This window comes from Periophthalmus magnuspinnatus, chromosome 6 (assembly GCF_009829125.3).
Source record: "Periophthalmus magnuspinnatus isolate fPerMag1 chromosome 6, fPerMag1.2.pri, whole genome shotgun sequence".
Lineage (NCBI taxonomy): Eukaryota > Metazoa > Chordata > Actinopteri > Gobiiformes > Gobiidae > Periophthalmus > Periophthalmus magnuspinnatus.
The window spans coordinates 29,788,551-29,929,460 of NC_047131.1; the positions used below are offsets into that span (position 1 = coordinate 29,788,551).

At 39.3% G+C, this 140,910-nt stretch overlaps 12 protein-coding genes, 1 long non-coding RNA gene and 1 other non-coding gene across 17 annotated transcripts in view; 7 read left to right on the forward strand and 7 right to left on the reverse strand.

Moving 5' to 3' along the window:
* Positions 1-22,853: 22,853 nt before the first annotated feature.
* man2a2 (mannosidase, alpha, class 2A, member 2) lies at positions 22,854-40,506 on the reverse strand. The gene is made up of 23 exons (XM_033967477.2): positions 40,390-40,506; positions 38,791-39,539; positions 38,341-38,598; positions 38,106-38,250; positions 36,816-36,987; positions 36,110-36,237; positions 35,834-36,007; positions 33,823-34,009; positions 32,480-32,657; positions 31,892-32,094; positions 31,439-31,621; positions 31,144-31,258; positions 30,967-31,037; positions 30,722-30,887; positions 29,635-29,871; positions 29,330-29,452; positions 28,396-28,510; positions 28,163-28,296; positions 27,948-28,089; positions 26,734-26,867; positions 25,848-26,042; positions 25,656-25,769; positions 22,854-24,972 (listed from the first exon to the last, which is right to left on the reverse strand). Exons 2-23 carry the CDS (start codon positions 38,920-38,922, stop codon positions 24,820-24,822), a joined length of 3,459 nt encoding a protein of 1,152 aa, XP_033823368.1. The 5' UTR covers positions 38,923-39,539; positions 40,390-40,506; the 3' UTR covers positions 22,854-24,819.
* A 1,974-nt stretch (positions 40,507-42,480) lies between these two features.
* unc45a (unc-45 myosin chaperone A) lies at positions 42,481-50,605 on the forward strand. The gene is made up of 19 exons (XM_033967938.2): positions 42,481-42,633; positions 42,694-42,886; positions 42,997-43,172; positions 44,222-44,311; positions 44,397-44,564; positions 44,734-44,902; positions 44,989-45,159; positions 45,261-45,432; positions 45,514-45,814; positions 45,901-45,995; positions 46,079-46,220; positions 47,084-47,224; positions 47,315-47,442; positions 47,519-47,585; positions 47,664-47,777; positions 47,912-48,027; positions 49,360-49,477; positions 49,563-49,718; positions 50,024-50,605. Exons 1-19 carry the CDS (start codon positions 42,616-42,618, stop codon positions 50,285-50,287), a joined length of 2,799 nt encoding a protein of 932 aa, XP_033823829.1. The 5' UTR covers positions 42,481-42,615; the 3' UTR covers positions 50,288-50,605.
* Positions 50,606-51,495: 890 nt separating this feature from the next.
* On the forward strand, positions 51,496-56,155 carry LOC117372678 (RCC1 domain-containing protein 1-like). Its single transcript, XM_033968508.2, has 8 exons — positions 51,496-51,812; positions 51,883-52,101; positions 53,657-53,822; positions 53,935-54,056; positions 54,142-54,243; positions 55,362-55,532; positions 55,600-55,629; positions 55,698-56,155. The coding sequence occupies exons 1-8, from the start codon at positions 51,524-51,526 to the stop codon at positions 55,862-55,864; spliced, it is 1,266 nt and encodes a 421-aa protein (XP_033824399.1). The 5' UTR covers positions 51,496-51,523; the 3' UTR covers positions 55,865-56,155.
* On the reverse strand, positions 55,967-57,687 carry LOC117372679 (calcium and integrin-binding protein 1-like). Its single transcript, XM_033968509.2, has 7 exons — positions 57,541-57,687; positions 57,279-57,313; positions 57,105-57,204; positions 56,881-57,034; positions 56,398-56,516; positions 56,230-56,318; positions 55,967-56,152 (listed from the first exon to the last, which is right to left on the reverse strand). Exons 1-7 carry the CDS (start codon positions 57,589-57,591, stop codon positions 56,131-56,133), a joined length of 570 nt encoding a protein of 189 aa, XP_033824400.1. The 5' UTR covers positions 57,592-57,687; the 3' UTR covers positions 55,967-56,130.
* A 310-nt stretch (positions 57,688-57,997) lies between these two features.
* Positions 57,998-67,062, reverse strand: LOC117371914 (titin-like). Its single transcript, XM_033967589.2, has 4 exons — positions 66,937-67,062; positions 66,601-66,697; positions 58,340-64,561; positions 57,998-58,233 (listed from the first exon to the last, which is right to left on the reverse strand). Exons 1-4 carry the CDS (start codon positions 66,955-66,957, stop codon positions 58,199-58,201), a joined length of 6,375 nt encoding a protein of 2,124 aa, XP_033823480.1. The 5' UTR covers positions 66,958-67,062; the 3' UTR covers positions 57,998-58,198.
* LOC117372017 (GDP-D-glucose phosphorylase 1-like) lies at positions 65,325-66,212 on the forward strand. The gene has a single exon (XM_033967728.1). It carries the CDS (start codon positions 65,325-65,327, stop codon positions 66,210-66,212), a length of 888 nt encoding a protein of 295 aa, XP_033823619.1.
* A 413-nt stretch (positions 67,063-67,475) lies between the features above and the next one.
* Positions 67,476-69,925, forward strand: LOC117372368 (GDP-D-glucose phosphorylase 1-like). Its single transcript, XM_033968161.2, has 2 exons — positions 67,476-67,520; positions 68,217-69,925. Exon 2 carries the CDS (start codon positions 68,228-68,230, stop codon positions 69,299-69,301), a length of 1,074 nt encoding a protein of 357 aa, XP_033824052.1. The 5' UTR covers positions 67,476-67,520; positions 68,217-68,227; the 3' UTR covers positions 69,302-69,925.
* Positions 69,926-72,268: 2,343 nt separating this feature from the next.
* rhcgb (Rh family, C glycoprotein b) lies at positions 72,269-79,274 on the forward strand. Its single transcript, XM_033968454.2, has 11 exons — positions 72,269-72,557; positions 74,002-74,194; positions 74,587-74,737; positions 76,157-76,304; positions 76,375-76,541; positions 76,626-76,763; positions 76,852-76,988; positions 77,457-77,581; positions 77,691-77,764; positions 78,267-78,334; positions 79,117-79,274. The coding sequence occupies exons 1-11, from the start codon at positions 72,335-72,337 to the stop codon at positions 79,148-79,150; spliced, it is 1,458 nt and encodes a 485-aa protein (XP_033824345.1). The 5' UTR covers positions 72,269-72,334; the 3' UTR covers positions 79,151-79,274.
* A 17,914-nt stretch (positions 79,275-97,188) lies between these two features.
* LOC129456314 (uncharacterized) lies at positions 97,189-103,227 on the reverse strand. Its single transcript, XR_008648713.1, has 3 exons — positions 103,185-103,227; positions 102,352-102,556; positions 97,189-97,467 (listed from the first exon to the last, which is right to left on the reverse strand). It is a non-coding gene; the product is annotated as an uncharacterized LOC129456314 (long non-coding RNA).
* A 2,812-nt stretch (positions 103,228-106,039) lies between these two features.
* trnar-ucg (transfer RNA arginine (anticodon UCG)) lies at positions 106,040-106,112 on the reverse strand. The gene has a single exon. It is a non-coding gene; the product is annotated as a tRNA-Arg (tRNA).
* A 228-nt stretch (positions 106,113-106,340) lies between these two features.
* Positions 106,341-113,392, forward strand: polg (polymerase (DNA directed), gamma). 2 transcript variants are annotated; one of them, XM_033967849.2, is made up of 22 exons: positions 106,341-107,160; positions 107,240-107,435; positions 107,614-107,781; positions 107,854-108,000; positions 108,074-108,153; positions 108,563-108,745; positions 108,817-108,947; positions 109,020-109,140; positions 110,316-110,537; positions 110,610-110,727; positions 110,808-110,897; positions 111,012-111,116; positions 111,189-111,349; positions 111,440-111,493; positions 111,568-111,685; positions 111,753-111,888; positions 111,967-112,213; positions 112,310-112,432; positions 112,495-112,663; positions 112,754-112,962; positions 113,034-113,194; positions 113,307-113,392. In XM_033967849.2, exons 1-22 carry the CDS (start codon positions 106,589-106,591, stop codon positions 113,369-113,371), a joined length of 3,576 nt encoding a protein of 1,191 aa, XP_033823740.1. In that variant the 5' UTR covers positions 106,341-106,588; the 3' UTR covers positions 113,372-113,392. The 2 variants fall into 2 exon arrangements, with proteins under 2 accessions (XP_033823740.1, XP_033823739.1); XM_033967848.2 differs by having other exon boundaries at positions 106,450-107,160; positions 108,817-109,140.
* Positions 113,393-113,442: 50 nt separating this feature from the next.
* On the reverse strand, positions 113,443-128,225 carry fanci (FA complementation group I). Of its 2 annotated transcripts, XM_033967855.2 has the most exons (37): positions 127,979-128,225; positions 127,819-127,891; positions 127,552-127,682; positions 126,903-127,056; positions 126,760-126,817; positions 125,632-125,673; positions 125,417-125,540; positions 125,248-125,333; positions 125,020-125,152; positions 124,872-124,949; positions 124,659-124,795; positions 123,713-123,893; positions 123,538-123,625; positions 122,680-122,810; positions 121,809-121,879; positions 121,131-121,245; positions 120,389-120,511; positions 120,218-120,286; positions 119,485-119,586; positions 119,214-119,393; positions 118,509-118,630; positions 118,240-118,401; positions 117,981-118,160; positions 117,605-117,771; positions 117,462-117,529; positions 117,260-117,376; positions 117,137-117,188; positions 116,319-116,446; positions 116,174-116,239; positions 116,009-116,105; positions 114,682-114,866; positions 114,555-114,608; positions 114,427-114,486; positions 114,263-114,337; positions 114,071-114,166; positions 113,881-113,982; positions 113,443-113,523 (listed from the first exon to the last, which is right to left on the reverse strand). In XM_033967855.2, exons 1-37 carry the CDS (start codon positions 128,069-128,071, stop codon positions 113,458-113,460), a joined length of 3,966 nt encoding a protein of 1,321 aa, XP_033823746.1. In that variant the 5' UTR covers positions 128,072-128,225; the 3' UTR covers positions 113,443-113,457. The 2 variants fall into 2 exon arrangements, with proteins under 2 accessions (XP_033823746.1, XP_055078346.1); XM_055222371.1 differs by having other exon boundaries at positions 117,462-117,771; positions 127,979-128,219.
* Positions 128,226-129,066: 841 nt separating this feature from the next.
* fbxo31 (F-box protein 31) lies at positions 129,067-140,235 on the forward strand. 2 transcript variants are annotated; one of them, XM_033967853.2, is made up of 10 exons: positions 129,067-129,510; positions 130,653-130,724; positions 130,925-131,011; positions 132,691-132,767; positions 133,374-133,541; positions 133,620-133,694; positions 133,783-133,892; positions 134,024-134,177; positions 135,590-135,951; positions 137,352-140,235. In XM_033967853.2, the coding sequence occupies exons 1-10, from the start codon at positions 129,147-129,149 to the stop codon at positions 137,572-137,574; spliced, it is 1,692 nt and encodes a 563-aa protein (XP_033823744.1). In that variant the 5' UTR covers positions 129,067-129,146; the 3' UTR covers positions 137,575-140,235. The 2 variants fall into 2 exon arrangements, with proteins under 2 accessions (XP_033823744.1, XP_033823743.1); XM_033967852.2 differs by lacking the exon at positions 130,925-131,011 and having other exon boundaries at positions 129,073-129,510.
* Positions 140,236-140,253: 18 nt separating this feature from the next.
* The window catches only part of LOC117372108 (cocaine esterase-like), a 7,523-nt gene continuing 6,866 nt past the window's right edge, over positions 140,254-140,910 (reverse strand). The window contains exon 13 of the mRNA XM_033967854.2: positions 140,254-140,898. Coding sequence (XP_033823745.1) covers positions 140,718-140,898 — 181 coding nt within the window. The 3' untranslated portion in view covers positions 140,254-140,717. The remainder of the gene's footprint in view (positions 140,899-140,910) is intronic.

The following is a 140,910-nucleotide window of genomic DNA, read 5'->3' on the forward strand; positions in this document are numbered from 1 at the left end:
TTGAGATTCACTGAGCTGTGGGTCGTGAGATGATTTTATTAAACTATTTTAAGATGACATTATATTGAATTGTTTTTTGTTTTTTTTGCACTAAAATCAGTTCATCCTGGTGGAAGTAGGTCAAATAACACATTCAACTCCCGTACTAAAGTAAATACAGTTAAACAGATTACAGTTTCAGGGCTGCCACTTGGAAATATTATTATTATTAAGTGCCAATTTCATTTTGGAGTGGGGTTCCCGGAGCGTTTTCAAAGTTCTTTTTGAGTCCTTGACCTGAAAAGTTTGGGAAAATCATCAGAAAGTATTTGGATGGTGCTGTATCTCTGTCTTATCCTGCAGATGTGGGACTGCGCTGGAACTGAGGGGCTGTCAAAACAAACAAAACAAAAACAATACCCAGATACTAATCAATTGCTACTTTGCAGTGACATCGTGCTGGGGGTGTTCTGCATGAATGTTCTGGAGTTTTATGGGTTGACACAAAGCACACATTAGCAAAGACGGCTATAAAAGTCTGAAAAGAAGTCTGGAAACTCAAGAAAAAATACAAACTGGATTTAATCAACATGTTTTCAGGAGCCTGTGATCAATCTGAGCGTTCATGGTCCTGTTTAGACGTTTGATTATCAACAAAGAAGTGACAGTGACTAACTGAAAAACTGTTGGCTAACGCTAGCTAGCTTGAGATTGTACGGTTATTCCAGATGGGCTTGTTTAACAGCACAAATGAGCTCACCTGTTGTAGTCATTTCTACCTTAGTCAGTTCTTTATGTTCAGATTGTGGTAAATTAAAGCTCAGGTAAAAGTCTGACAAAGTCTCAGACAGAGCAGTGCCTACCGTTAGCATCACACCCACAGGAAAAGTTGATGACATCAGCTCCAAAGTATCAATACTACAGGTCACACATGGATATTGGGACAGTTGGCGTCATGTTGGTTCTATTAAACTATTTCTATATCCTTTTCACTAACTTTAATATGAAGAGAGGGTTATTGGTCAGAAATGTTCCTAAAAAATGGTTAAATGCTGATATTTGGGCAGTTAATGCTTGTTTTCTTTGGACTTTATGTTAGTTTACATTAGCAACTAGGCCCAAAATGGCGGCAGGTTGCAAAAAACGATTGACATTGAGCAGCGGTTGCCCATCTCAGTATAAACCAGCCCCAAACCTGCTCAACTTCAGAGAACAGACCATAGACTGTACATAAGAAGTGGACTAAGGGAGTGTGAGTGTTCTCAGGGAAAGAAGGCACCTGATTGGTCTGTTATTAATGAGAATATCTTGATTTACAGACAAAATAGCACAATAAAAACACCAGGATCATGTAGAGCGGGTTAATACGAACATTTAAGACCAAAATGATGAGAAAGATGACTTTTTTTTTCAATGTAAAGTGAATTGGAGCCAGAGTCGATGAAGCTGGAAGCATTTATACACCGTAGGGCCAAAAAAAAAATTCGCTACCTGGATTTAACTCAGCAAATAGGTCCGAGCCTCTTGCAGTTGGTCCGGTCGAGGTTCAGCAGAATGAGGTCAGCTGACACCTGAATATACTGAATGATCTGGTTAATCTTTGGGATGTGCTGGAGAAGCTTTGTGCAGCGTCAGACTCGACCATCATCAATACAACAGGTGAAAAATGAATGCAACACTGGATGGAAATAAATCTTGTGACATTGCAGAAGCGTAGAATCAAAGCTAAAGGCGGAACAACCAAATATTCGAGTGTGTGACCTTATTTTTTGGTGGCGACTTTTTTTTTTTTTGCCAGGCAGTGTATATACAGTTTATGAAGCTGACAAGCGATGTTACTGTCCTTGATTAGAGATTCATTCTGTGTGTTTCTTATGCCACCGATGCATGCAGAGGAGTGCATTCTGGTTCCTCATTATCACATGTCCTCTCTCATGTCTGTACTACTCCAACATGACAGTTTGAAGCCCGACATTCTCCAGCCTGTTACGCTACGTCTGATCAGAGCTGCGTTGGTCTAGACACTTATTGATTCTGCACTTGTCTGTTACGCTGTGGAATTAATGAGCATTTCAGCTAAGTGGGCCGGGGCATTAGCCGAAATCAGCTCTAATTGGTATTTTGCATCAGCGCATCACATTTCAATTTGTTAAAAAGCTACTTTCAAAATCGAAAACATCCAGATTGTAGCACTGGGTGAATTTGGGGAATCGCTAATGGAAAAAAAGAAGTATTTGTAAAGTAAAAGCGCAGTGTGTAACTTTTCTGATGGATGTTGTCTCCATGAAATGCTACACAGTACGGCGTTAAACTAATCTACCTCACACTGGTTCAGTAACAGTCGTGTTGCATTGCATTGATATTGTAAGAAGACTCGCCGCAGATCTGGCTTGTAACTGGTTAAGGGCTTGTCTTTTTGAAGATACATTTAATGCCATACTGTGGAACATTACAGGCAAAGGATTGTTATCGCATGGAGATAGGCAGGTCACTAGCCTCCACCATAAAAGATCCATTAATCCATTTTCTTCCACTTATCCAGGGCCGGGTCATGGGGGCAGCAGTCTAAGCAGAGACTCCCAGACTTCCCTCACCCCAGACATGTCCTCCAGCTCCTCCGGTGGGACCCCGAGCCCCCAAGACCATAAAAGGTACTCAATATAAACCTTGGACTTTTAACTCACAGGGGGCAAAAGCTTCTATCCTAATCTCATCCTAATAAACATCTCTAAATCTTAAAAACAAAAAGGTTAAATGTTTTCCAATTAGTTTTTGGAATTAGTTGGTGTTTCAGTCCAATCTTGTTTTGTGACAGACACAAAAGAATATCATGTTCTCAGGGGAGTCGACAAGGAAGGATAAAGAGGTCTATTGTCCCGGGCCCCACAGTCTTAGGGGCACAGAACTATTCATTTATATTAAAGAGGGGCCCATGTGAGGTTTCTTTCCCTGAGCCCCCAAATTTCTGTCGACGTGCTTAAATGTATGAAACCGTGATTTTTTGTTTTATTAATTTACTCTTAAACCTTGTGTTGAATACTGTGTCTTAAATATTGAGGTGAACTTGTTTATCAGTAAGAATGCGACCCAAGATTATTTTAAGACACTGGAACCTGCTACTTCGGTAACATGATACGGGTATTCATCTTTTGGGTGACTAGAGTTCTTGTAATACATCTTTTCAGTGACTGCAATAATCGATTTGGTGACATATTATATCCTTAGCCGTTTACATTTTTTTATTGTTTTAATTTATTTTTATGTTTTATTTTTTATTATAATTGTTTTTTTTTATTTTATTATTTTTTATATTTTATTTTATTATATTTTTATTAATTAATTTATTTAAATTTATATTTATTTATTTTAATTATTATTATTATTATTATTATTATTATTATTATTATTATCGGTATTCATAATATTATTATTGTTATTATTATTTTATCTAATTATTTTACCATCAACCATGAATTTGGGATACATATTTAATTTCATATATTTTGCCTTATTCCACACACATTCAACAGACATTTTAGCTCCTTTAGTTTTATCATATATTCATTTTAGGTTTAGGTTTAGCATATATTCATATTTTCTTTTTTATTATTATTTTTTATCTCCATTTATGACCTTGTATGGACAGTATGTAAATAGCACCAGCCTTCTACAGATAGTACCTTTCTTGAGGTATGAGTACTGGATGGCTCTTTTGTAACGTTTCTGCCTGTTGTCTGTAATTTTCATTCATCTCATGAGATAAAACTTCATTCTTTCTGATCTGCAGTCGCTTCCTTCACAATTACAAAGTACTTGACCTCAAATATCAAACATGTTTATAAATGTTTTGTCCTTGGGCAAGACACTTAACCCACCTCGCCCCCAGTGTCTCCGTACACTGCTGTATGAATGGCTGAGTGATTTCTTGATTTAAAGTCCTCTGAGTGCCTTGAAGATGGAAAAGCGCTATATAAAACTCCATTTACCATAGAAACGTAAAGTACTTTTGAGAGACTAGAGAAGCAGACTGTGTCACACTTTTACTCAGCAGCACTTTTACACCTGCCTAAAACACCACGATATCTCCCAGAAATAACATTTTGGCTCACACCTTCAACACTTGCTCCTGAAAGTGTCGCAGTCTGTGATAATATCTCATAGGTAAATCCAAAAACGATCATTCATATTTAATGTTCTGTTTAGTTTTAGAAGCCATACAGTGTTTTTTCAGTCTAGTTTTCACAATAACAGCCTTAAAGACGACCTTTTGTGCTTGTGTCTGCGCTGTAGCTGTGATCTATGACACCCACGGATCATTATGTTTTAATTTGGACATTTTAAATCGCAAACTTAGTAAAAGAAACTTCAGCGTTAGTCATCACAACAAGGAGCCGACACCTCTGATGGATAACTGCAGATAAACACGTGGATTTTGATTCATTTGTACCAAAATGTCTACGCAGTGCGGCTGAATCTTATGAGTATCACCGAGTAAGTAGAGAGTAGTGGGCGTATGCAGGTGACGGTGAAAGCAGAGGTTAACTGTCAATATGTCTCAAACATGCACGAATCGCTCCAAATACAACTTCGAGTGAGTAAACAGTGAAAGGAAACAACTCCAACATGGTTAAAAGCTCTAAAAAGTTGATTTTGCATGAGAGGTCTGCTTTAAAATCTCCGTGTCACGACTCCTCTCTGCGTCTGTATTCTTCTGGAAGGAACCATCTACATTTCCCTTTAGTATCTCATAAACAAATTACCGTCCCACCCCCTTAAAAGCCAGTCAAATGAAGACTTTTGGCCCAGCTTTTCACATATGCAGTTATAAAGCTGTCAGCGTGGACTATTTGTATTAGAGTGTAAGGAATCGCCAGCTCTTTATTTAAATCCGTGATCACCAATTACATCTAAAAGCGTGTGTGTTTTTCTATCTCCCTGAATATGTTGATGAAGTATGAGGAAGAGGCTTTTAGGAAGTTGTCACGGCGCGATTCATCAGCGACACAATGGCAGCCTGAGCAACAAGGCTTATTCCAATTCACAGATGTAGCTCCTAACTCTGTCTGTCCTCATTAACATTCGCTAAAGGAGCTAGAGGAGCACAGCAGACATTTTGAAATAATGATCTCTCGGTGAATCAGATGACATGACTGGGCTAACGGATTGTGGTGTTTTGTTATCAGAATAAACTGTTATTTAAGTTGTCTGTCTAAGGCGAGACAAGGCGAGATTGTTTGTGCTTCAATGTGCTTCACAGGATAAGAAAGATATTAATATTACAACATTAATAATCATTATAAAATTAACATTAAAAGAGAAAAGTGCAGATTAAAACCCTTTCAGTCATATCCACAGCTAAACAGAATCGTTTTGAGCCTGGATTTAAACATTGTCAAAGTAGAGGCCTGTTTCACAGCTTCAGGAAGAGTGTTCCACGTTTTAGCTGCAGAAAACTGAAACTCTGATTCTCCATGTTTAGTCCTGACTCTGGGCACCAGCAGCTTTAGGGTTAGGGAGGACTAAACCAGAAATTAACCAGAAATTAACCAGAACTACCAGGAGGCCGATCCCTGAGGTCCTCAGAGTGTGAGATGGTTCATATGGCACTAACTTTAGCCCTAGCTTTCAGGGGGCCCTAAGCAGAATGTGACTTACATTTGACGACATTATGACCCTGCTCTCCTCACCTTGTCCAAATGTGCTTCTACTTATATGACCAAAAGACTGAAATGTATTAATCTAACTTGTAAAACAGGCGTTCAAAAGTACCTCAGTGGCATCAATGCACCTGGGGGTGTAAATACAAAGCTGCCCACACTTTTACCTGGTTCAAAAACAAATGTAGGCAGCAGATATTTTGCTACTATATATAAAAAAACAAAAAAACAAATATAATCTTCATAGAGGGATATTTAGGCTGCTGTAAACACCCGAGCACTGTTCCTAGAATAACTTTACATATTATATTATTTTCAGTACCAGTGTATGGGCTCTTGGTCCCCTAAGCAGCTGCTTAGTCTGCCTAAAGGCTGGGCCAGCCCTGTATGTGGGAGATATACTTTGTACACAAGCTTGTTCACAAAGAGCAGCTTTAAAGTCTATTCTCTGAGCCACAGGAGTCAGAGACCTGAGCCACAGGACACATGTGTGAAGTACTTCCTGGTTCTAGTCAGGACCTGAGCAGCAGTGTTCTGGATGTTCTGTTCTGTCTTAAGGCTCGTTTGGAGAGGCCAGTGAGCAGGACGTTACAGTCGTCTAACCTACAGGAGACAAACACATGGATAAGTCTGGTTCAGACTGTATACCTTTGATATAAGGAGACATTAGTCACCTGAATATTGATTTGCATAAATGTTTTCCATAATTTAAACAGCCTGTACCTGATTTGTTCCCATGTCTTTGTGCACAAAGAGCCTTGTCCCAGTACAAATATATATTGTATTAGCAGCTCTGGTCTGAATAAGATGCTGTGTACTACCTGCATGTAATTATAAAGCATCTGATAAACAGGAAGTGTTAGCATGCTAGTTGTTATCAGCTTTACGATGATGGTGATCGCTGTGAATAATTAGGATGCTCAGAATGCATAACTTAAATGAGGAATAACTTTGGATCACTGCAAACCACTTAAAATGAACTCATTATTTTTCACATTTTAAAACATCAAAATCCCAGACCCCACAGCTCTTTACACAGACGATATAATGAAATACAGATGCTTTGCTAAAGTGCAGCTCACTCAAGTAATTATTCACCATTAGTTCTTCAGTATCTTTAATTGACTTTTTTCTTTTTTTTTGACTGTTGACGTAGCTGTGGGGAGCTGCACTCTCCAGAGATTTAATAAGCCCTGTAGAGTCAGCGGGAAGTAGATGAGAATTGTAATGCCTGTGATTAGTATTTGAGGCTGCAGTTTGGACGTAACAATCAGCAGACAAACAGTGCACTTATGTCGGTGTGTTTAGCCCAGGTCTGAGTGTTCCCATCTGCTCTGTATTCAAACTGTTGGGCCTGTGAATACCAACGCCCACTGAGTAATTGCCACGGATAATAAAGGAGAGGCCAAGTTTGTTTAACTTTAACCTTCATTTGCATGTGTTATAATAAGACGTATGAAATTTTTCTTGGGTAAGTGTAAATGTCAAGTGTAAATCAGGTTAAAATGTCTGAAGGCAACATCTGGTTTTCAATTTGAAGCAGGACCAAATTGTATCTGAAGGTAAAGTACAAGAAACACAAATCATTTCATACTGCCAACATAAACATTTTGTCAGTTTTAATCTTACTCACAGCTGGAAGAGTAATCAAAACCTTAAGAGTACTAGTCCACGGAAAAAGGCTGTTACTTAAGTAGGAGTAAAAGGTGTCGTGCTGTTTGGAAACTACTCATTAAAACTACAATTTTATTAAGTTACTCTCTTAAATATACTTGGAGTAGATGTACAGAGCAGCACTATCTAAACTATGTGTCCCAATTCGACAGTTGCACACTTCCGTTCAAAGTACCCGGCCGACGAAGGGTACTCCTCGGTGTAGCCTCAGTGGACCACAAAGGCCGTGCCGAAATGGGACAGGCCTACACCACGTGGGTACTTCAACCGCTTTGAAGTTATCAGAATCAGAAGACTTTTTGTTGCCATTGTCAGTGAAAACAGCTCACAAACTACGAACTCTTTGGTGATAAAGTGCAACATAAAAACACTGAATAAGTACAAATAAGGGCGTGCGTAAAGTAAAAAAAGATGTGCTTAAAAATAAAATACTTAGAGGTAGGTTATGACGCTTACGTTACGATCCCTGACAACCGTGACGGCCTCTGAATAACGAGCTGTACGGCTTTTGACTCATGACCTAAAGGTGTAAAATGGACACAGAAATAATTACAGTTTACAGTCTTTATTATTATATAGAAGAGTCAAAATGTCGTCGTCGCAGCCGTTTATTTCTCTTTAGATTGAATGAAGGAATTAGTCTTTCCATTTGAATATCACTTATAATATTCAAGGTGATTTGTAGCTAGTATTACATAACTTACATAGTATTACATAAGAAAATACACCTCGTTTCTCCCCTAGAAGAAGTTACGCGTGGTGCATGATGGGATATAGCAGTGCGCAAAGTTTGCTCGGATGCACGCTTCGTTCACGGGTGATCTCCACGGAAACGCTGGAAACGCAGGGCATATTTTCGGCGACATTTGTCAGGTGCATGACATGGGACAGGCCTTGCTGCGGCGGAAGTTATGCGAGTGCCCTTCAATGCACCCGACGAAGTGTGCATCCGTCGAACTGGGACACGGCCTTTATGTATCTGAATTGCTCTTGTAACTCTCTGTCTGCAACTTGGTAACTTTTTCTAAACAGACGACTGATGAAATTCACTATTTGCCAGATGAGTATTTTTCTGATGGTTATAGCGAGTGATGGAACGTAATGAAGTAAAAGTAGCACAATGCTGCACTTAAGTATAAATTTTATGTATCTATACCCTGCATAAGTACATTTTTAAGTGGATACTCTTTACTTTTATACATCTGAGAGCAGTATCTGTACTTTCTCCTCCACTATATTTTTGAAAAGGACTGAAAAGTGAAAGTATTTTTCAGTGTTGTCTGAAACCGCTCAAAAGTCTGAGGGGTTTATTTTTTAGCACATTTGTAGTTAGAAAAATGATTGATTCAGTTGTTCCTGTTGAGCAAACTTCAGCACAAATCTTTATCAAAATCACTACATTTGAAGCTTTATAAGACTCAGAATATACACCAAATATGTTTACTTTTGTATTCTTTAAGTACATTTTTAAACAGGCACTTTAATACTTTTGTTTAAGTCGATTTTTCCATGGGATACTTTTACTTGAGTAGAGTTTTTTGCTCCTGTATTTTTATTTAAGTAACACAGTTGAGTATTTCTTCCTCCTCTGGTTGCAGCTATAGGTCAGGTCAAGTCTTTAGCTATTGGAAAAGAACTAACGTATTTAAAAACTCCACCATTGTTGCTCGGTGTTGCCTCAGCTCCAGACAGATGGCGGTGAATGGATTATGAGCAAAGCCTGTAATATAAATGTCTTCAGTTATAACATTATGTGCAGAGTCCAGGGGTCCTGCATCAGTAATGGACCATGATTTGGCCTGATCCCAGAGCAGAGGGGTGTTCATTTCACGCCTTTCTACAGTCATTAGATGTGAGAGCTCTGATCTGAGGCTGCACACTTCAAAGGCACAGGTACAGGTAACATGTACAACGAGAGCAGATGTCAAACTTAGACACTGGACAAACACGAGTCTATTCAAAGCATTAGGTTTTTCTTACTATGTATCAAAATATGCAGTGAGCTACATACCTTCCCAATATGCATTTTTATTGACATTGACATTAGCCTGTTGATGGTAAAACAGGAGAATCCCTTCAGACAGATATAAGGCAGTGTCCAGCAGTAATCTAGAACAGAACTGAAGAAGCGGCTTGGACGAGCAGAGAAACATCTTCACTCCTACAACGATTTGTCCAGTTTACAGATTTAAATTTCGTCTTTTGCTCTGGATCAGACCTGGACGACTGAGGGATTACACAGATAAAAGAGGCTAATGTTTGCCCTTGTTTTGATTTAAGTCTGAGGATGGAGTTATATCCATAAGACCTACATCAAAACAGGGAAAACAATAGTAATAGTCAGTCAAGTTCAGTCTATAAGCAGACTAAGCAGCTGCTCAGAGCCCCGAGACCACCAGAGGGCCCCCAAGAGCCCATACATTTATATTGAAAATTATTGGGCACAGGGCTTGTGTGTTTACAGCTGCATAAATATCCCATCTATAGCAGCAAAATATCTTCTTCTGCTACATTTGATTTTGAGTCGGGCAGAGGTGAGGGCAGCTCTGTGTTTACACCGGTGCAAAGACCAGTTATAATGTAAATGTAAGCCCACTGTCGCCAACTGGAACACATTAAAATCCACCAGAACCTTGTCTAGAATTCTTGATCCCCCCTTATATGTTTGTGTTCTGTTCTTGTGACTGTGGTCGTTGTGACATTCTGGATGTTTTCAGTCTGATGTTGGTCAAATAAACACAAATACAACTGGTCAAAGTGATGAGAGCAGAGTCAGAATGTGTCAAATGTGAATCGCCAACAGCAGAGCCAGGAGGGATCCGCTGTTGGGGGCCCAGAGACAGATTCAGCTTAGAGCTCCTGAAAGCTACGACCGGCCCTGTAGCCAGTATGCTAATTAATGAACAATTATGCTAAATATGACTCAGGCACAGGTTAAACTTGTGTAGTTCAATACACCTAGCCAACAAACAGAAACTAAACAAATAGATGCGTTTCTGTGTAGTTAGCTCCTCCCTTCAGACAGATATAAGGCAAAAGCGAAACTCTAAAACTTTTGTCCAGTTTACATAACTGAAGTTTTCTTTTGCTCTGGATCATACCTGGACAACTGAGGGATTACACAAACATTACCCTGTTGAATATAGATATGTTGTTTCTCTTGAATTCACATAATATTTAATTAAAATGCCAGTGTTAAAACAATCTCTTTATGAAGACAAATCTCTATGGAAACGAGCAGATGGTGCAAGTTACAGATCTGTGGAGACGGGAGAAACAACCCCACTCACTATGAAAATACACTTTTGAACAATGTTTGAGCTAATTTTAGAGCAAAGTGAATATGACAAAATTCCACTTATCCAAGTTAAACCGAACAATGAAATGATAGAAGATAAAGTGAGCAGCAGCGACACTTGAGACAGAACAAAGGCCAAGTCAGAGCACAGTAATTATGAATGAATAAAACTGATGGCTCTCACGATCACATCCCAGACATAAAATGGCCGCCCACATTTCACACGGCGCTGGTGAAGGTGAGACCTGCCTGACAGTGACAGAACGGGGACGATTGTCTGGCTTAGAAATAACCTTTGGCGTTAAAGTGTTATCACCTGACCTGTGTAACCTGCAGCAAAGGCAAAGCTGATCAGAGCACAGAGTCTGTCACACATTTCATCTCCAAGTGATTTTTACCTGCAGTTACAATGTGAATTTGGCGCCCCCTGTCTGTTCCTAAATAGATGAGCTGTTGCACATTTGTGAGAGCTTTGTGAGATTGATTCCTGGTTCCAAAAATTGACTCTTCACCTCCAAAAAAAACATTTAATCGTGACTAATGTAGAAACAAAATGTATTAATTTCAATTCAATATTTACCAAAAATTGATTGTAAAGTGTTTTCTACCAGTTTATATCACTTTATAACCAACTGAAGACTCATTAAATTGATGCTTCTGCACAATTTTCCCAATATTTAAAACTGATATTGTGACAAGCAGCACAAAAGAGGAGAAAGAGCAGCACATAACCTCGTGTAACCTGTAACCTGGACCAGATCAGATCATCCTGTTCCTCCAAATCACTTCTACTTTGAAAAGCCGTTCAAGAGACACGTATCCAGAGCTGGAGAGGGGCCAAAATGTGACAAAAATGAAGATAAAGCGTGTACAAATTGTCCTCTACAAATGAACTTGCCTTGAAGTCTATTTCTAGCGGAAAAGGGTTTGCGCAGTGACGTATGTTTTCCTACTAATACTCTGCAGTGACGTCACGCTTGAGGTGTTCTACGTGTATCTCTGTGGTGCGATGTTCAGCAGTTGGCACAAACGCTGACAAAAGACAGTTAATATGGTCTGAAAACTCCATAAAAAATATAAAATCGGTTTAAACAACACATTTTCTGGAGCCTGTGATCAATACAAACGTGACTAACTGAGAAACTTGACCTTTTCTGATTGTTTTGCGATGTTTCCTTTTACTGTTTCTGTTCTTAGTTATTTTAATTACACATCCTTAAAATTTATCTCAAGCCGCACAGTGTTGACTCTATCCACACGTTAAACAACAGACATAATAACGCTCATATTGTGCTGAAAGGTTAAAATAAGTTGTGTGCTTTTCGCGTCTCCGAGGGAACAGATGAAATGACATTTTGCAGCTGATTAGATTCATTGTCAACATTTAATTATGTAAAATAGCCATATGTGAAGACAACATGCGGGAAAACGGGTGCTCTGTTTTTCACTGTAGCAGCTGTAGGACTGTTTATGAGGATTCCCAATCAAATTTGTACTACCACGACACCAGTGTTTATAAACCAGCCAAAACAGTGTGAACGATTCATTATTGACTTACAGCGGCTGGATAACTTGGATATTTGTGCTATTAAATTATTTTTGTTTTCAGTACAGTTGTCTCTCACTAAATCACCTTTTGCTGATTTTTTTGTGCAATTTTTCATGCTTTTTTACATCGTCTGAACGTGCATTGTGTTCTGCGTCCTGATTGGCTGTTGGACTGTAGACCATTGTCCATCAGTCTCCTCCGTGCCGTGTCTCCTGTCCAGTACAGAATGTGTTCAGACAAATTTACATAAACGTTGGATCGCAGTGTGACTCTGAAGTGCTGTACGTTTGCAATTTGTTTTCTCCCCGACAAAACCCACAATGTCGATGAAACGTTCTGCACCGGCAAAGACGCCTACGAAGGTTTGAACTTTGAGAGAGTTTAAACAAGAGAGAAATGTGAGAAAATGTTAACGCCTGTGTGAGAAAAGTGAATAAACTGTGTGGTGAGGGGTTTTACAGCCAAAAACAGATAAAATAATTGTAAAAAATAAAGCTGATACTTCATGGATTTTGCCTATCGCGGGTTATTTTTAGAACGTAACCCCCACGATGAATGAGGGACCACAGGTTTTGGCGCTGTCTTCCTACCAGCGGAGGCAGGACGACAGCTCCATCTGCAGTCCGACTTCTTCAGGACAGTATCCCAGGTGTGAGAGAGAAAAAAGGCCCCCTCGTCTCGGTTTAAAGTCCCGTGGGCACGTTTCTGTATTTCCACTGGCTCCTTAATCCAGCAACAACGTTTTTTATCCTCTGTCCTAATGATGTCAGCTGATTTAAGCAGTTTTTTTGCGCTGTCTTCTTCCGATGGAGGCAGCACGATAGCGTTATCTTCTTCAGAAAAGTATCCCAGGTGCGTGAGAATGAAAAGGCCGCCCACGTTCCCGTATTTTGATTGCCTTTTTAATCCAGCGACGATGTTTGTTGTCCTCTGTCCTAATGATGTTTGCTCCATCCAAGTTCATAATGTGGTTCTTTCTTTTACACCGGTCAGAAATGGCAGATCTGATTTGCTCCTGTTCTACTTTTTGTGTTTTGTTGCTCGTGTTCACGCCTTCACTGTTTGATTCTCACATTCTGTCCTCTGTTCCGTTTTTCGTGTACTTAAAGCAAGTTCGACTTCTTCAGGACAGCATCCCAATCTGAAGAAGCGGGACTGCAGATGGCGCTGTCGTCCTACCTCCACTGTCAAAAATAACTCATCAGAAATAAATTATCGGGAGACCAGGTGAACCTCATTGGACTGTTACGCCCCTTATTGCTGATATGCCCTTTATGCCGTTGCCCTTTAAGTTTATTACACATGTGCCGCACTGAATGTCATTATTATGTTTTTGTTTACACTGGGGTTATTTATGGGGTTATTGAAGGGGATCACCTTTGATATTGCACTTTACATCAAAATTATGCACTGCTTGATGCTCTAAACGCAATTTTTTGGTTGTTTCTATGACAATGACTGAATAAAATCCCACTCTTGACATAAACATCATTGGTTGAGCAGTGATTTCCACTGACCCACAGGTTGGTGATGCAATTCCAGCTCCCACAGATGAACGCTGTCGTTGTGTACCTGGGTAAAACACTTCACCCACCTCGCCCTCAGTGTCTGTGTACGCTGGTTTATGAATGTGTCTGTCAGTGGGTGATGGATGCTTTGAGTGCCTTGAAGGTGGTAAAGCGCTACTATTTACCGTTTAGCAAAATCTTGAATCTTGAGAAGCTGTCTGTGTAATCCCTCAGTCGTCCAGGTCTGATCCATAGCAAAAGGTGAATACAGGGAACTTGAACCTAGAAAGAAAGGTGTAACTATTCCTAACACAGCGGAAAAACTTCAGAGAATCTTCAGACAGTATAAGATTACGATCTATTTCAAACCTACAAACACTTTAAGACAAAAACTGGTTTATCCAAAGAACAAAACCCTGAGACATAAACAAAGTAATGTGTCTACTCCTTCCAGTGTAGTGAAGAGTGCAGTGAGCGTTACACTGGAGAAACTAAACAGACACTTCATAAGAGGATGTACCAACACGTAGCAAGAGCAGCTCAGGACACCAGTCTGCTGTGCATCTCCATCTCAAAGACACTAATCACTCCTTTGAAGAGAGTGAGGTTCAGATCTGAGCCAGAGAAAAGAAATGGTTTGAGAGGGGAGTTAAAGAAGATATTTTTGTTAGGAAAGACAATCCTTTCTTAAACAGGAATAGGGGCCTGAGACATAACCTCACAGATCTACAACTCCATCCTCAGACCCAAAACGAAGAGAACCATAGCAAGGTCATTAAAGTTTGAATAGGGTTGTTTAAGATGAAACTGGAGACAATAGCTGTTTACAGTTTCAGAGTAGTTAGCCCCTCCCTTCAGACAGATATAAGGCAGTGTCCAGCAGTAATCTGACCAGAACTGAAGAAGCGGCTTGGATCAGCAGTGAAACGTCTTCACTCCTACAACGATTTGTCCACTTGACAGATTTAATTTCGTGTTGAAGCTCCTTTTTCATTAAACTGCCACATCTGGGAAGAACAGCTGATAAAACACAATGAGACTCCAGATGTGGGCCAGTCTTGCATGGCCAAAGATGACAAGAGTTGTTTTTTTTGTTCTTGTTTTGCTCTTTAATTTCATTTTATTCCAAACCAGACAGCCAGCATGCATAACCAGAACAGCTGAGGTGTAACCCACATTGAGTCACGCTGACAGACACTCTCAGACACGCCACAAACTTCCTTCAAGGCTCTCGTCTGCTGCAAAAAGACCTGCCTCTGGCTCAGAAAACAACAAGACGAACTGTAAATGTGCCACTGGAGCAGAGTCCTCGGAGGGATACTGCAGGCTCACAATCACGACACGCCTCATTGAATTTCATTTTTCATTTTAATTCAAATTTGTAGAGCTGTTTTGGCTGATGTAACTGCGACGTCATTTGCGGTTTGAATTACAGAAGGGTGTCGAATTTCAGTTTATTTTTGCCCAGCCCAATAACAAACAGTCGTCTTGTGAGAATTATAGACAAGTTTTGCTTCGATTCAAACTGTTCTAATCTATGAAACACAAAACGGATGCGGGTTTCAAGGTCAACAGTGACACAGGTGAATGACATCAGATCCTCGTTTTTTTTTTTAGGAGGAATAGATTTTCAAGATTCAAAACTGGGACACGCCCGAGTTGGGACGGTTGGTATAAATAAAAATGTGAAAAAAGCCTGTAACATTGTCCATTCCTGACTCACTTTGCACGTCTGATAAAGAAGTGGTTGCAAGTTTGTACATATTTGAATGATCAGTCGAATGTAGAACGTGTTTGTGCGTCCGTGCGTGTTTGTAGAGCCTTGATGGAGGGTGGGAGGGGCTGAGGGGAGCGGGTAAGAGTGCATGTACATATGTGTTTATCTGTATGTTGTTTTTAGAATAGTATTTGAACTATTTAATATCCGTTTTACTTCATTTGTGGTCAGTTTATGTACCGGTACATACATTGAATCTGTATTTTCAGTATTTCCAGTATTTCCACCAACCTGCTCAGGGACTACAGGTGTAAATTAGCATACGTGCTATAACCTGGCACTAGCACTCCCCTACGACTTGTCTTGGTTTAATGTGTTGTTGTGCTTTGTTCCTGTACAAATAAAAAGCATATCGTACCATACTTGTGTGAGTCATAATCTGAGGGACTTTTTTCCCTTATGCTCATTTTCAAGCATGTTTTTCCTCTACATTATTCAAACAAATGACAATATATTCCTGTCTTTACTGGGAAGAAACTGGTTCATCCAAAGGGCAAAACCCCCGAGACATAAACAAAGTAATGTGGTCTACTCCATTCAGTGAAGAGTGAAGTGAGCGTTACACTGGAGAAACTAAACAGCCACTTCATAAGAGAATGTATCACCACGAGATAGAGCAGCTCAGGACACCAGTCTGAAGTTCATCTCCATCTCAAAGACACTAAACACTCCTTTGAAGAGAGTGAAGTTCAGATCTGAGCCAGAGAAAAGAAATGGTTTGAGAGGGGAGTTAAAGAAGCTATTTTTGTGAGGAAAGACAATCCTTTAAACAGGAATGCGGGCGTGAGACATAATTTATCTCTGATTTATAACTCCATCCTCAGACCCACAGCAAACAAAAGAAACAAAGAGAATAATAAGAGGACTATTACAGGTTGAATAGGGTTGTTAAGGCTGAAACTGGAGACAACAGCTGTTTACAGTTTCAGTGTAGTTACTCCCTCCCTTCAGACAGATATAAGTCAGTGTCCAGCAGTAATCTGACCAGAACTGAAGAGGCTTGGACGAGCAGCAAAACGTCTTCACTCCTACAACGATTTGTCCAGTTGACAGATTTAAACTTCATCTTTTGCTGTGGATCAGACCTGGACGACTGAGGGACACACAGACAACTTCTCTTTACTGTTAGCTGGGATCAGATTGGTCAAAAATAGGGACAACTGGGACATTTCTTGTATAAAACTGGGACAAATGATGGTTTTGGGTAAATCTACTGGGGCAGAGAACCAGTGGTGAAAAAATCGTATTCAAGTACCTATTTAAAATGTACTTTAAGAGTAAAAAGTAAAAGTATTTCTCACAAGTGTTGTTAAATGTAGAGATATTGATTAAAAATGAGACATATTTTGGTCAACTGTAGCAATATGAATCAATTTCTTAATTTTTCTCATGAATTTTGTGTATTTATTTTTGTTTTGCTCATAGTCGAAGCTTGAACTCGAAAATGTAAGTTACGGACACGGTAAAAATAACCCCTCAAATCATGTGAAAAGTACTTTTACTTTTCAGTCCTGTTCAAAAATGTAGTGGAGTAGAAAGGACAGATACTGCTCTCAAATATAGTGAAGTAAAAGTAAAAAATATCCACTGTAAAATATACTTAAGTCGAATCTTTAGGTATCAAGTACAGTACTTTACTACTTTTACTTTGTTACTTTCCACCACTGCAGTGGACACGGGGCTCAAAACTGCGACTGTCCCGGGTAAATGGGGACATCTGGTCACCACACCTCACATAAAAACTCACATAAAAGAGCCACTTCCATAGAGAGACAAATATAAAAGATATTTAGTGCATTGTGTCATTTGCGGTTAAGGCCTTTCCTTTTTCAGTTCAAAACAATGAAAGTATGAGCAGGGGAGCAAATCTTTATGTTGTGCCATATTGATACCAGCAGCGATGGCGCTTTCGTTTCCTGCAGTGAATTCCCTCAGTGGTGTTTGGAACAGGGTCAATTGACTTTGTGTCCGCCTTATTATTGTCCCGATTTTACAGCCACATTCCGAATCTTGTCTGTGAAAATGTGACTTACAGCTGGACAATATCAAAACGATAAACACTGAAGAAGGCGATAGTGGCTCAGTTGGTGCAGTGTTTATCCTCTGATCTGGAGGCTGATGGTTCAAATCCCACTCGTCGACATAAACCAGGGGTCTCAAACCCGCGGTTCGGGGGCCAATAGCGGCCTGCGAGAGGATATTTTGTGGCCCGCAGGACAATATGAAAGTTTAATGTTAGTGTGGCGTTACCATGTTCCGTGTAGAAGGTTCTGCCAAATCGATAAACCCCAAACACACACGTCACTCGCGCTGTGTCCTCCTGTCGCAAAAAGATTCAACAAATAACGACGTATATCCATAAAATCCACAAGAATTGGCATATTTCCTCAAGTATGTTGAAAACGGCGATGACGTTTGAGAAGATTTTAACAAAGATTTTTTTGTGGAATACCTGATAAGCCCAGCCTCACCCAGACTCCGCCTCCTGTGGCCCCCAGATAGTTTGAGTTTGAGACCCCTGACATAAACGCTTTGAGTGCCTTGGTGGAAAAGAGCCATATAAACATGTGACAGTTTACTAAAATGCAAAATGTGAACCAGTGAGTCAAAAGCATGATGCTCACAGGATGGACAGGCTCTCAGGTGGATGTGGGTGGGGCAGGGTGAGTATTTGGCTTTTTTTTTAACATTTGAATTAGTCTTTCTGGGCCTCCATCTATGAGTTTTTTTAAGCCAGGATGTTACTTATTATCCAAATTCCTCCTGCTCTTTCACCCTGTGTCTTGTTGTCGTTCATATGATGGTCTCATTGTAACCGAGACGATTCATTCACGTTCTGCCTCCTGCTCTCACTGTGTTACAAACAGACCAGCTCCTCTTGGCCCTGCTCCTCTTGGCCCTGCTCCTCTTGGCCCTGCTCCTCTTGGCCCTGCTCCTCTTGGCCCTGCTCCTCTTGGCCCTGCTCCTCTTGGCTGACATTCGGTGGCTGCTGTGTGACCCTTTGGCAGACTCCACAGACCTGATGGTTAACACAGCTGTGGATTTGGTATGATATGTTTTTTATTCATACAGGGACAGTGTACAGTAAACATTCGGCGCATTTTTATATAGCGTTTTTTTTCCACCTTCAAGAGACTCGGAGCACTTTACATCAAGAAACCACTCACCCATTCGCACAAAGACACCGGGGTGAGCGGGGTTAAGTGTCTTGCCCAAGGACACAACGATAGCATTCATCTGAAGGAGCTAGAATCACACTGTTTGGACTGTGGGAAACGTACTGTACTGGACATGGGGATTTATTGTATTTTACGGCTAGTGTCAATGATAAACTGTTTGTCTTATGATGTAATCGTATTGAAATGTGTATGTTTAACGTGTGTTCACCTGCTCTGGGACCAAACGTGGAAAGCAACAGCAGCAAAATCTGGTGCAAATCATCTCTTCTTTTGTTAGATTAATGAATTTGTACACGGTCCCTGACAAATAAAGACACTGTCAACCTGTAAGTCAATGGATCTGATCACTTTACCAATGTTTTTTTATGTCGAGAGCGGGATTTAAACTGTCAACCTTCAGATCAGTGGACAAACGCTCCACCAACTGAGCCACTGTCGCCCCATTGGCCAAAGGAAAAGATGTATTGTACCAGGTTATAGCAGAAAATGCAGATTTCCGCTTGTATAAGTCAGTTTCAGAATGTAAAAGTCGACGGATACTTGACCACATCGCCGTACTGTACATTATCACATATAAGATATTAATATTTCATGTACGATACAAGTGGCCGAGTTTGGAGCAGATATAATAAAACCGTTTGACGTCATCCTCCACTTAAACAAAAGAATATTCACTCTTTTCATTTCAGACACTTCTCACTCATCGCACACAGAGACAGGTTTGATTTTCCCAGGTGTGCAAATGTTTTTTTTTTTTAGCCCAATGCATGTGAGGACTTGGAATTTATTTTTATTTAGCAAGTCATATTTACTGTATGTTGTGTCCTTTTGTGTGTCCTCCCCAAGGTGACACCGGGACGTCAGCTCCACTCGTTGCAGGGATCATCGCTCTGACGCTGGAGGCGAAGTGAGTAGCAATTTACGCACCAACCTTCATAAACCAGAACGCACACCAGATAAGGACAACATCGGACGTATAAACCAAGGACGCTGCACATAGGTTTCACAGTGATTAACCCTGTCGTCATGGCAATTAGCAAATGTTTTGAAAGTTGACAAGTAATCGAAATGGTGCCTGCAGAAAGACAGAAAGCTGAAAGGACTAGGAACTTTATTGTATCCTAAGTTTGACCTTGGTTTCTATAAATAATGAAGATTGTTAAAGCCATTTGCAAAAATTATGAATGAATTGAACGTGCAAAGATACTGAAGAGAGAAAAGGATTTGATGCCAGATCTCGACTTCAGTTTGACTGGATTTTGACTATTTGCTTTTGAATGTAAAATTGACTGAGCTGCAGCATAAACAGAACAAACAAAGCTCAAAGATCCACTGAGGCAAGTGAAGTCCTAGTTTGTCATAATGTGATAAATGAGCGTGCCGTTGTAGAGTTATAGTCAACAGCGTTTATGATTATTCTTAATTTAATTGTAAATCTAATTGCAAACGGCTGGCTGTGCTCTTATGGGATGTGTTTGGAGATGTGTGCACAGCTCGTACTCACATCTGGGACTCACGCTGGCCTCTGTCCCGGCCTGGAAACTCTCTCCTCGGCAAATGAGGCTTTTGATAATCAGGTAATTAGAGAAACAAATCAGCATCTCCAGAACACACAGACACAAGCAGGACCTGAAGGGCAGAGGCTGAGCACTGTACAAGGATTCGTTTCATCACGTTTAGTGTTGACAACTTGGGTGAATGTTGATTCAAGGGCTACTGCCTCAGATTGTCCAGTTTGTCCTTATTTTAAAATGCACCTGCAGACTTCAAATAAAGCCTTTTGATAATGGGCAGGGATGGTTGGTGTGAATAAAATTGAGATGTTGTGAAGCATGTGGTGACCTTATTCTCCGTACTGCAGGTTTTAAAAGTTTTAAGGTTTAACAAATTTTGGCCTCAGCAGCTGCCACTCCTTCGCTCTCAGGAGAGCAGATGGTTTGTCACTTTTTCATGGTCATAAATCACTGTTTCAAGTGTGATTCATTTGCTTTGAGTACTCAATTTTAACAGGCATTTTTACCAAAAGACCTTTTTCAAAAGTTGGTTTTGAGCTTAAATGAAAACAAATAGAAGAGGTTTGTTTGTGTGCAGCTGGGACAACAAAATACAGTGTGGTTTGATCATTAAAACCGAGGACTTAGATGCAGGTAGCGGGTTCAGGGGTGAAGGTACATTCATTGTGGGTTCTATAATTGGACCTGCTGGGAGAAGTGTGCACACTGTGGATGTGTCATGTTTTGCATTATAAATGGCCTTATGTTAAAGTGAAAGTGTTTGAGCTTCTTAAAAGGCAGGACTTTTCACCACATGCTCATTACACACATTCCACACGCCTCCTCTGCATCACCGCGGCCTTTGGCTCATAGTAATTAACTGTCATGTACTGTAGTCTAGTTTGCACTAACTATAGATGGCAACACATAATTATTTTTAATTAAAACAAGTTGAACAAATCAGTTTTGATTAGAGGATTTCAAAACTGTTCCCCAGAATGTCAGTTGCTCATGTAGGCTGGTAAAAATTATTGATTATATATTATGCATTTTTTCCTGACCATAAAGTGCTGAAAGTGCTATTTTACTGACCTCTACAATGTCACCCCTCTGTCCTCAGTGCCAGATGCTGCACTGAATCCAGGTCAAGACAGCTCACTGCTGTTTTCTGGGCCAGCTACAAAAAAAGCATTTTTCATCATCTAACACCTCTAGTTGACAAAGCGATAAAAGTGGAAGCTGTGAACTGTGTTTCTGTGGCCTAAGCCTCAAAAACTCCACCAAAACTAGATTGTCATTTGAGCATCTGATCTATTCATTCTGCTAAAGAGTAGAATTAAGACCTGAAGCTAACATATAGAAAGCACTTTTATTTTGTGTATGAAAATGAATATTACTAAAAAAGGAGCATTTTTTCATCATTCTTCAGTGTCGTGGTGTAATACCTCTCGAGTGTTGAGCGAATTCATCAGCATTGAAATAGAGCTGAAAATGTTAGTATTGTTGACACTACCTGGTTAGATTCAAGTGACGCTTTTGACTTATTTCACCTTTAGTCATATTTTATCTTCTATTTCTTTGCTTTATATTGTCTGAAGAAAAAAAACACATTTTTCTCACTGTCTGACATGAAATCAGACTAAGCTTTTCCTGTTTTAGGTCAATTAGGATTACCAAAATTATTTCTATTTGCTAAATGTCAGAATAATGAGAGACAATTTTTCATTCCTTTCTTCAAAGATAGAAATTTACATACAGTAAGATTAATATGCCTTTAAACTATTTGGAAAGACCCAGATGATGATGTCACATCTTTGGAAGCTTCTGATTGGTTTATTGACAACATTTGAGTTAATTAGAGACTCACCTGTGGATGTATCTGAAGTCACACCTGAAACACACGCTTCTTTGTGTAACATCATGAGAAAGTCACAAGAAATAAGCCGAGATGAGCCACGTTCATCTGTTCAAACGACTATACACTATGGGAATGTCCAGACATCACACCGCTCAGGAAAGAGCCAGGATCTGTGTCCGAGAGATAAACGTGCTTTGGTCCGAAATGTGCATAACAACCCAAAAACAAAAGTAAAAGACCTGGTGAAGACGCTACTAAAGCTGTAAGAGTGTGTCATTATCCACAGTGGAACAAATACTGTACCGACATGGGCTGAAAAAAGGACACTCTGCCAGGAAGAAACCATTACTCCAAAAGAAACAAATTAAAAAGCCAAATTACAGCCTGCAAATGCACATAGGAACAAAGACCTTAATTTTTGGAGACATGTCCTGTGGTCTAAGGAAACAAAAATTGAGCAGTTTGGTGATAATGACCATCATTACGTTTGGAGGAAAAAGGGGGAAGTTTGCAAGTCTGAGAACACCAGCCTCACTGTGAAATACGGGGGTGGCAGCGTCATGTGTTGTCCAAAACAACTTAATATAAAATAAACAAGTCAGCTGACTGTCACATTAGAAAACTGCGGTGCCCAGTGGGAGCTGACGTTACCGAAATGTCATCACAAAGAGTCGGCACCTGCAGATCACTTAATTTGTACCAAAAGGATTACATAACCCTGCAGAATCCCGCGTATCAATTAAGAAAATTAAATTCAAGAACAAAATATGCGTGATTAAAAAAAATACTGCCAGGCATGCATTATTGAGCTCGGAACAATCACAATTATTAAAACAGTTTATTCAAAGCTAGTTAATTTGAAGTGAAGAAAAACACCATTCTGTACTGAATATTAATCTTTATTCGTTCCACCTTTCCCCTGCACAGCCTATTCACTCTATTATAGACCACCACTGCCTTCATATATTATCTCTGATTCAAAAACAGTGCTACAAAAATCACATTTAAAAAAAAGAATGAAATTGATAGACTCACATTACAAACAGTGACAAACAACACGAGTGAAGTCGCCCGGTCTCAGAATTGTTACGCACAGGACTTCTGATAGAGATACTGGATTAAGTTCAAGGTGATTTACTGTATGGGCGCACACTGTGACCTAGGTGCTCCAAAATGCTGTGAAGGATAAGATACAAGTAAGCCTGAAACCACCTAAGTATCCGAAGCACTGTGGAGGCCGTACGAGTGACTATTTGAAGAAATGCTTTTATTGGAGTGGTCACGCACACATAGAAGCGAGTTAGAGGTGAATCTTTTTGTTGTGCCCCAGCCAAATTGCCCGAAATGTCACCCCGACTTTTGCATTTAAAAGTAGTAAACCATTTCTCACAGCATTGATGCAGTGTGTAATGCATAGCAAGTGCTTTTAGCCTCTTTGACAAGTTTCTGTCAAGTGGAAAAAATAAACTGTATAGAAGCATTGCCAATTCCAGTGTGTTGCCAGAGAGTTTGAAGGAAATGATTACCTGTTAAAATTGGAAAGGTGTCAAGATTTCTTTATAAAGGGGTTTCAAAGTATGATTCAACCTGGGGAAACTTTTTGCCAGCTGATGCAGAAATATGTGGAAACTATAGTACATCTAAAAAAAGGTCCTTTTGAGTTAGCAAAGTTTCAACTGCCTAACAGTACAATGTATGGTCCCTGAAAGTGTAGAAAGAAAGTAGCCTGGGCAGCCATCACAACTCTGGGCTGTTTAAAGAAAATACTTGGTTTAAACAGATTTCACTTTGGTTTATGGTAAACAAACAAACCTGCAATTAGTTATGCAATATACAGAATGTTATATATTGCAAACAAGTAGTTACCTTTACGTAGTTCCTTTGATAGCCCTAGTATCCTCCGATAAATTTGTGCGCATATACAACCCTTTTTGCTAATAGGCTGAGGATCCATACATTGAGAAAAAGATGTTCTGGATGGCCAGGCTACAGAAAAATGCTCAAAATAATGAGCTAAAGGAAACAGACACTCCACACGGACACTCATGGATAAATGTGCCAAATGTGAGGTATAGTCACTGTCTAGGCTCACATTGCATACAGTCTGAAACTGAAAAAAAACAGCGACTCAGCAGAGAAGGATGAGTGTGGGAATGACAGAAGAGGGGCTGAGAGAATCTGGTCCAACTCCCCCTGGACCCCTGCATATTTTTCTCATCAGCGACAAAGGGGAAGCTCACAGGGAGGAGAGAAGGAGAGAAAGTCCTCTATCCATAGAATGGGCACAACAGTCATCCGTTACGCACAATATGATAAATGGTCACATTTTATCTTCTAGCAGCTGCTGCTGAACTCTTGGACTTCGCCACAGCTGTGTGTTGGTCTCATCACGGGTTTGGAGCGAATGAGACCACACATTCTGAGCTGCTTTCAAAAAGAAGGACGTGAATTAAATCAGTGGCCTACAGCCAAACAAATCTTGAAATTGCACAAGTCCAGGCCTTGTGGATATTTACATTCAATATTTAAGTCTGAGATCGACCAAACTGTAGAAAAAGTGAATTCTTACATAGCAGAGTTAAATTAAAGTGTGTTTCAGAAACACCAGCTTCTAGAAGGCTCTAAGTTACAAGTCTTGTCTCTGCTCCCCACAGGGCCACAGTATCACAGCTACAGCCTGCCCCCTGCTGTCAGTTCACGCTCGGTACAGACATTTTTGCTTTGTGATCTTTGTGGTTGTGAATGTGCACTCAGGACAGTCCAGAGGAGCAAGAGTCTGAGGCCAGCTCAGGTCTGGCTGCTGTTCCGGACCAGGGAGCCCTGACGCTTGTTGTTGGGACAGCTGTTTTAGCGCAGCTTGAGTTTGAAGGCCGAGATTTCCATGGGGTCCAGGCTAATGGTGGAGTCGTTGGCCAGAGCCGTCCCCGAGTGCATGAGAGTGAGAGACACGGGCTGCAGCAGCTGCACGTCCAGATTCTTGAAGAGCCCAGAGATGTTAAGCTGCAAAAAAGAACATTAATAAGTCTGCAGCAAAATTTAAATAATAATTTTAAAAAGTCTAACCAAGGTCTCTGCTCAAAATGACAAAAATTAACAGTTGTACATATAAATACTTACTTTTTAACAGGAAACCCTTTGTGAAAACTCAACTCTTAATGTTGAAATGTTAACATCTTGACTTTTTAACTGTAAATGCTCAAATATTCTAATCCACCCGTTAAATGATGCTTTACGTAACTTTTCTGTTGGGGGCTCTGTCACCTCATCGTCAGCTTTGAGATTTTAATTATCCTGCTAGAATGTTCCACAGTATGGCCTTAAACGTATTTTTCTAAGACAAACAGGCGGTGCCATCAGGCCAAGATCTGTGGAGAGGTGAGCCCACACACATAAATACAAGACTTAAGTTTATTGGCACACTGTGGAACATTCAAGGCGGAGTAATCTCTTCATGGAAACAAGCAGGTGGCCGCCCCTCCACCATAAGTTACACAGTTCACCTTTAATGTGTGTGGCTGTGTCCAATCTTGCAGAAAGAAAGAAAAACAAGGCTGCTACTTACAAAAGCGCCTCACCAGTTTCACTCTGGTTCAACCCTTCATTATTTGAGCTCCTTTCACTTTCAGTTTTCAGTAGTGGTGTGTGTGTAGTAGTGTGTGTAGTGGTGTGTGTAGTAGCCGCACCTGTCCTTGTGTAGTGGTACAGTTGAAGGCCATGTTCTGAGCCTCCAGCGTACAGTCCAGGCCCAGTCGGTGAATGATGAAGACCGTGTGTGGTGAGGGGGTCAGAGCGTCCTGCTGCTCACAAAAACACACAGATCAGTCACATGGTCCAACCACACAACAGCATCATAATAAATGTTTTTTTTTTCATACTTGGGTCTGGATGCTGCGCAGGTTCACCAAGTGCATGTCGCAGGGGAACGCAGACTTGAGAGGGGCAAACGTTTGTAAAGGAGGGATGCCTCTGCGTTTAGGCAGGACGGGTAGTGCCAACACATCGTGATTTAAGAAGGCGTTGGTCATGTGGCTGAGTATAGAGGGGAAGCTTGTGACTCCAGTGTCCATCATCTATAAAAGACAATGAGATGAAGTGATGAGACAGAAACAGAAGAACAAACTCATTCTATTCTACCCACTCTATTATAACTACACTAAAGCTAGGATAATCTACAAGACAGAAGCCCAATATAGGATTAAAACTGCCTGCGCTGTTGGAATTATCTCAAACTGACTGACTGAATTTATCACAATTAGAGGGACGATAAAAGCAGCATTTTAACTTTCATCCTACAAATATTTTTCATGTCTATTTTTTTCAGGAGCATCATTTGAGCACAAACTATTCCCAGACAGTTACAGGTAAAAAAGGAAGAGGGAGGACCAAACAGGACCGAGTAGTGTTATTTTCTATCACACACACACTATGATTTATTCTAATGACCATCACAGCTGTTGCTATGGCAACATTACCTCTTGAACTTCGTCACTCAAAATTTGAGAGAAACTACGAAACACTGAGGAGAATTTTTGGAAAAAGCCATCGTGCTGAAAAAGTAATGATGTAGAAAGAAAGGAAATGAAAAAGACAATTAGACAGAAAGACAGATAGAAATATAAATGAGAAGAGAAAAGTGAGCCACACAGACTGAAGGACAAAACACTTGGCTGATGTTTTAACAGATTGAATGCACCGCAAATATTTAATGTTGTACATGGACGGACTATATTTAATGCTGTGAGCTTATCTCCTGGCACTGACCTTGTTGCTCAGGCCTCTGCGCTCGAGTAGCAGCCGGAAGCGGTTCACCGTCTTCTTGTTGTCCTTTAGGCCCTGTCCCAGCCCGCGGTTATCGTCTTGCATCAGTCGCCGGTCCAGAATCACCTCGAGCTGACCTGAGGCACAGAGTCGAGCAACCACAACTTTACTGTAAACGTCAGCATGAGGTAATTAATCTAGGGCTGTGCCAAAAATGGAAGGATCAATTGACCTTATTCCGCCCTGTTCACTTTTTTTGTAAATGCAACTAAATCGTGCTTTCTCTGTAGCAGCACTTCCGGATAAGTGGAAATCCTGTTCCTTTCGATGGAGAATTTGGGGAAAGTTTCAGTGCTAAAACATTATATAAAGTAGGTTGGTTTGTGTCAAGTGTTCAATGTTTATGTGCAACAACAAGTCAACACTGCACTGGTTCTCTGGAGGCTTTAAAACAGCTCTGTAGTCCCTATAGAACTTATTTGCTGTCAAGATCAGCAGCTCCATACAAAATAATACAATGAAAAATGACGATAGCGGCACTCACGGCAACTTCCAGAATGAGGTGAACAGAGCAACATGTAAACTTTGGTCGATCTCGATGAGGCAAACACATTTTAATTGACAGGTCTACAGCCAATCGTGTGAGCGTAAGAGCGTGTGGTGCTGAAGAGGAGTCACCGCTCACTTGTGTAGGTGTAAGCTCGGAGTCAGGCCCACAGTCTCTTTATGTCTCCTCACGTATCCTCCTGTTTCTCAAGTTTTGGTTTATATCTGCACAATTTGACCAAAAGTCCAGTGCCTCTGCTTCTGTGTACACGTCTGCCCCCGCTTCCCCTCCCTCTCTCCTTTTCTCTGATCTGAGCTGGATCTCCTCGCCTTTTCTCCTTTCTTTCACTCTTCTTCTGCATCGTATCATTATAATCCAAGTTACGGAAAGTAAACTACCATTTTCTCATGTGAGAAAAATTGTAGTAGAAAATGAGTGTTTCTGCCGATAGTGGTAACGCGAACATGCTTTTAGGCTTAATATATTGTACAAATGCATTCCAAGCTTTAAATGTGTGGGATTATTAGTTCTATCAAGACAAAAAAGGTCAATCCGTCTCCGATTATCTATCCAGACAGTACTTAAACTGAGCTAGCTTGTGGTAATCGTTAGTAGATAATAATACGGTGACTATGTTAATCACTTATAATATCAAATGTAATACGCGTACCATTTTCTAAACTGGTGACTCCCAGAGACTGAGCCGTGTGCAGGGTAAGGCGGTACTGGCTGTCTTGGATGTAGGCTTGGCTAGGCATGGGGTAGAAGTTGGCTTGAATGGGAAGCTTTAAGTAGCGACGACGAGGCTGAATCTACAAAAAATAAAAAATAACACAAAAAATACTGAAAACTCATACAAATTGTTATATGATATGATGCACTGACCTGGAAGCCATTAAGATCAGTGAAGAACATGTCTCCACTCTGGACATCTGTAACCAAGCGCATAGCCAGCTCCTTATTGGTCTGATCTCTGATGTCCACTGTCGTCATCATGTCTACAGATAATCCTTCAACACCTAAAAAAAAAATAAATGTGTTTGTTTATATTAGTCATTGTAATGGACCATCTGCTGTAACAATAAATGATAGTGTTTTGCTAATAGTGCATTTCCTACCAGGCACATTGTGGATCCGTACGGTCTGCTGGAAGTGCTGATAATGGGCCACCACCTCAGAGAAAAGAGGCCCCTCCACCACACGAACCACAGGGGTCTCCTTCTGACTGTACGGCTGAAAGGAGAGCAAAATCAATACAGGCCGACAACAAAACATAACAAGCTGAGATGGGCATGGAAGAAATCACAAAAGAAGAAAAAAGAAGTCACAAAATTCAGGTTGTTAAAGGTACACTGTAACTTTTCTGCTCCCCTACTTGTCAAAAATACTGCTTTGCCTGAAATGTTCCAGTTTTATCTGTACGAGGTTTTTTCTGACTCACGCCAACATGAATAAATATTTAAAGATGACACAGTGGACAGGGAGCTGCGGGTGGATGACACTGACAACATGTTAAAAACTACACAAATAAAATAAATACTTCACCAGAGACACTTCTGTATTTAGAAAGATTTTTCTCTCAATACTAAAGCTAATGCTAATTTTGAGACATAATAAATATTAAAACAACATCACAAACTGAAGTATTCTACATGTAAAAACAAATGAGTAGTCTTTATTTTAATAGGTTACTTATTTTATGCTTTTAATAAAGGTTAGCATATGTTTTGAGACACAGCGAGCTAGCTAGTATGCTGTTGTGCACAGAGCCAATTAAAGGCGTTTTTACTGTTCAAAAATACCTTGGAAAAACATACAGGTTTGATCTGTGGAGAGGCGACCTCACTCAGTGAGAATGAAAATTAGAATATGAGAAAGTAACTCAATAAGGCTAGACAGATACATTTTATGCCATAATGTGGAACATTTTAGGGAAATAGGCAGTCTGTATAGAAACAAGCAGGTGGAGCACCTTTAACTGAATACAGTAAAAAATGTTCTATCAATTTAGTGGATTTCGAGTGATAACATAAAAAGAATAATTGAAAGTACCTTTGCTTTTCCATCTGGTAAAAACAGATATGCTCCACTCTTGTCCTTCGATGGCCGGGTGCCGTAGACCACAAACTGCATCTGAACTTTCACTTCTTGCAAATCCTCTCTTCGCCTAATACTCTGATCAAAGAAAAGGAAAAGAAAAAAATCAATGAAATAGAAATTAGATAAAAGAGTGCAATGCAATACAAGACCCTGTAATGTTCTCTTTTATATCAGGCTTATGGGTATTTCTCCCCAAAAGTTTAGAAAATCCCCAAATCAGCCTGTCAGGGTTCAGTCAGATTAGATAAGATACAAACCTCTAAGAGTCCCGTGGTTCCTGAGAATCCCAGGATGAGCGACTGGCTGCTGATGTAGAAGGTTTGCGCGTCGGCCTGTAGGGAGCGCACGGGGAGGGGGTCAGCTGCGCGGGCGGTCACCCCTCGGCCCGGCAGCCTGAGCAGGGTCTCTGAGCGCAGGGTCATGGGAGAGTCGGCAGAGTCGTACAAGTGAAACACGGCAAGACCCAGAGGAGGAAGGCGTGCCATGAATGTCGCCTGAAAAGAAGAATATTGAATTTACTCAATTACATGTACTCGAGTAAAGAGATTGTACTTCCTGAAGATGTGAAAAAGGCCTCTGCTTTGACAATGTTTAAATCCAGGTTAAAAAATGGTTCTGTTCAGCTGTGCATATGACTGACAGGTTTTATTCTGCACTCTTCTCTTTTAATGTTCATTTTATGATGATTATTTATGTTTTGATTTGTTGTATTATGATTTTAATGTCTTTCTTATTCTGTAAAACACTTTGAATTGCTTTGTGTATGAAACGTGCTATACAAATAAACTTGCCTTGCCTACTTTTCAGAGTACTTTTCTAGCAGCATACTTTTACTCTTACTTGAGTAAAGGTTTCGATTACTTTACGTAATTTACGTAAGCAAGTCTACAAGTAACAAAAGCTTTGTGCTGACAACATGAAATGATTTTGTATTTCTTTCTTCTCTTACTAATATATATATATATATATATATATATATATATATATATATATAATATTACATTATGTTACATAATGTTAATACAATCACTAATAAATCATAAAATTGTGATTTTAATGTCTTTCTTATTCTGTAAAGCACTTTAAATTACTTTGTGGATGTGTTGTTCTATACAAATAAACTTGCCTTGCCTAATGTGTGGCACTCTAAGAGGGTAAAAGAATGTATCTTAAAATAATTCAAGGTCTCATTAGTACAAAGTGATGGAAATGTTCATTGCGTTTCATTGCTTCTCTCCCATTGGCCTGCAGACATTATTGCTCAGTGTGGGAAGACAAACTGTCGAACTGCAATGCAGCTTGAGCAGATAAGCAAAACAGAGGCATTGTGCCTCCGAGACTCACCTCAAATACCTCTGCGCTCATTTGACTTGCAGAGCTCCACTGAGCGCTGAGCTGCACAGGGACAGTCTGCCCGTCTTCTGTGAGCACTCGCACCCTGACAGTGTTCACCAGCACAGTCACAGCACACAGACGCTCCTGCTCCACTGGGTTGAACAGAACCACGTACCTGATAACAAGACAAAAGCTGTGGGATAGACCAGACAATGGGGAAGGGGATAAATCAAGCCCTGGGGTACAAATAATACCTGGGTCCAGCTGGGTCCAGTTCGATTAGCGTGCGCTGAGGCAGAGAGTCCTGGGTAGCTCGTCTGTCGTCCTGCAGATAAAACAAAAAAATATCTCTGCAACATTGACACTTTTCTTTCTTTCATTGTTCATCTGCGTTTCCTCTGTGGGTCTCTGCGTCCTGTGCTTCTTTTTACCGTCTCTAGGAAAGGCTCGGTCTGGTAGAAGCGATAAAAGTCTTTGTTCTTCATCACCAGGAAATGAGCAGCATTGATGATCACTCTTTTCAGGCCGATGAGCGCGCGCAGTAATCTGCAACGGAAAACCAAGAATCAATTGTTCACTGCAGCAGTCACACTGGGCTTATTTTGTACTTTGAGCATTGAATAGAAAAGTATTGAACGAAGAAACAGAAAAGAGTTCTTTGATTTGATGTTTGAATTGAAGTGAAGGTCAGTTCATTCATGTTATTCATTTATTGTAAGCACTTACTTTGTGCCATAGTCAATGACAACATTTTCCTTCGCAGTCCCTGTGATGGCGTCGTGGTGCTGGAAGAGGCCAACTGAGCGTCTTGCATCAACCAACAGGGCGTAGTCTGACACGGGGTAGCGTCCCTCCATACCAGCATGTCGAGCATTAGCCATTGCAAGGCTGTAGAGAATCTCTGCTCCCCTAAAAAAAAAAAATAAATATGACAGTTATGAAGATAAGAGTAGTATCATTAGTGAGTTTAGTATTAGTATTTATTTTATTATGGTACAATTTGTTGAATATAATTGAATAATAATAATTCCACATTGATCTGAAGCTAATTCAAAGCACACCAGTTATTCTCAAGTGTCTTTATCTGCATTTTTACTGCTTGTATAAATTGGTATCAAATAAAGTGCAGACTGATGATAAAATAACTCTTCTTCTAATGGCTTACAGATTTTAACTTACCTGAGGTGCGACTCGATCACACGGTCAAGGCTTTTGTAAAAGGGTCTAGAGGTGAAATAGCCGGTCCAATAGTGGTCTTCCCGGTCGGCATAGGCAAAGAAATCTCCACTGAGAATAGGGAAGTCTGTAGGTCTGGTTCCCTCGGGCACCCCATAAGCTTTGTACAGAGCGCTGAAGTACTCGGAGAGAGTCCCAAACTGAGCCTAAAGAACCAAAAGAAACAAACAACACAAGCTTCGTTTTAACAGATGAGGCCTTAAGCAACAGCGTCCTGCACACTAGCTGTTGAGGTGCATTAATTAAAAGGACGCTACGCAACTTTTCTCATTAACAGTATATCGCTTTGTCTGGAAAATTTCACACTATGGCTTTAAATTTTCTGTCTCATTAAAAAAGACAAGCAGCTGACACCACCAGGCTGAGTTACAGGTCAGAGATGTGAAATGAATTTGAGCAATAAAAACAGCAGTACTGGAATGAATGCAAGATATTCAGGTATAATAATAAAAGCAATAACATTTCCACAGTGACAAGCAAACGCAAGCACCTCAAGAAAAGTTACACAGCGCACCATTAATGAAACTTTACCTGTACGTGCATCTCGGGGTGTGAATTCATGTAGTCAAAGAGTTTCTGGTAGTTGATGTACTGCTGGTCCCACTCTAAGGCCTTGTCATAGCGGAAATCATCTCCCAGAGGAACAAGAAGCACCTTACTGCGATAGAGCTTAGACTTTTTCCTGTACTGATCCAAGAGCAGCTGTGCCCTGTTTAAGAAAGAGGCCGAAAGTAAAAAATTAGACTGTCATGTCAGGCTTTTTTATGCACCCGCTTGGAAAAAATGGTGATTGTGGGAAAAAAAAATAATGCTCCCTTATTTTTATTCAACATCGTTTTCTTAAATCGTAGTGTTTTGGTGGCTTGAAAATAGGGTTAATGAAACAATGACATTTCCCCTTGATTTATCAGAACTCCATGTCTGTTAACTTTGGCATGAAGTCAACTTGAGTTTATTTATAATGGGCCAGAGCAGACTGGGTTACTAACATCAGCTGTGTGAGGAATTCTTGATTACACTTAAAATAATAACTACAACTATAAATAATAATTAGAACTTTTCATCTTAATAAAGCATGAGGAAAGACTTAACAAACAGATCTGTTAAGAATGAATTTAAGACATTAGTTAAGTACTAAGCCCGAATCATTCTTAAAGAGAACCTATTGTGCTTGTGTCTGCTATAGTTAAAATCTGACATCCATGGATCGTTATGTTGAATTTTGCGATTTAACATGTGCAAATTATATCTAAAACGACTTGATATAAGAAACAAGAATACTGCGGTGACCAATGGGAGCTGACGTCATCATAAACATCATGACAACGAAGAGCCGTGTAGCGGTCGGTCCCTCCTATGACGGCTGCAGATCACACTAGCAAGTAATGGATTTTTTTTTTTTCTCCATTTGTACCAAAGTGACTACGCAACGCTGCCAAATCCTGCGTGTATCATCGATTAAGAAAATAAGATTAAAGAGTGAAGTAAGTAGAGAGCAGTGGGCGTGTACCAGTGACGTTGATTGTCAACATGGCGTCTTGAAAATAAGCTACTGAAGATTCCTCAAACATGCACAAATCACTCCAAAAATAACTGAGCGGGTAAAAGAAAAGACAAAACAACTAACATGGTTCAAAGCTCTGAAATGTTGATTTTACATAAAAGGTCTGTTTGAATAAACTATTGTCCATTAGGTCTTTTTTTTCATGATTTATTAATGAGGTTAATTAGGCACAGTTATTACAAAGGGTTACTGAAACTGCCAAATATTTTACTGCAACTTAATCATCGTTGCACTGCACAATGACCCCAAGATCATTAAATGTATGGATCCTTTTTTCTTGTCTGAATCTAGGACAGTTGAAGCTACTCACCTTTCTGCTACATTGGCTTCCACTATAGATTTGGGAGGCACTTTCCAGGGGCAGTTAATGCGGCCACCTGGTAATCTTTTGAAGTCAAACTGGCAGCAGATCTTTGGGTCTGGTCCACACGTGTGAGGCACATCGTAGCTGTAGAACGGCATCATGTGGCAGAACATGTCTGTGTTGGCTCCAGTGTCTGTGGCAGATGGAAGGAAACAAGTCAATATCTTTCCCCCAAATCATTACAGTTCCTCCTAGGCCTGTCACAATAACACAGGCTGAAGGTTGATGTGTTGCTACAGAAAATAGATTGTCAATCATTGATACTGGAACATTTACTATCAGATCACATAACTGCATAAGGCTAAGGACGAGCTGCACCAAAACTGAGACATGAAAGTGGCTTTTAGCTGTTTTGTGTCAGAAAAATGGAACAGGCTCCAAGGAAAAGCAAAACTGGATACTCTGGGGACACAATCACAATTTGATAATCTGGTAACAAACTTTTATACACACACCTGCTCCTGTTTATAATGTTTTATATGGACTTGTATACTTATTTGTTTGGTTTCATTTTCTGCTAGTATTGTATTTAAAACAGGGGGCCCATGAAAAAGAGCCCAAATGATCTCATTGGGTTCCCCTGTATAAATAAAAATAAGAAAGAACCGATATTGAAATTACTCTGCTACTGACTCAACTCTGCATTCCAGTAAACCCTTTTATAAAAGTACAATATCTTAAAAACAAAAACACAGCAGCAATAAATAAAAAGCCAAATTAAACACCTTGATCGTTATGTAGTAGTGATAACGACTCAGATGTTACGAGGTTCACTCTCTATATATAGCAAAAGAAAAATAAAATCTGTCAACTGGACAAATCGTTGGAGTGAAGACGTTTTGCTGCTCATCCAAGCCGCTTCATCAGTTCTAGTCAGATACGGCTTGGAAGTGGCTTAGATGAGCAGTGAAACGTCTTCACTCCTACAAAGATTTATCCAATTGACAGATTTTATTTTTTCTTTCGCTATGGATCAGACCTGGACGACTGAGAGATTACACAGATAATTTCACTCTCTATAGTTCCACTGTATTTTACTGTGTTCAGGTACAAAGTAGGGATGAAACAATAAGCAAAAATAGCAACAATAATCGTTCATGGGACATATTATTCAGTCGTGGGAATTACCAACAAAAATAATGTCCATTATTTCACCACAATGTCCAGATAAAAGCTACTGATCCACGATTTCTTCTGGCTCATTGTTGTTTTCATAAAGTATAAATAAAAAGTATTCCTGTTTAAATATGCAACCTATTCATAATATTAAAATTATAATTATTCATATCCGTATACATTTTTAAATTGTCATCAATGTTAATAAATACCGTGATATACTTGTTGATCAGTTATTTTGGCCATGACAAATTTCAATATCGTCCCATGCCTAGTGTAACAACAACAAACAACTTTTCCAGTATTTTTGAAAATTGATCTAATAATGAAATTGGCCTATAGTGACTTGTTGCTCATCACCATCTTTATAGATCGGGAGCACTTTTTCTATCAGCAATAAGTCGATAAATACATTACTGTGACAAGCCTAGTGCCTCCCAGCAAAATGGTTAAAACATACACAGTACCTATGCCCAGTAGCTATGGATACAAACCACACAAAGTAATCTTTCCGTCTACATTGGTAACCTTTCATGAATGTTTAATGAAAAGGAAAAATAACACTATCCTCCATTCCCACTGTATCTCCATTTTGACAGAACATAAAGGGCAACGCTTGTAATCAGGACATTTTATTCATTATAAAGCTAAAAAAACAATGTTAGAGTACAGTTATAAATCCATCCGGAGTTTAACTATAATGTGTGGACTGTCCTTCAAAATGGCTACTCAGTTAGACGCTATGACAAGTAGCATGACTCATTCTGAAATTAGCTGATCACAGATGAATAGTTTCACAAAAGCCTCAACTGGAGAGCTGAGCTGGCCGTGCTTCACTTACCCCACGCCTGCCTCCACATGAACTCCAAGTTCCGTGTGGAGGAAAAGTGCTTTTTGATGGAGTAGTGGATCCTCTGGATAAGCATGCTGGTCAAGTTGGACTTTTTTAACAGGTATGGCATCGTCGCACTGTGTCCAAAAGGGTCCACCGCCCACCCGCTACGTGGCTTAATGCCTGGAGTAGACCGAGGGGAGTAGAGTGAACAACATTAAAAGTTGAAGAGGTTTTTATATAGGTTTTTAATGGCATCTGTATGGGTGTAGTGTGTTGGTGTACCTAGATTTCTTTCTAGCCACTGGTGTCCTTCAATAAGCTGGTCAATCATTGCAAAGTAGTGAGCGCTGGCTTCATCTGTCATCACCCAGCCTCCTGTCACAATCTCTAGCTGTCCCCCAAGGATCAGTCTGTTGAAGAGCAGATTAAGAACGAAACGTGAAGATAATCCAGCTTTAAAGAAAGGCAGACTAAAACTAAACAAGCTAATTATAGAAAATGTGCATGTGTTTGTTCGTGATCTACTTTCTGAATTACATTTTAATGTCATTTGGAGCATTAGCTACAAGTGCAAAACATCAAGAGCTTTGTCAACCCATGCAAGCTGCAATACTGATAACACTTTCCAACTTGTACAACAAAAACAAGATGTGAAAGTACAACCAAAATTGAAGAAATAGTGAATGCAAATGTAGAATTTAATTTCAAACATTCCTGTGTATATTTTAATGATGGTAATGACTGACAGTGGTTGTTGGAAAGAGATTACAGCTTTCCTTACAGGTCATAAAACAGAAAATTATGCGTGTCAGTACATGGTTATCAGATTGTATTTTTCTTTCCAAAGAGATATTTTTATCAGTATTACAGTGCTTATGTGACACATGTTATGAATACACATGGGGCACTGGTTGACAAATAGAATTGTGAGAGCAGACTGGAATAAGACCAGTGCATGGCTTGAGGTGCTGTTCTGGGGTTGACTCACTTGCGCATGGCTTCCTGCTTTTGTGTGTCTGCAGTTTCCCACCACTTTGAGAAAAAAGAAATTTCAGACCAGATAAACTTCCTTCGGGGATCCTCCGCCAGCTTCACAACCATGTTGTTTAATATGTGCTGGGTTTGGTCTGTGAAGTACTTGTCAAAGGTTTTGACCCACCCTAAGGAAATGGACAAAAAAAAAAAAAAAAAAGAAGGGTTACATATTTAACTTTGTTCAAATCATGTTTTAAGCAACACGGCTCATAAAAAGTGCAGAGACAGTAGTAACCTGGTAAAAAAGGGTGCAAAAATAACACTATATTTTATTCATGATCCCTGCAGAAAGCCATTAGGTGAAGTAGAGTAAGTCTGGGTGAGACTGGGGTCAGGCAGCTGTGAAAATACTATTTGTATTTGTGATGAGGTAAAAGATGCTTAGATTGCTTTGATATGTATAATTTAAAAAGTGTATGCATGAACTGTGCCAATGAGGGAAGTAAAGAAACTATACAGCAACAAATGAGCCTGACACCACTAAAGCTGCCAATGAGCCACTTTCACTCTCGGAAAAATATCTAATTACGAGTTGTCTGACAAGCATTTTGATTAGATTTTAGATTAACATTTTAAGTAAGATTCTGTTGAGTGTTCACTTTTTCAACATGTCCAGCAGCATTATCTGTTGAGACTTGAGCTGAATTATAAGTATGAAACTAACACTAGAATCCTATGCATTTCAGAACTACATGGTTAGCAGTTTTATGCATAAGACAGGACATTTGGTTGCGTGCAGAAGAAATTATATCCTTCGAATAATTTGCAATGTTTGCAATTTGCCTACTGTGCCCATTCAAACTGCTGTATTTTGCATTACACCACAGCACTGCATTTATTCTGGTGTTGGCCAGCGTTTCGTTTATAAAAACAGTGTAGCAATATAAAATTAACACTGCATGAATTAGTGTAAGCATATTTATCACCCTCAGTGTCACAACAAATTATTAGTTATTGCTAGATTTTGTGTGCCTTATTCATTGCAAAAGAAAAATTCAAATCAAAAGTTGTAGGAGTGAAGACGTTTCACTGCTCATCCAAGCCGCTTCTTCAGTTCTAGGGACCTCCCCATCCTAACCCAACCATAACCTTAACCCTAACCCCGTCTTGGCTCCTACAACTTTTTGTCCAGTTGACAGATTTGAATTTTTCCTTTACTACGGATCAGACCTGGACTACTAAGGGATTACACAGACAGCCTTAGTCATAACTGCATCATCAACGTCATATCATTTTAACTCACCAGGGTCGTTATGAGAGTGAGGGATGACAAACACTTGCAGTGGCTCATTGTCCCATTCATCAGGTTCATAAGTAATGTCAAAGCCTTGTTTCCAAACACCACCATCGGGGTTGTCAAACTTTAACAGTGAGTACACATCCAGCATCTAAAACAAGCAAAGACTTTAAACTTAGACAGTAACAAAAACATACAAGTAGGCTTTAAAAAAAAAAAAAAACTTGAGCAGTAACCACACCTGCACATCCGGATGGCCCCGACGGAGCCCGGCAAACTGGCAGTCCTGGGGCTTGATCGCTAAAAATGTGGGTCGACCATCAAAGGGGAGAACCCAAGAACCATTGGCGCTCCTGAAAGGCAAGTGGCCACTAGGAGACACTGCACCTGTATCTGTGAGCTCCATCACAGAGTCTTTTATGTGACTTATAATTTGATGGTTTTCCTCAAGCAGCTGTTCCAACTGCTCTATCCTGTTCTGTAGCACTGAGATTTGACTCTATAACAAGATCACAGACATCGGAATTACCTCCTGAGAACCAGTTGAGGCACTTCATAATTATCATACAGACAAAAGGATATGCAAGCTAGCACAAAACTGTAGAGATGCACTATAACTTTAGGTAAAAAATGAAAGCCATATGGGAGGTTAACATTAGATATTCAATATGCCAGTAGCAATTACTCTTACCCTTGGAAAGTTTCCACTGCTCTGTCTCCTTGCAGGGTCATGCTGGACTCGATCCAACATCAGATATAGTGAGAATACAGCCACACAGAAAATGGCCCCTCCACACACCGTAACCTGCTTCCTTAGCTTCATTATTCAGTCCTCTCAGTTGTTTTTTTTAATTCAGTGTCCCTTTTTATGAACAAACAGATGTCCTTGGAAATGAAAAAAAAGAATGCAGTCCAATCTGGTCACAATGTTGAAACGGAAACCACACACGCCACAGTTCTACAGCAAGGCAGTCTCCAGATCGTGTTCATCATCCCGAACATCGCAGTGACGGAGCTGCAGCGCTGATAACAGTCAACCTAAATCAGCAATGGCTGGCAAGCACTTACTCAGCTTTGGCAAGACCACAGCCACTGGTGGACACCCTCAAAGTAGCCCTTGTGCTCAACCATGCAAACTGAAAAAGAGGAAAAACCCAGGAAACGAAAAAAACACAAGCACCACACTGAGGGGGATTTAAACAGCAAGCCTAGTGTCCCACCGTCGAGAGGTGGGTCCCTGTAGGTCTATCTCTGGGTCTTCTTTACGCTCTCATAGTAGTGTCTTGAATTCATCACTCATGCAAAACCTCAAATAGTATCACAGTGAGATAAAAAGAAGTAAACTTGGTCCAAAACAGCGTCATGAACTAAAACATTTTAGTGGTCCAATAACATCACGGGCAGCCCATCTGTCTTTGGTCACATGCTGGAGTCTTTCAGCTGTGAAAAGAGAAGGGAGTTAGTGGAAAACAGCTATGTTGTAAACTTTAACAACAGCCTGAAGGAATAAAGTTTGTGTTTCGTGCTCATGTTTCATTAGTACTGACACCTATGGCAGGATATCTTAAAACAGTTAGAGGCTTTTAATCAGAGGTAATCGGAGTTGCTCACAAATCCAATCGTATTGTAATCCGCTCATCAGAAGCTCTTGAAATGCTTTAGCTTCTCTATTGCATTTTGCACACACAGACAACAATTTAAAGACAAAACATGTACACGTCTAGGTCTATTTGATCAATAACTCGTTTGTGAGGCCCAGCTATTAAACATGCCGTATGTCTGTATGTTTTTGTTGATAAATACTAATATAAAATCCAATGTTAGCCCCATTCACAGTGAAACCTTCAATGTAAACACGCTTATTAGCACAGTGTATTGTATTAAGATCTTAAACGTGAACACAACACGGTTAACCTCTAATAGTGAGAGCCTTTAACCTAGTTTAATTATTGCATCAGGTAAGATAAAGAAGCTAAAATAGCTAACTAGCTTCCAAATTGTGAAATTCCAGGAATCAATGCTTAAATCCAAAGGAGACAGCAGAAGATAGCATGTCGCAAACGGACAAACATGTGACTGAAGAGACCAGGGGTAGATTTGTCTATTCAAAACAACGTTAAAGACCTAGAGCAAAAAGGCAGGAAGAATTGTTTTGCGATGGGTAATGTTTAATATCTTATACGCGATAACGATGACACTTCCTGGCTAAGCGTTTAAATACCTTGCAGTCTTGCTAAATGACTAAACCCTTGAAAATATTTACGGATTAAAATATGTGTAAATCACTCACCTAAACCAGCCACAAAATAAAGCCTCGCAGCTGCTCGGGGTACGTGTACGTTTAGCTGTGGACAGGCAGATTAAACTGTCAGTGAGCTAGCACCGGGCTAACAGCAGCGCGAGCCTCAGCGGGGAGGGAGGGGGGCCGCAAAGGCTCATGGGAAGGGAGAGGAAATCTGCGCATCGGTTTATGATTGGCCCGAACGTCAACGGAAATTATTTTATCAGCACTTTCGGTTCAAGAATACAGTAAACATGTTGTCCATTAAACAAGGACCAATGGGTTTTTTTGTGCGGTCTTATTTAGAGTAGATCGACATTAAAATATGTTATATTCATGCTTAGTTAGACAATTTTCCATTCACAATTTTATTTCACTTTGTGTTGAATCATCAGAATTAAGTAAACATCCCATCCATGAAGTAAGATAGGCTTAAAGCGATGATTCATATGAGTTTTTACATGCAAATACACTATTACAAAAAGTTTTTGGAAAGACTGCTTAAAGTTTATAAAAGACCATACTGACCCTAACTTTTTACTCAAATTTGAACATATCATTTTTGGTGTACATGATAAGAATTTGGACTCAAATAAAAAGACAATTCATTTAATTATTGCATTTAGCAAATTTTATATTCACAAAAGTAAAATTTCTAATACGTCTTTGTTATCTTTGTTTTTTTCCTGTTTTAATTAAGCAATTAGAATCCTACCTATCTACTATATCCAAAAGTGTAAACAAAAAAGGCATATTGACATATGAAGGTTGTTTGTCTTTAAACATCTTTGTAAAACTATAACACTGGAACTGTTTAAGCTTTTCTTCTGTGAATGCCTCCCCCCTGGCATTCTGTTTGAAAAAAATTAGATGGCATTAGAAAGCCAACATTCATGCTTACTTTTTAGTAAACTGCTTAAATTTACTGGAATTAAGTTTTTAGTTTCAAAGAATATTGTAATAATGGTTTATAGTTTATAGCAGCAACACGCTTAAGCCTATAACTAAATTCTTCTTCTTCTTCTTCTAAATATTATTAGGCTATGTGACAATTAGCACAGGGTTAAATTTAATTTTGTATTTTGAGCTCTGTCCAATAGGAATCAGCAGCACAATTTAAGACAAGACAAGAAAGATAGTTACGGATGGAATAATTCTGCTAGACACATTTGCAGACAACACAAGCTTTTATGGTCCCGTTTAGGAGTTTGGTGTGACTAACTAAAAAACTTGATGTCTAACTCCAGCTTGTGACTGTAATTTTATGCGACAAATCATCTTACCTGATGTAGTTCCAACCAAGTTAGCTCTTTCTGGTCTGATTGTTAAAATAAAGCTCAGATTACTTTTTACTTGAGTAACAGAGCTTCTAATAGGGTGGTGCTTTCAGTTAGCGTTACACCCACAGGGAATGTTGATGATATCAACTGTAATGTATCAGTATTGCATGTAAAAATTAAGCCTTCAGGATTATATATTTGAATTGTCTTCTAGGTACACATGTTGACTCTCAATAACATTTTAAATCAGAATGTCTCCAGGATGTTACAGTGTACATAAATGAATGAGTAACCTAGTTGGATTATTACTCATTAGCACTCACTACACCAGCATTTTGCATAACAAAGTAAGATTTTAGTAGGGCTTGGTCTTCCTTTTATTGCCAGATTATAGACCTACATTACCGTTGAGATATGATTTCAAGCTGCAACCAAATATATGCAAGTATTCTTCTAGACCCAAACTATCAATGTAACTGAGAGGTCGACCAGGTGTTCATGGATCTGTTTCCAGGGAGACTGGGATAAATTAAGGTGTAACTGAGTAGTCCCATGGGTGTGATGCAGGAGAATAGATAAACCCTTAAAAAGAGACAGTCATTATAAATACAATTCAGAAATGTGTGGCCTTTTAAAAATTCATCTCTGCTTTCTTTTTCAGGGCACCATGAAAAAAACGTGATGTAGCTCTCGTAAAATGTGCCAAAATTTAACCAAATAAAGTTGTAAACGTGGGAGAAACAGCCTGTGTCCTCTATTCCTAATATGGGCATGGAGCGTGCTCTAAGGGGCGGGATTAACGCGGAGACGTCATCGCGCTGCCCCCGAACCCGGAAGTGTAACAAAAAAATGTAATGTGTTTATAGTTTAGCTAAAGTTTATCGTGTTTTCGCGTCGTAACATACCCTTCATATTTACTGCCACATTACACGAAATATATATAACTAAAAAGAAAATGAGCGAAGAGGAAAAGGTAAGAGATGTGTTTATATTTCTCCCCTAGATTAGTATGTGATCTTTTTTCTCATGACAGGACCCTTCAGCCTTGAAGGAGAAAGGCAACGCATATTTCAAGTCAGGAAACTTAGATGCAGCTCTATCTTGTTACACCAAAGCCTTAAAACTGAGTGAAAACGAAGCAGACTGTGCTGTTTTGTATCGCAACCGCTGTGCCTGCTATCTGAAGCTAGAGGACTACAGCAAGGTAGAGTTGGATGCTACTAAGGGTGAGTTCTATTGCTAAGACCTATAACAATGCAATAAACAGCTTGCAACATGATTTCTGCAACATTTAAGCTTCTTATGCATATTGGCATTATTATTTTGACTTTTCCAGCTCTTGATACTGATCCAGCTGATGTAAAAGCAAGATTTAGGAGAGCTCAGGCTTATCAGAAACTTGGTCGACTGGATCAAGCCTTTGTAGACACACAGAGATGTGCTCAGCTGGAGCCCAAAAACAAAGCCTTCCAGGATTTGCTCCGGCAGTTAGGGGTACAAATTCAGCAAAAGGTAATACCAAACCACTATTAGTTTATTAACGGTGCACTATGTAACTTTTCAAGTGGGGATTCTGCTGTCTCTATGGAGATGTTACTGACATTGACATGATCTAAGTGTTTTATTGACACTGTTAAATCTTCAGTAGCTCCTATAATTCTTAAGCTATACTCACCAAATTTTAGCTGTAGGTAAACTGAACTTTCCGAGATCTTTGGCGATATATACAGTTAGAATTGTTCACTTACAGTTGAACTTATCACTACTTAAACTAGGGGAAGTTAAAATGACAAAATTTTTAAAAAATAATGTTTTTTGGCCCTGAATAGCCCTGTCCAACACACTTTGCATAACATTTGAAAGCATCTCCGGGCTTAAGGCTCTTATTTGATCCTCAATATTATGTTTTAAGTCATTTTTTGTCTGAGGTTTATTCACAAACACCTTTTCTTTAAGATCGCTCCACAGGAAGAAATCAGGACTAGTCAGGTCTGTGGAGATCACATATTGCCCCCTGTCTTTGAAAACCACTTATTATTCCTTTAATGGCATTTACGCTCAGGGCATCTCTGGTGTTAAAATGTTAACGGTAAAACACCACTGGGTTTGTGAATTTGACCCATGTGACTCAAAGTACCACTGAACAATGAGGGTTCGTTCCTCGGTGCTGTATTTGCGCAGATTAATGTCAGAAGGGTCGTTCTAAATGCTCTGAAAAAATAAAAGAAAAATATTTAGAAACAAAAGAGTTATGAATTTTTTTCAACTGTCCTTTAGACTTGAATTGAATGTCATTGCTCAGCATGGAATGTTCCACTGTATGGCATTTAACTTATCTAGCTTGCACTTATTACATTTTATTGCTTAAAAATAAATGGAAAAAACATGCATTCTTACTATGAGTGCATGCTGTCACGTCTCCACTGATCTGACCCACTCCATAAAGTCAAGGCAATAACATCTCCATGGACACAAGTAGGTGGCACCTTCACAATTAAAGTTACATAGTTCACCTTTATATTTGGACATCAATTCAACCCCAATCCATTGTTCTCTACAAGTCTGCACAGCTAAACTCCACAGACGCCCGAGTGCAGCAAATGTTCACTCTTCTGATGGATGACTCTGCAAAAGAATCTGATCGGCACAAGGTACTATTTGTGCAAAAGCCTCACAGATATTTTTAATATTTACACAATCACGACTAAATATTTTCTTTTCCTTTCTAAACTCCAGGCGGCTCAGAATCTCGTGGTGCTGTCCAGAGAAGACGCAGGAGCTGAGCAGATCTTTCGCAATGATGGCGTGAAATTAATTGAAAAACTTCTAAAGTCAAAACAAGAAGATATTGTTCTTTCTGCTCTGAGGACACTCGTTGGACTGTGCACTGGCCACCAATCTAGGGTAAGCAACTTGTGGCATTTTTAATATCTACAAATCATTGTTTATGTCTATTTAGGTGTAGCAATTTGTCTGATACTTAAACCTTAACTAATACATTTGAAAACATGTCATAACACATTTCAGCTGAATTGCCAAAAAAATTCATTTAGATGTGTTTTAATGTTTACAGACAATGGCGATAGTGAATGAGTTGGGAATGCAGCAGCTCTGTGCAGTAATGGGATCTGGAGATGCCACAGTTTCTCTTGCTGCCTGCCATCTGCTGCAGGTCATGTTTGAGGCTCTGACTGAAGGCATGAAAAGAGACATCAGAGGGAAAGAAGAAGCCATACTTCCTGGTGGGTGCAAACAAGTACAAGTTTTCACACTGTTATGAATTGATTGAACTCTTAATCATTTATTATATCCCGTATCTTTGCTACAGAACCTTCTAAAGAGCTTCGTTCAATGCTGCGTCATCTCTTGGATATGATGCCAGCAGCAAATGTGTCTGGGCCTGGCAGAGACAACGCTATCAACCTCTTGGTGAAGCAGGTTCCACGCAAGTCATTGAAAAACCCAGATAACTCCCTCACGTTATGGGTGATAGATCAAGGTATGTCAAAAATTCACTAGATATTGATTTATTTATTTTTTTCAGAATGTTTACACTTAAAGAGAAATTTAAATTGTTCTGGTACATATATGTTTTCACAGGACTGAAAAAGATTTTGGAAGTGGCTGGAACTGTTGCAGAGATTGCAAAAGGGCCACCTCTGACGGATAACTCCCACATGAGCTGTTCTGTCCTGCTGTCTAAATTGTATGATGATCTGAAGGGTGACAAAGAAAGGGAAAACTTTAACAAACTATGTGAAGAATATGTCCAGTGAGTAAAATATAAACATACTTGTTTCTGAAAACCACTGCACTCATTCCTATTAACATCTGAAATTGCTCTTTCTAATAGGCAGCACTTTAATCTGTCTGTGCTGGAAGCTAAGCTCCGTGCCATCCAAACAGTCTCAGTCCTGCTTCAAGGGCCAAGTGAGGTCGGCAACAGAACTCTGGAGCTGTCAGGAATGATGGATGCTGTGATAGCTCTGTGTGCATCCGAAGATGTGATTCACCAGCAGGTGGCAGTAGAAGCTCTCATCCACGCCGCTGGTAAAGCCAAAAGAGCATCATTTATCACCGCTAATGGAGTGGCACTGCTAAAGGACCTCTACAAGAAGAGTGAGAATGACAGGATACGTGTGCGAGCTTTGGTGGTGAGTGGTCCAGAAACTTTCAAACTTTCAAGTAAAAAGCATAAAATCTTTTAATCTCCGTCAAACTTTCAATTGTCCTCATAAAGGGTTTGTGCAAGCTTGGATCAGCTGGAGGGACAGATTTCAGCATGAAGCAGTTTGCAGAGGGATCCACGCTGAAGCTAGCAAAGCAGTGCAGAAAGTAAATATGATCAAAAGGCAGTGTTTTCACTCCAGTTTGGTGTCTAATGAAAATGCATTAAAACAAGTCAATATTCTCTACAGGTGGCTGTGTAATGAATCCTTACCTCCAACATCCCGGCGCTGGTCTGTCGAAGGCCTTGCTTATCTCACTTTTGATGCAGATGTGAAGGAAGATTTGGTTGAAGACAAGAATGCCCTCAAGGCCATGTTTGAACTAGCAAAAGTAAGAATTTCAGCTGAAGGCGATAATCAGCCTGACCAGTGCTGTGCATGAAATTATCAACTCAAGACTGATTTATTCAACTGATTCTGCTCATGCATGTGCTAATGCACTGGTCTGAAATTGTGTAGCTTTTTAGTTTTTTTAAATAATTTTCCCCAAGGGAATTTTCAATTGGCTGAAAGGTACAGTATGTAACTTTCTGCAGGTGGCACATAACTTGCATAATTCCATGGAAATAGAAGGTTAAAACCATACTTTTGAACATTCTCTATAGAGATATATAAGTTGTATGTCATAATGTGGAATAGTTAAGTCAAATGCACAACATTTCCATGGAGATAAGCTCTTCCAGACTAAATAAGAGTCAGGTTTGTGGAGATGCAAGCCCACTTACTGTAAGGATGCATATTTTTCTACCTTTTTGAGTGTCGTGAACACAACCAAAATGAAAAAAAACATTCTTTTATTTCAGTCAATTTTTGGTTAAAAAGTTACATACTGTGGCTTTAAGACATATTGTGTGTGTATCTGTAGCTTTGTTTTATTCTTAATTTGATTCAGGTGCTTGTGGCAGCATTAAGGGTGCGTTCACACTTTGGTTCTGGGTCGAGCTCAGTTCAATTCTGATGTGAACTTGGTTTGGTCTTGTTCTAGTCCTGGTCTAGTTCTGGTCTTCAGGTATAGTTCCAGGTTTAGTCCGAGTTTAATCTTAATTTTAATGACGTGTTTGTGCAAGTGTGAATGCACCTTAAGTCTGTGTCCAGCCCAACTCCACACAGACAAATTACAACTGTATCCAAACTGAATTATTACTTGCAGCTACATGTAAACTAGCATGTAAATATTTATTTTTATCTCTACAGTCTGAAGATAAGACGGTCCTGTTTGCGGTTGGTTCTACTTTGGTAAACTGCACCAACAGCTATGATGTGGAGAAACCAGACCCACAAATGGTGGAACTGGCCAAGTACGCGAAGCAGCACGTACCTGAAGAACATCCTAAAGTAAAAAGAAAACTATCATGATATGTAGCATCACAAAATATTCATCAAAAGCATCTGTAATCTCATTATGCTGTTTTATTTATACAAAAGGATGCTCCTTCCTATGTAGAGAAGAGGCTGGTGAAGCTGCTTGATGCTGGGGTAGTATCTGCATTGGTGTGTATGGTCAAAAATGAGAGTCCAGCTCTTACAGAGGCTTGTAGAGAATCCATTGCCAGGTATACACTGTTTTTACTTATATTTTCACAGTAAATTTCTTTCAATCAGCTAATTAATTAACAATTCTCTTCACAGGGTATTTTTAGCTTTGGTAGAACGTCAGGAGGACAGAGGCACTGTTGTTGCACAGGGCGGAGGAAAGGTAGACACTTTGCTTTCACTTACGTTCCTACACTATGTCTACACTATAAATTATTCTTGCATTTTTGTTATTTTACAGGCTCTAATCCCTCTTGCCACTGACAACACAGACATGGGCAAAATAAAAGCAGCCCAAGCCTTGGCAAAAATAACTATTACATCAAATCCAGAAATTGCCTTTCCGGGAGAAAGGGTAGGAACAACAAATATGTAACGGATTCACAAAAAATATCTGGTCATTACTGTACTGTGATTCACTTCAGCTTGTTCAGGTGCTCAGATATATAATACTTTTTTTTCTTAATTATTCGTGATCTGTGTTTGCAGGTTTATGAAGTGGTGCGTCCACTTGTCAGCCTTTTGAGCCTGGAATGCACCATGCTGCAAAACTTTGAGGCACTAATGGGGCTAACCAATCTGGCTGGCATCAGTGAAAGACTCAGGTTGACCACAAGGGGGAGCTCTTAGCCAACTTACTTCTTTACTAAGTTTATGTAGCAGAACTCTTATAATAATAATAATAATAATACATTTTATTTGTTAGGCGCCTTTCAAGGCTCTCAAGGTCACCGTACACATATACACACATACACAATACAAATAGAACAATGTAAAATGATTAAAAATACATTTAAAAACAAATATAGATTAAAAGACAGAGCAGTTATGGTCAGAGTGAGAAGGCCTTTCTAAACAGATAAGTTTTGAGTTTAGATTTGAAGTGTGGGAGTGAGTGTGTGTTGCGGAGGTCGTGAGGGAGGGAGTTCCAGAGCTGGGGAGCAGAGCAGCTGAAGGCTCTACTCCCCATAGTGACGAGACGGGCAGGAGGGACAGTGAGGTGCAGGGAAGAGGAGGAGCGGAGGGAGCGGGCGGGTGTGGAGATGTGAATGAGGTCAGACAGGTATGGAGGGGCCAGGTTGTGGAGAGCTTTGTATGTGAGGAGTATGATTTTGTAGTGTATGCGGTGCGTGATGGGGAGCCAGTGGAGCTGTTGCAGGACAGGTGTGATGTGGTGATGGGAGGGTGTGTGTGTGATAATGCGGGCAGCTGAGTTTTGGACCAGTTGGAGTTTATGGAGTGATTTCTGTGGGAGTCCGAACAAAAGAGAATTGCAATAATCAATACGAGAAGTGACCAGGCTATGGATGAGGATGGCGGTGGTGTGTGGGGTGAGTGAGGGACGGAGGCGGTGGATGTTTCTGATGTGGAAATAGGCGGACCGGGTGATGTTGTTGATATGGGAGGTGAAGGAAAGTGTGCTGTCGAGGATGACACCCAGACTCTTTACCTGAGGGGAGGGGGAGATAGAGGAGCCATCAATAGATATGGAAAAAGGATTTATTTTGCTAAGGGTGGATTTGGTGCCGACAAGTAAGAGTTCTGTTTTATTGCCGTTAAGTTTGAGGAAGTTTGAGGTGAACCAGGTTTGTATTTCTGTGAGGCAGTCTGTCAGGGAAGAGGGTGGAAGTGTAGAGTTGGGTTTACTGGAAATGTAGAGCTGGGTGTCATCCGCGTAACAGTGAAAGTGAATGTGGTGTTTTCTAAAGATGGAACCAAGGGGGAGAAGATAGATTAGAAAGAGCAGAGGACCGAGGACAGAACCCTGAGGAACACCTGATGTGACAGGGAAGGGGTGTGATGCATCTTTTATGGCCAGGTGTCATTTAGCCTGTAGTTTTTTGCATCATAAAATAACTTTTCTATACATATGTAATTAAAGAACTGTTGTGTTGATATAATAAATAATAAAATGCGTTGTTTTTTTTTTTTTATAGGCAAAAGATTATCAAAGAGAAGGCAGTACCAAAAATTGAAGGCTACATGTTTGAGGAGCATGATCTTGTCAGAGCATCTGCCACTGAATGTATGTGTAATCTTGTACTGAGTGAAGAGGTGAGAAATCTAATGTTAACCTAAGACAACTTCTGTATATTGTGTGTATGTAGTGATCGTATATGTGTTTGTTTTTTTGTTTTAGGTACAGAAGCTATACCTGGCAAAGGGAAATGATCGTCTTAAGCTGCTGGTGCTCTACAGTGGAGAGGAGGATGAGAGACTTCGTAGAGCAGCTTCAGGAACACTGGCCATGTTGACGGCTGAGCAGCCAGAGCTGTGTGCACGCATCCCTGAAACTGTAAGTACTGCAGCTCATAGTGGTGAAGTTATTTATATAAGTTATTTATACAGGCAATTTCAGTAGAACATCTGAACAGGGGGTGCATTGCCTCAGCTAAAATAAGTCTAGTGCTACTTATTTAATTTTTTGTATCCCGGTTACCTGATTTAGGACTGAAGAGTAAAGGATAATCTCGTTTTATTAACACAAGTTTGGACAAAACCAAAAAAATAGGTGTTGATTATTTGTGATTTTAGTTCTCAGATGTGCGCTGATAATAATGAAATTAAATATTCTCTCTTTCTCTTTCTTTTCCTTTCCAGACAACCCACTGGCTGGAGATCATCCAGGCTCTACTCCTTTGTGAAATTGTAGATTTGCGACATCGAGGTGTGGTGGTTGTTCAGAACATGATGCTAGCAGACAAGAGTTTGGCTGAAAAACTAATGGAAAGTGAAGCTTTAGAAATTCTGACAGTCTTAGCCAAGGGAGAAGAAGGTGTAAACAGCCAAGTTTCTAAAATTGCCCAAAACTGTCTGGACAAAGCGATTGAGTACGGTATAATCAAGAACAGAGAGAAAGAATAGGCATATTTCAGCACTATATAAATGATGACCAAATATATTAAGTATTATCTTTGACCAATAAGCATTTCACCAGTCCAACATTACGCTATGTGGTAGTGATATCTGTTATTCAAACTACAATCCATTTTGAACATTTTATGACTTCAGCAAATACATACCGACTGATGGTTTGTCACTGTTTCTTATGCACTACAGTTGTAAATCTAAGCGTTTATTACTTTTATCTTTTAAATACCACCATGTTTTTCACTGTCATCATTCCTTTATATATATTTTTCACATGAAGTGTTTTAATAAAATACCAAATGAGTGAATTGCATTAGGCTATTACTTTTTGACTTTTATTACATGTGTTCAGTGATTCATTTTTCAGAAAGAAGACAAATTCTTAAAAATGATAAAAGGAAATAAATAAATGAGACAAAAAATAAAATGATTGATTAAAAAAATGCAAAATTGAATTGATCTAAAAGAAATATTAATAACATAAACGTAGGGCCGGCTCTAGCTTTCAGGGGGGCCTAAGCTGAATTTGCCTCTGGGGCCCCTGACAGCAGATGCCTCCTGGTTCAGCTGTTGGTGATTCACATTTGACACATTCTGACTCTGCTCTCATCACTTTGACCAACTGTATTTGTGTTTATCTGACCGACATCAGACTGAAAACATCCAGAATGTCACAACTACCACAGTCACAAGAACAGAACACAAACATATAAAGGGGGGGTGTCAAGATTTTTTTAATTGTAGACATTTTTTCTTCATTTCTGGTGGATTTTAATGTGTTCCAGTTGGGGACAGTGGCTTACATTTACATTATGTCGGGTCCTTGCACCGGTGTAAACACAGAGCTGCCCTCACCTCTGCCCGACTCAAAAACAAATGTAGCTGCAGCAGAAATTTTGCTGCTATAGAAATAAAACAAATGTAATCGTTTGAGAGGGATATTTATGCTGCTGTAAACACACAAGCCCTGTGCCCAATAAAACTTGATATATTATATTATTTTCAATATAAATGGATGAGCTCTTGGGGGCCCTCTGGTGACCTTGGGGCCCTTAGCAGCTGTTTAGTCTGCTTATAGGTTGGGCCGGCCCTGCATAAGCGTAGCAAGCTGCCAGTTAAAAAAAAAAAAACTTGTCATCCTGAATATTGTCCAATCTGGCAACCTGTGGACGACTTTGGATCACGTGACAGAGCAAAACAGCGCGTGGAGAGAAGGTGCACTGTTTGTGAATGTGGACAGTTTGTACCTCACTTAACCTCACTGCAAATGGTTATTTTTATTTATTTATTTGTATTTTTTCAATGCGTTGGTTTGGCTTCGGCTTTAATGGATTTGGACAGCTCATTGCGCATGTGCAGACCGCCACAGAGGACAAAACTGATGCTGCAAACGAGATTAAAGTCATCTGCCCCACGTTAGTAAATAAAAGTGTAAAGAAATGCATTTGTGGACTTAAAGCATCAGCAGAATTAAAGCAAATCCGAGCAAGTTGGAGTAGAAGACTGTCTCTACTGGAGGGTAAGACTTCCTTGATTATTATGAAGGTATAATTGACCTATTGCATTAGTGTTTCATTGTGGTTTTGCAGATGGCTGTGGTGTTTTCCTGGATGGGTTCAAAGGAGTCAGCAGCAGCTCTAATAAGTGCTGTGGTTTTGTAGAGCAGAGCCGTGGATGCAAAGATGCTGCAAACAGTGAATCCCAGTTCACACTCGCTTTTCAGGACAGAATTGAGGTGTGGGACTTTGAGAGGAGCGAGAATGGTCCTGTGTGGAGCGTGGATATAAGACCTTCTGTAGAAACATCTGGTAATTGGTTATTCACAGGTTATTCACAGATTTACCCGATGCCAAACTGTGTATTTTTGCATATTTTGAGCTGGTGCAGGCAGTTTTTTGTAAGAAGGCATGGGACAATATTGAAACTTTGAGTGACGATTAACAATTATATCACGATAATGATTAAAGTTGCTATGAATATGAATAATTATAACTTTAACAGAGAATATTACGGATTAGCAGGGCCGTTGTCAGAAATTTGGGGCCCGTGGCAAACAGCCTCACATGGCCCCCCTGTAAAACAAATTAATAAGAATAGAGTACAATTCTGGGCCCTAAGACCCTGGGGCCCTGGACAACAGACCTCTTTGTCCCTTCCTGTCGATTCTCCTGTGGATAAGTCGTTTTTTCTGCATATTTAGGTGATTTAATGGCGATTATCTTTGTTGCCAATTATCACGATTATATAAAATGTCCCACGAACGATTATTGTCAACTCTTTTTTAGCACGATAAATTATATTATTGTTTATTGTCCCATCCCTTGTAGTAAATCTTTTTGGTCTGCTTGATAATACTACACATCCAGGCTTCATATTCAAGGTCCTAGATTAAGTACAATTGACTCTCGTGAGCTTTGAGCCATGTTAGAATGTTGTTAACTCATCAGAAAGTTGCGTTTTGTTTCATTCACATGTTTGAGTAACACTGAGTAACACAGCTCAAAATGCTCTGTTCCACCTTGTGATGTCATGAAGTGGTAGTTTTCAAGTTCACAGTTGATTTTACCTTTTGTTTAGTAGAGAATTCAGCCTAAATATCCAGGATTTGTGTGTTAAACATGTGTGAAGGAAACGAAACACAACTCCAGGTCTGTTTGTGACGAGGAAACAACATTATAACATTGATCAGAAAATAGTGTAATGTTGGCCCTTCAAAATAAGAGGTGGAGGGTAGTGACAAAAGTGGTGAACAAACTTGGGACTGGACGTAACTCAAGTAATCACTTTTGGTATGTGGTTTGTGCAATAAAGCATAACAAAATCAATGTGCAGGTCCAGAGATGCAGTTCCATTAAGTTATTCTAAGTGAGCAGGAAAACAAACAAGCTTACATGAACTAACGCTGCCTCTCCTGCTGACTTTAAAAACCAAAAGCTCACCAAAGTGCACTCTGGTCTATCTGTACTACACATCTACATCCCCTAGACACCCTAAAAACACACTAAACCAAAAACAGAAAGGGTTGCTAAGGTAAACAACAGCAAATTAGACTAAACAATAAGCAAAAATATATGAAACGTTAACGGAAAAATATTAAATATGCAAAGTAAATTGGTAAATTAATTTGACGTAAACAAAAATAATGAAGAAAACGGACAAATAGTTTCTACATGGAGCACTTCACTGGGTCATACAGATGCATATTATCACAAATCAGGTCTCTGAGGATTATGTTAAAGTCAAAATGAACTTGTACCCTAACAAAAATGCAGTAAGCAAAGCGAGAACTTCCAATTGTTTCATTTACACATCCAGACTTTTAACTATTTTTGCTTATGTTAACTTGTTCGATTACATTTTCAGACTCCCTTACGAAGCTGCCTTTAGTTCCAGAAGGCTACATCGCCCTAAAGCCACCCTTCTATCGACCGTTATCCCCACATCTCCAAGCCAAGAGCCTCGCCTTGGGACCGGAGCATGTGATTCTTCTGAGTGCCACTGGGGCGGTGTACACTTGGGGACAGGGCAGGTAAATTCCCTCTTTCATTGTGTTGGATATCCGAGTAGCAGAGTGATATATGATAGTGTGTAAGTGTGTGTGTGTGTGTGTGTGTGTGTGTGTGTGTGTGTGTGTGTGACAGTCATGGTCAGCTGGGCCATGGCAGCCTTACTTCTGAGGAGGAGCCCAGGGCAGTGGAGGCTCTCTGGGGAGTGCCCATGAAAGCTGTATCTGCTGGAGGTTGGCACTGTTGTTGTATTAGTGGTAAGTTGTAGACATGGATTGAGTTGTAATATTTTATGTGAACCGTTCATTGATCTGTTTATGCCTGGGCCTACGTTCTATTTAGCTACGGCCGATCTTTATGTGTGGGGCTGGAATGAGATCGGACAACTCGGACTTCCTTCGCGGGGTGTGAGAAAAGCGCAGAAGCAGAACAGCCATGACAGAGGTAGACGGTGTTACACAAAGAAAATACTATACTATATCAGTGGTGGATGAAGTACTCAATTTTGTTACTTAAGTTAAAGTATAGATAGAGGTCAAAATGTTACTCAAGTAAAAGTAAAAGCATCACATGAAAAAATCAGAAAGTTTAAGTATTTAAGTACCTGTTTAAAAATGTACTTTAAGAATGAAAAGAGTTTAAATGTAGTGATACTGATTAAAAATTATACATATTTTCAATGTATTAATTTTTGCTTATGATTTTTGTGTATTTATTTTTGTTTGCTCAAAGCCAAAGCTTGAACTCGAAAACTTTAGTCAGGATGTTACCACAAACATGGTAAAAATAACCCCTCAAATCAAATTAAAAGTACTTTTTATTTTTCAGTTCGGTTAAAAAATGTAGTGGAGTAGAAAGTAAAAAATATCCGCTGTAAAATGTACCTAAGCAGAATTTTTAGGTATCTGTACTTTACTACTTGTACTTTGTCACCTTCCACCACATATACTATACTATATATATCCTAAATTCATGTATACTAATATTTACACCATTTTAACATACAATTGCCAATTCACAAACTGTCATGTGTAGCAGCTGCATTCCATTATATTTCACTGTGGACAGATGTATTGTGTAATTTCCGTTTTTGTTTTCATGAGTTCATTCGATTATGATTTACTTTTGATACATTAAACAAAGTTAGTATTTTTAAAATGCCATTGATTCTAGGTGAATTTTAACATGATTATAATAATGGCTGTAATGATATTAAAACCTTATAGCATCTTACTTTTGCAGCATATATCATAGTCCACTGCCCCAAAGGTTGGCCGTATGAATCCCGCTCTTCACAGAAACATCATTGTTAGAGCGGTCAGACCCACTGACCCACGAGTTGGCACCTCGCCCCTGGTGTCTGTGTACACTGTTGTATATAGGTGGGGAAGTGCTATATAAAAATGTGACTTTTTACGATTTTTACCGTATTTATTTAGATCAATTTGAATAGAAGTTCTGTGTCCTGTCAAAGAAAATAATTTATTTTTATTCAGTGACACACAAGATGCATTTGATTAACCATAATAATACACCCTGATAATACACTTTGTAATTTACAGCTTTACAATCACAAGATCCTAACGTAAAACCAGGAGATGAACCAACACAGACAGAGGACGACAAAGAGGTTTTCATATCTATCCAGGCATTTCCAGCTCTGCTCGACCTAAACCCCCAATGTGAAATAAAGGCTGTGAGTTGTGGCTCAAGACACACAGCTGCAGTAACAAGTGAGTCCTCTTTGAGTAATATAAGGAAAATGATTAATAAGCATACTGACTTTTTGTCTCATTCTAGCTGAAGGAAACCTTTATACTTGGGGTTGGGGTAAGTTGCAAATACTGCAAGGAAATTTTAATATTTACAAAAAGTAATGTCAGTGTATTTTTCCCCAGGAGAATATGGACAATTAGGACACCAGAACGTTTTAAGTTCAGACGAGCCTCAGTGTGTTGAGTTTTTTAAAGAGCGGCATCTGCATGTTACTGACATAGTCTGTGGAGCGTGGAACACCTTTGTAGCTGTGGTTAAACAGGAAGAAATGCAGAAGTCCCCCTTATGATAATAAACAAGGACTTTGAACGGCATACAAGGAAGTAGTCTGTACGTCAGTAACGTGTGTGTCTGCAGGGTGTCTCTTGAAATAACTTAATACATCAATTTAAAAGATGTGTGTTTAATTTTTCAATAGAAATATTTTACAGTACAAAAGTTAAAATGCATAAAGCAGCATTAAGGGTAAAAGATCCACAGGTTTGTATATAATTTAAGACAGGTATATGAAATCACTAATATATAATTGCTTTTCTCGCCATTCAGTAGACGTTTTCACAGAACAATCTTGAAAGAACTGTGGGGAAAAAGCATTTCGTTAATTCACTGTGTTTGTACTTAATGTTTAACGTCCAACTCCCATGTTTGCTTTACCTGACAAAATCTGGAGATCTTGAAATGACATGTTGGAATTCTGAGAGGTTCACTGTTCCATCTTTGTCGATGTCTGACTCTTCAAGAATCTGAAATGTACAAGACATATTATGATTCACAATATAAGAAGACATATACTGTGCTGTAAATGTGCATCATGAAACTTACATTGGTGATTAGCTGTCTCATTTCTTCTGGTGTTAGTCTTGTCTCATCTGTTTCTCCTGTGAGGCAGTTTACCAGCTTCTGTAGGTCATCTGAGTCCAGGGTTCCATCGTCATCAAAGTCTGAAATACAAATAGTTCTTGTAACAAATAGTTATGGATAAAAACGTTTCCCGCATGTTTACACTGACACTTTGGCAGCACAAGCTATTCATATTTTAATAATATTATTGAATACAACTTTTGAAGAACAAGTATTGCCTAGTATTGTCTCGTGTTGCCTCTACTGATCACAAAAGCTCTGATTACAGATAAATATAATTACTTTTCTGCATGTTTATGATTCAATAAATCAAGCAGAAAGTATCATTTGGATTACCACTTTTGATCCAGTTTGTTTTTAGACTATGGAAGTAAACATACACTATCGTCTCCTTTATGTGAAATACTAGTGCATTTGTAAATCATAGTTCAATAAGTTACTCACCAAATATACGGAAGGCATAGTGGGATTTGATTTCCATTGTGGCTGAATCACTGAAGGCACTCAGAAGATCCAAAAAATCTTCAAATGTAAGGCTTCCATCTTTGTGTTCGGAGGTGGAAAAGACATGGCAGATTCGTTTCCTGAAAGGATTGGACTGGGACAAGAACAAAAGTCACAGATTAGCAAAAACAGACTTCTAAATTGTATGTAAAATTGTAACACACCTTTAGTTCTGGGAGAGTCAGGATCCGCTCCAAAGATATCCTGATATTTGGAATGTCTTTCTCATCTTTGGTAAGGAGCTCTGAGAATCGTTTGTGAGCACTACAGGAAACATAAAGAGGGTTATACCAAATTCATTTAGACAAATCCAAAAAAGACTTAAGTGTGAATCTTACAGGAGGATTTCTTGCTTTGTCAGAAATGTCAGCTCCTGAAGAACAAAACAACAGGTTAAACGCCACAAATATGTGATAGTTTGCATTCTGAACATAAAAGAACAAGTTGCCAAGTTTCTCTTATCGGCATAAACTTAAATAGCTAATAGTTGGTGAATAGTTGTTGTTGTTACACACTAGCTTGTCTCGCAGAACTTGTGTAACTACGCAACCTTCTTCATAACGGCTCAAAGGACAAAACCAACGCGTTTCAGACACTTACTTGGTATTCTGACAAAGTATCCTTCCCGAGCTGACTTGCCGTTGTGCCCATGGTTAAATAAGGACTTTTAAAAGGTAGTTTAGTTGTTGTTTGTCGTCCTCAACTTCTGTGGAGGATAAACTCATCGAGGCGCGTCACTTCCGGTGTCTGATAACTCGGGCCGTGGCCACGCCCCTTTCAGTAAATGGTCACGTGGTTTATTGGCGTTTTGTTTAATGATATGAGTTAAAGAGTACAGTATTTAACTAAGTAATTAAATATATAATAAATACAATAGGATACACCTAATTCAAAATAAGGTTCATGTTGAAATGTAGAATAAAGGCTCACATTTTTGAGAAAATGCAGTGGTTAACAGCTGTTTACTTAATAATTTCATTTTAATAAAGATTACACTAGAAGTATTAATAAACTTATTGTGCTTTGTGTGGGTTATGTTGGTTGAGAAAAGAAAACACTGGAATTAAACCCAGTTTAATAAAGAAGCAAATCAAATTTGTTTACAAAATTACATTATTGGTGTTATTAATCCCATACTATATTATCACAATGCCTTATCATAATGATTATAAAACTTAGGAAATGTAACATAAGCTTATGCTTAAAAATTAAAGTCATTATTATCATCATCATTATCACACTGTTTCTTCTGAATGAGCTATGCTCCTGCATCTGTCTCCCAATCTGTAGGATCTGCAAAAGAGAAAAACAAAACATCAGCGTACATTTAAATGGAAGGTTGTTGTCAGGTAACAGTTATGAGGCTATGCATAATGCATTTCTACTAGAGCTTAGCTACCTGTTAATTTGACTCCTTCCTTGGTCTCCGCTGGTACTCCGATCCCATACTCGTTTTCTGCAGTGATTCTGAAGAAGTAGATTCCCCCCTCTTCCAGGTCTGACACTCGGTACGACAACCTGTGGCATTTGTCGGTGAGCCTGGTCCATCCCATTCTGCTGATGTCCCTTATGTCCACCAAATAATTCTTAACTGGTGCCCCTCCTTCATTCTCTGGTATGTCCCATGTGACAGTAGCAGAATTCTTGGTCACATCCTTCACTGTTATCCGAGTTGGCGGTCCGGGTGAATCCAAAACTCTGACACTCAAGGTCAATGAGGCGCTGCCAGCAAGATTTTGGAGTTTGACTATGTACTTGCCTGAATCATCTCGTGTGCTTCTGTCTACCGTTAACGAGGTAACTGTACTTGTGGTGTTAATCAATCCACGCACTCTTAGGTCCACATCTGCTTTTTCCCAAGTTACAGTGGGGGTAGGTTTTCCAGAATATGGCACAGTCAAAGTGAAGGATGCACCATCTTTAACCAGCAGAGTTTTGCGCATGTCAGGGCCTACATCAAACTTGGGTTCTTCCTCTCTATCCATTGCTACTTGAGGGTCTGATTCTTGGCTCGGCTCACTAACGCCAATCTTGTTTATGGACCTTACGACAAAAACATACTCTGCACCACTACTGAGTCCGGTTACAGTCAGTTGTGTTTTATCAGTGTTGTAAATTCCAGTGGACCATTCCTCTTCTGATGTTTTCCTGAATTCAACTCTATAGCCAGTGACTGCTGCACCACCGTCAAAGAGAGGTTTATTCCACGAGAGAGAAATACAGGACTTTGTGGAATCAACAATAATGGGCTTTGCAGGTGGGGAAGGTAGAAACATAGGGTCTTCCGCCATGGTTAAAGGACATGGGGCACTGGGTTCACTTAGCCCAGCTGCATTTTCTGCAAAAACTCTAAATTCATACTCACAGCCTTCATGTAGGCAAGTAGCTTTGACTCGAAGATCATAAACAGGTTTCTTATTCACACGCACCCATCGCACGCCTTGTTTCTCCCTCTTTTCAATGATATAACCGCTAATACGACTTCCGCCATCTGTCTCGGGTCTCTTCCAGCACACAGTCATAGAATCAGCATTTGCGCTTGTGACTTCGACATCAGTAGGAGCAGAGGGAACTGTGTAAGGATCGAGAGCTTTTACTGGGTCGCTCTCCAATGTCTCACCATCTCCGTATTTATTCACAGCTTTAACTCTAAACAAGTACTCGTTTCCTTTAACTAGCTTTGTTATTTTGCAGGTGGTCGCCATCATGTCATCGTAAACGAGGGTCCAAGATACGCGGCTAGTTTCGCACTTCTCGACGATGTAGTGCATTATTTCAGCTCCGCCGTCTTCCATAGGTGGTTCCCATGACAACGTGCATTTCTCGGCTGAAATACCAGAAATTTTCAAAGGTCCCGCTGGTGGGCCTGGTCGATCTAGAATTTTGCATGTGATTGTCCTTGATGTGGCACTACCGGCATTTTGTAAGGTAAGGGTATACTGTCCAGAGTCTTTCCGTACGCATTCTCTGATAACTAAAGATGTATGTGTTTTGGATATATGTATCTCAACTCTTCCTTTAGAGCCAATAATTCTGCCATTTTTTAACCAAGACACTGTGGGGTTGGGGCGACCAGAGACATCAGCGTCTATTTTTATGAGATCCCCGGATTTGACGACGAGCACCTGTCTAAATTTATCATCCATGACAATTTTAGGTGGCTCTAGGTCATGTTGTATGGTAATAGGTCCAGTGTTTTCAGAGGGAGCACTAAGGAGATCTGCAGCGTTTCTCGCAGTAACCCTAAAATCATATTGTTCTCCTTCTGTAAGTCCAGCAACATCCAGGAAAGTGTCCAGGAGGTTGGTAAAATTGCACTTCAGCCAGCAACCGTCAGGCAACTCTTTATGCTCTACGATGTATCCAGTAATTTTGGCTCCTCCGTCATACTCTGGTTTGTCCCAAGAGAGGGAGACTGAGTCATTAGTTATATTAGTGACAGTGAGGTTTTGTGGGGGTTCACATTGGTCTCGGGCTGCAACAGGATCAGATGGTTTGCTGCATGGGCCTATGCCAGCCATATTCTCAGCAGACACTCGGAACTCATAAACAAGGCCTTCTTCAACACTTGTCACTTTAAATTGGTTTTCATTTATAAGATTTCTGTTTAACTTTGTCCACAGAATGCTGCTTTGATCTTTGCATTCGATATGATAACCGATAATGGGATCTCCGCCGTCTGTTTCTGGCTTTCTCCATGCAATCAAAATGGCAGACTTTGAGGCGCTAACAACTTGAAGGTCAATTGGGGGACCAGGTGGATTGAACGGATACTGTGCAACTACCGAATCAGACTCCACATATGAACTTTTGCCGTAGCGATTCTCTGCTGCAACACGGAACTGATATTCTATACCTTGAGTAAGTCGAGAAATCTTGATAGACGTTCTTGCTACTGTGGCAGACACGCTTTGCCAAAAGGTGCTTCCAGTATCTCTTTTTTCAACAACATAATTGCTGATTTGGCATCCACCAGTGTAGGTTGGGGGCTGCCACGATAAAGTAGCAAAGTCAACACTCACTTCCTCTATCTTAACATCACATGGGGGTCCAGGTCTTTCAAAAACATTGACAAAAATTTCAGCAGATGTAGTGCCAACTGGATTGCTTACAAAAACTTCATAAGATCCAACATCTAGCTTTGTTGCGTCTTTGATAGTTATTTGAGAAGACCCATCAGTTGTCTGCACATTTACTCTGCTGGTCTCTTTCAACTCAACACCATCTTTTCTCCATTCGACTGTTGGTTGTGGAGTAGCCTTGAATGGTACGTCAATCTTTAAGTCATTCCCTGCTTTGACACTGTATGAGTTACACAGTAGGTTAATGACTGGCTTTGCGCTGTTGTCCTTTACAGTGACTGGAGCTGCCAATAACTTTGGTTCACTTCTTCCCTTCTCATTTACAGCACTCACTCTGAAATAATACTCCTTTCCTTTAATCAATCCCTCAACTGTTGTTTCAAGAGCCCTGCTTTCTGAGCATGTTGTCCACGAAGCGTCATCCTCTGTTTGCATTTCAACAATATAAGATAATATTTTGCTTCCTCCATCATGGTCAGGTTTATCCCAAGTTAATTTTGCACTAGTGGCAGTAACATCCACAAGACTGATTTTTCCAGGAGATGGTGGAACCTCGGCAACTTTGACTGGTTCAGTGGTTTCTACAGGTTGCCCAGTGCCAAACTCATTTACAGCCAGAACTCGAAAGTAATAGAAACATCCTTCATGGAGGTTTTCAATCTTGTAGGAGTTCCTTACACAGTCACTACATACGCTCGCAAAAGCCTTTCTAGCCTCCTCTCTCTTCTCCACTATGTAATGGGTAATTTTCGACCCACCATCAATAAGAGGTGGTTCCCAAGAGATAGACACAGAATCTCTCCTCACATCCTTCACTTGCAGTTGCGTCGGTGGACTGGGGGAGTCAAGTATTCTGACATTGATGAAAGCTGATTTGGATCCCGCACAGTTTTCAGCTAACAGCACGTACTTTCCAGTGTCGTTTCTGTTGACGTTCTCAATCATTAGCTCAGTGTAAGTAGGGGTTACCTCAATTTGGGCACGCTCACTGAGAGCACCACCTTCCTTGGACCACTTGACTTCAGGCTCTGGGTTTCCTCTGATGTTGACACAAAGGCGGAGAGTAGAGCAGGATCGTACGTTGACAATCTTTCTCAGAGCTGGGTCTAATTCAATTTCAGGTGGCTCAACTTTTTCAGTAGCCATGACTGATTGTTGGAGTTCTGCGAATTCCCCTGCACCAGCCGCATTAACAGCACACACTCTGAAATTGTACTCTCCATTCTCTCTCAGTCTCCTAACAGTGAAGTTTGTATCTTCAGTACCTGAGCCTGATGTGCATGTACTCCACTCCTCTTCTCCGGCTTCTTTCATTTCAACTGCAAAGCCAGTAATGGCTGATCCACCATCGTAAATAGGTTTTGACCAGGTTAGAGACACTGTGCTCTTCGAATGCCCAGGGCTTTTGACATTTGTTGGAGGTCCAGGAGGGTAGGTAGCATCACATACCTTGATATAGTCACTCGGCTCACTCGGAGTACCCACACCTGCAGCGTTCTCTGCACAAACTCTGAACTGGTAATGGTGTCCCTCTGTGAGTCCCGTGCATCGAAATCGCAAGTCATTAAGTCTTCTTTTGTTGCATTTTGTCCATCTGACGCCATCTTTGTCCCGTTTTTCAAGTATATACCCGTCAATTTCTGATCCTCCATCGCTCGCAGGTCTTTCCCAGGTTAGCACGACGGAGTCCCCAGTCACGGCACTGGCAGTAGGAGTAGAGGGAGCACTTGGTACAGTGTAAGGATTTTGTGCAATAAAAGGCTCTGTTTCAAGGAAGTCACCAACGCCATATTTATTCACGGCCGCAATTCTGAATATGTACTCTTTACCAGGAACCATCTTTGTCACTTTGTAAGTTACGCCTTCAACTTGAGAGTCGACTCCTGTCCACGTCACACGGCTCGTTTCTCTTTTCTCAATTACATAGTGCGTTACAGTGGCTCCTCCATCGTTTACTGGGGGATTCCAATGCAGATTGCACTTCTCTGCACTAACAACTTTGACCTTTATGGAGCCATCTGGAGGACCTGGTTTGTCCAGTACTTTCACATTGATATGAATGGATGTTGTACCTCCAATGTTACTGAGATTCAACAGAAAGTGCCCACCATCCGAGCGTATACAATCCCGAACTGTCAGACTTGTGTGCGTAAGCGTAGTTTTGACTTCCATTCTGGTTGTTCCCTTATCAATTTCCTTGCCTTCCTTCAGCCATGCAACTTCGGGTAGTGGTTTTCCGAAGTAATCAGCTTCAATAGTGAATGTCTCTCCTGAAGGGAAAATCGTGGTAGTTTTTAATTTAGGGTCTATGACAGCCGTGGGTGCCTCGATTACATCCTGAGCCATTATGGTGATGCTTTCAGACGGTGCGCTCCAAACACCAGCTGCATTTTTGGCAGTTACTCTGAACTCATAGCTCTGACCTCCTGTTAATTCTGTGATTGTAAATTCAGTTTCCATAACATTGGTAAAGTTTGCTTTCATCCATCTGCCATCAGGGAGCTCCTTCTTCTCAACAACATAGCCGGTAATCGTGCTACCGCCGTCATAATTAGGTTTTGCCCACTTCAGAGTAATATGCTCTCTAGTTACGACAACAGCTTCGGGTTTACCTGGAGGATCACATCTGTCTCTTGCAACAAAACTCTCAGATGTTTTGCTTGGTGGGCTAAGTCCGGCAACGTTCTCTGCGTACACCCTGAATTCATACTCAATGCCTTCCTCGAGTCCTGTAGTTTTGAAGCGGGTGTCAGTAAGGATAAGCTTATTAAGTTTAGTCCATAAAATACTGTTTTTTTCTTTGCGTTCGATGTGATAACCAGTGATCGGACTTCCTCCATCTTTAGTTGGTGGCTCCCATTCGACCACCATGTTGTATTTAGTGACAGTTGAGGCGTAAGGTGTCCCTGGGGCGGAGGGTACACTGAAAGGAAATTGTGCCAATACAATCGGAGATGTAATTGAAGTACTTTTTCCATATCTATTTTCGGCAAACACTCTGAATTGGTATTCGCTGCCCGTCTTCAGCTTTGTGGCTTTAATTGTGGTTCTAACTGTGGTTGCAGACACAGTTTGCCAATCCATACTCGTAGTTTCCCTTTTTTCCACAACGTAATTGTCAAGCTGGCATCCTCCCGTGTACTCAGGTGCCCCCCATGACATTACAACGTAGTCCGAGCTAACTTCATCAATCTTAACTGGTCCGATTGGAGGGTCAGGCTTTTCCAGGACTACTACACTGATTTCTCCAACCTGTTTCCCAGCGCTGTTACTGACTTCAATGGAATACTGTCCTGAGTGTTCTCTGGCAGCGTGTCGTATATGAAGAAGTGTCATTGTAGGTTTGTTTACGATCATAAGTCTGGATGTTTCTTTGACGGCCTGGTCGCCCTTTCTCCATTCAATCTTTGGTGCAGGTTGTCCCGCTACAGGGATCTCTATTTTAATGTCTTCTCCGTTCTTGACTGTAAATGTGTTGAATAAAATCTGGAGAGATGGTTTGGTGGCATTTTCTTGAGTTGTACTAGTGCCAGATTGACCTGGTAAAACATAGAAGATTTGAAGAAATGGCATTAGGCTATTAAAGAACATTAAGTTACTTATATAAGACAACTACTGAATTGTAATGAGGATTTTTTTTTTTTAAATATGATGTGTTTGTTTTAGCTACAATGGTCATGTGTGTCTGCTGACTTTGTTGACAGCTTTCATTGTCATATCCTGAAATAAATGATAGTTTCTGACCTTCACCGTAAGTTTTAATTTGATGAAGCTTTATCATCGTGACAACACCAAACAAGATCTTAGACAATGCAGATATTGACACAGCCATCTATAAAAGTTGAACACGCCAGCCCTGTTATTGTAATCTATTATAATAACTAATGATCACTGTCCAAATCAATTAATCTGGTGATTTTTATTTTATTTTATTTTAATCAAATGACTAACTGTGGCCATGATTTTACTAAATTATATTAAAGCTAATGTGATGTTGCACAAGGACATCTTCACAGTGTACACTTCAAAATCATATTTTTTCCTCAAAAACACTGAATTTACACATTGTCATTTTGGGCCAGTTAGGCCAACTGCTTTGTCTGAGACATAAAACCTCTCAGCATGGCATGTTTTGGAGACTCTGTCTACTTGTAAATTATCCCTAATTAGTTTTTCTCTTTGAATTATATTTAAAGATAGTCTTTGCCAGACACCTGTTTTATTTATGTCTCACACACAAAGTACAGGCAAAAGTATTAAGGATCCTGTGTCCTACTTTTGATTTTACAATTTTTGTTTTTCATGGACTATTGTGCTCAGCTCAATATACAGAGAGGCATAGAGCGACGTAAACCTCAAGAGATTCTCAGCATTCAACAAGAATTCAATGACAAGCAGTTTAACTTCAACAAAATCAATCCAGAGGAAATTATATGCGAGATGACAAAGTGTGTAAACTCAAGGGATGTTCTCAATGCTCCTACTAGCAAAATGACAGTGCTAGTTAATGTTAGCCCTCTAGAGTTTGGCCACTGTCTATTTGTTCCTGATCCATTACAATGCTATCCTCAAGTCCTCACAAAGTTTGCCATTGCAGTTGGTATAGAAAGTGTTTTCCTCAGTTCTGATCCAGGATTTCGAGTTGGTTTTAACAGTCTTGGAGCATTTGCTTCTGTCAACCACCTCCACCTGCACGGGTATTACCTTGACCACGAACTAGCCCTAGAATCCATTGCTGTAGAGCCGCTAGTCCCTGAAAAAGACTTCCATCGCCTTATTAACTACCATGTCGGTTTTGTCTTTTACACTGAAGCAAAGTCTGTAGACAAAGTGGCGGAAAACATATGCAGAGTAACAGACTTTCTTGTAAAGCAAAATATCGCCCATAATTTGTTTCTCAGTAGAGGATGTCCACCTCATGTCCACAAACCCAGGGAAATGGAAAACAGTTCGAGGAAAGGTGTTCGCATTTTTGTGTGGCCTAGAAAATTCTGCTTCGGTGCAAAGGAGGAGTCAGCGCTCAATGTTGCTCTGTGTGAACTGGCGGGACATTTGCCGTTCAAAAACAAGACGGACTTTGAGAAGGCAACAGAAGAAGGCGTTACAGAAATTATCAACAAATATCTTCTTCCTAAAGATGAGTTTTTCAATTTGGAGCGGCAGCTTATACAGCATTTGGGCAAGTCATAAAGTAATGTAGTACTGTACTGCAAAATTTACATTAATGGGTCTATGCTATAATGTGGGTTTTGGTTGACACAATATTTAGATGTCAGTATGTTATTTTATGTGTTTGGGGGTGAAATGTGTGGTGGATACCTATGTTGTATATGTTTCACACACAAAATGTATTTTATTGTGAAATGGATAGCGATTGTTACGTTATTAATTCTGCTTACTAAAACATTATTCAGTTAGAAGTTGTAATCAAAGAGAGATTTGAAAAGCTCCTCATCTCTTTTCTTGAACGTCTATAAGTCGGTATATATCTCATGTTTATTACAGAAATAATTACGACCCTATGAGTAGGCTATTTTCAGTAGGCCTAAATTAAAATAGAACAATGAGTGAGACATACCTTGGGCTGAGGATCTGGTGGGTGACTGTGAGTCCTTTGTATTGGGCTCTGGTGTCATGGTTTTATTTTGAGGGGCACCGGCAGCTCTCGCTCCTGCCTTTGAGAAAAATAGAAATCAAAAAATCAAAATGATGAAAAACTTATCCTTGTCCTATCATTGACCACTAACGCACTATTATGTGACACATTTATAAGAAATAAAGGTAAACCTGTGGTTGGCAATTCCAAACATTAAACGCAGCTGTGCTATTTCTAATCCTACAGGCATTCTCCTGACAAAACATAACTGTGAAAGCAATAGTTAAGTTAATACATTTAGGAGACAATTATTCTTACCTGGTCGTCTTTTGCTTCCATTATTACTCACTTTATGAACTTTTCTGGTGTGTAAAAGTAACTACGTAGGGTAGTTTATGTCTATCCCAAACTGTGTGGCACAGATTTGTGCCAATCTCCCCCCTGTTGTCCCACCAAAGGCAGCAGTGACAGAAATAACACTGACACCTGATTGGACAGCTCCAGATACCAGGACAGCTGCTTATGTGTAATATAGTACAGAGCTAGAGTGATTCAAACAGCAAAGATGTGTAAACAGTGGACAATAAGCCTCTAGTAGACAATATATACTATAATATATATATACCTGTTGAAGCAGGCTGTGGTAAAAAGGCCCTATGTGTTTTAATGCATAACTTTTGATTGCAATTAATTGCGAATTCATGTTTTTTTTTCGTCCTTTTAGTATGTAAAAATATTGTTGTGTTGTTGTTTTTTGTTTTTTTTTTAAACAAACTACAATTATTAACAAATGCTTTTACTGCGCGTCTGTTTTTTACTGCGCGTGAGTTTTATTGTGAAAAAACTCACCCGGAAACACAACAGTGACTGACCTGCGGCTGAAGGGAGCACGTGTGGACTCGGTATTTACCTTTAAAACACATTAGACCAACTGGTTTCTCTGTATTTCTATGAAATTTGATTTCTTTTCACTTTCTGTGTTGTTTATGGGCAAACGTTGAGTTCGTTAAAGGTGAGCGTGTTCGTGCTGAGTCACAAATCTAAATGTGACACAGAGACAGACATCTACAGTGGCACTGCTCAGTCACACATTTATAGATAGCACTTCTGATATGTATCCCATAAAATTCTTCTGCTCTTTTACTATTTTAATTCAGTTTACCCTTAATCAGCTCAGGAGGTGAGAGTGTTGGATTTATTTTAGTTTAAGATGCTATCGGTCTGGTGTTCTCAACTAGCTATAGCTGATCTTATTAGTGGCACAAAACAAATCCTCTGTAACTCCACTTAGAATAATATTGTTCTAGTTTCCATTTAGTTTGTCAGAAGTATCGAAATTAAGAAACTGATCAAGTCTAAAACTAGCATCACAACAAAATATACATTGGAGCAGCTCTTGATATTAAAAATGTCACATCAACAGGGCAGAAATGAACCTTTCCTGAATTCTGTCTACTTCTGGTATCACAATCTGTATCAAGTCTAGACAAGTCTATTCCTTAGAATTGAAATGGTAAACGTTAGTATTGTGACAACACATTTTATGCCTTGCAGTTTACGTTGTTGTCAAAATAAAACAAATTATCCTTGTTCACCAGCAGGTCGAGCCATGGCACTCCAGTTTATTTACAGTCATGATGATTTCCTCAGCCATGTGCAACGAAGCTGTGAGACAACCACAAAGACACCAGCACCGTTTGACACTGTTATTCAAAATGGATGGACAGAGAGAATGGAAAAAGGTCTGTTCCGCTATAAACTGAACGACCTGCAAACCTGTGTTCTGCCTGGCAACTATGGCTACGTGGCTCAGCTCAATATACAGAGAGGCATAGAGCGACGTAAACCTCAAGAGATTCTCAGCATTCAACAAGAATTCAATGACAAGCAGTTTAACTTCAACAAAATCAATCCAGAGGAAATTATATGCGAGATGACAAAGTGTGTAAACTCAAGGGATGTTCTCAATGCTCCTACTAGCAAAATGACAGTGCTAGTTAATGTTAGCCCTCTAGAGTTTGGCCACTGTCTATTTGTTCCTGATCCATTACAATGCTATCCTCAAGTCCTCACAAAGTTTGCCATTGCGGTTGGTATAGAAAGTGTTTTCCTCAGTTCTGATCCGGGATTTCGAGTTGGTTTTAACAGTCTTGGAGCATTTGCTTCTGTCAACCACCTCCACCTGCACGGGTATTACCTTGACCACGAACTAGCCCTAGAATCCATTGCTGTAGAGCCGCTAGTCCCTGAAAAAGACTTCCATCGCCTTATTAACTACCATGTCGGTTTTGTCTTTTACACTGAAGCAAAGTCTGTAGACAAAGTGGCAGAAAACATATGCAGAGTAACAGACTTTCTTGTAAAGCAAAATATCGCCCATAATTTGTTTCTCAGTAGAGGATGTCCACCTCATGTCCACAAACCCAGGGAAATGGAAAACAGTTCGAGGAAAGGTGTTCGCATTTTTGTGTGGCCTAGAAAATCCTGCTTCGGTGCAAAGCAGGAGTCAGCGCTCAATGTTGCTCTGTGTGAACTGGCGGGACATTTGCCGTTCAAAAACAAGACGGACTTTGAGAAGGCAACAGAAGAAGGCGTTACAGAAATTATCAACAAATATCTTCTTCCTAAAGATGAGTTTTTCAATTTGGAGCAGCAGCTTATACAGCATTTGGGCAAGTCATAAAGTAATGTAGTACTGTACTGCAAAATTTACATTAATGGGTCTATGCTATAATGTTTTTTCCTCATCAAAAACATACCCTGAGTTATGTTTTGTTTCATTCACAAATGCTTAACACATAATGCTGCATATTCAGGTTGTGTTCTTCTCTCAAACAGAAAACACTCTGTTCCACCTTGTAATGTCATGTGGTAATACAGGAAGTGCTCCACTGAATCATTTGGATCATTTCAGCTCTGGAACTGCCAATCTACTACTGAACTAAAGGTAAAAGGAGCTGTTAACTTGAAAACTGCCACTACATGACATCACAAGGTGGAAGAGAGCGTTTTGAGCTTTGGAGATGTAGACAGACTAATAATGCATGTGTGAATGAAACAAAACACAACTCAGGGTAGGTTTTTGAGAAGGTAACAGCATTATACAAAGAATTCACTTTACATAATATGGGAAAACTGTAATGTACATCAACATACTTGTAGAAGAGCCAATACAAGAAACAGCAAGTCAAATAAAAAAAAAAAAACTACAGAATGTTTACAACCCCAAGTGTTAATTTTTACAAGTGCCCTTCACATTTGAATGCATTTATTGCTCCTTAAAGTAAAAACATATTCATTAATTGATTAAGTCCCAAGTGTACTGTATATACTTATATCTCAAACAATTTTCTGGAGATTTCTCATGTTGTGGTAGTAAACAAAGTTGTAGTTAGTTAACAAAGAGTTGATGTGTGTAAACCTGGTAATTACTGTAAACAGTTCTTCACAAGCATCATTACGGTAATTTGAAAGGCATATGATTGAATACAGGAGCTTAAAATGATCTTGAAAACACACGTAAAAGTAAAATAATAGAAAAATGACTAATGGGTATCATAATACAAGATTTGTGTAGACAGACGCACATAAAAAGGAAGTGATTATAAAATACACAAATGGCAGGTGTAATACATATGTAAATGATCTAGAAATAAAGAGTCTACAAAATTGTTCAAAATATTAGTAAAGTTCTTCATCTTATACGACAGTAGCTCAGTTGGTTGTTGGTTTGTCGACTGATCTGAAGGTTGGCAGTTCAAATCCCGCTCTCAGCATAAACATTATTGGTTGAGCGGGCAGATCCACTGACCCACAGATGAATGCTGCCGTTGTGTCCTTAGGCAAGACACTTAACCCACCTTGTCCCCAGTGTCTGTGTACACTGGTGTGCGTCTGTGAGGGGTGAGCGATTCTTTAATGTAAATATAAATATGTGACCATTTACCATCTATACAAACCACATCAACATTGTAAACATTTGAACATGTTTAAACCTGGACTAAACCAAGACTATGACCAAGCCGAGTCTACATCAGAGCTAAACTGAGCTCAATCGGGACCAAACCAGGACAAGAGTGAGTGCACCCTCCGTCCAGAACAACACACAGCTGAACGGCACATTATCTGGTCAGCTGACATCACCAGGGCAGCAATAACCTGGGCAAGGCAGGTGAGTATCTGTCTTTTTAATGAGACTCTCCTTTGGGAGTCATTGTTCCAGTACAAAATGCTTTTATGTCCACCTGCTGCACTCACAAACAAACTGCTACGCTATTCACTTTACAAATCTTTGATGTAGCTCAGTAATACTATTTATAATTTTCTGAGAAGTTTGAACAATATGAAAAATAAAATATAATAACGACACTATTTGCTCCTACCTGGTTAGACTGGGTTTAGAGTTATAGTTATAGATCTTAATCGCATGCACTAAATTGGGACTGGATTAGAAGATGTGTATATGGAATGTGTGTTTGGTGTTCACTGTCCTGTAACGTTCCATATGAATGTTCCTATACTGTGGAATATTCCAGGTAAAGCAGTGACCAGCAGGTGGTTGCCCCTTCAGCAGAAAGGTTACATAGTGCATCTTTAACATGAGTTGGCTGTGAGGTTACTGACTTCAGGACACGCAGGAAGGTTAAATGTGAAGTGAAGAAAGTCACTTTACCTGTCCAATATTTACTGTTCACTGAATAGTTCACTTACATTTGTCTAGAACTCAAAATGTGAACTAAAAGTAGCCTATTTTTACACAAAATGATTATTTAAACAAAAGTGTTTTATCACAGTCATTTTTATTTATCTTATTTATTTGTTTGATTTGTGTGATTGCACTTTAGATACATTTTCATGGTTTAGTCAGACTTTTACTTACACCATTTGAGAAGTGCTCAGCCTGCATCTTTTAAAACACACAATTACTACTAATAATAAAATCCCCACATTAGGATTTACTTACTTCTGAAAAGTGTATATACAATGAATTTTAAAGAAGCCTACCCTCAGTTACAAATATTTTAAATGGTATAACGAGTCACTTTCCACTCTGGATTGTGGCTCATTCAGGATTTCTTATTCTCTGTTTGAAATGTCATTGTTTAGTTTGTGTTTTGTAGATATGAAGCCCCTCCCCCTCCCACCCCTCGTACAAACACATGTGAGAGTACATACAGGTAAAGACGACACACATCACCTGCATCGTCCTCCTTCAGGCACAACATGTGGAGCTCAGTGAATGACGTATAAAAAAAAATAGGATTCTCATTGTTCAGTGTCATGTGATACATTGTGCATTGTCTGTCAGTCAAACTAATCATAACTAGTGTCAAAGGATCTGCTCTTCTATTTACAATGGAATAGTAAGGATAATACTTTGATTGAGTTACGCAAGTTATGATTGAGTTACGTTTGTGTTTAGGGTGGCTGTAATTGTGTGGGTTTTTTAAAATATTTTTAATAATAGTATTGACAGAGAATTTAATACATATTTGTTTTAAATGATATTAGATTGCACAGTTCAGCAGTTATCCTTGGAGTCCTTGAGACACAGGGTATACATTGAGTCATTGTCTCTGGGGGTGTGTCTCTGGGAGGGTCATCAGCAGCTCTCCCTTTAAGATCATCCTCAAAGGTGAGCAGCATTAATGCAGCTGTTTAAGACTGCTAAAGTTGTTTCTTCCTATACTTTAGAAACTTTAAAACAATCTAAAAAATGGGTTCCGTTCAGAGTTTTAGGGAAATGTGTGACGGCCCCAAAAATACAAATGTGCGAATTAGTCTTCCAGCTATTTGCTTTGTTTGGCAAATAGCAATGATTATCCTTTTTGGTGTTTTTATCCGGTACGATGGGGAGTCGGACGCACACTGGGTAGAGCTCAGGAAACACGAGAATATTTCGAGTGACATAGAAAATGACTTCTACTTCCGATATCCAAGTAAGTCTGACCTTTTTTATACATTATGATGTAAAGGAGGAGGGAGAATTTATGTTTTGTTTTTTTTATTAATGGTATTTAATATTTCAGATGTTTAGTCCTGAAAGCATTTTTTTCTTCTTTTTTTCCAATTCTTATTTATTTTTATTTACTCCTACAGTACAGTTTTAAGGTTTGCATGCGGACACGTTTTGCATATGTATACAGATATATTGGACATGCATGCAAACAAATATAGTTATACAGTATACCTATTCATAAATTTCAGAGCAAACCAGCAATCCAAACAAAGTTATTTTATAAAAGCAACTGTTTAAATTGTATAAATGATTTTTTTTTTCATATAAGACGTAGGCGCAGATGCAGATATTGACGATGTGAGTGAATACATTTGTCCATAACGTTTCCTTTACGCTCACGCCTTTCATGTTATTACATTGTCATGACTCTGTATTTATAATGAACCAATTACAAAACAAGTTGTTCCAATTTGCTGACAAAGGTCTGAAGATGCAAGTGTTTTCCCTTGGGATACTTCAGGCATCATTTCCTCTCTATAACGCAACCAAAACAAATACTACTTTTAATTGCACATCTCTTCAATTCGGATTAAAAAAAACCTGTTAATTGTCCTTCAGTATGTGGCATGGGTGCGGTTACACTGTGTTGTACAGCAGAAGTACATCTTGTGGTGTCAATGACCATATTATCAAGACGCCATCTCTGTTATGGTGTTGGATGTCCAGTGATAAATGTTATTCCTGACATGGTTTGTTGTCTGCAGAGCTGTGTGTATGCGCTCGTGCTTAAGTTACGAGGTCTTTTATCCTCTCAGGACAATAGGTGCAAACATTCCTATCCATTGTACTGACATTTGGTGGGACAAGCCAAGAGTTACTGTGCAATGTGTTACATAACTACAAGAGGAGTCAAAGAGCACCAAATTTTAAACTTTTTATTGTTGTTTTTAATTTTGCCAATCTACAGGTTTATAAAAGTTGAAAAGTTTAGATTGTTGGCATAGCAATGAACAATTTACAACAAAATATTCTACGTTTTGAATGATAACAGCCTATGTCCTCTAAAAAAAAAAAGCTATTTACTTATTCTTTTAACAATAAAACAAAAAAAGTGAACATATAAATTAAATACAAATTGAAAAAAAAAAAAAAAATTTCAAAATAATCACGTTTTTTGTTGAAAATCCCATGTCCATAAAGTGTCTCTCTACATTTTAAATTTGATATCAGTTTGTGTCATCTAAACCTATCAATGACACCGGGCAGTAAGCAAATACATGAGGGTAGCAAAAAGTACAGACCTTGAGATCCGTCTGCCCTCATTCTCCTCCCACTTTTGGCAAATCGCCTGAAAAAATGACATGTAAAGTTTCCTCATTGTAGCGCTTTACTAATCTAACGCATTTCCATATTTGTTCCTCCAGGTTTCCAGGATGTGCACGTGATGATCTTCGTTGGATTTGGTTTCTTGATGACATTCTTAAAGCGCTACAGTTTTGGCGCCGTGGGGTTTAACTTCCTAATCGCGGCGTTCGGACTCCAGTGGGCGCTTCTGATGCAGGGCTGGTTCCACTCTTTGGACTACACAGATGGAAAGATCAAAATTGGAGTGGAAAAGTGGGTGTTTCGCTTTCTTTTGTGTGTAAATCTGAATAGCAGTGGTATTCTTTACAATAATAAGTCACTTTTCATTCATGTCCTACCAAGACTCAAGAAGTTGACTGCAGGCTGCTGTTGTTTAGGTACATGGGGAAAAAGGACATGAGAAATTGTTTCCACCTGCATATTTTCAGAGTAAAAAATAAACGGAGGTAGAGAAACCAGTCTGACGTCTACAGTTTTGTTATTGAGTGTAACAAATGTCTGGAGACAGTTTGTAGATTAAACAGAAAGTCAAATCTTCATGAAATGTAACTATTGAGCCCTGCTGAGTCATTTGTTTAATAGGTAAATTAGACATGGATACTAGATGTTTGTATGTTTTAACTCCGACGTGTCTCTCTCTGCAGTTTGATCAACGCAGACTTTTGTGTGGCCGGGTGTTTGATCGCCTACGGAGCGGTGCTGGGTAAAGTCAGTCCTGTCCAGCTCATGGTGCTCACTCTGTTTGGAATCACTCTTTTTGCTGTTGAAGAGTTCATCATCCTCAGTCTTATTCATGTAAGTCCCTCTGAAACTGTAGCTCTGCCATAGATTGTGTATATAAGTGGACATAGCTAACCTGCTAGCCGCCACGTGCCGAATAGAAAGTGAGCATGGGCGCGGTTTCGGCTCTATCGACTCACTCCGGTTCACTTTCCATTGAAAAACTCACTTCTCTTTTCATAATTACTGCTGTCAAGCCTGTCATTTTGGGCTTAAAATTTTCATATTGTCCCACTCTACACGATTCTGATGTTTTTATTTTGCTATTTTGTTCATAAAACAAGATATGAACTTTAAAAACAGACAAATCAAGCACCTTCTTTTCCCAAAGGTCACCCCCGCTAGCGTTAGCAACAGGTTTGATTGACAGCGTTACCTTCAACAGCCTCGCTCTGGATTGGCTCTTTGGTTGCTATGATACTCGGAGAACTTAGTCCACTTCTTTATACAGTCAATGCACATTTCTCTGCACATTTGTTCCTTTACAATGTTTCTAAAAGATCAAAGAGAAAAAAAGTGGTCTATTTTTCTGTACAGCGTTGACATTCAAGTAGGACAGCGCAATACTGCAATACAAACTGAAAAGTGATCTGATTCCTATGACGATACAGTGGTTCCTCACAGGGGTTATGTTCTAAAAATAACCCGCAATAAGTGAAATCCGCGAAGTATCAGCTTTATTTTTTACAATTATTCTATATGTTTTTTGCTGTAAAACCCCTCACCACACACTTTATACACTTTTCTCACACAGGCGTTAACATTTTCTCACATTTCTCTCTCGTTTAAACTCTCTCAAAGTTCAAACCTTCGTAGGCGTCTTTGTCGGTGCAGAACGTTTCATCGACATTGTGGGTTTTGTCGGGGAGAAAACAAATTGCAAACGTACAGCACTTCAGAGTCACACTGCGATCCAACGTTTATGTAAATTTGTCTGAACACATTCTGTACTGTACAGGAGACACGGAGGAGACTGATGGACAATGGTCTACAGTCCAACAGCCAATCAGGACGCACAACACAATGCACGTTCAGATGATGTAAAAAAACATGAAAAACTACACCAAAAAAAATCAGTAAAACAGCGAGACCGTGAAAGGTGAACTGCGATATAGTGAGGGACAACTGTATTCTATTTTCATGACTTGATATTTCTCAGTTTAAAGCAGCTCTGTGCTCAAATGCAAACCTTTTTTCAAGCATTCCTATTGGTCCGCCTCTATCATTCTGAGTGACAAGTGGATTTAACCAATCACAGTGAAGCATAAGCCCCATGAAGCACATTTAAATCATCATAAAATTGTGATCTACACTTTAAATTATGCTATATGAACTTTTCGGCAAGTCACCCACTCATATATTCAACAACAATTTAATCATTTATCTGGAAATTACAGCAAACAACAAAAACTACAGTGCTGTTCCTTCATTTAGGCCAGAGATGCTGGAGGCTCCATGGTCATCCACTGTTTTGGAGGTTATTATGGACTCACCATCTCGTGGATGCTCTACCGACCAAACCTGGACCAGAGCGATCGTCTGCATGGCTCCGTCTACCACTCTGATATGTTTGCCATGATTGGTATGTTTTATCCACACACATAATTGATAGTTTAATGAAATAATTAATTGTTTTTTAAAAATTCTTTCAGGTACACTTTTCCTGTGGATGTTCTGGCCTAGCTTCAACTCCGCCATCACTGACCACGGAGACGGCCAACACCGAGCAGCTATTAACACGTATTTAGCATTAGCCTCTTGTGTACTCACAACTGTGGCGATCTCCAGTCTCACGCAAAAACACGGCAAATTAGACATGGTAATAATAAAGAAACTAAACCAAACAAAAAAAAAAAAACACATATTTGTTCTCCCAGGTTAAGTGCAATTTCATGTTTTTCAGGTGCACATCCAGAACTCTACTCTAGCTGGAGGCGTGGCTGTGGGAACGGCTGCCGAGTTCATGCTGATGCCCTATGGCTCCCTGATCGTCGGATTCCTCCTTGGGATCATCTCTACACTGGGTTTCGTCTACATCACTGTACGCCGTCTGCATGTCTCTCTTTTCTTTTACACTCGTTTCTCTTCCTAGCATCATTTGTAACTCCTATATATGTTTGTTTATTTAGCCTTTGATGGAGAGACATCTTAAAATCCAAGACACGTGTGGAATCCATAACCTCCATGCGGTGCCTGGGCTCATCGGGGGAATCGTGGGAGCCATCACAGCTGCGGCGGCGTCCGAGAGCGTCTACGGTCATGAAGGGTGAGAGGGATCTTAAAGACGCACTATGTAACTTTTCTCGTGGAGTGCTGGCCAACCGCTCGTCTCTGTGGAGATGTGATTGCTTGAATTTTGCGTGTGTTCAATTACAGCGGTTTTGTTGCTTTGAAAAATATTTATTCGTACTCAAAGGGGGGTCGAATCTTCACAGATCTGACTTATAACTTGGACTGGTGGTGTTGCCTGCTTGTCTCCATGGCGATAGATAGGTTCAATGACATACTATAGATCATTCCTGACAAAGTAATAACATCTTCTTGGAGAAAAGCCGCTGGTTTACGCTCCACCTGAAAAAAAAAACATATCTGCAAAGTGAATTTAAGTATTTAAGTCGTAGTAGTTTTACAGATTAAAACCAGAAAATGATCTTAGTTTTAATCCAAAGATATAAACAATAGAAAAGAGATATGTTGTTTTTTTTTCTAAAGTAGCTTCTCTTATTTCTCACAGACTCATTAACACCTTTGACTTTGAGGGTAAGTTCAAAGACATGGTGCCCACCCAACAGGGAGGACATCAGGCTGCGGGCATCTGTGTAGCTCTGTGCTTTGGCATCGGAGGAGGACTCATCGTTGGTGAGCAGAATTTGCCATTACTTACCTAAAACGTAGAAAGCAAAGTGAAAAATGAGAGACTAACTGGTTTACTGCTTCGTGTTCAGTAATGATATTGGTCTATTTTCAGGGTTTATCTTACGTTTACCCATCTGGGGGGATCCCGCTGATGACAACTGCTTTGACGACGAGCCGTACTGGGAGGTAGGAGGCGTCTGTGCAGATATATTTACTCCAGTCTGTTTTAAAGGTCCTATATTACGCAAAATGAACTCCTGTGAGCTTTTAGCCGCGTTATAATGTTCTTACCTCGTCAAAAACTAACCTGGAGTTGTGTTTGAGTATATTTAGTCTGTACATCTCAAGTTAACAGCTACATTTTACCTTTTGTTCAGTAGATATCAGCAATTCCAGGGCTGAGATTATCCAAATTAGTGAAGATGTGTGGACACAGTGGAGCACTTCCTCTATTACCATATGACATCACAAGGTGGAACAGACTGTTTGTGCAGAGTTTGTGTGTTAAACATGTGCGATTGAAACAAAACACAGCTCCAGGTCTGTGTGTGATGAGGAAACAACATTAAAACATAGTGTAATACGGGCCCTTTAAATAAACATCAAGCTTATCATATTCCGCAATAACATCTTTATTTCTGATCAGATTTTTTATTTTATTTTTTTGCTTTGATTTTTGTGTCTAAAGGTACCAGACGATGAAGAAAGCATTCCCCCAATTTTGCAGTACAACAACCACATGAGGAACAAGGATGTGTAAGTATCGTTTTTGACAATAAGGGGTAAAATTTCAAGACTAAACCACTAAACCAGTCTTTCTTTTGTATAAGTTATGTCTTATCGGTAAAGGACATAGCGTTATATTAAAGTGAAAGCGTTGAGCCGGTTTGGGATAGTACCTGGAATTGTGTTTTCCATAACATCTCCTCATGGTGGCAGCAGATCCTAACGCGTTCATTCTGTTCTGTTATTTATTGTTCCGTGAGCTCATTGAACGGGGAACACAGTGTAGTCACTTGTCCCAGCGTCTGTTAAGGCACATCCTGTTTGTTTATAGGTGTTTTGGTTAAACACCTATAAACTCTGAGTGTGATGTTGGGTGTTTATCTGCGTGTATGTCAGACGCGCTCTGTGTATGTGGAAAGGAATCTCCCCCCGGGGACAATAAAGTCAAGTCAAGTCAACACTGACCTTGTGCGTGCGTTGAACGTTTATTGAACTAAAACCAAGTCAAAGACGACGTTATTGATGTGGAAAATGTAAACTGGACCACAGCGTTGTACATAAAGGCATAGATACAGGTCATAATACATCAGTGCAAGTCAGAATCAGAATCAGAATCATTTTATTGCCATCGTTTGTGAACACAATACACAAACTAGGAACTTATTTTGGTGATAAAGTGCAACATAAAACCTAAAACACATTGAATAAATACAAATACTGTAAGTCTGTAATAATTAATATGCATTTGTTTTACACTGTCCCTTTTCTTCTTTTGGTCGTTATTTTGATTCTTTTATTATTTGCATTTACAGAGTGGAGTCAAATTTTAGCATGGAGCAGAACTGACACAATCCCTGCCTAAATGTTGAAGAAGTGAATTTCAGTATTTCCATAAAATTCTAGATCCTTTTTGATTGAAAAAATATGTTTTATGAAGCTGTGTTTTAATGTTAAGATTTCAGCTCAGACTGTTAAAAGAAATTTTGCCTCTCCAAATTTTTCAGCTGGGTTGGGTAGCACTTTATTAATTATTATTATTATTATTATTATTATTATTATTATTATTATTATTATTATTATTATTATTATTATTAATTTAATAAGACCCTATATTTCCTTTTTTTAATGAAATGCTAGAATAATTTAATGAAGCGCTTATTATAATGTGAAAAAAATCTTTGTTTTTTAACTTTGTGATCAAATAGTGTATGTACATAGGGGAGATGCAAGGCTTACGCTAATAATTTCCTGTTGTTGTCAAAGTTTTTTATTATTATTTTTCATTCTGTTAAGGAATTTGTAGTGGTGAGCTGAATGTGCAAATGTATTTATGAATATTAATTGTTGCATACGAATAAAACCAAAATAAAAATGTAAAAAATATAAGATAGATAGCGTAACTGTGTGTTTATGTACCAGGATGTATATTTCTGTCTTAGTGCGGGTGTTGCGTTCCGGGATGAGGTCAGGTCAGGGGTAAAAGTCAGACCCCTATTTCTCCCATAACACCATGTGGTCAGTGTCAACAAACGAGTCGCCAGCCCACGCTAAAACTGCAAGATCACTGTTGAGTAATAGCGGTGGAGTCATGTATCTGAAAGTTTACATCTGTGTAGGAATGTGATTAGATTTGAACTCATGAGGGCATCACATTTGGCCAGATTACTATAACTTTTACTAAGCTTTTGTCAAAATATGATGATATATAATGACAGGATTATCAAAGTACCATATTTTGCTGACAATAAATTGCACTTTTTCATAGTTTCAGGGGTTCGACTTATACTCAGATGCGATTTATATGTGAAATACAGTGGTCCCTCGTTTATTGCGGGGGTTTTGGTCTAAAAATAACCCGAAATAGGTGAAATCTGTGAAGTATCAGCTTTATTTTTTACAATATTTCTATATGTTTTTTGCTGTAAAATCCCTCACCACACACTTTATACACTTTTCTCACACAGGCGTTAACATTTTCTCACATTTCTCTCTCGTTTAAACTCTCTCAAAGTTCAAACCTTCGTAGGCGTCTTTGTCGGTGCAGAACGTTTCATCGACATTGTGGGTTTTGTCGGGGAGAAAACAAATTGCAAATGTACAGCACTTCAGAGTCACACTGCGATCCAACGTTTATGTAAATTTGTCTGAACACATTCTGTACTGGACAGGAGACACGGCACGGAGGAGACTGATGGACAATGGTCTACAGTCCAACAGCCAATCAGGAAGCAGAACACAATGCACGTTCATACACTGTGAAAAAACATATACAATTGTACTAAAATAATCCACGAAACAGCGAGACCGCCAAAGGTGAACAGCGATACAGCGAGGGACAACTTTTTTTCTTCATTATTATGCATTTTTTGGCTGGTGCGACTTCTACTCCGAAAAATACAGTAAGTGTTTGGTCAACTTGTTTACAATAAAAATACAGTATGTGCATTTTAGTTGATAATTTTATTTAAGCTTGCATTATATATTGTTTAAAAAATGTGATCGTAGCAATGATTTTTAGATAATTATTTTCAGCTAGTTGTTTTTTTTATGGTTTATCTAATCATATTCAATTTATGCTTTATATTTTTTGTGTAAGTTTCAACCTCCTAGGACCTGGTGTCTACATATGTGGACAACACATTTTAGGTTGTCAAGGCAATAATATAATTTTTTTTTTTCTCTACAAGGTCCTGGCGTCACATATGAGGTCATTAAACTGTCACTTAAAGATGACAGAAGAGTTTAACACAGTTTAGATCAGGGGTGGGCAAAGTTTTTGAGACACAAAACCATAATGGGTTCTAAAATTTGACAGAGGGGCCAGGCCAGGATATATATATGTATATATGTATATATATATGTATATGTATATATCAGATTAGAGACTTGGCCTGTAGCATGTAGCAAAGTGAATATGCAAGGCTCAGTACAAATTGTTTTCCAAATGCATTCTTTTAAAAACTCGCCTTCAGAGAAAGGCTTGCTAACTTTTGCTCATTTGAATTCCAGCAAAAAACTTACTTTGGTACTTTGATCGGACTTAGGTGAAAAAATATTTTGTTGTGCACTCCATAACACTCAGTGCTCACTATCCACTTTTCTTTTCTTTGATAAGCTCATTTTTGCAGAAGGGCTGATAAGAGAATAAGAGAGTAATACGAGGTAGATGTAGCTGAAGTGCGCCATAATTTGGTCACGTTTGGCGGGCTGGATTAATAAGCCCAGCGGGCCGTATGTGGCCCCCGGACCGTAGTTTGCCCACCCCTGGTTTAGATTCAAGATGGACTTTGTTAAAGGCTCATGTCTGCTCCTGTCAGCAGCTCTTTAAATGAGAGACACTAGGCACAACTGTTGTTTCTCATTTTGTTTTTATTCAGGAAAAATGTTGCTGTTTTCAGGGTTTTAATAAATAGTTTTTGCAAATCATTATTCAAACGTGATTTTTTTTTTTTTTTTTTTTTTTTTCATCCAAATCATTAAAAAGTAGAACAAATGCCCTCACAATTTAAAAAGATAATGCTTTGTTTTTACACTCATCAGGTCCAATCAGCCCAAATAACAAAGAGTAAAAATGAATAAATCCTGACATGCAACAGCTCAGGTCTCAGGAGGTTAAAACGTTTCTCCTTACAGTTATCAATCCTTCTAAATTTGAAAGTACTTTAAAGGCGGAGTCTGCTTGCTTCCCACACGTTGGTTTCTTGGAGGAACGCCGCTCCTCTCTGCTCCTTCTCCTGCTCTGGAACAAAAGCTGGCTTAGCGCTGTTTTCTTTTGTCATCAGTAACGTGTTTGAGTAAAGGAGGTAATGGTGCCACAAGTGCTCCAATTAAAGGAGACGTTGCCCTGCTGGGAGGGGAGCCAGCCCATAGGCCCCCCGGAGCCCCCCCGGAACCCCCCAAAAAACCCCCCAAATCCCCCAAACCCCCTTCCCATGGGCCTTCCCGCTCTCCACTTTACTCATGTTTATGCATCAGACACTTCAAGAGCAAACGCTTGGCCCTTTTAAACCAAATCAAACACATTTTAAACTGTTCCTCACAAAATATGTACCGTCTGTGTATGTCTCAGAGGTGGAGTGTGTTACCTTCAGTTTTCAGTTTGAAATTTAAAAACCAAAAAAAGAAAAAATATTCACAGAGGATTTTACACACTTGTTTTAATGGAGGAATGTGCGTAGGTTTATTGTAATGTTAAATGTTCTATTAGCAGGTATTAGATTCTCTTTGTGTTTTATTTCAAAGCTTTATCTTCTGAAAATGTGATAGAAAAGTTCCACATTTATATTTTATTTAGTTTTTAGTCATTTCCTATTTCATTTGGTATTGATGTTTTTACAAATACATATTTTTAAGACTTTTTTCACATGACATGACAAGACATAAGATATTTTAATTTGTTTATAAATAAATTATTTGTAACAGCATTTAGCTTTATGTTCTATTATTGTGTGTATAGTGAGTGTGTTGTGTGTGTATAGTGAGTGTGTTGTGTGTGTATAGTGAGTGTGTTGTGTGTATAGCAAGTGTGTCGTCTGTATATCGAGTATGTTGTGTGTATAGCGAGTGTGTTGTGTGTATAGCGAGTGTGTTGTGTGTATATCGAGTGTGTTGTTTGTATAGTGAGTGTGTCGTGTGTATAGTGAGTGTGTCGTGTGTAAAGTGAGTGTGTCGTGTGTGTATAGTGAGAGTGTCGTGTGTGTATAGTGAGTGTGTCGTGTGTATAGTGAGTGTGTCGTGTGTATATCGAGTGTGTCGTGTGTATAGTGAGAGTGTCGTGTGTGTATATCGAGTGTGTCGTGTGTATAGCGAGTGTGTCGTGTGTATAGTGAGTGTGTCGTGTGTATAGTGAGTGTGTCGTGTGTGTATAGTGAGTGTGTCGTGAGTATAGTGACTGTGTTGTGTGTATAGCGAGTGTGTCGTGTGTGTATAGTGAGTGCGTTGTGTGTATAGTGAGTGTGTCATGTGTATAGTGAGTGTGTCATGTGTATAGTGACTGTGTCGTGTGTGTATAGCGAGTGTGTCGTGAGTATAGTGACTGTGTTGTGTGTATAACGAGTGTGTTTGTTGGCTATAATCTTTACATATTTACATTTTAAATATTAATTAATATGTATTGACCCTTTACAAATAAATAAAAAAATGTAAATATATAAATAAAATAAGAGTTTTGGGGAATTCCAGAGCACAAACTCCAGGAAAATCCACGTAAACCCTTATATTCCGATGGGGTCCCCAGTGAAGCACAGTGAGAATCCAAATTTGAAAAAAAAAATCTCAAGGAGGCACCAGGGCATGAATGAGGGGCTGAGGAGGCAGAAAACGAGGCCTCACTGCTCCTCGGCGACTTCCATTGCCGCTCAATCATGATGTGTGATTGACAGTTCCAGGAAAAGCCGAGGGTGGGAACGTGGGTGCGACAGAATAGACATGACACAATGCAGCGTTCCATACAGGGGCCCGTGGGTGCTGCTCATTGATAAAACCATGAAGAGAATGCCACAAATAGCATGTTGTCTGCGCTGGCTGGAGATGTTGTTTCTCGTTGCAGATCGGTTTGTAATCTTCGGAGTATGGAAATGTGCAAAATGGGGATTGTTCTAACGCGACGTGGGAGGTCAAGGCTGACTTTTGGGTCCTGTTTTGGTGCTCTCCGAGGTTCATATTATGCCAGTGACTGAAAGGAGAGGGATGAGTGAGCGTCGTATACTCGGGGTTTCAATCCTTTAACGCAGCAATAAAACTTTAACTGAAGCCGAGCAACTCCACAAAACAGTTCATGAACAACTGAAACCTTTTCTCTCTGAACCTCATGCTCCCAGTAGATTCAGAGTCGACTAAAGGTCATTCCAAGCAGTTGTGGAAGAAAAATACTCAAGTAAACTCAAGTATCACGTGAAAACTTCCCCTTTAAAAATGTAGTTAACATACTATAGTATTTTGTGCAGAGTTTGAGGTCGTGCAGGGCTTTAAATGTTTTGAATTTGATAAAAATGTGTGTTGAATTTCAATAAAAACAATTAAATCCATCTTTTTTCCTTGCGTTTTTTTATAATTTGTATATTTTTTGTTTGCTCAAATCATGAATGTGTTGCAAATAAACACATCTGACGTTTCAGCAGGTCTCAAACTATAAGAAAAAATACTTTTACTTATCTGTGGAGTAGAAAGAATCCACTGTAAAATGTACTACAGTAAAGTACAGATACGGCTCTCAAATGTAGTGAAGTAAAAGTAAAAAGTATCTAATGTAAAATGTACTAGAGTAAAGTACAGATACTGCTCTCAAATACAGTAAAGTAAAAGTATCCAGTGTAAAATGTACTACAGTAAATTACAGATACTGCTCTCAGATGTAGTGAAGTAAAAGTAAAAAGTATCCACTGTAAAATGTACTTAAGATACCTAAAAAAATCTACTTAAATACAGTACTACTTTTACTTCATTACCTTCCATCACAAATTTTAAGCAACTGCAGTAAAAAAAAAAATAAAATAAAAAAAATAAAAAATAAAAAATCTATATCTGTGTATTTCTGTTCTGTTTGTATAAAAGTAGAAAATATAAAAAAAAAACCGTTATGTTCACTATGTAACTTTTCTGGTGGAGCGTCTGCCACTTGTTTACTTTGCCTAGAATGTTTCTTTAAATAAATTTATGCCTAATTCCACGGAAAAACAGAGGTACTGTCATCAAACCAAGTTACAGATCAGATCTGAGGAGAGGCGACCCTGCTCTCAGTAAGAATGTGTGTTTTTTTAAGGTATTTTTGAGCAGTAAAAGCGGCTATAATGACATAAATGCTATAGATATGTTTTATGTCGTATGTGCAAGATTCCAGGCAAAGCAGTAACATCGCCATAGAGACATCAGTGACATGCCCATCTGTAGAAAAGTTACATAATGTGCTTTTAAATAGACATAAAATCGTGTCTGTGAACTCATAAATACTCAACATGTCCCAGTATTTGTTCTGGTTTCATTACGGGATCATTCACACAAACATTCACTTTAATTACTATTTTTTAATATATTAAAATCTTTAAAGTCACCGCCTTGCTTTGTTGGAAAAAAAATAAAAATAAAATAAATAAATAAATAAAAATTCTTTACTACATAGTTCCATACGTCTTAGTAAAAATAAATAAAAAATTCAAATAAAAATAAACATAAAATTCTTCACTACATAATTTCATGTATCTTACTAAAAAAAAAAAAAAAAAAAAAAAAAAAACTTTGAATGAGATGGTGTGTCCAAACTCCTGACTGACAGTTTATATGACATATGTAATCACTTTTCACACACATACAACTTAAAACTTGCCAAAAAAACATAACGCACTTTTAAATACACATAAAATCATGTATGTAAACTCATAAAAACCCAATATATCCCAGTATTTGTTCTGGTTTCACTACGCAGCCCAGTTTTACTTCAAATCTGTCCTTTTTGGCGCGAATAATAAACCGTATCATGAACTTGACCTTCATAAATCTCTCTTTTTTTCCAAGGACAACAACTTAATACAATAACTCTGACTAAATATCTCCATCCCATTCCCAGCTCTTCCCTCCGCAGGTATCCCACTTCCACCTCTTGCCTCTGACCGTCCACAGAGGCCCGCTTTAAGTGTCGCATTCGGACCACAGCGGCGAGGAACAGCAGATTAGCCATGATCCTATCCGTTCCCCGCTCGCCCCTTCATACGCTCTGTTACACCGGCATTTACCAAGAGGAGGGGACGCCATTCAGGGTCGTGATATGAATCCTAGGCGTACGGACCTGAACAGAACCTACACCTCGTTCAAAGAAAAGACCCCTTTGGCACCCTCTAATTCTGGTTGCTATGGGGCCGCCGGGCTCAATGCTGCGCTCCCGTTGTGAGGGGACAAAGCCTCTCAGTCAAGCCCGGGACGGTTGCTAGGGGAGGCAGAATGTATGGGGAGGGACAGGGCAAGCTGTTGTCCGAGAAGAAATGTCTCTCTTAAGGCGGGTGAGGTGCGGTGATTGACAGGTGGCTACACGCTCCAGTGCGGTTTGCCAGCCCGGGAGGTCCTGTGGCCTTTCAGATAATGTGTTTATATGCATAACTGTGTGTACATGTCTGCGCCGGGTTGTGCGGGTTGGCAGGGAGAACGGTCGGGGGTCCAAAGCCGAGATAAAGTTTCCATCGTGGAGGAAGTGTGTGATGGTAAAAGTGAGAGTCTAACCTATAGAGGGAGCTGCTTCTTTCTGTGGATGGCAGGTGGTCACTGGTGGTGGATGTGCGGTGGGAAAGTTGAGAGACGCTGTGTGGTTGTTTTCTGCCGCAGAAAAAATACACGTTTGCGTTTTAAGATTTACTAATCTCAAAAAGTCCCGTTTTAGTTGGAGCTGTCTTCCAAAAGTGGACCATGTGTGGGCGTCTTCTCGTTGTAGACTGATGTACGTAACTTGTATCTGTCTTTTGGGGGACATCTGGAAGTAGAAAAAGCTTTATGCTCAATATGAAAATGATAATTAAAATAATATAATTCAGTTTGATTTGATTTTGTAAAGCTCAAAATAAAAAAATAAAAAATACAAATACAGGACTAAACCAGGACTAAACCAGGACTGAATCAGGACTAAACCAATACTAAACCAGGACTGAATCAGGACTAAACTAGGACTAAACCAGGACTAAACCAGGACTAAACCAGGACTAAACCAGGACTGAATCAGGACTAAACCAATACTAAACCAGGACTGAATCAGGACTAAACTAGGACTAAACCAGGACTAAACCAGGACTAAACCAGGACTAAACCAGGACTGAATCAGGACTAAACTAGGACTAAAGCAGGACTAAATCAGGGCTAAACCAGGACTAAACCAGGACTAAACCAGGACTAAACCAGGACTAAATCAGGGCTAAACCAGGACTGAACCGGGACTAAACCGGGGCTAAACCAGGACTAAACCAGGAATAAACCAGGACTAAACCAGGACTAAATCAGGGCTAAACCAGGACTGAACCAGGACTAAACCAGGACTAACCCAGGACTAAATCAGGGCTAAACCAGGACTGAACCAGGACTAAACCAGGACTAGATTAGGACTAAACCTGGACTAAATCAGAACTAAACCTGGACTAAATCAGGACTAAACCTGGACTAAACTTGGACTACACCAGGACTCAACCAGGACTAAACCAGGACTGAATCAGGACTAAACCAGGACTAAAGAAGAACTAAACCAGGACTAAACCAGGACTAAAGGAGAACTAAACGAGGACTAAACCAGGACTTGCAGGCTGCAGATGTGTCCAGGAATGACGTGCTTCCATTTGCAGATAAAGCTCAACTCTGTCGGTTCAGAGCAAACTCAAAACTAAGAGACAGAGGAAGGCTCGGTGAGGACAGGGCAGAGGTCATCCTGGCAGGTACTGGGTCATAGGGTCATAGGGTCAGGTGAGGGAAGGGGCGGATCTGGGTCCATAGACCAGGGTCAGAGCTTAGGAGGGGCATCTGGACTCTATCATCACTCTTTAGAGAATTTCCAGTTAGCCTAATGTTAAACCAGAGGAGATTTAGGACGCTAAATGCTAAACTTCATTCAAAAGTGTTCTGAGACGTATTTACCAGTTTATATTTATATGTGTGTATGTTTTTATATCTACAGTATATGACGTTTGGCATATGTGACTGTAATGTCGAATTTTTTATATCCAATCTGACCAGTAATGTTTTTCAAGTTTGATCTATACCTCTATGTTTTTTAGACAATAGAAAGAAATTATCCACATAGAAATACTAGCCTGTGTTCTTATACTACAACAGTTCTGATATAGATAAAAAACGCGCAACATTTTTCAGGAAAGGTTCAATTTTGTCCATTTATTCATTTTCTTCACTGTCAATACTTGATACTAGTTTAGTATTGGTTTTATATCAGGGTATTATTATTTTTTTTAAATGCTAGATCAGTCATTTAAAGATGTCGGCTGTTACTGATGTGAGATGAACTTGTTACTAAACCAAAAAGTAAAATATATGGCACTGCATAAATCCTCCTCTGTGTAAAAAAAGACAAAACTGAATGTCAATATGAATGTATAATGTATTTTTTTCACTCTGGCAGCTGGTTTTATCAAGTTACTGGATGGAAAGACGTCTCAGTGTGTCACCTGATGTACAGCAGTGTTTTATTTTGAAAGTTGAGTTTATAGTTTACTTCAGGCCTTTTCAGTCTCTCCACAACATTATCTGTAAAAAAAAAATACATAAATATTATTAAACTTACATATGTACATACAGTACCAGTCAAAGGTTTGGACACACCATCCCATTCAGTTTTTTTTGTCTTTATTTTTATTACTTTTTACATTTTAGATACACATAGAAAACAAAGAAAAAACATTAATTTCTTTTTTTTTAATATATATTAAAATCTTCAAAGTCACCACTTAGCTTTGTTGGGAAAAAATAAATAAAAATAAATAAATAAATAAATAAATAACTTTTTTCTTTACTGCATAATTCCATATATTTTACCAAAAAAAAAAAAAAAAAAAACAAACAAAAAAAACCAACTTTGAATGAGATTATGTGTCCAAACTCCTGACTGTCAGTGTATATTTGCATATGTAAGAACTTTTTATACAGATACAACTTAAAACTTGCCAAAAACCTGCATTAAATGATAAAATGTCACGAAATACTAAAAATAAATTCACCCAATGTTCATAAATAAAATTACTCCCTCTGTCACACAAATCTCAAATAATTAAAACCACTAACCAAAAAATTAAAAATAATAATTCACAATTTTGTTGCATAAGTCAGAGTTTAAAGTAGTTCAAAAAACACTCAAATATATTCAAATTCAAATGTTTTAAATGTAAATGTGGTAGGGAGACATGTCCATTTTTTTCCTCACTCAATTACAGATTAGTTTTATCATTTGCATATTTAAATTTGCTGTTTCAGACTCTGGGAACCTCCACCCAGACTGTTCCTAGACACGACTGGGCCTCATTTATACGGCTGAGGGCCAGAGGTGCGTTTGCTGAGACCGGGGACCCTGCTCTGATCTGAGGGGCACACTCACTGGGACCGTCTGGCTTCTCCTCTCCCAGACGGCCCGCCCAGCCATCCCCCTTCTTCCCCTTGACCTTGACTCTGTGTCGCGGTGACCCTCCACACAGTCTGGGGTCAAAGGTTAACACAGCAGCCACACATCAGACACGCTGTCGCACCCCTGCCCTCAATGGTAAATCAGACCGAATCGGCAGCGTGGTGGAATGTGCCGTTACATTCCTGCAGAGACGGAGGAGAGGACGGAGAGTGAATTTTTTAGTTTTTTATATTAAATTGAATTATTATCAGTAATTTTTGTGAACAACATTAAAGGAGAATTGACTTTAGAGCTGCATGATTTGGAAAAAATACTTAAAGTGCCCTTATTACGATATTTTCTGATCTGTTATAATGTTGTTTCCTCATCAAACACAGACCAGGAGTTGTGTTTTATTTCATTCACACATGTTTAACACACAAACACACCTGCATATTTAAGCTGAGTTGTTCTCTCAAGCGGAAAATGCTCTGTTCCACCTTGTGATGTCATCATGTGGTGATACAGGAAGTGCTCCACTGTGTTTTTAAACTCCACACACCTTCATTTCTAGAATCATTTGGATGATTTCAGAGCTGGAATTGCCAATCTCTGCTGAACTAATGGTAAAAAGGAGCTGTTCAACTTGAAAACTACCACTTCATGACATCACAAGGTGGAACAGAGCGTTTTGAGGTTTGGAGATTCAGACAGACCAATAATAAAGTGTTACTCAAACATGTGTGAATGAAACAAAACACAATTCCAGGTCTGTTTTTGAGGAGGTAACAACATTATAACATGACTTAAAGTTCACAAGAGTCAACTTTGCGTAATATAAACTTTGTGTAATAACTTTTGCACTGCTTTTGCGTTTAGATTTGTGATTCATATTTTTATAATAAGACTCTGTTTACAGTTCACATTTTTAACACGTCCAGAAGAATTGGCACAAAGACTGAAATATGAACTGACAAACTAATACAAGACGTTTTATGCAGAAATGATGGTACTTTAAAAATGCTAATTGGAGCCATTCAAACTTTGCGGATTCACCTGTCGCCTCTCTCCTTTTGCACTGCTAATGTTTTGTATACATGTATTTTATTTGATTATACTTCATATTTTACTTGTTTTATTCATTGTTTTATGTGGCACTATTTTACCAAAGCACATTTGTGGGTTTTCTTTTCTGACAACGGCAATAAAGCATGTTCTCATTCTGTTATTCATGTGTTTCAGAGTGGGGACAATTTACTGCAGTTGCCATAGAAACTAAAAATTCAAAACTAAATATTATATGTTTTGAAAGTACTCAAAATGGCGCCTCTAAACAGGAAGTTGTACCACATGAATACGGATTAAACTTGGAAAACTGTTGGCTTTACTAACCAGAGAACATCTAATTAAACTTTTGTATTAATAAAAACAATAAGTCTCATTTATAATCTAATAAATTATAATCTGGCTGTGGTTATGTGCACGCTCAAAGTCAACGTTTTGGAGTTAAGACTTTTTGGAGAAGGACGTGTAAACTACAACAACATCTCATTTCTTTCTCAGCTTGGTCCTTAAGATTACTTACATCAGATTTTGCAGTTTGCGTGTCACAAATCAGATAAGAATCAGGTTTGTGTTTGCGTTTATTCTGCACTTTTCTCCTTTAGTGTTAATTTTATGGTGATTATTTCAGTTTTGATTTGTTGTATTGTTATTTTAATGTCTTTCTTATTCTGTAAATCACTTTGAATTACTTTGTGTGCCAATTGTGTTGTACAAATCAGCTTGCTTTGCCTAAATTATTCTGCAGTAATTCAATTCTCTATAATGACACTGAACAGCGACCAGCGAGCAGAGAGCCGGTGTGAGAGCCGGTGTGAGAGCCGGTGTGAGAGCCGGTGGGAGAGCCGGTGGGAGAGCCGGTCTTTGAGCCGGTCTGAGAGCAGCCGTGGCTCACGTGGCTGCAGAGACGACACCCCCCACACTGAGCATGCGCCGCACACGCCTTTCTCCATCTTGCTCCAGGCTCCACTTTGTCATCTGCATGACATTTTAAAGGAAGCTTATATCAGTTTTGCTATAGGATTTTCTGCTCCAACTGAAAATATGCACATATACGCTGACTTCTGCTTTATTCCTAATGCATTACCACATCTTTGTTGTCTTTTCCTGGGAATGTGATATATTTGCAAATGTGGCTGTTTTCTGCTGTAGAAAAATACATCCTGGCTCAGTGTATTTTAAACTTACTGCCATGTTCTAAAGGTGGACATAAAGAGCCATGTGCATGATTCTTCTGCAGCTGCAGCTTGTCATCCTACATTAGCCTAATTGGACCACATTTAATGGTATCTATAATATTTGCAGACGACTCCTTTGAAGATAGTGAGTGATCGTGATCTGAGCCAAAGAAAAGAAATGGTTTGAGAGGAGAGTTAAAAGGGCAATTTTTGTTAGGAAAGACAATCCATTTTTCAACAGGAACAGGGCCTTAGACATCATTTATCTCCTATTAATAACTCCTCAGACCTAAATCAAAACAAGGAAAAAAATAACAATGATATCCAGGATGCTAATAGGTGTGCAGGAGCAGCCATTAAGGTCTGAAGCATTATGTAAAATATGACTCAGGCACAGTTCAACAGGCCTTGCCAACAAACAGAGACTGTAAACAAATTTCTGTGTAGTTAGCTCCTCCCTTCAGACAGATATAAGGCAGTGTCCAGCAGCGATCTCACCAGAACTGAAGAAGCGGCTTGGAGAACATCTATAAGCACAACATCTTCAATCCTGTGTTATCGTTGTGTTTGTTCAAATGAGCTTTTCCTGTAAATAGTAACATATCCTACGCTGTAAACTGGCCTCGTCTAAAACATGTGCTAATATAAATTTGCAAAGAGGAGAGAGGAACTAACTGATTACAGGCAGAGAATCTGGGAGTTGGCTCCGGAGCAGGGCCTCTTGTTGTTTCAGAGCAGCTCCAGTGAACTCGTCTTGTGCAGGGGGGGCTCCAGTAAACAGAGCAGAGGACTGGGATACATTAAATCAGTGATTGGAGTTTAGACCAGGCCAAGTTCAGGTCTGAGTGAAAGGCAACCGCACCATTCACATCCTGCAGAAAGGTCAGAGTCAGAGCAGTTCACAGGCCCCATCACTATTCTTATGCTAAAGGGTCATGCACACATCCTCTCATTCAGTGCCTCCGAGCGCATAAACAGCTCCACTTTCCCTCCAAAATGTGAGGACTCGGCTGCACGCTGGCACCAAACTGCACCGGGGAAAAGAACCTCAATGTGTAATTATATACAGACGACAAGCTGACACTATAATGACTAAATATATACTTTTAAAAATACTTTGTTCCTGCATTTGTTCATTCTAAAGATTCTAGAAGAAGTCATTTTTTTTCTTTAAATTGAAATATTGAATTTTTTGGTGTTTTTTTTCTTACGTGTTTGCGAATTTTGTACCAATTTTTTCTTGTTTTTTTGTTTGTTTGTGTGTTTAAATCAAATCCAAATTGAAACACTGTGCTGTTCTCAAAGTCCAATATAAATAATTTGATTGAAATATAAATAATTGTAACATTAACCTCACCTGTCTGCATTAAAACTTGTAATTACATTTTATATAATTTATTGCATATTTTAATCTTATTTTTCCACCTGTTTCTTACGATGTTTTACAAGCTTCTGTAAAGCCTCTTAAAGCACTATTACGTCGTAGCAGCTGTGTTAATTGATTTGTATTGAGTTTTTATTGACTTCCTGTCCACTGACCCCTGCCCTGTCCATCCGCGGGGCCAGGGGTCACTGGGGAATACAAGGAAATGGCCACTTAATTGTGAACACTTGACCTCTGGCTCTGCTTCAGACACACTCCTGACCTGGGCTCTCCGCAGCCTGTTTATTGTCCTCTGAGGGACTGTCCATGTCGTGACCTTTGAACCCAAGAGCAGCCTGCACTGGGACCATACATACAGGTCCAGAACACAGCAAATTTAAAGTAAACTGTTAAAGCGCTGGAGATTGCGACGGTGAGGAAAGCTATATTAAAAAACATTAAGGATACTAAAGGAAGCTTATGAATAAAAATGTTTAGCAGCATTTGGGCTTTGGTTCCAGTAAGCAGGCTGCACACAGGCTGATTCCACTAATTGGTTTGCATTCAAGCAGAGAGGAGCACTAATCACTTAAATACAGCTGCTGTAGTGACGAAAGGTAAAGATGCAAATTTGGGCATTTTTCTGATGAGAATTTCAATGCTGTGTCAATACCGTTTTAGGGATAATGGCAAAAAGTAAAATATATAATTATTTTAGACATATATTTTATTTATTAAGATACACCTTCTGCATGTACAAGATTTATGTAGGTCATTTTGGCCTGATCTACATCCATGTGCACAGTTTACATTACACTGCTTGGATTTAAAGACACACTTTTTTTTCTACATAAAAAACCACCACAAAAATAATTATAGGCTTTTAAAAAATATTCATTCTTGTCAGGCAATAACAATAAAGTAAAAGTAATTTGCAAAAAAAAAATAAATAAAATAAAATAAAATAAAAACAAAACAAAATTAAAGCCGCAAGCGGCATCGAACGGCCCTCGCGGGCCGTGCTTCGCACTAGGCCGGCCCCGCACTCCCTGTGGGTGGCGCTAACGCGCCACTTGTCCCTTTTTTATTGCAGCTTTGGGCTGCACTTGTCACCAAACAAGTCAAAACACATTGGAAGTGCTGATGCACAAAATGGCAAAATTTGGTTTTTCCAGGCATCGCCATGGCAACACCGTGCAAAATACAAAATTGGCCCCCTGGACTTTTTTGACGGGGACGACCTGAAGAATCACTGTGCCAAATTTTATGTTCGTCGTTGACGAAAATAAGTCGTTATAAGACTTTGAAATGTACGAAAATTTGGAAATTTTCCCATTAGGATAACATGGGCGCTTTCGCGCATCACCATGGCTACCCAGTGAAAAATATGACTTGGGTCTGATTGACTTTTTTGATCAGGATGGCATGAAGAGTCATGGTGCCAAATTTCACATTATTCCATGAAACTAATATTTTTCCCATGAATGGGAAAAATCGGGAGGATTCCCATTAGGATAACATTGGCAGTTTGGCGCATCGCCATGGCAACACGGTGCAAGAAAAAGCATGGGTCTGATTGACTTTATTGATTGGGATGACCCAATGGAATTTTGTGTCAAATTTGGTAACATTTGGAGAAACTAAATTTTCAGCCTTCCATACAAATTTCTTTGTTATTCTGTAGGGGGCGCTGTCGCGCCAAATTGATTTCTTTCACAAACATTAGAATTAGGCTGGAAAGTTTTACAACTGATTCGAATTTGAGCCAAATCAGACTTTGCATGCGCAAACGGGAGCAAATTTTGTCTTTTGAAAATTGCAAAATTTCCGATGGAAATTTGCGGCTTCGCCGCACGGAAACCGTAAAAGGGAACATCATAAATTGGATAACTTTAGATGCCCCACTTGTCTAGATGATGCACAGTGAATTTCAGCCCTGCAGGTGAAGCGCCTTCAGAGGAGTTGACGAAAATGCGAGGTCAGCGAAAACGCTGACTCGGCATTTTGGAAATTTCAATCCAAGATGGCCGACTTCCGGTGCGTCAGGGGGCGTGGCCATAATAATCTTTTTTGTTTGGCATCACTTGAAGAATGCATGTACCGAATTTCGTGGCTGTATGAAAAAGTTGACGTCGACGTCTCCCATTGACGCTCGAAAATTTGACTTTTGCAAGGGGCGCTGTCGCGCCATTTTTTTATGCCCAATGATGCACCACATAAAAAAATAAATTTTTCAGCAGACCTGAATTGTGGGCAAAATTTGGTGAGTTTTTGAATATGTTCAGGGGGTGAAATTCCTGCTCAAAGAGCAGATGAAAGAAGAAATAAAAATAATAAAAATAATAATAATATTTTTTAGCAAAAACAATATATCCGATAACATTAGAAACACATATTATACGTTTTTTGAAAGCTCTGGACCTTCCCCACGTCACCGTGGGGTCAATGGCGAATGACGAGCGCTAACGCGCTCGTCATTCGCCATGACGTCGGGGTCCGCCATTGACCTCCCATTGACTTCCATTCATTTTAGCAGTTACAAGTATGGCCCATGCCTGCGGCATGGGGCCTTGGATAGGGCTCGATGTCAGGAGTGTGTTTGGGGACATTAGCGCTTCGCGCTGCGTCAGCGTCAACATTGAGTCAATGGGCTTCGCCCATTGACTCAATGTTGACGCTGACATGCTAGCAAGAACAAATATGCATGTCCCATGCCTACGGCATGGGTTGCTAGGACACAGGAGTCTGTGCAGGGGGCGATGGGGGACGACGACTCCTATTGACTACTGTTAACGCATGTCAGCGTCAACATCGAGTCAATGGGCTTCGCCCATTGACTCGATGTTGACGCTGACATGCTAGCAACAACAAATATGCAAACCCATGCCTACGGCATGGGTTGCTAGGACACAGGAGTCTGTGCAAGGTCGCGGTGCTGCCACGAAGTTGCGCGCTTCGCGCGCAACTTCGTGAAGACAGTTTGCAACGATGAGTGCTTCGCACTCATCGTTGCGGAAGCAATAGGCCCTACGCCCTGTAGGGGCTCGGGCCTAACTTACTAACAATTTACAAAAAAAATATTAGGTTAGCTTTATTTTATTTTTATTTTAGGAAGCCAACTCTGGAACTTTTATCAGTTGATTAAAAGCGTTAAACGGGCCTGGCAGCAAAGCCGTGTAAAGGATAAACCTAAAGTAGCCCAATTTTTTTTAGAAAATATCTTAGACCTTTTACATTTCCTGAGCTTTAAATAAATCTGTAACTATAAAAACAACAAAACAATACAAGAGAAATGCTCTGTGAAACAAGAGGAGGCGGGTTCAGTTCGTGCGTAAAGTTGCCATTGCGCACGGAGGCCTAACTTTTACGCACCAGGACTAATTGCACGTACAGGCCAAAACATGGCTGGATCAGCGTTGTAATTTATCTGCAGAATATCTGTCACTGGCACAAGTTTTACTCGCCTCACTTATGACTTGTTTTCATCAGATTTTCGCCCGAGGACAGACACTAATCCGCTTCTGACCCCACGCGTGTGCATCTGTTGTTTGACTGCGGACGCGCAAAAACTGGACACTGAGATAAGTCCAGCTCCAGATGCTTTACTGACATTAAATTATAAGTTTTTCTCACTGTTAATAATTACAACTATCCTCTGAATTTGCATAATATTTTTCACTTTTCTGCGAATATTTATTTATTTATTTATTTTTTATATATTTCACTGTGAATAAAATATGATCCACTGTTCTCATTAGGCCTATAGTCTCAGGCTTCCTCACCATCTGACAATTTATAGCAAAACCTTCAAAAATATTCCAAATGTCTTTATCAATTATAGATTTTATGGGGTCTGCTGGTGAGGCCTGTGGCTGCTGAACTTTATTCTGATCACACACATTCAACACACGTCCCTCTGTCTGTCTGCTCATAATTAAATCTTAATGCGGGTCACTCAGCCTCCATCCCTCGGCCTCACATTCTCTAATCTTTTTACATTTTCCAGACAGTATAACTTTTGATCACACACCGTTTACATGAATTTAAAGCATTTTATTTGTTGCAGTCCATTGACAAAATGAATAGGATACAGCAGCATTGTTCAGTCGTTTGAGTATAGTTCCATTTGAGCTTTTTCGCAGAGCATCACTCATTTCACTGAAGAGAAATTATAAAGATTTTTAGGTGATACATTAAGCTTTTCTGGGTCAAATGATACAATAAATAGGTACATCCAAGTATAAAATGTGGGTCTAAACATTTTACAGAACAAACAAGTCAAAAGGATATTTTAAAACGGCTCTCTAACCGGGTTTATCACAATTACATCATACAACAGAATTCCTCATCGTTTCCTTTGTGGCCATAGACTGAATATAAACGTTCTTTATACAGTCTATGTTCACGGCCAAACTTGAACTTCTTCATGAGCGTATTCACTGTGTCCTTTGAGTAAGCCTTCCTGTTTTCTTTGAGTAATATTTTCCTGAAAGAAAAGGAAAAAAAAAATTAAAAATTAGTTCAACATAAAGAAACCTAAAGAAATTATTAAAACATAAAACACAACAGATCTGAATTTTAAAGCCCGGTGAAAAATAGATGATCGTTTCCGTCACATTTCTGTTTATTTATTTAGCCCGTCTGCTTTGTGTGTTTTTGGTGATGATGTACTTTATCTTAAACTGTTTGTGTAAATTTGTGGGGCTTTTAAAGTAGGCCTCTGTGCTCTGCGTGCTCTTCTTCTCTCCCATTTTCTGCCTGTATGCATAGAGGGATGTTACGGCTTTTATCCCCACAGGGAACCAACCCCAACTCTTTCTCTGTCAATTTTCACCCACTCCCCATTTCAGACGAGCCTTTTCTGCAACCAGGCCCACAATGAAGGATTTGTCCTCCTTCTCTTTGTCCACATCTGATATCTTTTTTTTTTTTTTGGACTGCTCCCTCTCTGCAGACTGCATGCAGCGTATGCAAATACAGGCTCTATTATTCAGCAGCCCCCTCCCCTGAATGAATGCATCCGTAAATGAGGCCACACTCGCTCACAGTTAGAGGAGGGGGGGGGCGGAAACATGCACATTTCACAATCAGTGGATTTGCGTGCTCACTCTGACACATGGTCACCCAACCATCGTAGACACTGACTATTGGAAAATGATCAGATTCATGCTTGAAATATGTTTATATTTACATAACTCAGCAGATACTGTGTGGCGCAAAACACCGAGCAATAAACAAGAGACCAGTGAGAGACCAGTAAGCCACGGAGAATCAAGTTCCAAGTGAAATTTATACAGATTTTTCAATACATTTGTTTGAACTTATTTTGCCTCTACTAAAAATAATACATCCGCACTCTTTTAATGTTAATTTTATGATGATTATTTATGTTTTTGACTTGTTTGCATTGTGAATTTAATATCTTTCTTATTCTGTAAAGCACTTTGAATTAGTTTGTGTACAATTCACGCTGTAAAAATAAACTTTCCTTGCCTATATATATGTCAACCAAAAAAACAGGCTTTAAATAACAGGCCATTCATTTGAAATTTAGGTAATAATTATAACGGCATTTCTATTAACATGTATAAAATGATGCTACCTTGTCATGGTAAACAGTATTTTAAATGGAATTATATACGATTTCTTTTTTACTTTTCTGGGCCAGCCAAAGCGAATCATCTGCCTCCAATTAGTGCAGCCATTTTCATAATGATTTGTCTGCAGTTGTTCGCATACATCATAACGTCTGGGACAACCCTAAATAATGGGACTCCCTGTGGCTAACCCATTTATTTCACTACAAAGCTGTATTTTTATATGTTTTATTCTATGCTAGGTTCAGCGCAACACATTCACACATTGAAAATAAGTATACGGCATGAAATGATTGTATAGTTTTACTTTACATCTCCTAAATTTTTTTTTTCTTCCCCTTTTTTGAATACTAGCATCTATCCAGCGTTTACATATGTACATAAAGCGTGTAATTGTCGTCGTATTTTACAAGTTTTAAAAGCTTATAGCAATGACCTTTAACGAGCCGCGCGATTATAAGACTTTTGTAGAACTTTTTGGCAGACGCATTCCTGTACGTGCGAGGGTCTGGACTGTGTGGGCTGACGGCTGGACAGCTCTGACAGTTCAGCCTTTTCACTGGTACATTACTGAGCGGGCCGGCCTCTCTCCCATAGCAACCTAAACAGGGGTCAAAGGCCGTGCAACCCCCCCATCCCCCCCCCCAACGCCACATCACTCTTCTGGTCTGGAGCTGCAGACGCGGTGGTGCACCCGTGAACTTGAACCTGACTTTGGGTCTGACAGTGATGGAGTGATAATAGTGAAGTGTCTGGAGGAACAAAACAAACTTGGAGCGAAGAATATGTTTGGAAGTTTGTGCCAGATACAATAGTTTGTGCGTTTTGGTGTTTTGTGGGAAGGAATACTTGGATTTTTTAACAATATAATCATGAATGTGACTGCAACAGATGAATTTGCCATATGTTTTGCCAAATAAAATACATTTCCATGCTCAATATATGGGTAAGTACATCTTTTACGGAACCAACAACTCAATATAATATTTAAAAACTGGAGCTAACAAATGGACTTAATAATTCTACAGCTCAGAATTTCAAAAACTGAAATTTAGGCAACAAAAATAGGGAAAAAAATGTAAAAGTTAAAGTTAGGTAATGATTTTTCAGACGTTTATCCAAAAAACTATAGCGAACAACATGAAGCTGCCATCTTGAGCTATCCATAAATCTAAATTGTGTTTTAACTTTCAGCCTTTGTGAGCAGAAAACAAACAAAAAAACAATGAGGTCTAACTAAACCATCTCCCTTCATCTCACCACCTCATAACCCCTTTCTCTCCTGGCATGATTACAAAGGCTATAAACTGTATTAACCTGAACCCCTACACGACCACGCCACCGCCCAAAACCTAATCTGTAAAGCCTATATGTAGAAACTTCTCTCCATCTTCCTCTAAGATACTTAACATCAGGCTTGGGGCTAGATTAGTCTCAGCCAAAGTTGCATTAGAGACGACTGGTGAGCCGAGCTTGACCCACATTTGGACCAGATTCAAGACTGGAGTTGGGTTTTCTATAGCACAGCTGTTAAAACATGAAGAGTGTCCACATTTGTGAGGAGAATCCAAAGAGGTAACCAAGGAGCTATGCTATGCTATGTATTAACATTTTATCACAACCGGGCCCCCTTATAGAATAGAAAGCAAGTATATGGCCCACACTCACTTCATTGAGTCACACAATGTAATTTCAGTCCACACGGCAGAATCAATCCATGCCACGCTAAATAATGAATAACCAGGGGACACAGGAAGGTAAGGAAATGTAATCCTCTACGTTCACGCGTGCTCTTTGTTGGAAATACTGTATGTTTTGTATGTCAAACTTCAGTGGACAAGTGAATGAGGAGGGGAGGGGGTTTAAGACGGCCCCTGACCTCACTGTCCACTGGTCTCAGACGGTCTTGATTGATCAGTGTTTGTTTCAGAGCAGATTATGGACAGACTAAGCAGCTAACCTTTTGAGGTAAAATCACCCCAGTATCCTTCTGTAATCTGTTATTACAGAAGGAACAGTCACTCCTTTGTTTTTGCTACGAGACATCTGCTGTAAATATTGTGAAAGGAATATGTGCTTAGGACGCTCAGCTCAAGCACTAGATCCAACAGCAGAAATCAAGATGAGATGAGCAATTATGCATGATATATTTATTTATACATTTGTTTGATTATTTATGTATTTATTTGAGAATTTTCGCCTGACTTAAAATTGAGACAGCGCAGAACAATGTCTCCCTTCACCTTGCTTTCTCTTTAGTGTCAGAGCTGCCTGCAGCGATGCACTGTATATCACACATGAACAGTGCAAATGCAATTATGGAGACAGCTGAGCTCCTTTATATGAATAAAGAGAGTGAATAATCTTTGGACGTGTGAGCTGCACATGCCTTACAAATGTGTCCACGGCAGCGTACAGTACGGGCCTCATTAAATATCATTCTTCACACAGGTTACATTATTCAGCTTGTTAGGCACACCCATCTCCACAGCTGAGTCATTCACATGTACTTGGTACCACATCATGTAAAACAGTCACGAGGTCTGCTCATGAACATGCACAGTAGGCCTGTGACATAATACATAGAATAATACAAAATACATATTTTATCTCAATATCATTTCCCTGCATCATTCTCCATGCACATGAATGCATCTCTAATGCCACTCAAAGTCCTGGACTTTGCACATCCGTGCCCCTCAGACGTGCCGAGGGCTGCACACACAGTCAGGTGGCACTTCAGCCTCAAACGCAGCCCCCTCGCCAAACACATATCAAACATGCATACACATTAAAACTGGGGCTCACCCGACCTCGGTGCTCCGCACCACAGTCTAATGTCTCAGGCATCTGCTCATGTCTAGTCTGGAAGGTCTTTCCCACCCTGCCCCCAACCCGGGCCCGCTACAGCACCAGCTCCCACAATGGTGGGAAAGCAGGCTTTTTAGCGAGGCTGTAGGGAGGAGGGAGGAGACTAAATAGCTATTGATGGGAGAGAGTGAGGGCGAGTGGGGCTGAATGATAATGTGAAAATGCACCGTGCTGTTCATTAACACACAAGCGCTGCAGCTGCACATGGCGGCCTGGACACACACGCTCACGTGGCTCTGTCTCTGCATCAGGGTGCTGCCGGAGCAGTAGGGGGTACAGGCCTTACACCATCACAACAAACATACTCACACATGAACAGATATGATGCGGGAGGTCTAAGTTCAACTATTTCAACTGGTTAAAATGTGTCTCTGTAGTTACAGCTGTTCCTTACAGTTATGTAGTTGAAACGTGTCACAACTAAACGCTGCAGGTAAAATGTTGCCACTTTGGGGCTACTGAGCATTTTTGATTCATGTTAGATCTCACAAACTATTATAGGTGAACAAATGGATACAATTTTTAAAAGGAAACATATAGACTAGTTTATATATAAATGAATCTCCAAACTGAATCAGGAGGAAGAGGATTTACACCTGCTCCTAGTGCAGCAGTAAAGAAGCATCATGACAAGAGAGGATGGCAGCTTTCCTTCAACTGGTGCCAGCTCATTAATTTTGTTTGCTCCCAGCCCCCTCTGCAGCACCCTCTCACATCAGCCTTTAACTGCTAATTAGCAGGAGCAGAAGATAGAAGGGACGAGGGAGAGGCCATGTATAACTGTGAAGGAAATGGGGAAGTCTTCTCTCTTCATTCTTCTTCCTCTGCTCCTACCCCTGCCCCCTGCTGACCGACCAACACCTCTACCTCTGGTACCCAGCGGAGCCCAGGATGCAGCTCACCTTATATGCCAGTCCAGCCATTTTAGATATCGCAGCTGAATCTCCCAAGATGGCTCCTGAGCGCGCCCAAACTCAAACGTTGGTAAGGTCTTTGTCTGTCTCTTGGCACACGATGTTGGCACAGCAGATGGCATTAGAGGAGGAGGGAAAGAGAAATGGCGGCTACAATCGCTTCATGCTTTCTCCTAAACTTGATGTGTCAAGCCTGTAAAATAAGTTGAGAAACCATTGACAGTAAATGCAAAGTTTGGGTTATTTTGTACAGTACAACAATGCAATCTTCTATTGAACACCACTCATTCTTATGCTTCCTATATAGGAATAAAAATAGGATTTCAGCCTTTTCACATTTCCAATACGTCCCTGTGAAACGAAGCAATTAGCCTGGTTTGACAGCGAGCTCTGCTGCAGTAAGTAGTTAGCAGAGTGAAAGAAAACTCATCTCACTTTGGTGCTCTTTAGGCTTTTGAGGCGTGCTCCAGGAGAAGAGTGGTCACTGCACAGCTCTTAAGGACCAAGCTGAACAGTTCAGCTCTTGTCCACAGGATGACCATGCCCTTCTTATTGAAGCAAGACACAATGTGTCCCAAAGGGTCCAGGATTCACCCCCATTTTAAATAAGAGCACCAAGTGTTTTTCTAACTTTGAGTCTCAAGAATTTTGCCCACTCCAGAACATTATCTGCAATCGTAAAGACAATAATGCTGTAATAGATAGGCCTGTCTAATTTAATTTGAGGAACAAAAATATTATTATTGTAAAAACTATAAACAGTGGAGATGATTATTATATTATATTCCATTTCTTTTAAATATAGTTAAAAACAGTCTTACCTTTACATCGTTGAAAAGTGTTTTGCACACGAGGCCACAGCTGAAGTCATTTCTACATTCGGTTATCTAGCTTTATGACAGTTATTAGACTCATACAGCTAGATAACCAAAGACAGAAACAGACCTCAAAATCACTCTTCAAACTGGACATGACGCTCGGGCGCTCTATGGAAAGTTAAAGTCTGATTTAGACTCGGAACAATGTTTAAAATGAACAAACTGTAAGTGAAAAGGAGTTTAATTGTGCAGAGAGAAAAGATAATAGGCCGGATGTATTTTATGTTTGATTGAGGCCTGCTTCATGTCCACAGCCTGAAGTCTATTTCACACATATTATAAGAACAATAAGACAGTTTTTATATGCAAATAATATTCATAATTAAAATTTCTGAATGAATAAAACAGATATAGGTCACAAATATCATTTTGTATTTCTTAAATTAAATAGGCCTGTGTATTATTTGCTGAATGCTTTTATTAGTGTTAATAGGACCCAGTTTAATACACATCATGGGAGAAACATGAGAAATTGTGTTTAAAATCTGTGTGAAATTCTTTATCTACTACATCCACGCTTTCTGAAGTCAGTATTTCCCAAATTAATAATGTGTAAACTTAGTAGTTCTTATAGGCCTTTATTGCATGATTTGCTGAGTTATTTGCCTAATATATAATAAAACTAACACCTTCAGTCCAAACTAGAGCGGCCTGATGTCCATGATTCAAGACAGAAACCAAAGACAAGACAAAATGCTCAGTAGTATATTTGAGTTCCAGTGGGATCATCTTTAGGCCTATAGTTCACACATCTGACTGCTTTTCACTGCATTATTAACTTAAATTAACCAAATCACTTAATGTTTTTGATTGAATTATAATAAGAAGCCATAGTACTCTTAAAGATAAACTGCTGTGTTCCAACTAAATTTACTATCTGAAGGAGACTGGTTTGCACAGGGTTCCTGAGGCATATTGGCTTGTACGACATTAAAAGTGCAATAAGAAAACATCAGCAAAGGTCTAAAAATACACACAAAAACATGATTTACTGCACACAAAAAATCTCTACAACAGACCAGAAAAGATTTATGCCAATGCTATGTTTTGCAACCCACGCTTTTGCAGCTACAGTAGAAAAAACCTGATCTTACCTTTTGCAGAAGCACATGACCAAAATGAGCCAGTGCGGAGTCAAATCCCGGGTTATTTTGTGCTGCCACAGGTCGGGCCCTCGCTGTCTGAGTGCGCTGCTGTCCTGATGGATGTGATTTGGAGCAGAGTCCTCTTGCATCTGCCCGTGCACGAGCTCTGCGCCGCTTCCTCACTGCGCCCGCTCTGACGTCACCACGGGACAGCGGACCAATCAGAGCGCGCCGTATCAGAGCGCGTGCAAGTTCACAGACGTCTCCCTCCTCTCCCTCCTCTCCCTCCGCATCTTCAGCACCTCCTGAAGCCTGCATATGTACACCAACCAGGATGGGCTTCATTAAATAGGACAAATAATTAATAATGTGCAAGGTTTTGTGGAATTTCTGCAGATTAACTTCTATTTGTGTTTATTTAAGTCAGGTTGGTCCAATTCTTAATAGCCTATAATGATGAATTTGGTTATTTTCGTACACAAATCAGAAAAGAAATCTAGTCTTAGCCTTGTTGAAATGCCCAACAACATAGTATTGTTGGTTATTGTCAAAAACCTGTGGTATAAGGTGTTTATTATCACCGGATCTAAATTAAATGGGTTTAAACTTATTATTATTATTATTATTATTATTATTATTATTATTATTATTATTATTATTATTATTATTATTAATGTATTTATGTATTTTTTATTGTTATTATTATTCTATATATTGTAGCTTTATAGTCTTAAAATTATTGGGTAAAGTATAGGCCTGGTTCATGTTACAGATATGCACATACTTTGCTATTAATATTGTTATTATTCTGCAACAGTACTTACAGAATTGTATTACATTTTCCTCTGACAATGTGGCTATATAAAAATAACACAGGACAAGCTGCAACAAGACAGTTCTGCACAAAGAGAACAGGAAAAGCACTGGGTTTTAGTTTCTATATGACTGGAAGGCAAGAACTGAATGTGGTTTTTTTTACAATTCAGCCTAATTTTAGCTGCCAGTGTTGTGAAATCACCCACAGCTCAGGATTTGTCTTGAATATATCACCAGTAATGCCAGACTTACCTAACACTAAATGTGAAATAATATGGTATTTGGAAGAAGCTATAAAACAAAAGCATTACTTAATAATTAAAGCAAATAGCAGTGTCCAAACTTGGCGTGCTCTTCCATGCTCAAGGCTGTAAAATATGTCTTAGAGAGAGAATATGTGTGTGCAGTTTGACCTTACACTGATTCATGTCCATAAACCTGGTCCAGAAGTATAAAAGTCTATTTAATGGTAAACTTACATTCAAATAAATCATAACTAACTTTTTTTCTAATAATTCCTAAATAATGCAATATTTAAAGCAAATATTTAAAGCCAATATTTAAAGCTACAATATTTTAGCCAAAAATAAGACTCTGCTAAGAATATGCTTTAAAAAAAATATTTATTGCATGTGTCCTTACCTGTCAGCAGGCTTGCATCTCCACAAACCTGACTCTTGGTCTGGAGGTGGGCCTCTATCTGCTTGTTTCCATGGAAATGCTGTTCCTGTCGCTACTAAATAAAACATATCTATCTCCATGTAGAGTGTTGAAGTTCTGGTTCTAACTTTCTATCTTGATTGAATCGTGCAGGTGACGTGCCGCCCCCCAGACGCTTACGTCGCTTACGTCGCTTACGCACTGTACCTTTAAAAAAAAAAAGAAAAAGAAAAACTACGACCGCGGCAGGACTCGAACCTGCAATCTTCTGATCCGAAGTCAGACGCCTTATCCATTAGGCCACGCGGCCGATACTGTTTAACACACGGAGGAATAATCTTTTTTATAGATAATTTCCTCGAAACATTTACCTTTTAGATATATCTGCACAGCGTTGGATCGTTTCACCGTGAGGATAAAAAAAACAGAAAGTGTATTTTTGTGTGTGTGTGTGTGTGTGTGTGTGTGTGTGTGTGTGTGTGTGTGTGTGTGTGTGTGTGTGAAATAGGCTTGAATGCTGTGGTCATCCGGGTCACTAGGGGGCGCACACTCATTGCGTCACAACCCGGAAGCTCGGAGTTTCTGATAAACAAATACAACGTGAAGATTTTAATTTGACATCTTCTAATTAAAACCCGACAGAAACCTAGAAATCTTTGAGTAAAGTTTATTTTGTTTCGCAATACGACCAGATTATTTAGAGTTATTGTCCGGCAGCTCATTGTTATTGCTCGTAATGTAGAAATAGCGTTTGTTTCTGTCTGTTTGAGGAGTCCTGATGAGGGAATGCTGCATGTTCTTCGCGGATCATATCTGAAAAGTCCTCTGTGTCCACCATGGCTTCGTCTCCGCTCACTTTATTCCACACAGTGTCCATCTGTTCAGGGGGAAGACACCACCCAGACCCGCATGAACCCCCTTAACATCCAAATGCTCTCCAAAACCCTCCACGCACAGATCTTCCGAGGTGTGGAGCCAGAATACAAGCAGGAAGATGTGGATCGCAGCATTCAGCACTTACAGAAGCACAATTTGTGGGGCAAGGAGACTTCACTGTTGCCTGATGTGGAGCTCAAACTTCCCCTCATGTATGGTGACAATATTGATGAGCACTTTCGTTTACTTGCCCAAAAGCAAAGTCTTCCTTACCTCGAGGGGGCTATTAAACTGCAGCAGGCTGAGCTCCCTCCTATGCCAAAGGAGTGGACCTGGGCAGTTGGCTGGACATGTTATCAAACAAATGGGGAAAGCATGAAAGTGGATTATCCAGAGGAATCCGCATTGGTATTTGATGTGGAGGTTTGCACAACAGAGGGTCAGTGTCCTACTCTGGCTGTTGCTGTGTCGCCCACCAACTGGTCAGTCAAAATTAAAGGACTTTCAAATCATGTTTACCTGCAGATGCATTAATTACAAATGTGTATCTTTTTTTTCAAGGTATTCCTGGTGCAGCAAACGTCTGATTGACAAACGCTACTCTTGGTCAAATCAGCTGACATTAGCGGACCTTATTCCACTGGAAACTTCCATCAACTCAGCACGACCTCCGGGAGGACAGTGGAAGGAGAGACTTGTGGTGGGACACAATGTCAGCTTTGACCGCGCTTACATTAAGGAGCAGTACTTACTAAAGGTATGAGTTTAGATAAGCATCTTCAGTTGCTCATGTGCATCTTTCAACTCAAGGCCTGTTTTCTTTTGTAAGAGAAATGAGTTTGACAAATAAAAGCTAAACTAAACTGAAGCTGTTTTCCAACCTCTATGTCTTTCCAAGATTAATATCACACCGTTAACACAATTCATTTTCAAAGGGCTCTAAGGTGCGATTCATGGACACAATGAGCCTCCACATGGCAATTTCTGGACTGACTGGATTCCAGAGAACTCTTTGGATGGCCAATAAACTGGGCAAGCGAAGAGGCCTTCAGGAAGTTAAAGAACACATCAGGAAAGCTGGGCAGAAAAGAGATGGTCCAATGGTAATTTATTTACATCTAGACATGGATTTAACTATGAATTTCTCCTTTTTGCACTAATGTTTCTTTTCTCAGATTGGCTCGTGGGATTGGGTGAATATCAGTAGCATCAATAATCTGGCAGATGTGCATGCTCTTTATGTGGGTGGACCTCCACTACAGAAAGAGGCAAGAGATATTTTTGTGAAGGGAAGCATGAGTGATGTGAGAAGCAACTTTCAGGTTCGTCAAATCCAAATACCATTCAGCTCTACAGCCCCTGTGCCTGTGATCATGCTTCTACTGCCTCCTGCAGGAATTGATGCAGTATTGCGCTCTTGATGTAAAGGCCACTCAACAAGTCTTCACTGAGCAGTTACCACTATTTATGGAAAGGTCGTTTTCACAATATTACTTTTGTCAAATGTTTAAAAGTGCACTATGTAACTTTTCTGGCAGAGTCTGACACCAGCTTGTCTTCTGGAGTGTTCCGCAATATGGCATTAAACATATCTACCTGTATAGAAACAAGCAGTGTGTCGTCATCAGCCTCAGTTATAGGTCAGATCTGCAGAGCGGCAAGCAATCCTCACTCAGAGTTACAATACACGTTTTAGCACACATGTTAAATAGTATTAAAAGTACAAGATGGGTAAGTACTGTGGAACATTCCAGACAAAGCAAGAACATCTCCATGGAAACAAGCAGGTGGCAGACGTTCCACCAGAAAAGTCACATAGTTGCACATTTAAGTATTTGTAAGCTAATGTAGACTTTTGAAATAAGTATGTGTTATTTTTTATAGATGTCCACATCCAGTGACCTTAGCTGGGATGTTGGAGATGGGCGTGAGCTATCTACCTGTCAATCAAAATTGGGGGCGGTACCTGGAGGACTCTCAGGACACGTATGAAGAGCTCCAGCGAGAGATGAAGAAGTCGTTGATGACATTAGCTGATGACGCCTGCCAACTCCTGCATGATGGAAGGTCTGAATCGCACCACAGATACTGATACTGTACAACAACTTTCAGTGCTAAAATATATCCTTACGTTAAAGATATAAGGAAGATCCATGGCTTTGGGATCTTGAATGGGATGTGCAGGAATTCAAACAGAAGAAAGCAACGACTAAAAAGAAACAGGCCAAAAAGTCTGTTCCTGCTGCTCCTCTTACAAACTGGGATGATGGTGAGCCAGTGTTACAACAAAAGGAAACTTTACTGTTTTTGTCCATTTATTATGTTTTTTTTGTTATTTTAGATGAAGGTCCACCGCCTGAAGACGAGGACGGCATGAGCCCGAGTAGAAAAGCTTTAGAGGCATTAAAGACCACAGCAGATCGCCTTCCCAAGAGGAGACAACATTTACCAGGGCATCCAGGGTATTTATTTTGATGTTTTAGTAAGTCATTTGAACTTAGATTTGAAATTTGTACTTATTTTATGCAGTAGCAGAAAGTAAAGTGCAAAAATACTTAAGTAAAAATGTTATGTATCTCTACTTTAATCTGGTAAATTTTACAGCGCATACTTTTTACTTCACTGCATTTGAGAGCAGGAATGTGTACTTACTGCTCAAATACATTTTTGAATTGGACTTAAAGGTAGAGACAGTTTTTCTTCTAGTTTGAGACCTGCTGAAATGGCTGAGAAGAATATTTTTCGAACCTTCATGGTGACGTCTATCTTACAGCTTTAAGATCAAGTCCTGGCTTTGAGCAAAAAGAATTATTCAGATAATAAATGGCCAGGAAAACCATCAGTGTTGGAAGAAGTATTACCTTTTGTTACTTAAATATAAGCACAGATACCAGAGCAAAACAATACTCAAGTGTAAGTATTGCATGAAAAAATCTACTTCTACTAATCTACTAAAAGTATCTAAAGTATCTGTTTAAAATGTACTTGAAGAGAAAAAAGTAGAAGTATTTTGTGCATATTTTGAGGTCTAATAAAGCCCCAAATGTTGTGGCTTTGATACAGATTTCTGCTGAATTTTGTTCAACAGAAACAATTGAATCAATAGTTTTTTTCTGTCTGTTTTTATTTGTATATATTTTTTTGCACAAATTATGAATGTCCATCCATCCATTTTCTTCCGGGCCGGGTCGCGGGGCAGCAGTCTAAGCAGGGACTCCCAGACTTCCCTCACCCCAGACACGTCCTCCACGTCCAAATATTGAACGTGTTAAAAAATAAACCCCAGGTCTCAAACAATAATAAAAAAATACTTTTACTTTTCAGTCCTGTTCAAAAATGTAGTGGAGTAGAAAGTACAAATACCTAAATTTTGTTTGTTAATTACTGAATTAATCAAGTGCAGTACCTTTTACCACTACTTTTACTTTATGTTCCATCACTGAAAACCATAACCAACACAATTATTTATCAAGATCACCACATTTGACTCTAACCTGTTTTCAAAGTCTGTGTGAAATATACTTTTATAATGGGGTACTTCACTACTTTTACTTACTTTTCTGTGATACTTGTTTTGCCCCTGTATCTGTCCTTTTTATTACTTTTTCCAACTATTTCTATGTTTTTATATTGTCAGGTGGTATCGGAAGCTGTGTGAAAAGATGTCTCTGCCTGATTGGTCACCCGGGGCCAGTCTTATTAGCCTTCAGATGAGAGTGACTCCAAAGCTCATGGGTCTGACTTGGGACGGCTTCCCCCTGCATCATACTGAGAAACACGGCTGGGGCTACCTGGTGCCCGGGAGAAAGGATAACCTGAAACCTTCTGAAGACAACACAGGCGCCGTATGCCCACACCGGTATTTAAACTGTCTCCAAAAATATGAAACTCACTTTCCTTTGTTTTGTATTTACCAAACTGTGTTTTACAGAGCAATTGAAACAGTTTACAATGAGTATCTTGAACGGAACAAAAAAGAAAAGTCAGTATTAGAGTCCGACAGCCTTCCTGAAGATCTCATATTCACAGATACATCAGTCTGGACAAAGGTAAAATACAGAAAAAAACAGTAGTTCAATGTTTTCTCAGTTAATTGTCAGATTTTTATTGAAAGCAACAATTTTTTTAGGTGGAGGAAATTAGCTCTCTTGAACGAATGACAGAGGAAAATGGAATGAAGAATGTACAAGAAAGGATTAAAGGCAAATTAAATGGAAAGGTATTTTTTTGCATTAGTTGTATGTATTTTTTGCGTTTGTTGTATGGGTGGGTTCTGTGTATTTGTTATTGCATGGTAGTTCAGTTATTATCACACTTATTGTATATGTTTCAGCCACCTGATGTCTTAGAAGAGAGTCATTGTCACTATCACACTGGAAATGGCCCCTACAACGACGTAGACATCCCCGGCTGTTGGTTTTTTAAATTACCTCACAAGGTTAAAACATTTAGCTTATTTTGTTACAGGTTTATCTATTCAGTGAATTATCTGAAACCTTTTATTTTTCAGGATGGTAATCATAACAATGTCGGGAGCCCCTTTTCAAAAGACTTCCTGCCTAAGATGGAAGATGGGACTCTGAGGGCCGAAAGTGGTGGGGCCAATGCTATTCGTGCTTTGGAGATCAATAAAATGATGTCCTTTTGGAGGAATGCACATAAACGTATAAGGTACTCACAGATTTACATGTTCACATGAGGTGCTCACAGATTTAGAGCTTTAGTTAAATGTGGCGTCAGTTCTGACATGAGCTGTTGTAGTTCTCAGATGGTTGTGTGGCTGAGGAAAGGAGAGCTGCCTCGCACCGTCAGCAGGTTTGTAACATTTACTGTTTTGTCATGTGTTGAGGAGGAACAGACAAATGTGAACAATGTTTGTGTTTTTTCAGACACAAAGACTTTGATGATGAAGGTCTGTATGGAGCCATTTTACCCCAAGTCATCACAGCAGGAACAGTGACACGCAGAGCCGTGGAGCCAACGTGGCTCACTGCTAGTAATGCTAGAGTAAGAGAAACTTTGCAGGCCAATGGTGAGAGGGGGTAGATTGTAATATTATGTGCCCTGTCTGCAGAGGGACCGTGTGGGCAGTGAACTCAAAGCCATGGTGCAGGTTCCTCCTGGCTACCACTTAGTCGGAGCTGATGTGGACTCTCAGGAGCTGTGGATCGCTGCTGTGCTCGGAGAAGCTCACTTTGCAGGAATGCACGGTTAGAAAATATTACAAACAAAATACTATTTGTATAATTATATAATATATATTTAATAGTTTTTGCTGCTGACTGTAGGTTCTACTGCGTTTGGCTGGATGACCCTTCAGGGTAAAAAGAGCCAGGGCACTGACCTACACAGTCGCACTGCTGAAACTGTGGGCATCAGCCGAGAGCACGCCAAAGTCTTTAACTATGGGCGCATCTATGGAGCAGGACAACCCTTTGCAGAGAGACTGCTAATGCAATTCAATCACCGGCTTGGACAAACAGAAGCAGCCAGCAAGGCCAGGCAGATGTATGCCCTCACCAAAGGACTACGCAGGTACAGACCAAGTCAAGCTTCTACTGTGGATCGATACAGTATACGGTTATCAGGAGTGTTGCAGCTTTAATGATTATATTAAAACTATGTACACAGGTATCATTTATCTGAAGAGGGAGAATGGTTGGTAAAAGAACTGGATATGGATGTGGAGAGAGAGGAAGACGGAAGTGTGTCTTTGCAGGAGCTGCGCAAGATCACAAGACTGTCCTCACAGTTGTAAGCAGAAAATTCTCTGCAGCAATTATGAAAACACCTCACTAAGAGTTTCTGTCATTTAGGTCCAGGCGCAAAAAATGGGACATAGTTGGCCATCGTGTTTGGTTTGGAGGAACAGAGTCAGACATGTTCAATAAACTGGAAAGTATAGCACACTCCTCTCTTCCAGCCACTCCAGTCCTGGGCTGCAGAATCAGCAGAGCGCTGGAGCCGAGGGCAGTTAAAGATGAGGTGAACAACACTGATCATTCTGAAGCATCAACATTTTACTGCTGCGCTGCACTGGAAATCGTTCATCTTTTAAAATTTATATTCCAACAGTTTATCACCAGCAGAGTGAACTGGGTGGTGCAGAGTTCTGCGGTGGACTATCTTCACCTCATGCTCGTAGCAATGAAGTGGCTGTTTGAGGAATATGACATTGACGGTCGGTTTTGCATCAGTATTCACGATGAAGTGCGTTACCTTGTCAGCAGTGAAGATCGTTACCGTGCAGCGCTGGCTCTTCAAATCACTAACCTGCTCACAAGGTTTGGGATAATTTAATTTATAGCACCCCGTCTTATCTCCAGTGTCTTACTGTGGTGCATTTGACATTTAGAAGCGTCTTTGCTCATGCTCTGGGAATGCAGGACCTCCCACAGTCAGTGGCCTTCTTCAGTGCAGTGGACATTGATCAGTGTTTAAGAAAAGAGGTCACTATGGACTGTGTGACCCCGTCTAATCCCACAGGTGTAGAACGAAGATACAACCTCGCTCCAGGTGAGTCAGCCTATGCTTTAGCTTTAAACAGATTAAGCTCAATTAGTGACATTTACATATTTATTTAAAGAAACAAATCAAACATTTAACTGTGACAAATTGTGTTCGACAGGTGAAGCTGTGGACATCTATGACATACTTGAAATAACAAAAGGTTCTCTGGCAAAAGGCAAATGATTTTAAATGAACAGACTTGAGTGAAACAGGTGAAATATAAAGCCAGTGAGACGTTAAAGCGTGAATCCACTAGACGGTGTGGTTGCTTATTTCCTCCTCCTTTTCTCTTTGGGTTCTTGCGGCTCCTCGTCATCTTCCTGCGATGCTGTGGTCTAACAAAAGCAGCAAGGAAGGTCAGAAAAGTTGTTATAAACTGGTTATGTGCTTTAAGTGCTTGAGTTTAAAGGGCCTATATTATGCAAAGATTGACTCTTGTGAGCTTCAAGCTACGTTAGAATGTTTTTGTCACCTCAAAAACAGACCTGGAGTTGTGTTTGAGTATTCCTGCATTATTAAGCCATCTACATCTCCAAAGCTCAAATTGGGAATAAAACTCAGCCTAAATATGCAGGGTTTGTGTGTTAAACATGTGTGAATAAAACAAAACACAACTCGGGGTATATTTTTGATGAGGAAACGTAACAGATCAAAAAATAGCGTAATAAACATGTGGAGGACCTGGTGTTTACCTGCTGACTACTGTCCTGATCCTGAAGAGCCGCATCCAAAGTCGCGGCGTTGATGCGGAAATCTCTGGACGTGCTTAATTTCATGTACTGCATCAAGTTCACCTGGATTCAGAGAAGGTCAGACAGAAGTTAAGATCACACAATGTTCAGTTAAGATTGACTTTAATTGGTTTGTTTAGTATGATTCTACCTTTGACTTTTTAGACAGTGTGATGAGGTACTTCTCATACTGTTCAATACTAAAGATCAAATCTGGAATGGTCTTTGTCTCACGCAGAAGCTTGGCCTGCAGTCACAAAAGGAATTCAGTTTTTGCAGTGTTAATTAGGTCAGAAGTATCAGTATTTTTTATAATTTTATTTGTATTTTGATAGTGGCTTACTGAAGCGGCCATATTAGTTTCACTCTTTTTCCTCTTCTTCTTGTCATCTGCACCAGCACCACTAGTTTCCCCACTCTGAAACGGCAGTACAATTTATTTTACATCAAGGTGAATCACATTTTTGTGTATATATGTAATAAAACAAGTTCTAAACGTGAGTGAACCTGTGCGTATGTTATAAAACTATAACACTGTGGGGTCAGGTGGGAGCCAGACAGCTTCACCTGCGAGAAAGACAAAAAGTTTATATATTGTACATCGACACCTAAACATTGCGATTACAGATACTCACCAACTTTTCAAACCGTGAAGGCAGTGTCCCATGATTTGAACAGACTTGGATGTACTAAAATAAGAAAAAAACAAAGTAAGCCACACTCACTGTCGCTTTGAAGGAGTCGGAGTAGATATAAACTCACATATTTGACCAGACTGGTGAGAATCGTGTATGTCCGGCTCATTGCTCTTAACAACGTAATGGTGGCGGTACCAGGCGGGAGGGACGTCTGGACGAGTTCATTCAGGGCAGTCAACAGTGTCCCAAGTTGTAAAGTCACTGTTTTTTCAATTGGATCTTGGTTTCCTGTGCTCTGAGTGGTTTCACCTACAAACAGTCATCCAAGTAATGATTATATTCACATAATTTTACCTTTTAGATTTGATTTGAAGAGGTCTCATTAGGCCTGTCACGATAATTACTATATCAACTTATCGTTCAATATGAGAGCTGGATTAATATATTTTGGGGCACAATCGCTAGGTTTCAGATAATGTTCTATAGGACAATAATATTTAATACACATGAGACGCAGCTAAACTGAATATTGTTAAAATGCAGATTTATTTTGTAACATAGCGACGTCTGGGGTTTCTCCCTAAAAGAAATGATCAGGTTCAACATTTATGAGTTTACCTTTTCGATATTTATTTTATTATTTTCGATATAGAACGCGATGGTGTCAAGAACCAGTTTTTCCTGATAATTACATTGTACTTCAACATGAAATATCCAAATGGTAAATGCACCAAGATTGAACCTGATCATTTCTATTAGTGATTAGACCCAAAGATTCACTGTATTACAACAAAAGTCAGCATTTTAACAATATTCCTTTTATCTGTCCCCACTTGTATTAATATTATTGGCCTATAGTATGTTATGAATTCATCTGAAACCCAGTGATTTATCGTGTGTACACTGTAGTTTCTTGGTAATAATGGGGAGAATTGTTATTTTTGTTGTAATACGATAAGATTTGAGCTGCAGATGATTGAAAAAGTAATTTCTATGGCTAAGTATTGCTTCATTCTGCCATTTATTTGTTGCTGCTCATGTCTTTTAATGATTCTGTCCATTTAAACACTGGTTCACTCAGATTATCCTGCGTTAAAGTCACAGGTGGTTTTCATATTCTAGAAAGTGATAACGTCAAACTCCCAGATGGGCGGCTAGAGACAGTTTTCCCTATTGATTACATTGTATATTGAAATATCTAAAAGGTAAATGCACAAATGTTGAACCTGATTATTTCTATTAGTGGCTAGACTCAAGAACTTATTGTATCAGAGTAACAATGTGCATTTTAACTACCGATATATTCATTTTAGCTGCTCCCATCTGTATTAAATACTATCGGTCAATAGAATGTTGTGATATCATCTGAAGCCTCCTCGTTTATCGCAGTATACGTCTACCAATATATCATGTTTTAAATTTTGTTATCCTGACAGGCTTTGGGGTCTTACCATTCCCTGTTTTTTCAGTGCTGGTTTGGCTTTTCTTTTTGGCAATAAGCCAGACCACCTCATCTAGCACTTGGTCAACTTGAGACAACACGAGCATCTATGAATTAAAATGAATAATGATTATAGTTTTCAAACACATAGACTTAGGCGTGTTAGAAAACTTACTGCCACCGTTGAAGCCGTCTTTATGTTGACGATGGCAAAGTGCGACTGTTTTTCGACCTCCACATCCTGATTTAAGGTTTAAAAAAAGTCTAAAAAGTAATAAAAACACATTTTTATTTTTTAAAATTAGTTTAATACAACAAACCTGATCAATGTCTCCGAGTAGGCTGTGGATATCTTGACAGAGTTCCAGCAGAAGGCTAACGGGGCTTTTGTAGAGAACATGAAGGCTGAAGAGAAGGGAGAGCAGTCCTTTGGCGAAAGGAGAATCCTCTAAAGTAAAAAAAGATATTGTTTAATTTTGTGTCTACTAAAGTATTGTAGCATTCTGATTTGAGAAGGCACGGCAAATTTCTTCTGGTTGTTTATTTTCTGAACACAATAGCAACCAAGTGTCCATACAAAAGCAGTTATGTTAACAATATAAACAGATGCAAGAACAACAAAAGGTGGTAACATAAAATATCAGATCATTACAGTATACTACAGCCTCTGGACCGCTGTACATCTCCATCTCAAAGACACTAACCACTCTTTTGAAGATAGTGAGGTACAAATCTTAGTCAGAAAAGAAATGGTTTGAAAGGGGAGTTAAAGAAGCTATTTCCTTCCTTAAAAAGAAATGGAGGCCAGAGACATAATCTATCCCCCATCTACAACTCCATCCTCAGACCCAAAACAAACTAAAGGAACAAAGAAACCAATAGGGTGAGCCAGTAGGACCATTAAAGGTTGAATGAGGTCATTAAGACTGAAGCAGGAGACAATAGCTGTTTACAGTTTCAGTGTGGTTAGCCCCTCCCTTCAGACAGATATAAGGCAGTGTCCAGCAGTAATCTGACCAGAACAGAAGAAGAATGAGCAGCAAAACATCTTCACTACTACAACGATTTGTCCAGTTGACAGATTTAATTTCAGCTTTTACTACTAAACTACAGCATCAATACAAGATTCATCACCTACCAAAACTTGTCTCCTTGCAGACCTTTACAGTCCACGTGATCATCTGAACAAACTGTAACACAAATACAACTGGTCAGATGATGTAAATGGATTTATATTGAAAAAGTTTCATATTTGTTTAACCTCCTGGGAAGATGGCTTGAGCTGTCGGGAAAGCACACTCAAAATGCTGATGATTAACTGAGCCTCTTTGCTGTTGAATTCATCCTGCTCCCCGCTAAGCTGAGCAAACAGCACCCTCTGGTGGTGAGATGTTATTTACAAAGTTATTCACAATAAAATTTATGCAATGGAATTATTTGATCAAACTGTCAATGAGATGGACCTGAAATTGCCGGATGTAAAAGAAGCTTATCTGAGTGACACTGCCTTCATCCAGGTCCTCCTCAGACTCTAAGAAAAGAAAAAAAAACACAACTGTGATGCTGTTTCCTGTAGAATATAAACTGATTTCATAGCCCAACCCACCCATGGTCGAGAGGAGCTGAGCCAGTCGCTCTGGGAAACGCTGCTGACACGTGGTGAAGATTCTGAGAAGACCCTCCAGACACAAGTGCGACAGTGTGGTTCGCTTCTCCTTTTTGCCTGCATCCTCCACCACACTTGGGATGTTGGTGTAACGCCACATGAGAACACTGGCAAATAAAATAAAAATATATATGAATTAAACAGAATATAAATACAAAGATGTGATTTGCTTGGTTTAAAAATGCAAACGTTTTTCTTTATTTTCTTTGGTTAACATTACATTTATGTCACCTCCAAAGTGAACGTGAAAGGAGTGTTAACTTTTGAAAAACTGCTTACCTCAGTACCATAGACTGTATATATACATGGATCTCACCTGGTCATGTCACACAGAAATCTGAAGGTTTTATCTGCGTTCATTCCATCTGGACCGTCCGTGTGCCCAGTTTCCTCTAGTTGCTGTATTTTCTGTATGGCCACACTCAGTGAATACCGAACAAATTCTCCACTCGCTCGTAGAACAGAGAGCGCTTCCTCTCTGCTCTGAGTGCTGTCTCTGTAAGTAATATATTATCCGGAAACAACAATTAAATGTGGTTGTGTAGATGCATTTTACAATATTCAACTATGCTCACCTGAAAAGTGCGGGAACAATAGTTGAAATATAAGCCATCGAAAGCAGACTTCGTGGCGTCTTGCTGGTGGGCGCTCGGCCTTTTCCAGCTTTCTCCTTCAGAATCTCAGCGATCTTGTGATAACGATTAAACAGCTCTATAATTCCTTCAAAGGATTCTTTACTGCAAGATTAGGAGAATATAATTAAGACATATTGCAGATCACAATGTCCACACCTCAACTTCAACTGTTGCACAATGAATATAGGGAAATAATAGGTTGGACAAACTTGTAATTGGCTTTGTGGAAGTTGTACTCGATGAGGATCTCATACACTCCCATCACCAAAATGGCAAAGATGTTATTCTTCACACCGACACTGGATCCCATGGAAAACTCAGCAGATTTGTCCTGCAAGGACGAGTTCAATGAAACAAATTTACAAAATAAAAACAGGAACTCTCATTTAAAGCTGACATATTGTGCTTGTGTCTTCTATGTTTTTATAATCTATGACACTCAAGGATCATTGTGTTATAATTTGCACATTTTAAATCACACTGCTCATCTAAAACAACTTACGGTAATAAAAGAAACAAGTGCACCAACTTCCGTGTTAGAAAACTGTAAAGAGTCGGCACCTACGATGGATAGCTGCACATCACAATAGCAAGCAGCGGATTTTTTTTCCATTTGTACTAAAATAACTACGCAACGCTGCTGAATCATGTGCGTATCGCTGATTAAGAAAATAAAATTGAAGAACAAAGTAATTACAGAGCAGTGGGAGTATGCGGGAGGTGGTGAAAGCATGGATTGATCAACAATATGGCGTCTTGAAAATAACCATTTAAAGATCGCTCAAACGTGCATGAATTACTCTGAATACAACTTTGGCTGAGTTAATTGTGAAGGGAAACAACTATATCATGGTTAAAAGCTCTAAAAAGTTGATTTTGCAGGTCTGCTTTGACAAAACAATGAAATGCAATACCAGTTCAAAGTCCTCCAGCTCACTCTTGATCATGCGTCTCGTCATACTCTCCAGGATAGTTAGCAGTTCAGACCGGTACCCTTCCTCCTCCTCTTCCTCATCGCTGTCATCACCGGTGGCTGTTCTGTGAATGTTCTGGAGCCACAACAGACAGTGGACGGTGCAGCTCAGCAGATGGGCCTAGGATGAAATAATGAAACAACCACAAACCTACGGTAAGTGAACTTATCTTATTTTAAATCAAAAATATTAAAGAAAAGTTGTCATTTACCAGAGGCTCCTGGAGAAAAACTTGATTTCCATGGGCCGAGATGCAGGGCTCCAGTTTAACAGGAGGCAGAAGGTCCTGTTCAGGCTCGTAGTACCGTTTAACCTAAGAATTACACAGTTTGTTTGGTTTTTTTTAATCAATGTTGAATTATGCAGTAGTGGAAGGTAAAGAAGTACAATTAGTAAAGTACTGTACTTAAGTAAACTTTACAGTGGATACTTCACTACATTTGAGAGCAGTATCTGTACTTTCTACTCCACTACGTTTTTAAACTAGCTTGAAAAAGTACTAGCTTTAAAAAGTACTTTTCGTATGATTTGAGGGGTTAGTTTTACCATATTCGTGGAAACATCCTGACTAAAGTTTTTCGAGTTCAAGCTTCGGCTTTGAACAAACAAAAATAAATACACAAAATTCATAAGAAAAATTAAGACTGATTCCTATTGCAACTGTTGACCAAAATATGTATAATTTTTTAAACAATATCACTACATTTAACGCTTTAAGAAATTAACAACACTCTTGTCAAATACTTTCACGTTTTACTCGTAAAGTACATTTTTAAGCAGGTACTTTAACACTTTTACTTAAGTAGATTTTTTCACATGATAATTTTACTTTTACTTAAGTAACTTTTTACCTCTGTACTTTTACTTAAGTAACAAAATTTAGTACTTCAACCACCACTGGAATTATGTAGTAGTTATGACATAAAAAGACAAAAACACTGTACTTGTGATAAAAGCGTCTGCATGATCGAACTCGCCAGCTGGGAGTTACGCCGAAGAACATCATAAAATCCCTAAAATGCAGAAGTGACCGTTATAAAAACAATATAAACCCAGTGAAGACTTGAATGTTATGTATTCTTCCATCTTTTCTTAAATAAATACATAAACATTACCTCATAGAGCATAAGTCGCACATCGGCCTGCTGACCGAGACAGCGACGCAGGCTGCTGAGGATCTCCAAACAGAAAGCTTCATTGGCTGCAGAGTTGTAGCGGGAATGAACATCCACTTGGACCTGTGTTTAGAAAAGTAGTTACTTAATTTTAACTAAATAAAAACACATTTCATAAAAAGCAAAACAAATATTTAATAATTAAAAAAGAATAAAAGCAGATTTTCAGCAGTGGTGAATGAAGTACAGTACTCAGTTTTGTACAAATACAGAGGTAAAATTTTTGTAAAAGTAAATGTACCACATGGCAAAATTTACTCAAGAAAAAGTATTTAAGTATTTTACCTGTTTAAAAATGTAATTCAAGAGTAAAAAGTATAAATATTTCACATGAATATTGTTAATTAGTTAAAGTGTTAAATGTAGTGATATTGATTAAAAATGACACGTATTTGGGTCAACAGTAACATTACAAATCAATTTCTTAATTTTTCTTATGAATTTTGTGTATTTGTTTTTGCTGAAGCTTGAACTCAAAATGTTTTATTTTTCATTCCAGTTCAAAAATGTAGTGGAGCAGAAAGTACAGATAACTGCTCTCAAATTAATGTAAAGTAAAAGTAAAAAGCATCCACTGTATAATTCACTTTATTAGGTATCTGTACTTTATTTAAGTATAGCACTTTACTACTTGTACTTCGTTCCCTTCCACCACTGACTTTCGGAGACACAATAACTTTACCTGACTGGATGAGATGCTCTGGCTGCACTGACTTGAGGCCAAACTGCCCAACACTTTAAAGTTCTTCAGTAACAGTAGAAAACCTGTAACGGCCGACTTCCTGCCGTCAAGTTGACTGTAAGAAAAATTAAGATAAGAACTAAGTACACTACCATGTTTATCCCTTTATTTTTACAATTTTTTTACATTTTATATACCGTACGTACGAAAGACATCAAATATATGAAGCAAGATATATGGAATTATATAGCAAAGAAAATAGCTCTACTAAATATTTTTCGACAAAGCAAAGGCTGGCTGCTGTGAGTATTTGAATATAAACTATGAAAAAAATTTGAAGAGATTTTTTTTTTTTCAGTTAAATTCAATAAAATGTTATTTACATAGCACATTTAAAATACAACTTAAGCTGCTAAAAGTGCTTCACAAAAAGTCAACAAAAACAGATATACATAAAATACAACAAGTTATTTACCTTTTTTTCTTTACTAAATAATTCCATATATGTTACTTCATATATTTGATGTCTTCTGTGTGTATATAAATTGTAGAAAGTAGTAAAAAAAAAAAACATTGAATGAAAATGTGTGTCCCAACTTTGGATTAGCAGTGTGTCTAAAGTTATTAAGGTTAGAAAGTTGCATTACACATTGTTTATTAATTTACAGAAATACTCACCTAGAAAACATTGATTTGCGAAGAACCAAAATCAGCGCATCTTTCAGGGACATACTGACTTTGAGCAATGGCTGGAAAGGAAAATGAAGCAAATAAACAATAAAATTTTTAGGCAATTGGACATGCTTTTTTCATTCATCTGTTCATCTATGTTTTCTTCATACAGGGAGAGCCCAATGAGATCACCAGACTGTGTTTTTCATTTCCTTAAATACAGAACAATACAAACAAAAACAAATACCTATATAGCGCCATTTAAAACATTAAAAACAGGAGCAGGTGTGATTATAAATGTTTATCACTGGATTATTAAAGTGTTTTTGTGGCACCAATATATATAGTTTTGTAGGAAGCGAGATAACTAAAAGCATTTCAGTTCTAGTGCGGACAGTTTTTAGACATAGACAATCATTATGAGATCTTGTATTAAAAGTTCCCGTATCAAAGTTCAACAAACAAGTGAAATATTCAGGCAGTGTATCAAGTAGTCCCTTATAAATACATTTTTTAGAGCGTTACAGATACCGACGGCCAACCTACTTTTCCATAGAGTGAACAGTGATTGGTTTTAAATTAAATCACCTGTTATGAAACGAAGGGCTGAGTGAAAGAGTGTCTAAAGGTTTCAAAGTAGATGCTGAAGTCTGCACGTATATATTTCCATAATCCAATACAGAAAGAACAACTATTTCTTTTCTGTAATTCAATGGGATACAGGATTTGTTTCTGTAATAAAATGATGATTTAGATTTGAAAGTGCTACATAATTCTGAGATATGTATTTTAAAGGATAGGTTTTCGTCAAGCCAAAACCCAAGATAGTTATTTATTTATTTATTTATTTATCAATCATACGGTTTGAATGACTGACCTGCACGGCTTTGAGTAGACCCTGCACTGTCGCCAAAGGTAAATATGAAAGCTGGTCAAACGTCTCTATCACTTTGGACGATGATTCCAGGAGGATCATGGGAGCGGACACCACGATGTCTGTAAAAAGGTCTGGAGAAACAAAACCAAGTTATATCTCAACTGTTTATGAACTGTTAGTCCATTTCTTTATACAGTCTGTGGTTCAAAGTGTGTGTGACGTCACCCACGGTGTTCAGCTCCAGTCAAATGAAGCTCATCGAGGCTAGAGCAGTTATAGCGTCAAATTTGGAGCCGCGTTACACATTTGGAATTTCCATCGCAAGTATCATAGCAACCAAAGAGCCAATCCTGAGCGAGGCTGTTGAAGGTAATGCCCCCTTCCTTACTGCACCACTGGTTTAGCAGAGAGCAGGTGCTTAGCAACTCTGTCAATCAAACCTGTTGCTAACGCTAGCGGAATTGACCTCGGGGAAAAAAGGCATCTGATTCGTCTTATTCATGTTCATATCTTGATTTATGGGCACAATAGCAAAATGAAAACCCCAGGATCATGTAGAGCGGGTTAATACGAACATTTTAAGACCGAAATGACGAGGATCACTGCAGCAGTTCAGAGGGGTGACAATTTTTCAATGTAAAGTGAACTGGAGCCAGAGCTAATGAGTGGCGCTCCTTCCGCAAGTTCACCTACGGAAACCTTGTCACGACTTACTTCCTCTAGATAGTCAAGTTTGATCGTCAAGTTTGAAGCGCGCCCATGATCACTTCCTATTTGGAATATGGCAGGTTAGCTATGTCCATTTATATACAGTCTATGGTTTGAACAAAGAGCTTACAAGTCTTATAGATACTTTACCTAAATAATGAGTTACAGGTGAAGCCGTCTTTGTGACCAGTCGATTGAGAACCTGCTCAAGTATTTCACCTCTGAGCGGCTCGTGCATCTGTTCATGAGGGTACACAAAATAATTAAAGTACATGGGGCAAACAACCATATATTTATTTCTGAAAATGAACAAACTGTGTAATACCTTGAATCCCAGAATGAGTACCTGCCCGCCCAGTTTGCAGGCTTGCTGGTTGGGAGTCCTGGCTAACGAAGCAGAAGTCTCTGCAGCTTTTCCAAATGGCCCAGGTTTCGGGCCAAAATTGTCCATCAGAAAGAAACCCAGCTGAACCAGGCCCTGGGTCACGTGGTCCCAACCAAACACACTGCACAAGGAGATAATGAATATACAACACCAGCCAAAAAGTCCAGACACACCCTCTCATTCAGTGTTTTTTTAATTTATTTTTACTGCTTTCTACATTTTAGATACAGACAGAAGACATCAAATGCATGAAGTAAGATATAAAGAATTATTTAGTAAAGAAAAAAGTTAAATAGCTAAATATTTCTTGACAAAGCAAAGAAAGGATTTGAAGGATTATTCGTCCATATGTATACAAAATGTAGAAAGTGAGAATGTGTGTCCAAACTTCTGACTGGTAGTGTACATGTATTTGTTTTGAAATAAAAGTGGGTGATAGGCCCATAAAATTATATCATGATTTTCTTGGAGCGAGATTTTAATTCAATAATTCAATTTTGTGACAACTCAAGGCTGTTGAAGGTAACGCACCTCTGGTTTTGCAGAGAGCGGGCGCGTAGCAATGCTGTCAATCAAACACATTATTAACACTAGAGAGATTAGGGAAATAAGATGCTTCATTGGTCTGTTATTAATGTTCGTATCTTTATTTATGGACAAAATAGTCAAATAAAACCACCAGGATCATGTAGCACGGACTGATACGAACATTTTAGGACAAAAATGACAAGTCTGACAGCAGCAGTTACAGAGAGAGCGGCCACAGCTTTTCAGTAGAAATTAAATTGAAGCCAGAGTCGCGCCCATGCTCACTTTGCATTTGGAACGCGGCAATTAGCAGGTTAGTTATGTCCATTTATATAAACAGCCTATGGATTATACTGACCTGTTCTTGACAGTGTCTAGGATCATCTGAGAAACACTGCGGTGTGGAGGCAAAAGATCCTGTAGAATCTTTGAGCCCTGCTGCATTTGTTCATCTTTGAAGCTTTTGATAACTGCACCTTTTAACAGGTCAAACACCTAAACAGCAAGATTAATATAAGAGACTGTAGCATGATTTTAAAAGTATATAGTCACATGATAATATCTTATTTACCTGTTCCTCATAGCGCTGAATACGAGCTACCGAAAGTAACAGAGCCACACTGAAAGGACACATGTCTGCATAGGACGTCTGTGGGAGAAAATGTGTTATTCAAATGAAATACACCTTAATTAAAGCCAATATACACTGAATGGCTTACTTTAAAGGTTTTCAGGAATTCTCTTCCCAATTCATGGTCAAGTCGAATAGCAAAAACAATATGGAGGATAACGGTGCCTTCCACGTGCCTTAACTGGTCCTGAGGAACAGACTCAAACTCTAAGTCAAGGCTCCTGAAAAAGAAAAAAATATATCATTATTTCAAACTATTAGTAATCGTGAATTGATTTAAAATAGTGATTTCATGCAAAGGTTTGGTGTAACTCACTGTCCACATTTTTGTTCTTCTTCTAGGCATTGGTCTTGTTCTTTGAAATAACTCACTACTCCGTCCAAGATCTGTTTCTTACACCCCTTATGAATACAGAAAGTGACATCACAACAAAACAACAAAATTAATGCATATCTTTGTAAGTTTTTCAAAAAGGCGCACAAACCTTTGCAGATAATAGAAGCAGCTGGTAAACGAGGGGAGGGACCTCTTGAAAATCCAGTTTGCTGAACATTCTCAACACTTTCTCCACCACAAACTGCAGTTCCTCTGGTGATAAAGGCACGTCTCTAGAATGAGGCAGAAATGAGCAGAGATTGAGTTTTACATTGACTTAAAACAGTTATGCTTTGGTGCAGAGCTATATGCAGCAGTTTTTACCTGAACATGGTTGTCAGGTGAATAACACACTGTGGGTCCCATCTGTAGATAAATGCAGTATTATAATTGACATACAATTAAAGCTGTGGGAGTGCTAACACATTATCACACTGAGGGTGGTTCAAAAAACATCTTTATGTAGTCAGTGTTGGGAAGTAACTGAATACATGTACCAGAATACATACTCAAGAGTTTTAATTTTGAGTACCTGTATTCTGGTTGTTACTCATTTGTTGATATTCAAAGGCCTGTCACAAGTGCGATATATCATTGAAGTAAATATAGATGAAAACAATAGCACTGAACTCAAATCAGAAAGCAAAATTATCCCCTCAAAAATATTCTAAATGCACAATATTGTTATTGAAATATATCCAGTATATAAAATATTGTCATGCCCTGTCATGTATTGAATAGTAATTACTGTGACATGCCAAGGTATTCAGAATACAGTTACTTTTCTAAAATCAGTGGAATACATGGTGTCACTTGATTAAACTGCACATAATCAGTGCGAAAACAAGAAAACACTGCTCTTGTACTTATGTAATTTTAGGTTCTGTAGTCAGTGATAAGAAAATGCAGAACAAACAGTGAAACAAACGTAAAATATTCAAAATACAGTACTCAGAATATGTTACACAGTTTAATGTAAGTATTCAGTATTCTGTAACTAAATACGTTGTAAAAGTACTCTTCCCCTCTGTGGTCAATATCAATATAGAATAGTTGTCTGACAAAATAATTATAGTTTGCATTTATATTGTAGAATTTGATGTTATAATTTCAGATGGAGAAATCACATACACTTTTTCCTCACTTAAAAAACAAAAAAAACAAAAAAATTCTCTAATTATTCTGGTATTTAGCAAATAGAAATAAATTTGGTGATCCTAATTGACCTAAAATGGGAAAAGTCAACTATAATTCTATGAGAAATAAAGCATTGACATGGATTGTTTTTGAAATAAATAAATATCCAAAATTATGTCTGCATAATCCTTTAGTTGTCCAGGTATGACTTATAGGAAAGGAAATATTAAAATCTGTCAACTGGACAAAAGTTACAGTGAAGACGTTTTGCAAAATATTTCCCAAAACTTATGATCAATAAGTACTAGTGCATACCTGCTCGAACAAAGGCTGTTGATCAGTTGCTTTCTGTATTCTTCACCGCTTAGCTCACCTAAATTCACAGTGTAAGAAAACAGAACATCACGTCATTATACTGTGTGTGATCATCTTGACCAGAGTTTAAAAAGACTCCATACCTTTGCCATATGCTACAACTTCACAAGCAGAAAGGGCAGTCAGAACAGTAGGGAAAAGCTCCAGTGACTTTCCACTTCCCATTTTTCCAGCTTTAATCGCTTCAACGAAGACATTAGCCAGCTGGACAAGTGAAGGACCAGGCAGCAAATGTGTCTGTGCAGAATAGAAAGACGTCAGCTGATAGCGTGGTGCAAAACATATGAAAAAATAGGTTGGCCATCTGTCAGAAGAGAACAACACTGTATAAAATGTATTTATAAGGGACTACTTCTGCCAGAATATCACTTGCTCATTGAACATTAACGCGCGAACATTCAATACAAGATCACATTATGGTATAAGGACCGACCGCAGCAGAACTGAGGTGGAAAAAGGGCTTTTGGCTGTTTTGCTTCCCAAAAATGGAATACATTTCAAGGACATGCAAACCTGGATACTTTAGTGCCACAAATACACTTTAATAATCTGACGACAAACATTTATAATCACACCTGTTCCTGTTTTTAATATTTTTGTTTGTTTTCTTGTTTGTTGTTGTTTTTTCTGTATTTTAACAGGGCGGACATGAAAAGGAGAGTCTGAGTATTCTCACTGAGCTCTCCCTGTTTAAATAAAGATAAATAAATACAACTTCACAATAATTATTACCTCTAACATAAGCAATCCTATTATATCCGCTGCCACTTCGGTCTGTAGGTCTCGTGACTCACACAGATTTATGCAGTGTTGGTACAGCAGTAGTCTCCTTTTGGACCCTTCATTGGAGGTGGGAGGGGAGCCTTAAAAATAGAACAGTTTAGTGGAATATAATGTCAAATTGATGGAAAATAAAGCAGTAATAACAGTAATGGTTTACATAATACTTAACATGCAAAACCTACATAAAGATTCAACAAAAAACCTGATAAATCTCACCTTTAAATATGCTTTTAATCATAGTCCCAACCATCTTCCCCTTGAGAGCACTGTTTGTAATGACTGTGACTAACTAAAAAGATATTAGAATAAACAAGAATTACACAAATAGAGCAAAGTCAAACGTTTTGGTTTTGGAAATCTGTGCTAAAATCTTTACCTGTTCATCCATAAGAGAGGAAAGGTACTTCTGCAGTTCAGGAATACTGTCTTTATCTGACAGAGACACTATTTTATCCACATCAGCCTTCATTTTCAGCCTGTAACTGTGTCGAAAACTGCGTAAAAATCACTACAATTATAAAATAAGTCACTACAATTATAAAATAAGTCAAGTCCGGCCGTTTTTGTAAAGGCTAAAATCATCTGCGAGGCTAACTTCAAAACCAAAACATCCCGCTGCTGTGAATTACCCGCCAGATCGTGAGGGGGCGTAGCACTTCCTGTTTCCGGGTTGCCAGGTTTGTTCAGATCCCACAGATTTGATTTGTTTCGCTGAATTTGTTGAAGCTTTATTAATATACTGTACGGAAAACAAAGGGAACAAACAGTTGAGTAGAGGCTTAAAAACACAACAGGATAAATAATAATAATAATAATAATAATAATACTCATCTTACTACATTATAATGAGCAGACAGAGCTCCCTCTGCTGGTCAGTTTGCTGTATTACCGCTGTACCTTCTTGGTCTATTATTGTTGTTATATCTAATCTGAGTTCTACCCATGGATCTGTTAAAATTGCAAATTGTAAACTAAAAGGTAAACTGAGTAGCTATGTGGGGCTTTAAATTAAAGGAGAAAATAATTTAGGTGTACTGTATATGTGTGCATATATGTGTATATGTGTATATATATGATATGTATGTTTGTAGGTGTATATGTGTGTTTATATAGGTGTGTGTGTATATGTATGCATGCATGTATGTATATGAGTTTGTATCTATGTAGTATGTTTTTTTGTACATGCTTGCACATGTGTGTTGATCTTATGGAGGAGGTAGGACGTCACCAAGAGCTCGGGATTGGGGTTTCTTTAATTTAATTTAATTTTCCTTTTTTGTGGGGGGAGGGGGAATCTTGTTCTTGTTATCTTGATTTTGTTATTATACAAATAATAAAAAAAAAACTGATCGCAGTATTTCTTTATGTTTGTCCTCGCGCTGGGGGTTTGTGCTTCAGTAGATTCCTCAAAGCTGCGCAGACGCGTCTCTGGACTTGACTGTGTGTTTTCTGCTCATGCTCCGTGCGCACAGGGACAGGAGGAGTGGATCTGGCTGCAGCTGATATATTCTCATGATGTAATGCTGCCTGTTTGGTGACTCCGGATGGCTGTTTGCGCGCGGCTCTGCGGAGTGGGCCAGTCCCGAAGGTGCCGCAGGCGTCAGCGGCAGAACCAGCAGGACCAGTGCAGCGATTCGGACATGGACGAGGAGGAAGAGGAGCGAATCGTAGCGCTGAGGCAGAGCGACGTGTGCGGAGGCCCGGAGAGCGCACGCACCGTCACTGCAGGGCCCCGTGACGCGCCTGGACCCCTGCGCCCGAGAGCTCTGTCCGAACTACCGCCCGAGCTTCTGGTGGAGATATTCTCTACGCTCCCCGGGACAGTATTACCGAATGTCGCGCTCGTTTGCAAGAAATTCAGGCAGATTCTGAACACAGAAACCATTTGGAGAAGACGGTGCGTGGCAGGTAAATACGCGCCGGATCCAGAGGGACTGTGGCGCTTCCTGTGTCGGGGTTCGGTCCTTGGATTTATTGGGTTCTGTCTCTGGGGAAACTGAGGAGGGAGTGTCTACTTAAAAGCCCTTTATTGATTTTTACTGGGAGGAAAAGTGCATTGTAAACTGAAGGCACCATTATGGATTCATGACAAAAATAGACAAAGCTCTTGTCCCTGTCTATAGCTGTGAATGTAGGGCTAAACTTGCCCTTGTGTAGGCCCTGGGTAATATTTGATAACAGCTCCTCCCTCCCCCCGTAGCCCCTCCCACCACGACTATAGAAGACTAGAACATGACCAAGGACTACAGTGTTTTGGGGCAGTGGATTATAGTGTTGATATTACACTGTAGGGACAATAGGAATAGTAATAACAGACAAAAAGAACAAACATGGCCACACTTACACTGAACCTTAAACTTTATTGATCCATAAAGGAAATCACTTGTCCATATTAGACTACCTCACAAATTGCATTGTTCTGTTTCATATATTTTTATTGACGTGTGAACAAGTATTCTACTGTCATTTAGACAACGAATGCGTGCACACCTTCTCATTTTTATTTAACAAAAACTAAAACGTAAAAAAATAAATAAATAAATCATAAAAACCTTGAGTGGATAGACGGATACGAAGAGCAACACACAATAAATAATACAAATATTATAAATTATAAATAAAATATTAATGGTGGTAATAATAATAATAATGAAAAAAAAATACAATTAAACAGTTTTATACAGTTTAAAAAAGTCAATAAATACCCTTCTTGGAATATCTAATCTTCTCCAAGTTCAAAAAGGACCTAACCTCATTAATCCGTTGAGTGCTGGATGGGGAATTTGCTGTTGTTGTTCCCAATTTAAGAGGAAATAGCATCTTGCAACAGGAAACAACAAAACAACAACAAAACCTGTAGCTGTAAGGTTGAATAGTGAGGGAAGTCTCCTGGACGACACAAATCTAATTCTTAATTGGTAAAAATGGTAATAAAAGTCTTAATAATAGTCATAGTAAATAAACTGTCAAAAAGGGACAGATTTCTTCCAATTGTAAAATACATTGCTGTAAATATAAAACTGCTGTTCTTCTCTTTTGTTTTATTACAGAGTTCGGAATGAAGGAGGATCTGCGAAAAATGGAAGTGGGGGCAGTGTCCAGCAGAGACCTTTATGTTAAACGTAAGTTGCGCAAAGACACTTCCACAACATCTATAACAAACGCAGAAATGCTTTTGTCTGGGTTCACCGTTCTGTTACATCAGTCTTTGCAAATACTAATGATAACCCTTTACACTCAAAGCTTCCATGTGTAAGGTCACACACACAGTCGAACCCGCTGGTTTGTGGGTTACACACACGGTCATGTTGTACTTGTCCAGGTGTCATTCCGAGGGTGAAGTCTGGGCGCTTTATGAAGCTCCTCCCGGATTACGAGCACATGGACTATAAAGATGTGTACACACACTGTATGTACTGCAGTGCCCTGGAGGGATGCAGCATGAGGTGCTGTGTGAGAGGCTTGTTGCTTTAAAGTGTCAGAAAATAGACCTGTCACGATAATTACTATATCAACTTATTATTTAATGTATGAAAGCTGGAACAATACATTTTGTGGGTACAGTTTCTTTATAAAAACTGGCCGATTTTGTGTATTTTTGTTCAACATTAGGGTTGGGTGGTGTTGACAAAATTGAATACATTGATATTCATGTGATATTTTAACAATGGATCGGGAACGTGCTAAAATGTGCCTGTAAAAGAATGGGCCGTAAATGAACTGAGAAAATGCAGAAATATAACTTTATGCTCTTGTTTGGAAGATTACACTTGATGTTTTTGTTCATTTTATATTTATATAGGTACAGCAGGAAAACCCGTCTTTCCCTATGAGGAATTGTAAAGTATTTGAGCTGCAGAGGGTTGAAAAAGTGACTTCTAATACTGTATTCTAAAGATTATTTGTCTATTTAAAATTGTTTACTGGGATTATGTTGCATTAATGTTGTTGTGTCTGTGGCATAAAGTAGTTTCAGTATTGTCGTTTATCACAGTATATCTCTGTAGTGATATTGTGTGCTTCAAATTGTGTTATCGTGACAGGCCTAACCGAACGTTTACACACATTGACTTGTGAGTGTGTTTACTGCTGTGTAAATTTGATACGAGAGTTTCACATTTTGAACAGTAACAATCGTCTTTTTGTCTAAAGCTGCACTGAGTAACCTTTCTGGTGGGTGGTTTGCCATCTGCTCGTCTCCTTTTTTCTCCTTTTTTTATTGCTTTGCCTGAAATGTTCCACTGTATGACATTAAAGTTATCTATCTTGCTTTTATTCAATTACAGATGTTTTGTTTTGTTTTATTGCTAATGAAATACCTTAAAAACACTGATATTGCGAGTGGGATCGTTTCTCCATAGATCTGGCCTGTAACTTGGTCTGATGGCATGACCTGTTTAATAAACTTAATGCCCTACTGTGTAACATTCCAGGCAAAGCAAACCTACTTTCATGGAGACAATCAGGTGGTGGACGCTCTACCGTTAAAGGTTCTATATTACGCAAAACTGACTCTTGTGAGCTTTAAGTCGTGTTATAATGTTATTACCTCCTCAAAAAGTTGTGTTTTGTTTCATTTACACATGTTTGAGTCACACTTTATTATTAGTCTGTAACATCTCCAAAACTCAAAACGCTCTGTTCCACCTGGTGATGTCATCAAGTGGTATTTTTCAAGTTAACAGCTCCTTTTACCTTTAGTTCAGTAGAGATTGGCAATTCCGGGTCTGAAATGATCCAAATGATTCTAGAAATTAAGGTGCGTGGAGTTTAAAAACACAGCGGAGCACTTCCTGTATCACCACACGATGACATCACAAGGTGGAACAGAGCGTTTTCAGTTCGAGAGAACAACTCAGCCTAAATATGCAGGTGCGTTTGTGCGTTAAACATGTGTGAATGAAACAAAACACAACTCCAGGTCTGTTTGTGATGAGGAAACAACATTATATCAACATAGATCAGGAAATAGTTTAATATGGGCTCTCTAAAGTTACATAGTGCATCTTTAAATTAACAGCGTGCAATGAAGTTTATGTAGTATTTTAGGAGCAGAAAGTTATTCTCATGCTGTTGCTCTCGTTTCAGTGCTTCATCCTTACAGGCATATTTTGGGCATATGGCAGCCTGACATCGGGCCTTACGGAGGACTCCTCAATGTTGTAGTAAGTGAGCATACGATGTGTTATGTCTGAAACAACCACAGACTGTATAAAGAAGTAGACGGAGTGAGCGCGACGTCACCCACAGCGTTCGGCTCCAGTCAAATGAAGCTCATCGAGGCTAGAGCGGTTATAGCGGCGAATTTCGAGCTGAGTTGCGCATTAGGAATTCCAACCGAGAGTATCGTAGCAACCAAAGAGCCAATCAGGAGCGAGGCTGTTGAAGGTAACGCCTATTCCCGCCCACACCGCTAGTTTAGCAGGGAATCAAACCTGTTGCTAACGCTAGCGGGAGTGACCTCGGGCAAAGAAGGCGCCTGATTTTTTCTGTTATTTATGTTCATTTCTTGATTTATGGACAAAATAGTGAGATAAAAACACCAGGGACATGTTAATATGAACATTTTAAGAATATTGAGGTTCACTGCAGCAGTTACAGAGCGAAGGGTGACAGTTTTCTGATGTAAAATGAATTGGAGCCAGAGTCAAAGAAGCTGGAAGTGCGACCATGATCACTTCCTATTTGAAAGTTACGCCCTTTTATATATACAGCCTATAGAAATAACCCATAACCTTGATCACAGAGGTTCATGTGTTGTGTTCCTCCAGGTGGATGGGCTCTTTATCATTGGCTGGATGTATTTACCACCTCACGACCCACGAGTAGAAGATCCAATGAGAAGACGGCCCCTCTTCCGGATTCACCTGTGGGAAAGTAAAAAGGCTACAGTTGAATGCATGTACGGGCACAAAGGGCCGCATAAAGGAGATATTCAGGTAAATCCCACACACCCTCAAACAAGGTTAATGATGCACAGAAACAGGTCATCCTCAAATATATGTCACTATTATTAGACTGTCAAGAAGGACGAGTTCTCCACAAAATGTAATCAGACTGATCACCACCGCATGCCTGGAGGCCGGCAAGAGGTAGGTCATGGAAAGATTGGGATTATTTGAAATATTCGTATTAATAACCTCCTTTTACAATAGACTCTTTGTGTCTGCTCGCTCGTAGGAGTTCAGGACGTGGCTGGAGGAAGAATGGGGACGAACACTGGAAGAAATTTTTCATGAGCACATGCAGGAGCTCATCCTAATGAAGTTTATTTATACTAGTCAATACGAGTATGTTTGCAACTTTCAATAATTACAGTAGTAGTTTGAAAGCTCCAATATGACAGTGTGTATTTCCTGTATAATGTCTGTGTACTCCCTCAGGTCCTGGCTAATGTTTTATTCTCTTTGTTCTTCTTTAGTAATTGTCTTACATATCGGCGGATATATCTACCACCTCCGCTGCCTTCAGCCCTGCTACAGCCAGGCCTTTTTAAGGGCACCTATGGCAGCCACGGCCTGGAGATTGTTATGTTGAGTTTCCATGGGACGTCGGCAAGAGCCACTAAGCTCACAGTGAGTTATTATCCTCATTTTGTTTGATCGTGTTCATGGTTATTTGCGGAGCGCGCATTGAATCACAGCTAGTACTTTACTTAGGGCCAAAGTTGTTTTATTTTATCAAAAACATACCCGGAGGTGTGTTTTGTTTGTCCTGCATATTTAGGCTGAGCTCTTCTCTCAGAAAGAAACAGAAAGAAAGAATAAACTGGAACACAGGTAGAACAGAGTATTTTAAACTTCTGAGATGTAAACAGACTAATAACAAATCATTATTCAAACTAAAAATGTGTGAATGAAACACAACACAACCCCAGGTCTGTTTTTGAGGAGGTAACAACAATATAATATGGCTTAAAGTTTACAAGAGTCCATTTTGCATAATATAGGACCAAAACTGTCTTTATTTGTGTATTTCTCACAGCAATTCAGTGCAAAGCATGTATTCTGTCATTTGATGTTAGAAGAAAGCCAAATATACATAAATTTAAAGGGGATGTATTTTGCAAAATGGACTTTTAAGAGCTTTTAATCATGTTATAATTGTTTTCCCTTTTCATTTATTCACTTGTGTATTTAGAGTGATTCATGTTTCAGTAATGTTTATTCTCCTGCACTTTATACTTGGTTATACATGTAGGAACCAGCAGGGGAGAATCTGCTGCTTGTGAACTACAGCTATTCATAGACTGGTCCGACAGCAGGGTCCAGCAACACATCACTTTGTTTTGATGATGTTTACAATGACGCACCATAAAGAGGCAGAAATCAGCAAACTTGTTTCTTGTATTAAGCCTGAAATCAATGCTGCAGTTTAATATGTCCACTTAAAATAATTATACACAGTTGTAGGCCTGTCACAATAAACACTAAATCAACTTATTGTTCAGTATCTGTTAGACAGAACAATCATATTTGGAGGTCAATATTTATCAAGGTGATGTTTTCTTAGTACTAATCGGGAACTTTTTGTTATTTTTCCTGTTCTAAGATTAGATTTAAGCTGTTGAGGGTTGAGTAAATAACTTCTATGACTCATAATAGATGCAAACTAACTACAAGTGTTTCAATCTGCTGTTTATTTATGCGTTTTTAACCGTATCATACATTCAGAACAGTTTTTTGGAGATAATTCTAGGATTATTTTGTCAGTGGCACAAATTAGTTTCAGTATTATCGTTTATTGCCTATATTTTCTTCAGCAATATATCGTACTTTAACATTTTTTATCGTGACAGGCCTACACATGTGCCGTAAATTATAACTATAAGACAAAAGTATTACATGTCTAACTCTACCTTAACCCTCTACTATATAATCAAAAAGATACCACAGACCACAGCTTGTTTTTTGTACCAGCCACGTCAACCAAAGTCAAGCCAATATCTATCATTAACATGCATTTTGTCTTCATCTTTGTTTCACAGGGAGACCCCAATGTTCCTGCTGGACAGCTCACTTTAGACGTCGACCTGAGCCGACCTGTCGTTCTTCCGGACCTGGAGAGCCAGCGCAGTATCGAGGAGCTGTCCCGTCTGGTCCTGGGGGTGCATGCCGAGGTGCAGAGGGAGATGGAACAGCAGGCGAAGGAAGCCTCTACTGCAGCTAGCACCAGCACAGAAGAAGGTGCGTGTGGCGGAGAAGAGAGAAGTCCAGACCAAAGTGCTTCCTCAGAAAACTGCCAGCCAGAGTCCAGCGGCAGCAGTAATCCACCTGAACTCCAGCCCTTTGTTCTGCCTTTGGGGGTGATGGCTCGCAATGAAGTGTACCCCCGCACCTGCAGGAAGTGGTGAGTAAGATTTGAACAAAAATAACTAGTAATGGAGCTGAACAAGCTCGCTTACCTCTTGGCAAAGTAGCATGCAAAGCAAAGCACAGTTTGTACACAAAGTAATTCAAAGTGCTTTACAGAATAGGAAAGACATTAAAATCACAATACGACAAATCAAAATATAAATAAACATAAAATGAACATTAAAACAGAAGAGTGCAGAATAAAAAAAACTTTCAGTCATATGCACAGCTGAACAGAACCGTTTGGAGCCTGGATTTAAACTTTGTCCAAGTAGAGGCCTGGCTCACATCTTTAGGAAGAATGTTCCAGGTTTTAGCTGCATAAAACTGAAACACTGATTCCCCAAGTTTAGTCCTGATTTAGTCCTGCTTCAGTCCTGGTTTAGTCCTGGTTTGGTGCTGGTTTAGTCCTGTTTTAGTCCTGGTTTAGTCATAGTTTAGTCCTGATTTAGTCCTGGTTTAGTCATAGTTTAGTCCTGGTTTAGCTCTGATTTAGTCGTGGTTTAGTCCTGGTTTAGTCCTTGTTTAGTCCTGGTTTAGTCCTGGTTTAGTCCTGTTTTAGTCCTGGTTTAGTCATAGTTTAGTCCTGGTTTAGTCCTGGTTTAGTCCTGGTTTAGTCCTGGTTTAGTCCTGGTTCAGTCCTGGTTCAGTCCTGTTTTAGTCCTGTTTTAGTCCTGGTTTAGTCATAGTTTAGTCATAGTTTACTCCTGGTTTAGTCCTGGTTTAGCTCTGATTTAGTCCTGCTTTAGTCCTGCTTTAGTCCTGCTTTAGTCCTGCTTTAGTCCTGCTTTAGTCCTGCTTTAGTCCTCCTCCTGTGAGATGGTTCATGTGGCTCATGTGGGAGATGTTCTTTGGTGCTGGTCCATGGAGAGACTTGTTCACACTGAGCTGCTTTAAAGTCTCTGAGCCACAGGACACATGTGCTCGTACGTAAAATTCCCATTAATTTTTCAAAGAAAAGATTTTGAGTTTCACTTACTTGGGACTATTCACATACATTTATTTACCATATATTTCTGAAGATTTATAGACGGCAAAGTTAGAAAGACATTTAACAGAATTTTAATAAAAATACGGGGACATTCTTCAAAGACATTAGTTACCACACGGCTGGCTAACTTCATTCCACTTAATATTTGAATGAATTAAAGGGAAATTTACTTACAGAACCCAAACAGGCTTCAAAGTGGATAGGACTGTGAAGTTCTGTGAAGTTTCATAACTGGACTTAAAAGGAATAAGGTGTTGTAGTTATCTCTTAAAAATGAGCAAGGTGTTGAGGTACTGAACCCTCAACACCTTGCTCATTTTTAAGCTATCTGTGCATCTATTTTCACTATTTCATTATTTGTAACTAATAACCGTGCTATCATAGTCTTTCTTTCTTTCTTTCAGTTTTTATGGTACTGGCCTGATCGCTGGACATGGATTCACGAGTCCGGAGCGCACCCCAGGGCTCTTTGTGCTATTTGACCAGGACCGATTTGGTTTCATCTGGCTGGAGCTGAAGTCTTTCAGTTTGTACAGCCGCCTCACGGACCACCTGCCCCACGCTCAGGCCCCTAACATGGAGCGCTTTGAGGCCATGCTGCGCAATATGCAGTCCTGGACATCCTGATGCATCCAGCTTTAAGTCTACAGTGACGTGCATATGGAGCTGTGACCCACCACTTGGTTCTGGAAGTAAATTTCACAGTTATTTTTGTCATAGACGTTCTGAAAAAAAAATGATATTACAGTTTTGGAAGGTTGCTTGAGGCGAATCAGCTATGTGGTAACTCATGATCACAAGACTTATCATGGTATTTAAAATCTGTTTTTGAAACTTTATAAACGGCTGAGTTGCTGGAACATTTGGCAGAACTGTGTGTGATTTCTCAGTCGTCCAGGTGTGATCCATAACAAAAGAAAAATTCAAATCTGTCGACTGTCCAAGCAAATGTGTGGCTTGGATGAGCAGCGCAACGTCTTTACTCCTAGAACTTTTTATCCATTTGACAGATTTGGGTTTTCCTTTAACTATTTGGCAAAATCGTAAGTGTTTAAAGTGTTTTTTGACTTGAAAACAACCGTGTTATGGACATTCGTTACCACGCAGCTGGTTCGCCTCCTTTGGACCTTTTAAACTATTAATATTTGAATTTTCCGGGAAGTCTATGGGAAAAAACAACGCCGGAACAGCATGGGACTCCGAAGTGAGCGGGACAGTCGAGCTCCATTGGCCCTATGAATGCACGTGTCGCCTCCTTTGTCCTTTCGCTTGACAATGTTACGACCGCATTTGCTGTTGACCTTAACACCACTGGTTATATCTTTGTTAGCATCAATATACCCTTTACTGTCGAATTAAGCTAGTTGCGTCACCTCACGTTTTGCGCCAATCTTCCTCAAATAGCTCTTTCGATTGGTCTGTCTCATCCGCATTTCTCACCTCGTATGACCTTACGAATAACACCAGGCAGCATGATCAGGTCACTATAAATACGTCTATTTATCCCCCGCCCGAAGAAAGTGAATGAGCATTCTTAACTCTTCTTATTGATAGAAGTGTACGTGCCTCTGACTATTACAATCATGTCTGTACTTGATAGTGCTTGAAGGCCTCTAATGTATTCTACAATTATAGTATTTCACTTGTTATTTTGCATGTTGCCTATTATTCATATTACGGTATTATATCTGACCCGGTATCATTAATTACACGACATTTCGGTTAACAGACAGTATTAGACTTATTTTATCTTCGCCACAAGTCATTAAAACACAAAATATCTATGTAAATACAGTATAAAGTAGAAGTATACTTTTCTACTAATGTACAACGGCCTAGTGATCATGTAAAGTGGACTTTATGATAACTTTTTCTTGGCTGCAGATCGCTTTCTTAGAGTGATATGATATTGATCTTTGGACCCTTCTGTAGTGAGATATACTTGACAATGACAACACTTCTACCACGCCCAACACATTACACGGGTCAAAAGTGTACCGGTGTTTAGTAATAGCCTAGAGATAAGCTGTATTTATTTAATGTATCAAAATATACAATTTATGTGCTTTTGACGAGGTGTCTTATCTTAACAAAGTATTGCATTAGGTGTTTGTTTCAAATTGGCTGACACGATGTTCGTATGGCTGCGCATCTTCATGAAGTTATCGTTGAGTTTTGCCAAAAAAATATAACTGTGCAAGCTTAAAGGGCCCATATTACACGATTTTCTGATCTATGTTATGTTGTTTCCTCGCCAAAACAGACCTGGAGTTGTGTTTTGCTTGATTTTACAGGTTTAACGCACAAACACACCTGCATATTTAGGCAAACAGAAAACACTCTGTTCCACCTTGTGATGTCATCATGTGGCAATACAGGAAGTGCTGCACTGTGGGGTTTTTTTTCCAACTCCATACGCCTTCACTAGAATCATTTGGATAATTTCAGCTCTGGAATTGCCAATCTCTACTGAACTAAAGGTAAAAGGAGCTGTTAACTTGAAAACTACCACTTCATGACATCACAAGGTGGAACAGAGCATTTTGAGCTTAGACAGACTAATAAAGTGTTACTCAAACATGTGTGAGTGAAACAAAACACAACTCCAGGTCTGTTTTTGAGGAGGTAACAGCCTTTTAACATGGCTTAAAGCTCACAAGAGTAAGTTTTGCATAATATAGGACCTTTAACCTAATTTAGCAACCGATACTAAAGTGCAGCTCCGAGTTGCGCTCTATATGTAACTTTTCTGGTAGAGGCACGTTACTGGCCTGTCCGCACGTATATGTTATTGCTTCGTATTCCAGGAAATCAGTATCATCTACATGAAGATAAGGAGCTGGTGGAGCCTCTGCCTGAAACGCTACGTCGTGTCCCTTTGAGTAAAAGTCTGTCTGTCTCATTATGGCCTGATGGTAACGCCCAGTAGCTTTTTATCTACTCCAAGTGCACTTTTCTGGGCTGTAATCCATTCAGAACCACTGGCCTGCACTTTGAAAATGACAACAGCTTTACTCATTTGTGCAAAATTTTGTCAGCTCATTTTGTCAGCTATTTTATTAATTTATTGAAATTTTAATGTGTTTGTTGTATTCCTTGTGTGAACCCGTGCGACCCATATGTACACAGCTTTCAGAATGATTTGCCTTTGATTGTCTAGTTTACATGTTCTGCTTTTAATGCCACTAGCCTAGTCTAAATTTGATCCATTGAATTGCTCACTTCAAACTTCAGGGAGTTTTGAGCTTAAGCGCTATTCTCGGTAAATAAATTTTAAAATCAACAAAATGTAGTTTGTTTTCTTGTTTTCTTTTATTGTATAGCTTGTCAATACTAAAGTTACAGTGCAGTTCTCAAGTTTTGCTCCAATTGTGGCAACATCTTGGTATTTAGGTGTCGTTTAACTGCACAAATGCGCCTCCACCAGGTCAGAAGAAGAAACAACATATGTAAAGAAGTCAATGTGAAAAAACAAATATTCACACAAAATGAAATCCCTTGAGAAGCAGGTGAGAGATTTGACAAAGCAAACTACTGTTCTAAACAAAGTAATACTTCAAACTTTGACACAGAAAACAGCACCTAGAAGATTAACAAAAATATGAACTTTATATTCGTACTTATTTATATCTAAGTCACAGTATTGAGTGTTTGGAAGTGCACAAAGTTTAGGTCAGCCTTCCATAATAGTTTGGTTTGCCAACTCTTAAGTTCAGTGATTTATGTGTTTAGTTATTTAAAATTATTTTTTCTGCATGTGTCCAGTTGCTCTATAACTCCATGTGCTCTTCCTTCTTGAGCTCATCCAACATCTTTGGAAGAGTCTGAGTCAAGAACACAAATCTCTCCTTCCTCAGCTGCTGACGGACCACCTGCTCTGCCTCAATAAACAGGTAGTTCTCCTCTTGTCCATACTGTGGCCAGTGCACCAGGCCATCCCCGTTTGGAGACCTACAAAACAAA

Excerpts from the sequence above, each read along its gene's own strand:
- man2a2 (XM_033967477.2), bottom strand. The coding sequence starts at position 38,922 with ATGAAGCTAAGGAAGCAGGTTACGGTGTGTGGAGGGGCCATTTTCTGT. Across the intron at positions 32,095-32,479 it reads ACCCCGAGATGCACGTACAG|GCTCAGTTTGGGACTCTCTC; the intron begins GTAAAGTTTCAT and ends TTGGTTCTTTAG. Across the intron at positions 26,868-27,947 it reads AGTCACCAGTTTAGAAAATG|GTCAGCTCGAGGTGATTCTG; the intron begins GTACGCGTATTA and ends TCTGTGCCTCAG.
- unc45a (XM_033967938.2), top strand. Across the intron at positions 45,160-45,260 it reads GTTATGGGTGATAGATCAAG|GACTGAAAAAGATTTTGGAA; the intron begins GTATGTCAAAAA and ends ATGTTTTCACAG. Across the intron at positions 48,028-49,359 it reads GGCATCAGTGAAAGACTCAG|GCAAAAGATTATCAAAGAGA; the intron begins GTTGACCACAAG and ends TTTTTTTTATAG.
- LOC117372678 (XM_033968508.2), top strand. The coding sequence starts at position 51,524 with ATGTGGACAGTTTGTACCTCACTTAACCTCACTGCAAATGGTTATTTT. Across the intron at positions 54,244-55,361 it reads GCAGAACAGCCATGACAGAG|CTTTACAATCACAAGATCCT; the intron begins GTAGACGGTGTT and ends TGTAATTTACAG. Across the intron at positions 55,533-55,599 it reads ACACACAGCTGCAGTAACAA|CTGAAGGAAACCTTTATACT; the intron begins GTGAGTCCTCTT and ends GTCTCATTCTAG.
- LOC117372679 (XM_033968509.2), bottom strand. The coding sequence starts at position 57,591 with ATGGGCACAACGGCAAGTCAGCTCGGGAAGGATACTTTGTCAGAATAC. Across the intron at positions 57,314-57,540 it reads ATACTTTGTCAGAATACCAA|GAGCTGACATTTCTGACAAA; the intron begins GTAAGTGTCTGA and ends TTTGTTCTTCAG. Across the intron at positions 56,319-56,397 it reads TGAGACAGCTAATCACCAAT|ATTCTTGAAGAGTCAGACAT; the intron begins GTAAGTTTCATG and ends TGTACATTTCAG.
- LOC117372017 (XM_033967728.1), top strand. The coding sequence starts at position 65,325 with ATGGACTATTGTGCTCAGCTCAATATACAGAGAGGCATAGAGCGACGT.
- LOC117371914 (XM_033967589.2), bottom strand. The coding sequence starts at position 66,957 with ATGGAAGCAAAAGACGACCAG. Across the intron at positions 66,698-66,936 it reads TGGAAGCAAAAGACGACCAG|GCAGGAGCGAGAGCTGCCGG; the intron begins GTAAGAATAATT and ends TTTTTCTCAAAG. Across the intron at positions 58,234-58,339 it reads GGAAGGAGTCAAATTAACAG|ATCCTACAGATTGGGAGACA; the intron begins GTAGCTAAGCTC and ends TCTCTTTTGCAG.
- LOC117372368 (XM_033968161.2), top strand. The coding sequence starts at position 68,228 with ATGGCACTCCAGTTTATTTACAGTCATGATGATTTCCTCAGCCATGTG.
- rhcgb (XM_033968454.2), top strand. The coding sequence starts at position 72,335 with ATGGGTTCCGTTCAGAGTTTTAGGGAAATGTGTGACGGCCCCAAAAAT. Across the intron at positions 74,195-74,586 it reads ATCAAAATTGGAGTGGAAAA|TTTGATCAACGCAGACTTTT; the intron begins GTGGGTGTTTCG and ends CTCTCTCTGCAG. Across the intron at positions 76,989-77,456 it reads AGCGTCTACGGTCATGAAGG|ACTCATTAACACCTTTGACT; the intron begins GTGAGAGGGATC and ends TATTTCTCACAG.
- polg (XM_033967848.2), top strand. The coding sequence starts at position 106,589 with ATGCTGCATGTTCTTCGCGGATCATATCTGAAAAGTCCTCTGTGTCCA. Across the intron at positions 107,161-107,239 it reads GCTGTGTCGCCCACCAACTG|GTATTCCTGGTGCAGCAAAC; the intron begins GTCAGTCAAAAT and ends TTTTTTTTCAAG. Across the intron at positions 111,889-111,966 it reads TCACTTTGCAGGAATGCACG|GTTCTACTGCGTTTGGCTGG; the intron begins GTTAGAAAATAT and ends TGCTGACTGTAG.
- fanci (XM_055222371.1), bottom strand. The coding sequence starts at position 128,071 with ATGAAGGCTGATGTGGATAAAATAGTGTCTCTGTCAGATAAAGACAGT. Across the intron at positions 125,334-125,416 it reads TGCTTCTATTATCTGCAAAG|GGGTGTAAGAAACAGATCTT; the intron begins GTTTGTGCGCCT and ends TGTATTCATAAG. Across the intron at positions 114,338-114,426 it reads GTTTTATAACATACGCACAG|AGTGGGGAAACTAGTGGTGC; the intron begins GTTCACTCACGT and ends CTGCCGTTTCAG.
- fbxo31 (XM_033967853.2), top strand. The coding sequence starts at position 129,147 with ATGGCTGTTTGCGCGCGGCTCTGCGGAGTGGGCCAGTCCCGAAGGTGC. Across the intron at positions 133,542-133,619 it reads CGCATAAAGGAGATATTCAG|ACTGTCAAGAAGGACGAGTT; the intron begins GTAAATCCCACA and ends CACTATTATTAG. Across the intron at positions 135,952-137,351 it reads CCCCGCACCTGCAGGAAGTG|TTTTTATGGTACTGGCCTGA; the intron begins GTGAGTAAGATT and ends TCTTTCTTTCAG.